Source organism: Trichoderma camerunense (genome assembly GCF_050948025.1).
Source record: "Trichoderma camerunense strain CBS 138272 chromosome Unknown V8C40scaffold_9, whole genome shotgun sequence".
Taxonomy (NCBI): Eukaryota; Fungi; Ascomycota; class Sordariomycetes; order Hypocreales; family Hypocreaceae; genus Trichoderma; species Trichoderma camerunense.
The window spans coordinates 1-110,285 of NW_028145361.1; the positions used below are offsets into that span (position 1 = coordinate 1).

The following is a 110,285-nucleotide window of genomic DNA, read 5'->3' on the forward strand; positions in this document are numbered from 1 at the left end:
ATAATTTAAATTTTTAAAATTTAATTTATTTAATTATAATTAATTAAATTAAATTATATATTACTTTTAAATTTTAAATTAAAAATTAAAATATAATTTTTTAATTTAATTATTATAATTTTATTAATTCTTTTTAATAATAAATATAATTTTTATAATAAAATATTTTAATATTATAATTTTTTTATTAAAATTTAAATAAAAAAATAAAAAAATAAATAAATAAAATTAATTTAAATTAATTATAATTTTTTTATATATAATTTTTAATAAATTATTTTATTAACTTTTTAATAATTCTTTTTAATATTTTTATTTATTTTAAATTTTTAAATTTTTTTTAATTAATTAAATTTATATTTTATTTAATTTAATTTTAATATTTATTAAAGTTTTTAATTATAAATTTAGAATTTTAAATAGTTTATTTTTTATACCTAAGAGATATTATAATCTAATTCTATAGAGACTTTTTAATTTAATTCAAAAGCTCTGTAAGTTACCCTTTATATTAATTCTCAATTAAACTCTAGCCAATGCAAATACCAATTCTGAACTTGGTTATATAAATCATATACTAACTCCTCTGCTACCCATGTTGGGATAACTAAGCCTGAACTCTCTTGGTTGTGGTCTTTGGTTTTGGCAGGCATTCGTATGGATATTCTCGACGGACTAAAAACCCAGTTCCTGGCGATATCATCACGAATGCTATTTGTAAAACTACTGACGTGCATGTCAAAACTTAGAGGCTGATCGATATCAAAGCCTTGGAACAAAAGGTCAGCATCCAGTGAGCCGCTTCTCATCTCTATGATATCAGTGAGGTATCCTTGTGCGACTGTTGTAAATGATGCAATGTCGCGAATTGTGGCGGCTAATTCAAGAAGGCATCTATCCTCAGGGCTCTCTGCCCTGATAATCAACAGCGATGACCACAATACGTTTAAAATGGCTAACGCTCGTCTTAATACGTGCACCTGCGGACTGGACAAAATCCTATCACCGCGGCGCATGACTCTCATGCCTTCCACAATAGCTCGCATGGTAACGACCACATGGGGGAGATCGTTGTGATCAAGTTGCCGTGACAATATACGCCCACTTAGTAGTAAGTGTAAAGCTTCGGCATATACATCCAGCAGGGCAAAGGATGAGCTATCCATGAATGAGACTCTGATGATGGCGGGCAGCATCTTTCCCAACACAAAAGCCAGTATGCTCTGATGTTTCATGCCTCTCCGAAGCATACGGACATCACGGGTAAGATTTCCATTTACTAGGGCGTGTTTGAAATTGTTGAACATGAGAAAAAACAATTCGTGAGTTGCCCTAGAATCCCCTTCTTCTATGCGAATGCCATACGAGAGCATACCTGCAATCTGAAGTTGGACGTCTTGAATAGGCGGAGAGTATACCGCGCTGACCTGAAGAAAGAAGTTGTCAATCGTGCAAATATCTGACCCGTGCGCCTTGATCGATGATACAATGTGCTGGACGAAGGTAACAAACCGCTGATGTTGTGAAGGGTCTCCGTACATCAGGCTCAAGTCATTACGCATCTGTTTCATCACATGCTTGAGTGTTTTGGAGTATTCCAGATCAAGAGCGCGCCTAAGTCTGGAATCTGCGCGGCGAATGTTTTTGCGCATCGATGTAACGGCAAACTCAAATAAGAATAGATTTGATTTATAACTCGGTTGAGCTCTCGACTCGGCCATCCTGGGAGGAGCGAAGCCTTCAGCATAGCAATGGTGTTGTATGCCAAGGAGACTTTCGCACTTGAAATATTTGAGGGGCGTGACCAATGCAAGAGCCCATACCTCAAATATGTTGAAGTCAACGCCAGAAAAATCATCGAATCTGCGCTCCAAGAGCGATGATATGAACATCGTAAAATGTTGCCTACGTGGGGGATCCATTGTGTGTAATTGGTCCTGGAATAGGTAGCATTTGCCAGGCTTGAATAGGTCGGATATTGTCAAGAAGCCACCATTAATGAAGCCTATGCCCATTCTTGCCGACAATACGATGATCTGTCTGGTACACCAAGTCATATCAGCTGTAGCTGCCCTCGTGAGGCTGAGCGTTTCTCTCGGAAGTGATAAGACGCGTCTGGCCATTGAGAAATAAGTGCCAGAAATGTCTTGCTCTAGAATCAAGAAAGCATCGTCTGCTTGGGCAGAGTCTAAAATTTGGCTTTCACTCTGCAGACTCTGCTGGCTCTCTTTGAACTTTTCGACAGCGGATAAAAATACGTCTAAAATGGTCAAGGCTACACGTAGTATAGACCAGTCTAATTCGAAAGGCAAGAATGTAAAGTACTTGAAAATCTGCTCTAGATGAGGAATGTTTAAGCAGTATGTTGCCGCCTCTAAATCTGGAGCGTATCTTAATACATCCAATGATGCTGTCAATGATAGATGAAGAACGTCCATCACAGCTGCCTTGTTCTTGGATATTGCGGTCTCAACAGCATTCTGAGTGATAAAAGTACTCTTATCCTTGGATAAGGTTAGATACTGTTGATTGATATCATTTTCAATACCACCGAATTGCACCAACATCTGCTGGAAGAAAGTATTTCTCCATTTGTTGAAAGGGCTAAATGACGCCTTTGTCTCACCAGAAGAAACGACAAATCGCGAAAGTTGAGCCCATGATCTAATGTTGATTAAGCATGCCTCTTTATGAGAACTAGCAGGAGTAATAAGTCCTTCAATGAGAACCACTGAAGGCCTGGTATCGGGTGGTGCCGCCCAGAACAGAGTAGCAATGAGATCATGGTGATTTCTCAAAGCAGCCAAGTCTCGCTCACGAATGTTATGTTCTTTGAGATATAATCGACTATGATTTGGTATTGTTCGAGTTATCAGATTGCGTATGTCCTTCTCTGAGCCAAATTTTTCAAGCTTTTTAATGCTTATGGCAAGCAGTTTCAGAAATATATGAAAGCAGTAGTCGTCCTCCTCAACCTCAAGAACTGGTCCATCGGCTAGAGTCTCCAGGAACTGCGGTGACCTATAGACTTCTTCATTCCTGAGATGCGCAAGCCTCCGTGACCCAAAGAAGTCAAAGATAACTCCAATAACCGACGTGCTACGAAGCCAACCCCATTGTTGAACTAGGTAGTGGCATCGCGAAATAAGAGCCCGGCAGTAGCTATTGAAGCTCGCAGCCTGCTGATCATTCTCCTGGTACAGCTGGAAGACGCGACGGATAAGCTTTTGAGGCATTGACCACCCCTCGTTTCCCGTCTTGTGTTGTTTCTCAGCCACTACTTTCCCAGTGTCGTCAAACTCGAAGAGCGGGAGGAGGGTGAAGATTATCTCCCAGACATTTTCAAATCCACGAGCGTCTGTGCTGGAGAGAACTTCTGGCTTTAAGACAACTGTTTCTAATACATTCCAGAAAGAAACTTGTCGTGAGCCTACATGCTCAAAAGTTTTGATCAGCATAATCCATGAATGCATTTCGACGGCACTTTCCCCTAACATGCGGCCACTGCAATGAAGTTGACTGAATTCTTTGTAAATTTGCTTGATTTGATTGATACCGCAGCGGAGAAGGACCGAAATCATCAACTGTGCCAATAATAACATCGTCTGCTCTGCAGTAGGAAGCTCACCCATGAGTTGTGCTGTGGTTTGACAATGTTTTACCATCATAGAGGACATTAGAAACACCCTATCCAGTATTTTCAGAAGAAGTTGACGATTTGCAGCATGGTTAAATGAAGCCTGCCCAAGCCCGATACTGACTCGATCGATGAAACCCCGAAAAACTTCTTGTAGTCGCGGTATAAGAGGGGGAATTTGAGATTCCAATGCCACTGGATCGAGGATACCTCCTATGTATTCCAAAGTAGAATGGACGGCATCAATAACGTGACGGCCGTCGCAGAGGCCCCTCTCCTGACCATCTTCCAGTAGCTCAGCGATTAAGTCAAATAGAATCCCAAGTTCGGATGACACTTTAGGATTCCAGGAGCTCCAAATAAAAATTTGGTCATTGAGTCTAACCGAGATTTGTCTATGAAGGTCGGATAATCTTATGCGTGAGTCTTCGATCAGGAAGGCCTTTAAAGTGCCATTCCCAAGTACTGTTGATTTGTGAAGCTGGACTTCAGGAATGAGAGGAAATATCTCGAAATGATGGGTGTATCGGGTACCATAGGGACCTAGGCCATAGAGCTTGCTCTTTTCAGATGGAACATCATTAATTAAAATAGGAGCATCCACTGGCAGGGGATCAGCAGCATGGGTATATTGAGGTGCTGTGACATCGATTCGACGAGGCCTGGTGCTCTTTCGAGGCCTGGTGCTCTTTTGAGGCCTTATCTGCCTTGCTTTTTGCTCTTGTTCCTGGAATATACGCGGCGGCGTGTATTCTGTGATGCTGGATTCCGCGGCACCATATCTAGGAGCCAAGGTGTTATTAGTTTCGGCTAGATGCCAGGCAATTTTTTTTGGCGTTTGCTTGTTGAAAATACGATCTAGAGCCCTCTTCCTTGAGCGAAACGAAACGATGGCTTCCCCAGTTCTCTCATCGACTTCTAGCTGAGCTTCCCTTGAGGCAGGCGAAGGCAGATGGGTGTTGTCGCTTAATGTAGATATGGAGGTTTTGTTGGTGCTGTTATGTGATTGGTTTCGTCGGTAGCCAATAGTGCCACTATCACCGTGATACTTGATAAATTTGCGGGAAATGCCTCTGAATGTACCGAGTGTGTTCCTGGAAGCTGACTTCCCCTTTGAAAGGTGTTGATCTATATTTGTCCTCTGACGTCGTCTTCGATTGGACTTGCTTGCTGCCGATACTGAAGGCCGCTGTGCAATCAACCCTGACTTCCACTTCTCCATAACAGACATAGCATCTATCTGGTCTTGCCTGGTAGCCAATCTGATTGTTTTCCGCTGTACGCTACTACGTCCTTGATTCATAGTTTGCTTAGCAGAGCGTGCAGCAATGCGTATGAATCTAGGAGCATCCGGCTCTATCGTATCAAGGATACTAAGGAGAGGGGATGTGAAAGATGGTTTTGGTTCACTGGTTGAGTTCCCGTAGTTATTGTCCGACGACAAAGAGTCATCCGAGAAATGATCGACGGTCAATGACCCAGTCAATTCGTCCTTTTCAGAATGAAAAAATCCGGTAATAGCCTGCTGTCTTGGACGAGACCGCGCAAATTGACTCCGGGGTCCGCTTGACACCTTGGCTCGTTTCCTGTTTCTTTTTAAATTCCTGGGAAGTTGGAGCTGACGCTTGCTACCAATGACCATGGGGGCTATACGGTCTTCTTCCAGAGCCGAGTGCTCGTCGGCTCCATCATTCTCTTGCTCTGGAGAATGCGAGAATGATATTCTGGATTGATGCTCAGATAAATCATCTGCCGCATACTGGACTGGACTCTCTTCACCAAGTTCCATCAGAACATCGTTCAAAGCAGTGGAATCAGGAGCTACTTTCTTGGTAATAGCTATTCCCCGCTGTTGTTGATTGGGAAATCGATGCTGTAGTTTCTTCTTGATAACGTGGTGAGAACTCTTCTTACTCGTTTGCTGATCTAGTCGAAGCCAGGAAGCAGGAAGGACACCCCGAATACGACGCCTGAATTCAGTGACCTCTTGGTGTACATCACCCTCGACTTCACTCGTAGTCTCTGACGTTTCTCGTTTCCTTTGTTGGCCATATCCATTTTGACTGCCGAGCTCTTGCGATGATACTGAGATCACAGAAGCAGGATCTAGAGGTTCAGGGGACAGTACTGGAGAATAGTTTTGCTGATCAGTGACTTCACCAGGTACAATCTGCTGAGCATTTGAATCTGGCCATTCTACAGAAGGGCTGGGAGACCTTGATATTCGACCAACGGCAGAATTGGGTTCCGGCGAATCACTATAGATAATGCCTCGCCTCTTGATTCTCTGGGCCAAGGGTTGGATTTGAGACGCTTGTCGCATCCTCTTGTTCGTCTTCCCGGTCTGCAAATTCCGTTTCAGGAGCTGACTCAAGTCTGGTAAGTCTTGGTCGAAGGCATCATCATCGACTACATTCGTCGGCGAGCTAGCTGAACTGTTGCTGGCATCTTGGCCATCATGTTGGGGAGCATTCGACCAAGGTGGATTAACATCTGGCGTATGATGCTCTCGCATGGAGGCAGTGAAGCTGCTAGCCTCTGTATTGTTGGATGCTGGCGGCAGATCATCATTTTGGCTGTCCAGGTTAAAATCTCCATCCTGTGATGCTCTTGGTAGCAGGCCCTTTCCCGTACCAGCTACCATCTTCACTGGTATAAGTCCGTGCTGCCTGAAATCATTGCTATGGCGCGCAAGATCAATGGCATATGGATGTTCTTGGATCAGTGTTCGAGGCCGCAAGGATCGTCTGTGACCGGCCGTGGCCACTGTCCCTTCCCAGTTCGTAGCATAGTGGTGAACATCATCATCTCCAGATATCGCCGGTCTTTGATGGGATGTCGAAAGCGTTGAGGCCAAGTCGTTATTCCCAGACGAAGTTGCATCTGCGACTCCGGAGCTGCTGATGTCCTCGGTGTTTTGGCTGCTGTGAGAAGCTACCTCGTTAAATGTAGGTACGAGAAAGGGAGAGCTTGTCTCTGGATTGTTCAGAGGGAATGGTTGTACCTGGTTCTGAGAGATGTCTTCGGCTAAGGTAAACGGGATGGTTGTAGTCTCAGGCTCGGGCCTTTCTCGTAAACTTGGCCTCGGCGATAATGGAGGGGCCTCCGGAATGGGTGTGTCGGCTTGGCCATCATCGTCAGATCCAGGGACATCCCAAATACTTTCTGCGTATTGGGCTTTGGAAACGGAGGTTATGACTGGTGTTTGCGTGGGTGATAGAGGTAATTCATCATCGACAAAGTAATCACCTTCATCTTCGGAATCTGGTATTACTCCAAGCTCCCTCCAGTTAGACATTGTCCGTGTCCATGATGCTGGTTGAAGTTAACGCTGGGTCGATAACGCGTAAAGAGCTACACGCTTTACGCGCCCCGCCAAGCAGTCCATCCAGGTACGTACAGTATCAGAATAATACGCACACTGAGTTTGCCTCTTTATGCCCCACCCTACAAACAACTTCATGATACCAGTTCGTCGACGCTGAACACTGCGGTAACTAAGTACTAGTATATACGAGCACGAGTATATATTCCATACGACTCTTTAACCTCCTTTCCAATGAGTATTTCATTTCCCTCCGATATACTTAATCGTATCCGAATACATTCCTAAGGCCAGATACGAAATACTGGTAGTTAGACCTACCTGCTCTCTAATTGCTTGATGGTGAGGTTTGTAAGGAACCCTTCGCCAGCTACTCAATTGGATGGGGATGGGAACTGCTGGAATCTTGCCAATGGTTCCGCTGACCGTCAGGCTATCGACACGCATTCCACGCGCCATACATACGTCTGCCATCCACTTAAACAACCGCAGTGGAGGAAATGGCGTCCAACCCGCCGAGGACGCAATAGATAACAATGACGAGACCGAACATCAACCCGGTACAGAAACATCTGGCGGGCGCTGGAGAGGCAATGCAACGGGCTCTATGAGAGCACGCCAGCAACGGAGGAGACAAGTTTCTGCTTTGCCACCGGTTGAACTACATCAGAGCTTTCTTCAAAACAACGTATCCCATTATTCACTCCAAGAACCACCACGACTGCCCATTGCGCTGGCAGAAGATGCAAAACACCCAAAAGTATCCCCACTTTCGATTGACCACGGACCGTCCATAAAACAAAAGTCAGAAGCCCTGGAGACGTATTTTGAGGCGGCATTGAAGCACCTCTTGGCTCGAGGCCATGAACTCGCCGTGGACTTGGAAAAGTCTCGTTTAGACAAGGATGATCGAAGATGGGACTCACCAGAGATGATAGCACGGGCAGTTCGGGTCGGGGATATGACCGTTGACTCGGTCATGCATTTGGTCAATGCTATATACCCTACCCGAGTATCCGGATATTCTTACAAAGTGCGACCCTTTTGGTGGTCTCACGTTCCTAAAATTCTCAACAGTGGCCTGCCAGGCCATCGCGACCAGCTCTCCTCCCTTGTGGCTTCTTTGGATGATCAGCTTGATTTTGCTGAACAATATGAATATCCCCTGCCCCATGTTATCGCCGACCTCCCCGTTGATACGTTCGTCGCTCTGCGAAAGTTGGTATCTCGCGAGTTGCTCGCATCACCGCCACCAACGTTCGATTATAAAACCAGCAAGAGACCAATTACAATTCTTGCTATATCAGGATATGGAGGCAAGTCGATTTCGGAAGCGGTCGGAAAGTACTTCGCACACTACAGCGGCGCAGACTTGATCCAATTGGATGCGTATGATCTCTCGGAGCTTGTGGGTGATTATTTGGGTCAAAACTGGGCCTTTTCGCGGGGCCCTCTTTCAATGTTGGGATTCAGAGCTGCCGAATTGAATGGCAAAACCACAGGCGGTCGGGATGAGAGGCCACTTGAGAGCCAGGATGACGACTCCGATGCGGACGTTGGAATTACCACAAGTAATTCAAGCTCATCGAATGTGGTAGAGGAGCTCCAGAAGTTGCGCCAGGGAGAGTACGAAAGTTTCAGCAAATGGGAAAACCTGAAGATTGATAAAATATTGGACCAAATTATTCGATCGGCTAGCCTTGGATCTCCTCAGTCCCGTACTCGACCAGTATTGATCCACCTTCACGACATTGTTGAACTGGGCATGACGATTGAGGGCTCTCTGCTGATTAGCAGATTGCGTGCTCTCGCGGACATTGCCTGGCAGCAAGGGTTGCAAATCGCTATCCTCGGGTCCTCATCATGTGAACAACACTCAGAAGAATACTTGAATACGATCAGGGAATTTGCTGCTAACGACTTTGTCATCACCCGCCACGTCCAACCAGATTATGTGGAGCGGTATAATACGACGAAGGGAAATGTTCGAACTCAAATACCATTCCACCTGCAAAAGGCTGATTACCTTGTTGAGAATGTTAACAACATTACACGCATGCTGAGAGCTCTGGATCCTGAATCATCGTCGGAAGTTTCTGGCCTGTCACTTGAATCCATTTTAACCTATCTGCGTTCTTCAAACCCGAAATTTTCGATGTTACAGACTTCGATTCTTCCGGCACCCGAAATTTATCACTTAGCATGTGCCTTCAAGTCACAAGGTAAGGCTGGTGCTAATAGCTCGGAATCGGGCTTTCAAGAGCGCTTTAGCCTGGGCCGTCTCCAACAGTGGCATGGCGATAATCTCCTCAACGAAGATCGTGCTGAAGGAGATGTTTTCAATGGAACTCCTTCGGCTAGTGATGACTCTACTACTATGGAGGGCCGTGCTACCTTGAAGTTGAATGAATACGAGAAGCGAATAGCTTCTGGTCAGATAAATCGCGAGAATCTTCGAACGACGTTTTCAGACGTTCATGCTCCGCCCGAAACTATATCTGCTTTGAAACTTCTCACCTCACTTTCTCTCGTGAGGCCGGATGCATTCTCATATGGTGTATTAGCGCAAGATAAGATTTCAGGTTGTCTCCTATATGGACCACCTGGAACAGGTAAAACTATGTTGGCAAAGGCAGTTGCAAAGGAAAGCGGCGCAAACATGCTTGAAGTTAGCGGCGCATCGATCAATGACAAATGGGTTGGGGAAAGTGAAAAGCTCATTCGCGCAGTCTTTACCTTGGCCAAAAAATTGACTCCGTGTGTCGTTTTTATCGACGAAGCAGATTCTCTGTTGGCTAGTCGAAGCATGTTCACCAACCGGGCATCTCATCGCGAACATATCAACCAGTTCCTCAAGGAGTGGGACGGGATGGAAGAGACAAGCGCCTTCATAATGGTTGCCACCAATCGGCCTTTTGATTTGGATGACGCCGTCTTGCGGCGATTACCGCGCAAAATTCTCGTTGATCTTCCTCTTGAGGCTGACCGGCTGGCGATTTTAAAATTACAACTCAAAGGCGAGATACTGGATGATTCTGTATCATTGGATGAGTATGCAAAACGAACTCCTTACTACTCAGGATCAGACCTTAAAAACATGTGTGTCGCTGCAGCAATGGCTGCGGTAGAAGAAGAAAATGAAGCTGCGGCCAAACACAAAGGCCCCCACCCCTTTCAATACCCTGAAAGACGAATTCTTCAGCAGACTCATTTCGAAAAGGCCTTGAAAAGTATTCCTGCAAGTATCAACGAAGACATGGTATCTCTAAAACTAATCCGCAAATTCGATGAGGAATACGGAAATAGAAAAAGAAGTGCCACCAAGTCAAATATGGGCTTTGGGTTCGCGGAGGATAAGCGCCATATCAAACGATGATTGACCCCCTATCTAATCGCAACGAGATCAGTATCTATTACGGAGCAATAACAAAAACATGAATCTTGTAAATGCTCGGGGGCCTTCAGAGGCGTTGTCAGATCTCAGTTGAATCTATTAATTTTAGAATTGATGTACATACATTATTATGTCCAGCCAGGCTTGATCTTTCAAGTATACGGCAGGACGGTAAAAGTACCTGGGACCAGAACCACCAACTCTCATCACCCAAAGCACTTGTGTGTAGATATCGGTGTCTGGCATCTTCAAGCATACTTAGACCTGGGCCATTGGTCCTAGGTCGCGAGGTAAAGGAAGCGGAGTTCGTTATGTGCTCTCCGTCGATATTTGGACACCCTCCTCGCCTAGTGCTCTAGAATAAGTGTCCTGTGCTCGCCGTAGTGCATCCACCGTCGGCTGCATTATCTTGCCAACGACATCGCGACCACCGCCGACCATATCTGGCTTCCATCGAATCTTTTTCCCTGTGCGTTCGAAGTGACTACGAATCTCCTGCTTCCGCTTTTGAATGGCACTCTCTCTTTCAACCTCAGCCTCGTCAGCCACAGCTTGAATACGTGCCATGGATCTCGCCAGTGATTCAGCCAAGTATTGTACCTCTATGGCACGGTCAGGGTCGCCGGAAAGAAAGCCGTCCCAGAACTGATGAAGAAACTCAATCGTTGTAGCGTGCGTAAGAGCACACTTGTCGGAGATCGTAGTAGGTATTCCCATTGGAGATGTATCATCCGAGGCGCGCCCATATTTTTGAGAACGCTGTTGTTGTATGCCAGCCATGACATCCTTCTCTGCTTCTTTAATTGCGTCGCGAGTAGCGTTGAGTCCAGATTTTGACTCGTTGTCGCTGTCACTATCTATGTCGAGGTCTATGTTGATTTGCAGTCCAGTGTCCCCAGTCTTATCAGGCCCGGCCGTGTGCAAATTTCTCATTTTGGCGAGAACATCTTCAGGCCGTTGACTGCCAAGAACATCTCCTCCTCTTTGGGCAGGGGAATCCTTCGACGAAAAAAAGTTATTCCTTTCTTTGATACTCAGCATAATGCGCTGTTCTTCACCATCTCCTTTTAGGTCGCGTAGAGTTAGCTCTCGAGATGTATTATAGAGTCCCTGAGCATCATATGCCGTGTTATCCGAGGGAGGAACATTTGCCATAATCTTTTCGCTCAGACTGTTAAGTGTCCTAACGATAGGGATATTTGCTCGAGGCCGCATTTCGACATCCTTGGCGTTGCCGCCTTTGAATCCTCCTTGGTTCTCTTCATTGCCCTCAATGTCAATTATATGAGGGACTGGCTGGGTCGTAACCTTGGAATGAGCATCTTGCATATTGCCATCGAGATTGTACTTGTCAAAGATAGCATCGGCAGGGTCATTATCAGTGACGCGCTCCCCCTTAAGCTTCTTAGCAAGTTTGCTGAGGAAGAATCGCGACCAGAATTCCGCTTCCGTTAGTCTCGGTACATTTTCATTGTATATTCGTTTAAGTAATGGATGTTGGGCAAATATCATTTGAACTTGCTCCACACTGATGTTCAGTTTCAACTCCCCGTCCACGGTTCGAGGTTTAACAGTCGAAAGGACGTTGTATGCGCCTTTTTTTTGGTTTGTTTCGATGGCATGGGCTCTTAATAAGTTTATCCTCATGGACCAGAACTGGGAGTTGAAGGCAGCAGTAGTCATTGAATCTGGCTTAGTCGACATGGCGCTCACGTAGGTTTCGTGCAAACTCCTGTCTTTCTTCATGAGAGATTGCTGTAGCTCAATATTCATCTTCAATTGACTATCATCAAACCATTTTGGAGGTACCGATTGTGCGTTCGCACCACCCGAGGACACCAGCGTGGCAGAGCTCCCTGTTCCCTCTCCATTTGCAACAGGTGTTGAGGTAGCAGTCACCAGCTTAGATACGTTTGCATCGCCATTCCGTAGATCGGCCAACAATCGCGAGAGCAGATCTTTGACAGATTGAGCTTCTGCCTTAGCTTCTGGAGTATTGAAATGAAACAGGTAGGTGATGGGGTCGCTTGCGTTTTCGGACTTCTCGAATATCTTAAGCATCACTTTGGGAGAGCTGTCGGGAGTTTGCTGAAGATCTGACAGAGAGTTAGCGGCAGTTCTCATCACCAGAAGACATGCCACAGAGGATGATTACTGGTGATGTTGGTAACTGGCAGCGAAACAGTTGCTGGGCCTCCCGAAATTGGCGTCCATGTTATGGCTTTATGATCAGTCGTGAACGATAGGATGCCCTCTTTTTTCTTGAAGAGAGTGTGGCCCGTTGGGCTCGCCATGGTGCTTCTGTTTCGCGGGTAGAATAATTGATGCAATCTGGGGAGTTGACGCAAGAATTAACGCCTCCGACTTTGGCATTAATTTATATGGATTGCATGAGCATCTTAAGGTAAATTCGCTGCGTCACAGAATGGCACAAGCTGATATGCGGCAGTAGGGATGCTGTGGACCCTATCAATAGCTCTAGTGCACGATAGGGACAGTGCGATGTGGAAATCTGCGAAGGTGAATTAGCAGACATCGTTCTACTAAAGAAGCAATTAGACATCACAGCAATATAATACACACACACACACACACACACACATATATATATATATATACACGCCTTATATTATGAATATATGCATATATATTTCAATACGCATTTTTCACAATTTACAATAATATTGCTAAATTCCTGTTTTTTTAAGCAAAAAATAACATTATATTGTTGCTTATATTTGTTTAAAAGTATCAGTATATATAGATTTATACTGCGTATAAGTTTACATATGTCATATCCCTTCTTCTTCTAAGAAAAAGAAGAAAAGTGTATTCCTTTTGTAAATACATAGCTTATAAAAGAATGCTCCTAAGCATTTGTGTTTCTGCGCTATTCCCTCTTTAACCCGGCGCCTCCCTTCTGCTTACCAACCTGTGGGGCAGCCGATTTACTTGCGTAGGTTCCCATACCTCTCCTAATCCACACAAGACAATCCACCACGACTCATTAATTACGATTGCTGTACACCATAGATTGTTCCCACGGGCCCTGTTGACCAGCTTGTTTCTTCACGAACCAGATTGTTCTGGAGTATTGTTTGTTTTCGCTCGGTTAAGAACGGCGTTATTGGCCTCAAAGCCTGAACTTACTCAACATCCAAGTGTTTTCTCCTATGCGCCCGCGCTTAGCAGTCTTGCTACACTCAATCTTTGAAGAGAGCCCACTACTACCTATCTTCATCACAGCACCGGCATAAATTAAAGTCTTGGCGGGCTTTGCCTTAACGAACTGTCTCTTCCGATCAAATTCTTACGCGACATCTAACCTGTCTACCGTCTCATCTTCATCTGACTGGCAAGCACCGTCGCGCCCTCTGCTTGAACCAGCCGATCCCATATCGCACATCAAACGGTACCAACCAAAACGTCAAGACTCGGAATATTTGAAGTTGGCAAAAATCACTCTTCCGTCAAAAGCAAGGCTGTCGACGCACATCTTCCGTGGGGTTCTGCAGTTGAGGGTTGCCGCAGTCCCTCGACCCTGCTGCGGAAGCCTAATATCTCCCTTTTTGTACGATATGTGGTAGGTGCGATTTCCCCGGCAATATGCATTCATCAGATGAACATACCAGGGACAAACTCTCCTGCAGTTAGATCTATGGTTAACCAAATATCTTTTGGTGCCCCGCTTTATGATATCACACTGCTTTACCCTTTCCTATCTTTCTTTCTTTTTTTGTCAGTTGCGATTGCCCTCAACCTGGATATTTACCTATTACCCCACATTCATATTCCCTATTATCATTACTCTGTTAAATGTTTACCTGCTAACAAGTTGTACGTTTAATGCTGAAGCAGAACAGTGAATGATAATGTCTCCTGATGCCGTGTCGTTGTTATTTCCCGATCGGCCTATTCGGCCCCTGCCGAAGCGTCGACTTCGAGAGAGACTATCACCGGAGGTTGCCAACTCGATCAAATATCCCTCCTATATCCATGACCACGTTCCTCTTTTCTATTATCCAACCTACACCACCAGAGATGATAATGGAACATCGACCTTGACAACAATTGGCTCCGCTGCTCAACACCACCGTGATGATTCCAAGCGGAACTCTACGTTACGACGGAATGGAGCTGCAATGACGACCGTAATCAACGACGAATTGCGAGGATCCCTCGTAATGGGATCTTCATCAAAAATACAGGGAATGGTCATACAGTCTTCAGCGACATTGGACCCGCTTCGCCAATCGATTGAATTACCACTACTCGCTTCCACTGCCTCCTCAGTGGATGGCTATGAGTCTTTCGAAAACACCAACAACAAGAAGAAACGGAAAATTCCCACCACTGGAGACTCATTAGCGAATACTAGTCTTTCTTTGACTAGCGAAGCCAACACATTGTCGAACTCTATACGACCTCGATCACCAGTGAACGAAGTGCTCAGTAATAGAGCACAGGTACCCCCAGCAGGCCTGTCGGGAAATAGTTCCCATGTGACAGGCAGTCAAGGGTTGTCTGGTTCTGGCAGAGGGAGACTTGGACGGTCAAGAAATGGACGTAGCCCCTTACGAGCTTTGTCAGACGGAAGCAACGCCTGGTCGAACCGTTCAAAAGCTGGTTCGTCCCAATGGGCGTCGTCTGGTATGTCTCTTTGGTTCCTCTATGAGCACACATAGGCGCGGCAAGCTGTGCGTAGGCTGACAAGTTCCCTTATAGGTCAAACTGGGAGTGGTATTATATCTAACGCGATTGCAACTGCTGAGAAGGTACCTCTACAGGGACAGGAGAATGGAAGTCTCTTCCAGCCGCGCATGACCACATATAAGGAAATGCCTGCTTCAACACAATTTACATTCACTTGTGAATCGCAAACACCTGGGGCTATACAATGGCCTGGTGAGTTTCTCTGGCCTCGGTCAATGCTGTCGTATTCTAATCATCTTCAAGGTCGTTCTGTTGGCCATGGCGCCCCAGCCCAGTCGTTACAACACTTACCAACTGTCGCTCCTCAAAACCCCAGCCTGCACCAGAGTAGTTCATCCAAGCAAGCCAATAAGCTTCCCGGTGGCTCTGCTAGGAAAACCCGCAGTCGCTTAGAGAGGGAGCTTGTCATGGCTGCGCGTACTCGACGGCAGATTGCGACAGAGAACTATTATAACAGCCTGCTGGACTCGACGGAGATCTGGATTTGCGAGTTTTGCGAGTATGAGCGTATTTTTGGCGAACCTCCCCGTACTCTTATTCGAGATTACGAAATCAAGGATCGTCGACACCGGCAGGAAGAAGCAGATCGAAAGCGTTTACTAGAAAAGGCCAAAGCAAAAAGCAGGAAGGGGAAGAAAACCAGCAAAGTAGCTACGAAAGGCAGTCAAACTGTCGAGCATATCTCGGATCAATCCCACGCAGCAGCTCGACCTGCTGATATTTCCCCCGCTCCGACTAATGAAAGAGGTCGCTCGACCCATTCCGACGACGGATATGAAGACGACTACGAAGATGATTATTCAGATGCACCACCTAGACACATGGCGAACGTTGCGAGTGCCCATGCAGATCCTCTACCTCCCCCTCGAGCTAAAACGTAGGGTTTTGGTCAGCTACACGAGCGGCAGGATTTGGCTAAGCAGTTATTCTTGAGCAATGATTATCATTTATGTGCATCGTACACACGTCATGATGATGACCCCCTATAACATGCGATCAATAAAATCGGACGTGGTGTCTAGGCTATATGACTTTTGTCCTCTGGGGGCTCTATATCGGGGTTTGCATGTGATATTACTTAACCCCTCCGACTAGGCCCATAATCAAGCATTCGTCAGACTCCAGGCGGCGATGATTACTCAGAAACATCCTTCTAACCAGCTACTCGTCACTCTGCCCTTCCATAGCTGGAAACTGGGTTCTATCATGGAAGCTAATTTGGAAGCTGCCTATGCTTCAGTTCGTTTAACACCACGAAATTAAAAGGCCAACTCGGGTAGCTGACATTTGTACGGTATAATCTCTGTAAGGCAGCGAAACTGCCTGGCTATACTTTTGGTAATTCCGTGGGTCATTTCTCATGGCTCTTGTGAAAGAAGGGGAGACAATTGCTACCCTCCTAGTGGGGGATGCAAAGTAATCCCCCATTCCTAAATCTTGATCTAAAAGAACACTGATGGCATGTGTGTCATCGGGTCTAGCTCGGTTAGTACTGTGGGGATGGATTTTCAAGCATTGGAGGGGCATTTCATCCCACCTCTTCGAACCACTACACATTGGAACCGGATGCAGTCCCTCAAGAGCCTTTTCCACAGTGAGCTGGCAGGGATATTCCTGCCCCAATAGGCTCAGATATGGCCTCTGCTAAAATTGTTCAGTTGCAATCCCTAAAACCCGATCTCCACGAGCGTGCCTGGGTATCGATACCGCATCCGAATCTTCCTCTGATTGCAACCGCGCACGGAAAGAATGTCACCGTCTTCTCCCTATCCACACTTTCTTTACACAGCGTCTTAGCCGATGGCCACTCACGATCCGTCCGGAGCGTGTCATGGAAACCCAACCTGCCGCCGCATAATCTATGCCTCATCACAGGCAGTTTCGATTCTTCCGCTGGCGTGTGGCGCTGGGCCAACGGGGGTGACGAGGGCGATGATGATTCCGCCGATGGCCTTGGCAGGGATATGACGAGAGGGCTGGGGAATGAAGATTCTGCCAAGACTGGCGACTGGGACTACAACCTTGTGCTTGAGGGCCATGACTCGGAAGTCAAAGGCTGCGCCTTTTCTCCATCCGGCGCTTACCTCGCAACTTGCTCGCGTGACAAATCTATTTGGATTTGGGAAGACATAGCCAGTGCTGAGTCCGAGGACGACTGGGAAACCATTGCGGTTCTCAACGAACACGAGGGAGATGTAAAAGCCGTAGCCTGGTGTCCCGATGTACCTGGGCGAAACAATGTTGGGCAGCGCTATTACAGCGTCGACGTACTCGCCAGCGCCAGTTATGATAACACAGCACGCATCTGGCGCGAAGACTCTGATGGGGAGTGGGTCTGCGTCGCTGTCCTACAGGGACACCAGGGAACGGTTTGGGGAGTAGAATGGGAGCCACGGCCAAAGAATGATGAATTTCCTAGACTCATGACATTTTCGGCCGACGGAACGATCCGTGTGTGGACGCTTGAGCAAGGGAAAGACGGTACCGATGCAGATGGCTCAACAATATCTCAAGATCGGCTAGGTGGCATACCAAGCACGATGAGAAGGTCTTTTAGAGAACAGTGGAATTGCACAGCCGTGCTGCCCAAAGTACACGACAAGGACGTATATTCGGTTACATGGAGCGCTGATTCTGGCCTTGTAGCCAGCACCGGGAGTGATGGCATCGTCGCTTTGTACAAAGAAGACAGCGACGTTGTCTCAAACTCCCAGTCTGCCCCCGAAGATAACGCGCCTAATGACTCTGCAGGCTCGAATCACGATAGTTCCGCTGTCAGTGGTCCACAGTGGCAGCTTTTGACCACGGTTCCCAACGCCCATGGCCCCTACGAGATTAACCATATCACCTGGTGTAAGAGACACGATGCGGGTTCGACGAGAAGAGGAGAGGAGGAAATGCTAGTCACCACAGGCGATGACGGAGTAGTCCAATCATGGCAAGTGGATGTGAAATCTCCATAGCCGACAGAGGTGCTCACTATAGAATTTGGCATAATAAAAAACATAGAGAGTACTCTGGGACATGTGACATTGACTGCGTGATACATGTAACCTTAGTTGTATCATGCGTCTTGTTAAAGGTGTCTTGATTTGTTTCCATATGACTAACAGGTACCTTATGATCTTAAAAAAAAAAAAAAAAAAAAAAAAAAACAATTAAATAATATTTATAACACGCGGGATGAAGTTCTTTGACTTGGTACCTAATTTGAAATAATTGTTCTATCGATATAATGGCGATGGTATACAACGATAGCCGCTCTCCATGTCCCACTTTAAGTAGCGTACTCTGCAAGTACCTGTCGCCTAAAGTGGAGGGACCTTGCCTTAGTACCTGTAGCTACCAACAGCTCTTTTGACCGTGCTGCACTGGCCCTGCTGCCTCCTCGTCCTCTTGTACTTGTACATGATATGTCGCATCTTGGATACCGACATCGTATCCCTGTCAGATATTCACAAGCTTCAGCGCCCGCATTTCCTTCTAGCGGACGGCGCTCCGTCTATGTTCCTTCCCTCGACCCATATCTATTGGCGCGACGCTTCGAGGCACCATCGACGTCATCTTCCCCAGCGATAGAGCCCACGAGTGGCCTCACTCTCCAAACGTCTCCTTGAAGCAACTCGCGCTCAACGACGATGGCGACCCCTACGCTCAACTTCATTACATTCAACCAGGACCATAGCTGCCTTGCTGTTGGTAAATACTTTGGCCCAGCTACCGGGCGATGGCCCCTCTTCTGACTACGCTGGCATCGTGGACTAACGGATTGTGTTGCAAGGCACATCCAAAGGCTTCGGCATCTATCACACGGATCCGTTCTCGCGCATATTCAGCAGTGATGACGGTAATATCGCCATCATCGAGATGTTGTTCTCAACCTCCCTAGTCGCCCTCATTCTTTCTCCTCGCCATCTGATAATTCAAAACACCAAGGTAGGTGCCTAGCAGCAAACTAACCAGATTGACGTGTTGCTCATTGCTGCAACTGCAGAGGGCTTCGGTCATATGCGAACTGACCTTTCCGTCCGCCGTCCTGGCCGTACGACTAAATCGCAAGCGGCTGGCCGTTGTCCTCGAGGAGGAGATATACCTTTACGACATCAGCAACATGAGCCTTCTCTACACCATCCCCACCTCCCCGAACCCATCGGCCATATGCGCGCTATCAGCATCCTCCGAGAATTGCTTCATCGCATATCCGCTTCCCAAACCGAGAGAAGAGTCCGATAGCAGGCGCCCCCCTCATGCTCCACCACAGTCGGCATATGTTGCTCCTACGTCGGGCGAGGTTCTCATGTTTGACACCTTGACGCTCAAAGCTGTTAACGTTATAGAAGCTCATCGCTCGCCGCTATCTTGTATCAGCCTCAACAGCGAAGGCACGATGTTGGCAACTGCAAGCGAGACGGGTACCATCATTCGTATATTTTCGGTGCCCCGAGGCCAAAAGCTCTATCAGTTCCGGCGTGGAACATATCCTTCGACCATATACAGCATGTCCTTCAACCTCAGCTCAACACTGCTTTGCGTCTCCTCCGCGTCAGATACAGTGCACATATTTCGACTTAGTCCTCCGCCTGGACACACCACCCCGGCAGGTGCCCCAATTGAATCCCTAGGTTCTCCAAGACAAGATCGGTGGTCCCGAGCACGAAGCCACGACGGTGCAGATTCACCCAGTAATAGCACAACTGAATCCCCCAAAAGTGAAACTGCAGAGCTTGGAAGCAATGGTCCTGCTCTAGATGCCAGTGCTGCACCCGCTGGTCGCAGCCAAAGTGGTTCATTTAGCAGTATGCTACGACGTTCATCTCAAATCATGGGCCGCGGAGTTGTCGGCGTTGTAGGCTCCTACCTTCCGCAATCAGTTACTGAGATGTGGGAACCACTCAGAGACTTTGCCTATATCAAAATCCCCAAGACCACTGGACTCGGAGCTGGAGCTCGAGTACCCGGTGGACAAAGCTCTGGCCCACTTCGCAGTGTCGTTGCAATGAGTAGCAGCAGCCCCCAAGTTATGGTGGTAACTAGTGACGGCGGCTTTTACGTCTATAACATTGATATGGAGAATGGTGGAGAGGGTTATCTCGTAAAACAGTTTTCGTAAGAACCCTTTCCTCCACTTCTGAGTTTTAACTCGATCCCACCTTTGGGCTGTGCTAACATGACTTTTCACGATGCAGAGTTCTAGAGGGGGATAGCAAAAGTGATCCTTCGGCCTAAACATAACTAGGTAGGTATGTGTAACACGATCCGGTTGGTTGTTGATTATCGAACTATTTTTAAAGACGGGGGTAAAGGCAGTAACTTTCAGGGGTAATAGGGCAGGTCTTTGTGATTATACTTTTCTTTTCTTTTTCAATTAATGATGTACTCAAGCAATGCCGCGGACTCAGGTGCCAACTTCTGGGCTTTTTTATTTAATAGTACTGCTTGGCTAGCTGGGCGAGATCTGGGATGTTACTGGCAAGTCAATTTTACAGTCAATCCATTTAGGGATACAAAAGTTGGAGTAGTGGGCAATCATAATTATGATTATATATGTGAACTAAGCTTGGACAACCAACCCCTTCCATCTCAACCCAAGAGAGAAAAATGGGAGAAAGAAAAACAAAAGGCTCAAGATGCTGCAGTTCAAGTTCCAAGAAGCCAAATACGTGTGCGTTCCATCCAGAAAGTCCAAAAGTGATATAAAAAAAAACAACTTCGCCAAAAGTACTACAAACCAAAAGCGCATCATCTAGAATAAGGGCGATTCATGAGAGCAATTTCCCTGGCAATCTCTCCCCACTCCATTTCTCTTCTATACGGCTCCGAGGAGCCCCCCTTCTGTCGAATAAATTCCTCCCAGCGCAACAGCTCGTACGCGAAAAGTAGATGTGGCTGAATAATGACATTGAGGCGGCGAGCCCTAACGAAACAATAAGCGCGTGGGAATGAGAGGTTGAGCGCCCGCATAACCTCAGCTATACAGATAGTAGCACTCCTGGAGACCCCGACACGGCAATGAACCAATGTGGCTGTGCCTTTCTGAACTCCTCGATCTATATAGCAGCCGGTTAGTCTTTTCTGTTACACACTGAATGAACTTGAAAGGGGGTTAATCTCACCAATGAATTCGAGACAGCGCCCAAACTCTTTGGTCAATGGATCGATTCCGTTGTCCTGGATACCTTCAACGAAACAAATGTTTTCAGAGCCCCATTTCTGCAGATCTTCCTCTGACCACGATGCAGATTCCCCAATACTGAGGATTTGGTGAATATTGAGCTGCGCTAAGAGATCCGGATTGTTTGCATGGACAAGATTACCAAGATAGAGATAATCCAGGATCCTGCTGGGAAGCGAGCCATCTAGATCCGAAAACCACGACGGTTCAGATTTCAAAAGTTTTGTCATGTCATCCAGGCTTTTCCCCGAAGACATTGGAGATTCACACAGCAAACGAGGGCTGATGGCCGACAAGAGCGACACATCGGAGGGATAAGCAAAGAAATTGCGGCGTTCAGTCGTATGAAGCCTGAGCCAAGCATCGGGTACAGGTAGCCCCGTGTTATAGCTGAAATAAGCAATAGCAAGCAGAGTTGATTCTGTATAGCCATCGGGGCAGTGGATAAGGATTTTCCGACCTCCCGCGTCCGCGGTCGATTTATGAGACTCAGCATGCTGCTGAGCATCGCTATCGCGATTTTGGGAGCTAATGGTATGGGACTCTGGCACAGTGTTATGGGAGATGTGATGAATCCATTTACAGGTGTTAAGGATGGCGTCGGCCTCGGCTTGAGACCAAGTCGGGGGCATAATACTCCCCGACGATGGAAAGCAAATGGAGGTTGGATGAGGTAACTCGCGAGGATGCTTAGCAATGAACTGTATGGCACTTGGATCCAGCCGGCCCGTATCACTGCATTCGATGAGGACATCAAAGCGCTGCTCCTCGGCACTACCAGGCTCCGGGCTAGGGCCCAGGTAGACATTGTGGCATATTTCGGAGGTCTCTGTCATATTCCGCATCTCTTCGTGTTCTTGCTGCACCAAATCCAGGACCTGGCCGGTAGGGTTACCGGAGGCATCGATGGCTACCAAGCTACCATGGTTTTCCTCAAAGGCAGAAAACGGACTTGTGCAGACGAAGGTATTATACACAGGCATGTTTCTCGCCTGTGCAAGCTGTTTATTTCGCCATCGTTGTTGGGCGGCAGCAACTTGCCATGCGACCTTCCGACTCTCGTCTGGATCCAGCCCATAGACAATGATGTCAGAGGTGGCAGCGACTTTGGTAGGCTGGATGTGAAAATTACGAACAGACAAGCCCATCAAGGGGTCTGCATCGATGAATTCAGCAATTGAGCCTGACCGCATGAATTCCGATGGAGCAATGGCGCCCTTGAGGCGAGCAAAGCCGAGGTTGCCATCTGCCTTGACAATAGTGATTGCTCTCAGGCAGTTTGGTGTATTTCCGGGGGGGCACTGATGGCCATCGAAGTAAGTGCGTTGAGTGTGGTTATCCGGGTGTAGCCCATGCAACCAGGGGAAGACCAGCGAAGGAGGAGGGAGGAGTTGTCTCGAGGCATAATCCAACGCTTCGGCCACGCTCGTAGCATCTATCTCATATATCGAAACATGCTCGCCATCAAGACGGACAAAGTCATCGGGCGGGTAGAGCAGGGAAGCCTGTGACAGGGCTCGGGGATGGCTTGGGGACGGAGAATGCGTATACGAGCCGGAGTCTTCTTCGGACGTGTACTCGTACAGGGACACGGGGCTATTGGGAATCGGAATGGGAACGGAGCCAGGCAATTGTGGGGGCGATGCCAACCCGAGCGTTTGAAGTGGAGAGGGAGAGTTGACGGGAGTGTTTCCGCGCTGAGATGCGTTCTTTGGAGGCAGAGCGGGTCTGGGGACGGCAATTGTCGCCATGGCTGGATTCGGCAATCGGAGCTTCAATGGAAGATGATGGACAGAGGCTGGTGGAGGAGCAGCACTGGCATCTTGTCCTGGGAGTGGAAAGGGAGTCTATCTCCTCCAGCGGGCTTGCGGAGGTTGGCGATGGGATCTTGTGAGAGAGCACGAGCGAACGGGCGGCTAACGGTTTAGGAAATGGTTGGGCTGGCGACAAGAGCTGCGTACTCGTACTTGTCTTATACCAGGCTAAGGGATTTGGAGGTTACCCCAAGGGCTGGGCGAGTGATGACCACGAGACAGGGATTGTGTCTCGGATAAGAGAAGCTCGGATTCTGCACACGACCAAGAAAAAAAAAGGAACAAAGAAATCGAGGATGGATTAGTCAAGACGGTAACGCAGGTTGCAGAAGCTGCATGTTCGCGGGAGGGTGCATAAAACAGGTGGCTGGAACCAGAGGTAGGTACTGTAGGATGCGATGCAGGAAGCAAGAGATCGTTGGATATTGTAGCACATGAGCTAGCATGTCAGATAAGGTAGCGCGAGGGAGGGGTCCAGAAGCAAGGCAAACAAAGAAACAGCGGTTGGGTAGTTGGATCGTTGACGCCGCAAGTAAACCGTACAAAGTAACTGTCGCACCATACTGTGCCTGCTGCTAAGGCTATTGGCTGGATAGGCAGATCAATTGAACCTAATACACGGAGACGGTCGCATGATGAGGTGCAACAGATAGTGATGCAACAGGCGGCATCTTATTGGACATGGCCGGGTCGCCACTCGAGCAATTCTTGGTCTGTGAGTTCAGGGAAAAAAGAGCCCCTCATTTCATCTGCTGCGTACTCGTACACATACTGCTATAACGGGAAATGCGGGGGAAGAGGGGGAGAACAAGGTCCGACTGCATCTCATCTTGCATTCCTTGCTTTGATGTTAGAAGAGATTTGTATCCAAATTATATTACCAACTGGCACTAAGCTACCCTAGCTACACAGAAAAGGAAATCAGCTTCCATAGCAGTAAATATAAGGTATGCAGTAGCAGCAGCAGTGACGACGACGATAGCGACAAAACGATAGTAGTAAAAGCATCAGTAGGTATACCAATTCACCCTTTTCTTGTTTAGGGTTAGTCCATTCGAAATAACCTTATACCCTTTAAATCCATCCATCCTTTACAATCGTATAGCGTTATCGCGATTAGTGATAATCCGGATCTCAACACTACGCAAATCTATAATATCATCCATCCATAACTCTATATCGCGGCCATAACCCATTGCCCGCTCTACTTCGCTCACATCATGAGTGGCGGCTTTCAAAGGGCGCTGCCACTTGCGCTTACTGTATTCTGCGGTGTTGTGGGTGGTCAGTAGCCATGGAACAGCCCCGAGCTTGGCACAATTGCTAATTCTCGAAAAGGATTTTACACCTTCCAGCCTTTGTTTGCTCCCCAAGACCAATCACCAACTGAAAAAGTGCAAGGTAAGAGAGAGGTGCTGCATGATGACATTCTCATGTGACCCGTAGTTAATGCGCAATCGCCTACAGAGACAACAAAGAAATGATCAACAGCGGGCACGGTAGACTTTCTCTCAGGGGCTCATTCTGTGGGTGCAAGCAAGCCACTGCTTACTTTATTTAAGCCGGGATTGCTCATATCACATCTGCGGCGTCAAGTAAGATTCATTAAGCTCATTAGAATTATACGTCATGTCATGATATTAAATAAAGGGAGCGTCTATACCCCAGAATAACTTGTCCCAATCTATTGTATTCAAATCCATTTTCCCTTCGAGCATCTGCCAATGTTGATCCATTAATACGTTGTCAGGCTCAGTGCCCATGTTTTGCTGCATCGTGCTTATACGGAGGTCTTGATTCGTTGAATCAGGTGTCATAGGAAATGATTCTCCGTAAGAGGAAATCCCCGACAATTGCTGTTGTAGGAGATCGAGGGCACGATGCTTGATCTTGTACTTTTTGAGGATCTGGATAGACAACTCTAGCAGCCTTGCCGCCGGTGGGAACTGGCCTTGTGCTTCGTGCAGAATCTTCCATGCACCAGCCACATCATCTTCTCCCTCGCCATTATCTTCCGCATCGCCCTTCAGGCAAGCATTCAACACAAGTGCAGTGCTTGCCAGGAACAGGCTACGCAGAACCATTGCCAACCTCAAACGAGAGCTGAAGAAGGGAAGACACTCTCCTTGCAGCTGATGGTCGAGCTCGAAAATCACCCTTGCTGACCTCAGGCAAACATCGCGTGAATAGGCATATGCAGGATCGACAGTCCCCTGGGCTAAGTAGGGAAGATGAATCTTACACAGTTGTCGGTGTAGTAGCAGATTCAACATGTAGCGTTGCGCAGTGATAAAAGGTGAGCGTCTGGGATCAGTGACAGGAAGATCATCCAGGTGTGAGCAATCAAGTGAAAGGAAGTCCGGAGCATCACTGATGAACTGGTTGAGCTTTGCATCTGCATCCAGCACATTTTTATATACCTCGGATTCGGAAACCGGCTTGCCCAAAGGTGTGCGGTCAACCAGTGCCCGACATACTTCTGCAAGACGGATGCGCTGGACGAAATAGGAGATGCAAGTAGCCTCGGTTGCTGGACGATCAACAATCTCTACTCCCTCCATGATATCTTCGTCATTTGCATTCCGTGGCTTGTTTACAGCCATCTGGTTTTGGTGGATGAGATAGAAGCCTTCTTGAGGACAATTGAATTGAGCCAATGTCCTTGAGGATCGGTTAGCAATCTTGGATGATGATATGTTGTTTGCCATCATACGCTGGGAGATCCAGACTTACCAGTCAGTTGCAACCATGAACCACCAAACTCTCCTTCCAATTTCCTTCCTGGACTCACTCATCCGAAGAAGCGTCGGCATTGGACTGCCTCGAGGGTCATCGAGACGATGCAACGACAGCTCCGTGGCCATTGCAATGGCCGACATGAAGACACTACGGGCACGGTAGGAGACGCTCTCGTGATTACAGAAGACGAAGAACAGGATGATGAGGCCTTGGATACATTCCAACGACGCATGTGCGGTTCTCTGTGCATGATCGACGACATCCAGCGCCTGCTTAGTCCAGAAGGTTGACTGTCCGTTCGCCTCGGAATAGTCTGAGAACAAACACCTGATATCATCGGGGGCCGACCACGCATACGTTGTGCTTGCGCATATGCTTAGCAGCAGCAAGATGCCGCCAACGTCGACACGGACGTTTGCCTCCAGCCCTGCGTATATGTCTTCCACGAGGCTCTGCACCGTGGGGACATGTATGATGTGGTAAAACAAGGAAATATCAGCTATGTACTTCTGGAGTATGATGCGCATCTCATCTCGGCGAGGCAGCCAGATGCACTTGACGGCATCCACCGGCCCTGTCATTGACGCCGGATGGCCATTTTGAAAAGCATGGGACGGTTGAGTTGGGGCTAATCGAATGGGACAGGTACGAAAGATGATGGGGTCAGATATCAAGGAATCCTACTCTAGATCTCAGTCTCACGAAAGCACATCTTACCGCGCAGAGACAGCCCCTTGGGGAGGAATGCTCGGGCTCACCATCAACTTTTGATCAGAGCAGGATCGCTCCAGCTCCAGCGCGTCAGCCGTCAAGCGCTGCAGTCTAGGTGGCACTGGGCGTGAGGCCAAAGCAGGAGCATGCGCTTGTTGTATTGGCTTTTCAGCCCCTTTCACCGAGTCGCCATCCTTTTCGCTCCCCTGGGCCGCAACGAGGCTCTCCAGACGCTCCAGACGAGCCAGCAGCTCCAACGTCGACGCATCCTTCAGAGCAGGCGATTTGACCTGCGCTTGACTTCCCGTCGGTGCCGCGACCGCGACCCCTTCATGTTGGCAAACAACGCCGCGCGACGTACAGTTGGAGCATGGAAACTGGCGACTGCAGCGCAACTTGCGTACCCTACACAGGTGGCACGAAATTGGGCGTTGTCTCGGTTGGCGACCCATTCTGGAATATGGTTCAACAGGATAAGCCAACAATTTTCTACGAAGAGTCCATGGAATGAAAGGAAGCAGTTGCCATTCATTTTCCATGGGCATTGGGGGAGTCGCTTATCGAAAGATTTTCCGCGGAGTTTCCGCGGGCATGAATTAGTTTCTGACATCATGCCATGAGACAGCCAATGATAGCCCAGTGTTATTCTCTGACTGACAGACTCTTCTGTGAAATAGAGGGCCTATTGCTCGTCGGAAATAGCTCCTAATCCCATCGACAAATTTTACAACTATCATTTTCGTCGAGTTGATGGTTTTTTGTTTCAACCAAGCACCACTATTTAGATGTGGTTATATCACTATCCAGAGTCTATCAAGCGAATTTCCATGTGATATTCATCTATCCAGTAAGGCCTTGCGAACATGCCGTTTAAGAACATATTTGCTCCACTTGCTTATATATCCATTATGCGGTTTTACGGAGGTTTGCACTTACAGCAGTCATAGCTAGACACCTCCTTTGTCAAACATGAAGCTCCAATGCAAACGGCGATCCATAAGCTGATTGGCTAGCAAACCGGTCTGCGGAGTTTAAGCTTTTGGAGAGCTGCTTACCTCATCTTGGAGTAGTACTCCGACATCGTCTCACTGCTTGCGGATCCTGGCCTCTTAACGCATGGTCAGCTACAAGACAATATGAACAAAGACACTTGGTCTGCTTGAAGACGCATCCTAGAAGATATTCGATTCTTGTTTACAATCTGAACTCCTAATAACGTTGAAAGCGCTCATTCCTTCTACCCAATCTCTTCATATTGACACAATATCTTGAGACCCCCATACGATGACCTGAACGGGTCGCCACGCCCTTAAGTCAACCATCCAACTGTTTGGATCCCTGACAACCGCCATTCCCATTTTCTAGATATGCCATACCGCAAGTCTCATTGATCACAATGATGAGACTAATCCGGGGACGTTTCTTGTCCCATTGGTGCTCTTCCCCAATCCAGAAATATAGAGTCACCGTGCTGCCAGGCCACTATAGCCGTCATCTCTCGGTATATCCGTCTCTTCGATCCAAGCAGACACCGGACTTTAGCTCCGGTTTTACCAGAAGCTATGATCCTACACAGGAATCTGGCCGTGGCCCCATGTTTAGAAAAGTAAATTTCGGAGTGCCGCAATTCTACCCTCGTGATTTGAAAAGGCGTGTGGACGAATACGTCGTGGGCCAGGACCGTGCTAAAAAGACAATCTGCGCTGCCATCTTCAATCACTACCAGAATCTCAGGAGGAGGCGCCAGCACGAGCAAGAGGACAAGGAGAAGCATGAGAAACTCATGCGTCAACGGTTCGCACGTGATAGAGAGCTGTCCCAAAGGCGATGGGATGCTCTCCCTCTCGAAGGTTAGTTTACTATTCACAAACATCAAGATCCCTGCCGGTAACACAGTCCATCAAGACGAAGTTCCCGGACAGAGCTCCTCAGCCCGCCAGGCGTCTGAGCTCGCATCCGAAGCAAGCTTTAACGCTCCGATTTTCAAGCCCGAGGAGCCGGCTGTTGCCGAGCACATCAAGATTGACAAGAGCAATATCCTTGTAATTGGGCCGACTGGTGTTGGCAAGACATATATCCTAGAGTAAGGGGCTGATTCTTCCCTTTCATAATTGTTGGCTCGTTTTAGCTGATGGGGCATCTCAGAACTTTGAGCAAGAAGATACAAGTACCGCTCACCATCTGCGACTGCAACTCCCTAACCCAAGCAGGCTACATTGGACAAGACGTCGAATCCTGCATCGAAAGGCTACTCATAGAAGCAAACTATGATGTCAAGGCGGCAGAGCACGGAGTGGTGGTTTTAGACGAGTTTGACAAGCTAGCAAGACGAGAGACAGCAACGGGTCGAGATGTCAGCGGTGAGGGTGTTCAGCAGGCTTTGCTCAAACTCGTTGAGGGAACAAAAGTCACCATCAACGTCAAGGACAATCGTTCTTCTCGCGCGTCTACACCCATTCCCACAAATTACACTGCATCCGGTGCCCCGACAACATCAATGCCAGTTAGCAGCCCGCCAGGCAAAGTGGACCAGTACACCGTCGACACCACAAACATTCTCTTCGTCTTCTGCGGCGCTTTCGTGGGGCTGGATAAGATTATCCTTCGGCGGGTCTCAAAGCCAGCCATGGGGTTTGGAGGAGATGTTCAAAGTCGACAAACTGGGACAGGAACCAATTACAACCTGCCACCTGAAACATACGCCCACCTAGCACACTACAGCCCACAGTCTGCACCAAGTTTCACTCCGATGGACTTGGTAGTATCTGAGGACCTCCAGCGGTTTGGCTTTATTCCCGAGATTATAGGCCGACTGCATAACATCTGCGCTCTCAGCCCCTTGTCAAAGGAAGACCTCTATCGAATTCTCACTGAGCCACGCAATAGCCTAGTGGCTCAGTATACTGCGCTGTTTGAGACATATCCGTCTCAGCTATTCTTTACGGAAAAAGCACTAAGCGCCATTGCTGAACGCGCGCTTGCAGCCGAAACGGGTGCACGAGGGCTGAAGATGGAGATGGAGCGCGTTTTGGCTGAACCAATGTTTGACGCCCCGACGCCGTACGTACTCATTACTGAAGCCTGCGTCAACGGGCATGAAAAAGCACCGTACTGGGGGAAAGATGGGCGTCATGAGCTTATTCGGATGATGGAAGAAGAGCAATTCAACCCACCCAACTCAGAGCACTCACTGGAGCAACTGGGGCAGGTAGACGAGGGTAGAGGGTGAGGTTTGAGAAGCATGCGTAAACGATTTCCCCCCCCCCCCCCCCCCTTTTTGGTGTATTCAGAATAGTAATATGCATAAGGACATTTCGAAGACTTTTTTCGAGGCAAAAGTTTTTTTGTAGTTGTTGTTATCCGTGAATTGCTTGACACCTTCTTCACGGACCCATGGATAATGTGATGATTTTGGAGGAATGGCACTGGCTCCTGATGTAACATCATTCTAGACTCGTCACTTGAATAATCAACGCCATGCGAGAACCCTGTCTTGCATATCTCTCTAGGACTAAAGCTATACATGTACAAATGTCGTTTTAATAAAACCTCTCCCATGCCCGCCCCAATTGTGCGAAGCTTGGAGCGATATTATCGTGTGTTATTTTAGTTTTTGGGAGGGGACTGAACAACACCCTTGCCAGTATAGCCGGGAGAAGAGATACCAGTGAGGGGATCAGCACCTTGAGCCTATTCAAGCAAGTTAGTCATTTCTTCGCAGCGTTAATTTGATATATGGAGAAGTATATATATACCTTAAGAAGCTCGTTAGAGGCCTCCTGGTACTCCTTGTTCATGGTGTAAGGCGCAGGCTTGGCGGCAACTCGGATGGCGGCGAAGAGAGCGAGAGAGGCGGCGAGGCCAACGGCAACTCCCCAGGCAACACGGGCACCGGCTCCGGGAGCGTCAACGGTGCGGGGGCCGTGAGGGCCGAATGCGATCCAGTAAGCTATTGTCATGACATGAAGTTAGCAGCTGAAGAAGATGATTATAAGTGCTAGTAGCAGTGGTAATGACGTGTTGAACGTATGTTTTATGTGGATTGGCAAAAGCTCTTTCTTGATTGGCATAAAATTCCCAGCCCACTCGGTCCAGGAATTGATGACACTCAGCACCTTGGTCCGCCTCGATTTAGTGAACAGTTTCCATGCCAATTAAGAGCGGATTGCCGGGATCGATATCGTATGAGCTGTTGTAGGTCCTCGAAGGAGAGAAAACAGAAAAGAAAAGAGTCTGCAGCTCCGGATCGAGGCAGCAAGCTCAAGCCAGCTCTCCCGGGAGGGATTTTCACAAAAACTCAAGGTGCACCACCTACCGGCCTTCTTCTCCTGCAGGGTCAGGTCGGTCCAGCTGCCCTTCATGCGGTCACGCAGGGCCATCCACAGGTCGGCCTGCTCCTGGAGAGGCATTCCCTCCCAGCGCTTTTCGATGTTGGACAGGGTCGGGTTGGAGAGCGCCTGGCTCGACATGGCCCGGGACGCAGCCAGTCGGGTGGTCTGCGTCAAGGCATTGCCTCGTAGAACCATAGAGCGCAGCATCTTGTAAGGGATTGCGATTGACGGAGCTCGAGTCGAGTTCAATTGAGAGGTAGCAGCGAGGTTGACGGTGGTTGCGGTAGTGCAGCGAGGGGATTTAATTCCCGTGCTCCATATGTCCTTGACTAGACAAAATCATACGACTTCTAGTTGGCTGGTGATGAGTATGGAGCGATTAGCGCAAAAATCTTTGACTACATGCCTGTGGGCAGCTAAGCTATCTACAGCCGCACCACGAAAATGTGAGAGTGGGGTACTATAAAGCGTAAAAGCAGTAGTATATCCATATATGTCATAAGATATTATTTTTTATAAGTATTATAACTTTATTGAGTCTTTATTTCTCCTTTAAACAATTAATACTTTACTGTTTCTTTCTGGTATTTAATATTTTTAGAGAAATTAATTTAATATATTGTATTATGATTGATTTAAGTTAATTTTTTAATAAAATGGAAGATACTTCTTATACTTCAAGAAATAATTAAAAATCTTAACAAATTATGACGAATTGGCTTAACCGAGGCTATTCCTCCGTATCTTCAGCGTTTAAAATCACCATGGTGGGATAGGGCCCTGTACCCGGTGCTGCCTTGTTCCGAACTAGCCTGTGCATCGCATGTGCGGATCTGCATTGTCATCAAGCAGCAGCCTTCCCAAACTGCATCACACACATTGCGCCAATACTTCCATATGGAACGTCTAACAAGGCTCTTCGCCGCCGCCAACTATGGCTGAGACACCGCTTGAGAAAGCATCAGAACTAGATAGCCCGCCACAACCAAAGCCCTACCATGCGAAGCGCCCTCACAAAAAGTCCAGGTCCGGCTGCCAGAACTGCAAGGCGCGAAAGGTGAAATGTGACGAATCGAGGCCCGTGTGCCGGTCGTGTAAGCTGCGAAAGGCCGACTGTGTCTATGTTGATCCCCAAAAGCCGCGCCACTCCGCTGCCGTGACGACTTCGGCGGTATGGGATTCAAATTCCAAGTCCTTCGGGAGTCGAGCGCTGGCGCATCATACCAAGTCTGAGACGAGTACCTCAACAAACCCTACAAGTATATCTTCGGCATCGTCTGTCCTATTTTCGGCACCTATACTTTCGCTGGCCGAGAGGTATAGCAACCAGACTGCTTCTATACCTGCTGAGTTACTATGGTGTCCAGTCGGGATTGACATGGCGGATATGAAGGCACTATGGTTTTATGCGACTCAGACATGCGGCTCCTTTTCCATTGTCGCAAACGACGGCCATAAAAATATCATGAGAAGCCTGCTGGTTCGGTTTGGATCCGAATCTCCCTTTCTGCTCGACTCCATTTTCGCCCTCGCTAGTTTACATATGCAACGTCTCAATCAGCAGTTCGATCCGAAGCGTGCTCTGTCGTATCGGGTCAAGTCGTTAGCAGGATATCGCAAGGCAATTGAAGACGCCAATCCGGGAGATTTTCCCGCTCTGGTCGCAAACTCTCTGCTTCTAACGGCCTTGTCATCCGAGAACTTCCGGGAGCCAGACGGCACTCATTTATATATTCTTGACTGGCTTGTCGTATGGAAGGGCATCATCCTCGTCATGGATCTAGTTTCCAAGTCTACTGTTGTCGAGAGTGGCCTGAATAGTCTATTCTTCCGTCCTCCCACCGATGTGGAAAAGACTGCTTTTATTCCTCGTCAACTTCTACAGATGGTCGCTTCCATCACGCCGAGTGATATCGATTACTCATTTAGGGAGGCATATGTTGAGACGCTGAAGTATCTGGGCAGTCTATATGTGGATTTGGCGCAAGGGCCTTCATCCATGAGGAGTCTAAGGATTATAACCATCTTCACATATCTCCCTAGTCAGTTCATCGACATTGCGCGCATGTCGCAACCGCGTGCTTTGGTCATCCTTGCTTACTTTGCAACGTTTTTCAAGCTGGTTCAGTGGGAAGTTTGGTGGCTAGAGGGCGTGGGAGACCGCACAATACGGGATATCTGCGGCCATCTTGATCTGGAATGGCAGGCCTTCTTGCAAGTCCCATACGCCGCTCTCGATGCTCAAGACCGCAAGCAGCTGTCTAAGATCATACTTGAAGATACAGAGCTGGTCTCGCCTCAAGGCTACCTTCTAGAATACGAAGCTTATGTAGACCAATCATTAGGTTTACTGTGAGATTACAGTCCTCATTAGCTTAGTCTTGTCTTGTCCTTGGAGCCTTGGTTTTCTGATATACTTGTATATGTTTCGATAGAATTTGGTAGAACAGTTAAATTGATAAATGAATCAAACATATAAGCCTACGTCGATAATTTGAATAAATTTTTTTGTTATATTAATAGTTGCAAAATTTCTCAGCTCTTGTACATATAGCCCATGGATAGCATGTTTGAAGAACTCTTACTATCAGATAGCTGTTTACTACTATACTAGTCTATACACAGGCCAACCATTCCCAGCTCTTGGGACGAGCTAACTGAGGCCTTTTTAATTCTTCTCCAGATCCGCCAGAATCTTCTCACCCTTAGCCTTGGCTGAGGCCAGGTCGCCAACCATGTAGAAAGCAGCCTCGGGAAGGCTGTCACCCTCACCGTTAAGGATGGCCTTAAAGGAGGCAATGGTGTCCTTGAGGTCAACGAGCTTACCCTCGATACCAGTGAAAACCTGGGCGACGGTGAAAGGCTGGCTGAGGAAACGCTGGATCTTACGGGCACGCTCGACGGTAAGCTTGTCGGCTTCAGACAGTTCGTCCATACCCAGAATAGCAATGATATCCTGGAGACCCTTGTACTCCTGGAGGATCTGCTGGACACGGGTGGCGGTCGAGTAGTGCTCCTGGCCGACAATACGGGGGTCAAGCATACGGGAGGTGGAATCAAGAGGGTCGACGGCGGGGTAGATACCCAACTCGGAGATACCACGGGACAAGACAGTGGTGGCGTCCAAGTGAGCGAAGGTGGTGGCAGGGGCAGGATCAGTCAAATCGTCAGCAGGGACGTAGACAGCCTGGACGGAAGTAATGGAACCCTTCTTGGTGGTGGTAATTCGCTCCTGCATACCACCCATGTCGACGGCGAGGGTGGGCTGGTAACCGACGGCAGAGGGGATACGACCAAGCAGAGCAGACACCTCAGAACCGGCCTGGGTGAATCGGAAAATGTTGTCGATGAAGAGCAACACTGTGGAGGGGATATTAGCGCCGTGTATCTAAGAAAGGAGGGGGAGAAAGGGCGCAGCAAAAACAAATAAACAACTTACCATCCTGACCCTCCTGGTCACGGAAGTACTCAGCGATGGTCAGACCAGTCAGGGCGACACGGGCACGAGCTCCCGGGGGCTCGTTCATCTGACCGAAGACCAGAGCGACCTTGGACTCGCCATCAAGCTGAATGACGGAGGTCTCCTGCATTTCGTGGTACAGATCGTTACCCTCACGAGTACGCTCGCCGACACCGGTGAAGACGGAGTAACCACCGTGAGCCTTGGCGATGTTGTTGATCAGCTCCTGAATGAAGACGGTCTTGCCGACACCAGCACCACCGAAGAGACCAATCTTTCCACCACGAGCGTAAGGAGCGAGCAGATCGACGACCTTGATACCAGTGACCAGAATCTCGGCAGAGGTGGACTGATCAGTGAAAGAGGGGGGATCAGCGTGGATGGGCAGGAACTTGTCGGTCTTGACAGGTCCTCGCTCATCAATGGGGTCACCAGTGACGTTCAGGATACGACCGAGAGTGGCGGGGCCGACGGGAATGGTGATGGGAGCACCAGTGTCGGAAGCCTTGGCACCACGAACAAGACCCTCAGTACCTATCATACGCATCAGCTTTCAAAGTCCATTGCGAAGATGAGAGCGGAATATCCTTACCATCCATGGCAATGCAGCGAACGACATTCTCACCCAAGTGTTGCTAGACAATATGTTAGATGCGGTACTTAACAACAGCAACCAGGTGTACCTACGGCGACCTCAAGGACCAGCTTCTGGTTGTTGTTGGTGGTCTCCAGAGCGTTCAGGATAGGAGGAAGCTTGGCAGTGTCGAACTTGACTATGGAAAAATCAGCCGCGTGCTCAATGGTGCCGCAATGCTTCCTATACACGTCTATATAAAAAAAAACGCAAGGGTTTTCACTAACCGTCGACGACGGCACCAATGACCTAAGGCGGCTATTAGCGACAATTTCCACCATTGACCATTTGTTCCCAGGCACGGCTTACCTGGTGGATCTTGCCATCTCCAACGCTCTGAGTGCTTGCAAGCCTGACGATGGGGGATCGGGGGAAGGCTGGTCGGATAGCTCGTCGAGCGGCAATTGATGGGCGGGCAGCCCTTGCGAGGGACGAAACGCCGCTGTCGAGTTTGGCACGGTTAGAGGTCTGTTCCAATTCGCATGCAGGGCAAGAGATCAATGGCCGGCAGCCAGATTGAGGCGTGAGGACTCACCTCTTGAACATCTTGGCAGATGACAGAGAGCAATCAGCGATGGATATGCAAATGAGTTGGTTAAGGCCGGGAGAAGTTTTCAAAATGAGCAGTTTAGGACGGGAAAGCGACTACTCCGGTAAGAGCTTTCTTCCGGGTCACGTGCAGCCACTAGGATTGGGTTTTGGGCCATTTGACCCCATTCTCCCCATCAATCCGACCGCCCACTCAAAAGGCTGCGAGATTTCCAGCGGCCTGCTAGCGGTACGACTCCGTGTCTTTCCGGCTAGCAGCGCTGCCAAGTTTCCTCTTCGACTACCACACTGCCAACCCTATTTGTTGATGATATTCCTGTGACCTGTGCTGTTGTGCCGCCTCAGTCCTCCTGTGAGGGGGTGCATACAATGGCAGGTAGCTCACGATGCTGAAATCCCTGCCGCGGAGTGCTTACTGGGCATGGACTATCTAACACGTTACACATATCTCAGATGGAAGCTCTAATTGACCTCCTCTTCTTGTCTTTTTTTGGTATTTCTGGACAAGTATGCTACTTCGTCTTCAGGTCGCATCGCTTCAGCGCCTTGGTATTCAGGCAATAAGGTGTCAAGGCCTCCAGCTAGTTCGCACCTTTAAACATGGAACCGAGAGTCGCGGGGTGCAGTGGGGTGGATATTCTTCCTCGGTACCTACGCCTTGTTAGGTAGGTGCAGATTTGCAGCCAGCCGCGCTTGATATGATGCCGAATACATGAATCAATTGACACTGGATTCTCTCTATAAATGCCACTAGGACCAATTTACCAGAAGAAGTCGGCTCTTCTATAGTCTAACATCTGAGTTCTGCATTTCTCTTCTTTATCTGACAAGTGAACTGATTATGTAAGGAAACTAAACAATGACAACTGAATCTCATTACCTGCATACTGACTAGCACCTCTCACAACCATCCAAGCATCTTATACGCCCAACATCATCCACAAGTGTTCAAAGACGTCTATATCCTACACAACGATATTACGCTCCCAACGATGAAAACCATGTCCCAGATCCAACCTGCTGTCCAATCTTCTGTTACACCGCTTACTTGTCCCAACAGCTGCTTCCTAGTCAGAGCATTCGCCTGCATCCACAAATTCTTCTCATGTTGTACTGACAGATACATGAAAAAACTCGCCAACGTCCAAATTGGGGTTGCCAGAAAAGTGATTACTGCTCGTGCCCAGATTTGGAAGATATATGTCGTGTCCGATAAGGGACTTGGCTTTGGCCCCACGTTCGTTGCCTCAGTCAAGTCGAAATATAAATCCTTTGCAATAGCGACAAAAGGTTGAACGGATCGAACCGCTGTAGCTTTTCGCGCTGCAAGTGAAGATACTGGCGGGGATGATGAAGACTTCTCCAACGAGATGACTTTCTGCTCATCATCGTCTTTTCTCGGGCAGTTTAGTTGCAAAATCTGTCCAGCGGGCGTCTTAGTGCTCGTAGCAACACCAACAGATGGATTTGCTTTGACTGTTGTTTTCTTGAGGGCGGCGATTTCTGCCTCGCGTGCTGAAATTCTCTCCGTGTGAGACTCCAGCTGTTTCTTTAACGAAGCATTTTGTTGACGCATTGCTTCCGCTATCTCTTCTTGAGACGCAATTCCTGCCTCGCGTGCCGAAATTTCTTCCCTGCTAGACTCCAGCTGTTTCTTTAACAAAGCATTTTGTTGACTCATTGCTTCCACTATCTCATCTTGAGATGCAACTTTCTTCCTCAAGGAATCAAGTTCTGCAAGAATCTCATCAATGTTTGCCTCGGGGTTCCGATCTGATTCTTCGTTGATAGGGTGGACGATATTATTCCCAGCTTCGCTTGCGGCTTCCATCGCTTCATCACTTGATATCGACTGACTTGGCTCGGATGGGTCAACTGGGGGGGTGTCGTCCCTGGTAACAGCGCTGTATTCGTCTTCCTCGTCGCTCTGATCACTAGAAGCCTCCAGTTCCTGCCCCAAATCCTGAGAAGGCGAAAATGCAGTTATATCGTCATTTACAACCGAAAGAGCTATCTCGTCATTCTCCAAAGTAGGGCTTTCCTCTCCCATCAAAGAATCGATTCTGGACCCCCTCGTACATTCTCCTTCGCCAGACTGCTCGTCCAAAATTGCGATTGCAGAAGCTGTTGGGTTGGTATGGTCGTTCGCAAGAGGTAGAAGTACACCTGCAGCTTCAATCGATTCGCCATGTTCGTTCTTATTCTTTAGCTTCTCAGTGGTAGCTGTTGGTAGGCCGCTATGTTCATTCCGTACGGCTGGGCCCCGTCTAACTCTGCGTCTGGGGGCAGAACTGTAACCTGAGCCGTTTGCAGCAAAGTCGTCAGGCATACCGTTCCATGGTTGCTCAGTGTCAACCGGGTTTGGCTTGTTTCCAGACATGTTCAGTTAAAGGAGACGTGAACCTGAGTAGTCGAAGGGTTGCCTAGGAGTAAAATGCGTTGAAAAGCTTCAAGAATAAAAGGCCAAATTGAAACGATGTGCCAAAAGAAGACGCATATATATATATTCTCGGCTATGCAAATAAAATGTCTTGACTTCAAGGTCGCAGAAACGAGTGCCTACGGCTCGCAGAGAGGCGAAGAATATATAGCCAATCTAAAATCCCAACTCCTTGTCTCATCATAAAAATGGGCTGTCGATACAAACTTTTGCCTTTGACAAAACGTGATGAATAAAGGGGCTTCTAGTCAAAAGAGATAACTTCCTACCCAGTAGCAACTGAAAAGGCCATGTCTTTGTCACGTTGCCATGCTTCATTCACGCTTGCTTCATCGCCATTGTGTAGCCCCGTTAAGGGTTGATTCCACTTTCTTTGTCATGTAGATGCAAAGTATATCGATGGGGTAAATAATATCGGGGCGAGAAGGGCACTGTTCATAACGTGCGGGCACAATCCAACTGGCTTGTCTTTCAGCCAAAGCTTTGTCCACCTCCTCTTCCGGCACTTCTTTGTCTATAACAACGCATAAAACATTAGGACTTGGTAGCATTCCATAGGCACAAAAAGTCTTTGTTCATTTCAACTACTCAAAGAGGCTATATTTAGCCATACCAGCCCCTGGCTCCTGGGCCGGAAACCGTTAGTTCGGGTCGGTGTTCAATCATGGGCTCTTTGATGCCCATTGTGTCGATTATGTCTCGCCATGTTTCCATATCCATAGATAAAATAGCTTGATGCTTAGATGTTGCCTGGCGAATAGCGGCGGTGTCATCGCTCTCTCGGTCTACTGGTGCTGCGCACGGTATCAGCATCAGTTGCACAACGTAGAAGCAAATGCGTGCTTTGCATCAATTCGACACTCACCTAACGCGGGGAGACCATGTTCATCGAAATCAATCTCCACCCTCCCATCACGTATTAGAAAGCTCACGTAGAATAAATTCTCGATGGTCTGTCCAAAAGACTTTGGGTTAACCACGAATCGCATTAGGTCGATTCCTCCTGTACTTCGAAGCCCATGCTGGTGCATAATCCGAGTAGTTTCCTCGTCATCCATGTCGTCTGTGATTAAGTCTGCCACTGTTTGCTGTGTATCAGCCTGGACCTTGTAGAGCTGTTGAAGAATCTTCCCGCATATGACGGTAAGGTCGTTTTCCTTCTTGGCTAGGTCATCCACATTGAGGATTTCAGGCCTCGTCTCCGTTAAACTATTTGGACGAAACGGGGCATTTCGCTTTGCTGCCTTGCGTACCTTCTTTTCCACCGATAGTGGACCTAGAAGGAAGCCAGGCAGCGCAGGCCGTCTGATGTATGGCAAGCAAGCAAAACGGCCGAGATGAGCCCAGTTCATCATGTCTCCCTCGTCTCCCACATCGTCATTATCATTGTCGTTTGATCTGTCGTGTACTGTCCGCCTCCGCTGCCTCTGGGTGCTTGAGAGCTCCAGGGATTGATCGCTCGTAATCCCCCCACCATTTCGCATATATGTGATGCACTTGGAGATGAAGTCATCGACGTCAAGCCCCTGTGATAGGCTGCCTTGAGTAAGGCGTAGTGTTTTCCGATATGACAGGTCGGTCGTACTGACAAGCAGCCGTGAATCAATGGTTGCTTCTGTAGTTTGTCGTACTTGCTTGGATAGTTCGTTGGCCCGTAGAATAGTCTCGTGCAGACCGTGAGAATCACCCTGCAGATATTCCTCGCTATTTTCTGTGATGTCGCGGAGGAGATCGCGGAATCCCTGCTGGACCTTCCGTCTCTCTTCCAGAGGTTGATCCGGATCATACACATCGTCCAGATCATCATCGCCCATTGTAGAACCTGGTGTAGAGTCTCGGTCTCGTGAAGCCATGTCGGTGCGCTTTCGTTTGGCGCTCGTCTGGTCCTGTGAATCTTCTCTTTGCCTCACAGCTAGCCTTCCTCGTGAGGGAAGATGGTGTGGTTGCTCTGAGCCCTCAGACTGCGCACTTGGAGGTTCTGGATTTCGGGCTGACATGGCTGCAGATGATTGTTGTCATAGTCGTGATTGGACGATGGACAAATTTCATAAGCAGGGCATAATTGAGGCTCTGGCGAGGCCTACAGCCACTCGGTTATTTGGCGGTTGAAGAGGTCAAGATACATGCAAGATGCAGGTCTGCATGTAACCCATGAAGTCTCAACTCGAAAATGCCATAGCGGCAGGTCAAGCACTGGACGCGCTTTGGGTTGAACCATTTACGCGGTAATACAGCGCTAGCCTTGGGCGGTAACCACCTACACAATCACGCTATTTCACGCGTGTCGAAAGGCCCGCAAGGTCCGTTAGTGCCCCCGAGATGTGCGGGCAACTATTGATGCAGACTGCTCGATTTGTCGTATCAATCCTGGAGATGCTCCGCAATCAGATAGCATGAATACAGCAACGACCAGACGACTATGCAACATCCAGTAAACATGGCTTAGCACTACTGCACTTCGTACCTGATAGACCAAACAGGGCCCCGATTTGCAAACAATTGCGCCAACATCGGCTATTCGGGCCAATTATTGGCTATTCTGACCGCAACGTGCACTACCCAGTGAGTGATATTCTTGGAGCTGTTTGTACTGCTAGGCTGGTTTATCCCGAGATTTACAACCAGCATCATACACATGTAATCGTACAGAAACATCAAACCAGCCAAATATTGACCTAGCATCTCCGTCTGTACCTTACGTAGATAGGATAGAGCTTCGGGCGCCATGTCTCTCGCTTCGTCTCACATGCAGATGCAGTATTCATTCACTTATTCCAGAAGCACATGCTAACCAACCAACCAACCTACACATGTACTCCGTAAGACATGGCGCAAACCCAACCCTTCCGTAGTCCGCGGTTCAACGGAGCTTTTACCTGCAGAACACCAATAGGCACAGCTGGCGGTAAGCTTTAGCTGCCTGACCTGTCCACTCCAGGCCAGCTTTGCATTTCTAGACCTCCTCCATGTGCTCTAGGTACAGCGCCAAGGTTTGCTCCGCCGCTCTCTCCGCCCCCACGGCTTCTCGATAACCATCTGCGGAGAGCAGAGTCGCGTGATGGCTTGCTGGCATGCGCATTTCAGCCCGGAGTTCGCAGGGCATGCAAACCTTGAACTTAAATCGTACATCTACCCCTTTAACTGAGCCTCACGGTCGACGTTGACCTCGTCATCCCTCACGATACCTATGATATCCACGAGGTCCCCGCTCTGACAGTGATCAGGCTTATTCACATATCATCCTTGCCACCATATGGATATATAACCTCCAGCTTCATTGGATTAACGCTGCGGTGCTTGACGTTTGCTGCATTCCATATCCCCTTCTCTGCGTAAACCCAGGCTGAAGGACATATTCCTGAACTATAACCACTACATTCCCCATATTTCGTTACCGTCTCACCCGTACTCTAACAACCGCCTCGCCCTCATCATGACAACACTCGCCTCGGCACCGCGCTACAGCGCAGATGACTTTGATACAGCTTCAATTCGCTCCGCTGCTCCATCTTATGGTATGTGTATATCCGCGGCCAATATAGATTAAAAAATATGTGTTGTTGGGAAATACATGGTTGCCGATGCATACTGGCGGTGAATGTCTGGAGATGGGGATGACTAACGGAAAAGACAGTCTCGGAGGTGCCCTCATACCGTTCGAGGACCACGTATAACGAGGCGTCTCCAGCATATACGCCAAGAGCAACAACTACAACGACGACAACGACAGCCACAACAATTGCGGTAGCGGGATCGTCACAGAGAATCTTCTCCGGAGCCTCAAGTTCATTGACCGGAAGACCGACGGTTGGGCTACCGCCACTTCCACCTTTGGCCTCCCCGAGGGTCCTGAATGAGCACAACTTTCGTATTCCTACATGGTCAGCTGGCAATGCTCCAGCAGCCCGTCACTACCGCAACGTCGCGGAGAGACGGGCCATTGATGGACGACTCCTAGCCGCGGCTGACCTGATTGGCATGCGAGACACCACCTCCACCATTAATCGGCAGAATGAGAGCAATGAAGACCCTGTTGTCCGTCCGCTAGAAGATCCGTATTTAGTGGGCGAGGAAGCTGCGGCTGAAGCCCGTCAGCGGAGGATAGCCCGTGAGGTTGGCGAGGAGATGTTGAGGGAAGAGGATAAGCAGTGGGATTGGATGTTGGCCCAGATGAAGCGCCAGGAACGAGATAGAAACTGGACCCGGATGCGACAAGAAGCGGTCAACAGCCGACGGAAAACGTTGCTTCGACGAATTGGCGGACGGCTACTATAAGTCCCGACTGATCTACCATCGACCATCTATCATTTACCATCTACATGTCTTGTTAACCATGTTAACCTCACTATCATGGCTGGTCTAGAGGAGTTTATCTTATGGAAGTTACTTGCAGTTGCTCACATTACTTGGCCCGGTCATTATAGGCCACATCGGCGTATGTTAGTTCTTTAGGTTGAACAGTAGCTATTCTCTGATTCTTATTCATCTCAGATCGAAAATGTGTTCTCACATATCGTATATTTACAAGCCACTATGGTTCCAACTTCCGCACCACCGGTTCCCTGGGAAGTGTATTTTTCTTTGACACAATTCTGATGAGTTAATAAAGATCTCTAACACGGACAACCTGAATTCCAACTTTCGTACATGTATTTACGCACTTCGCCTCCATGCACAGCGCGTAGCAAGTAAGACATCACCTTTGTCCATCTTCTGATGTGCACAATGCCTAGAAATACAAAGACTCAAAAAACTTTGAATATTGACCGGAGCCTTTCAGCTGTAAACATCCTTTAAACGGTAAAAAAAAACATGCCCGTTCTCGGTACTGTCGAATTCAACTCTTCGTGTTGAGCAAAAGTGCAACAATAAGTCTAAAACAGAAACAGTTAGCATAGTTGGCATGATACAATCAAGGTTGCATACCCATAAAGACCCAGAACTTCGCCAAAGATAAGAATCAACACCATGCCAACGAATATTCTAGACTGTGCCATGAAAGCACGGACACCGCTATCACCAACAATACCGATACAGTATCCAGCTGCAAGCCCAGTTAATCCCACAGATAAGCCGCAGCCGAGATGCATGAAGCCTCTATGTCGGATGTTAGCAAATGTGAATCAGGGAGACTCTCGATCGGCTCGACGAACGTAAATAGACTGTAGCTCTTCGCTGAAGGGGCGGCAAGATCTTCGGCTATGAGAACTGCAATGACAAGCGAATAGACCGCCAGAATACCGGACATGATGACGGGGATCAGGCACTAGAAATTATAAGTGAGTCCCACTGCCACATTACGAGACGAGCCTGAACAGCGCACCTTCATGATGAGATCCGGTCGAAAGGTTCCCACGCCTGCAATACCGATGCCTGATTTCGCCGTGCCATACGCAGCACCGATACCTATGAATCGTATAATCTTTAGTAAAATCGAAGATGGAGTAGGGGGGTCAAATCGGCGAAGAGGAAGTCGTACATCCGAATATCATTGCAGCCGCGATGCCGCCCTTGACGAAGCGTGTCAGTCAGTAGCTGTCAGGGGCCCTCGTTTCGCTCAAAGAAGAAGACTTACCATGCCGATGAACGGCGCAAACTTGGGAGCAAGCTCTGACTCCATGATTGCAGCTGTAGCTATTGTCGTGGGAGGAGGAGAAGTAAAGACGGTCGACAACACAACCACGCGCAACAAGATGGGAGAAGTGAGGCTTCGGCACCCGGTGTTGAAGCAGGCGTCATCACGGCCAATGGACGCATCGCAGATCACGTGATAGAGTTCTATTCTCGTTCATGATTGGTCTGATGAGCTACCCTGCATCTTTGAAAGAGCTTCGGAGTGCAGACTAGTGCTCCGTGTGTTTGAACGACAACTTCGACTAGCAAAGGGCATTGTCCGAAGTTCTCCCAGTCGAGTGGGACGCTGGGTCTTGCTCAAGTTGCATTTATTCGCTTGGCCTTATCTGTTGGCATTAGCAGTTGAGCGTGCTCCGCATGATTCTAACTGTGTACTTTTGCCTATCAGAATGCAGAATCCTGACTACTATTCCACCATCTCAGTGTGCAATGCCCAGAGCACTTGCTCGAAACCCACTAAGTTTGGAACTGTTCAAGAATATCTACCGAGATGCCTATTTATGGCTCCAGCAGTTGAAATTCCCCTGTCCGTAGCGCAGAAGCATCGCCTGTAGGTTAGTACCTCTTTGCATATCAGGTACAAGTACTTCGCTAGAACGTTCCTAGCGGGTCGCTTTGAATGCGCAGTGGCTCCCCCCCATAGTGGCGCGCTGCATTGGCTCAACTGTCTTCCAGGCATGTCAAATCCCCTGTAGGCGGTGCGCCGGTGCCAACAGCACGCCGCCAAACAGGTACGGAGCACTCAATACCACCTGTATCCCTTAGTACGTCTGCACGGCGACCTCTTCTCATTCCCCAGCTGCCTCAAGCAGGTTATCGGATACAACAGCAAAGCCGCCTTACTGACCACAAGGTAGGTCGGTCGGCCGTCAACCAGCCTCTGCCGATCCAGCTGCGAGGCTCTGTCTATACATATTGCTGGTTGTGCATCGCGAAGCGTCTGCTCTATTGCAGTTCAACGGCTACCCGGGGCTCAAACCGCGACCGCCATCATCGCTCTCGACGCAAGCAAATCTTGCGCCCGCTCCCCTGATGCCACCTTCTTGACACGACGCAGCGTCTTTTCTTCCTCATCTCAAGGTTACGAAATAGCGACATCGATAGAGGCGTTGCATATTTACTTATCCCGGCCCGGTATCTGCAAACGCCTTGGAAAGGGAGACGAGCGCTCCACCACCTGCTCCCCTTTCTGGCACGGCCGAGAATTCATTTCCAAGGACAACGCTTGAGTCTAGGCTTGGGGCTACCAACATTCTCTCCACTGCTTCACGGTGAGACCCGAGGCAACGCTGCTGGCTGGGATTGGAGGAACTCTGACCGCCCGGCAGCTGGTTTGACGCTTGACGCCCATCTTCGTTTGTCTCCCCTCGCCTTGGCCTCCCGAGTGCGTACCATCTGACTGATTTCGTCCCTCTTCTTGCAGCGCAGCGAACATGGCCGACTATCAATATAACTCACGGGCTCCTGCCCAACGCCAGCGGGGGTATCCCGACCAGAACGGGAATTACCAACGAGATGCCGCGTTCTCAAACATCTTTGGCGCTGCCCCCCCTCCTGGGAGGTCCCAGACCATGACATCGTCCTCTGTCCCACCAATGCTTGACCAAGGCAGGACACATACAATGTCGTCTGCCTCTGGTATGCGCCAACCGCCTCCTCGCCCCAGCCAGGGATATTATGACGACCGTGGGCAGCCACCACCAAGGCCTCGACCCGGCGATAATCATATGGCAAACGGCCATTATCCGGGTCAACGCTCTGCTTCTGGTGGACCTCAAGCTCTCTCATCCCAGGCACAATACTTGCAACAGCAACAGCAGCAAGCAAGGCGCCCGTACCCGGGGCCCCCAGGCGCTGCGCCTCCACGGTTTGATTCTCGTGGCCCGCCGTTGCCATCTGGAGGTCCCAGGGCTCCAGTTCAGAGACCTTATCCAGGAGGACAAGGCCCTGCATTGAACAGTGACCCATACCGATCACAGTCTTTGGCTTCCATGCCTCGCCCACAGATGTACCCCCCCGCGCAGAATTCTTACCAGCAATCGTCCGCGAATCATTTTCGACAAGCACCCTATACGCAGCATGCTGCCCAATCCAGAACGACTGCTCAGGGCAGAGTGGTGCCAGATCGTCATGAGGATCGCTCAATGTCCTTGACTGGGGTTTATCATCCTCAGGATCGCGATGGCCAACAAACTATGAGTGGGCGAGTTATTCCCAATCGGCGGGCACCAGCTGAGCTCACCTCAGGGGCTGGATATCCAGTTCAAAATACTGGCTATCCCCCTATGCCAGGTACTCAGACGCGGACAGCAAGCATGGCCTCTTCGACTAGCGGTGCGGATCATGGAAGAACTTTCTCTATGGCCTCGGTGGCTTCAACGATAGCTCCATCCGAGTCTGACTCGGCCACGCTTGTGCAAAGACCATCGCGGAGCAAGTCAATCGAGAGCGAACGTCCGACGACTGCTACAACGAAAATCCGGCCCCCGCTTGTATACCCAGCTCTGCTTTCAAGAGTGGCTGAGTGCTTTCGGCAGAAGATTATCGTGGGCGACAGGACGAAGAACGAGCTCACATATAAGAACGCCTTCAGTGGCTCAGAGGCAGTTGATGTGCTATCCTACATCATCAGGACCACCGATCGAAATTTAGCTTTACTGCTTGGTCGGTCCCTGGATGCGCAGAAGTTCTTTCACGATGTCACTTATGAGCACCGGTTGCGTGACTCACAATCAGAAATGTATCAATTCCGAGAAACTCTGATGGACGAGCCCGAAGGAAAAAATCCTGTCGATGGTGTCTTCGTTTTGCTCTCAGAGTGTTACTCGCCTACCTGCACGAGAGACCAACTCTGCTATTCCATTGCCTGCCCTAGAAGACTAGAGCAGGTTTCCAGACTAAACCTCAAGGTTAACCCTGGTGGGCTGCGCAAGGAAGATTCGGCGAATGTCAATGACGACGAAGTCGACCAAACTGATGAGCAGAAGCTGTGGATCAATTCGGTGCCTAAAGAAGTCGCTGATGCGGTGAGCGAGCGAGAAAAGAAGAGGCAAGAGGTTATATCTGAAATATGCTACACCGAGCGAGATTTCGTCAAGGACCTTGAGTATCTCCGCGATTTCTGGATTATTCCTCTGCGGTCAAAGGCCTCGCCCATTCCCTTGCAACGCCGAGAGAAAGTTGTCAAGAATATTTTCAGTAACATCATCGACCATCCAAGCGTCCACAATGTTAGCTCCCGATTCGCAAGCTCTTTAACGACTCGACAACAAAAGGACCCCATTGTGCAAAACATTGGTGATATTTTCCTGGAATTCGTGCCACAATTCGAGCCCTTCATCTACTACGGCTCTAAACAGCTGGAGGCCAAATTCGAATTTGAAAATGAGCGATCAGTCAACCCTTTCTTTAGCAAACTAGTCGACGAAATTGAGCGGCGAAAGGAGTCACGAAAATTGGAACTCAACGGTTACCTTACCAAACCGACTACGCGTTTGGCCAGATACCCTCTACTACTGGAAAATGTATTGAAATACACGGAAGATGGTAACCCAGACAAGGAAGACATTCCAAAGGTCCTTACCATTATCCGAGATCTTCTCGGAAGAGTAAACGCGGAGTCTGGTAAAGCTGAGAACCGGTTCAACCTCAGGAGACTTCAAGAGCAGCTCCGATTCCGACCCAACGAAAGAGTCGATCTGAAACTGACTGAAGATGGTCGCGAGCTTGTGTTCAAGAGCCAGTTCAAGAAATCACCAACGGATCCTGCCGAGCTAACAGCCTTCCTATTTGACCATGCTGTCCTACTTGTCCGTATAAAGCAGACTGGCAAGGCGGAGGAAGTTAAGGCCTATAGACGACCAATTCCGCTAGAACTGCTTGCCATTCGAGAGATGGAGGAAGTCATCCCGTCTGATGGCACCGTCAAGCGGACATCTTCTAGCATCATACCAGTCATACGAACCAATGCGTCTGAAGCTAAAAAAGGAGATGGCTGGCCAATTACCTTTAGGCATCTTGGCAAAGCTGGATATGAGCTTACCGTCTATGCCTCGAACCAGGCAGCACGTAAGAAGTGGCTGGAGTACATTGACGCCGCACAACAGCGCCTCCGGGCTCGTGCGGATTTCTTCACTACCAACATCATCTCAAGCAACTTCTTTGTTGGAACAAACCAGGTCAACTGTGTCTCGCCATTTGGTAAGTCTCTAATGCGTCGTACACGCGATGGCTCTCGCTCCCCACTCCCTCCCTGTTTCACTCTTGGTAATCTGTGTCTAACGCATATCCAGACGGTGGTCGCAAACTTCTTTACGGTACCGACAATGGCGTCTACATCTCAGACCGCAAGAACAAGGATGCGGTGCCCCGACGCGTTCTTGAAACAACTAGCGTTACACAAATTGATATTCTTGAAGAATATCAGCTTCTTCTCGTACTCTCCAACAAGACATTACAGTCATATTCGCTGTCTGCTCTGACGTCGGACGATCCTGCTCTGGCCAAGAGACCTAAGAAGATTCAGAACCACTGTAGTTTCTTCAAAACCGGCATCTGCATGGGACGGCATCTGGTTTGCTGTGTCAAGTCCTCAACCCTTTCTACCACGATCAAGGTGTTTGAGCCTAACGATGCTATGACGAAGGGCAAGAAGCAGAAGGGTCTCGGAAAACTCATGGGTGGTGGCTTTGATGAGCTGAGACCCTTCAAGGAGTTTTATATCCCGACGGAATCGTCATCAGTTCACTTCCTGAAGTCAAAACTTTGCGTGGCTTGTGCCAGGGGCTTTGAAGTTGTCTCTCTGGAGACTCTTGAGACACAGTCGCTCCTTGATCAAGCGGATACCTCATTGGACTTTGTGGCCCGCAAGGAAGGAGCGAAGCCTATTCACATCGAACGCCTCAACGGAGAATTCTTACTTAACTATTCCGAATTCTCCTTCTTCGTTAACCGTAACGGATGGAGGGCTCGACCGGAATGGCGAATCGACTGGGAAGGCTCTCCTCAGAGCTTTGCGCTCAGCTATCCTTGGATTCTTGCGTTTGAACCCAACTTCATTGAGCTGCGCAACATTGAGAATGGTGCCGTACACATTGTACCGCATAAGAACATTAGAATGCTCCATAGCAGCACTCACGAGGTACGTTTCTGTGGCTTAGCCATACCCATTTACTGTGTTACTAACCTATTACATCAGATTTTATTCGCCTATGAAGATGAACGGGGAGAGGATGTGGTGGAATCTATCGATTTCTGGCAAAGCAACAGACGATCAGATGTATTTGGTCTGCAGCCATCACAACCTGCCCACCCGCGATAGGGGACGCGACAGTGGTCGCGATAGTGGTGGCATTTGTTCTACGACATATTAGAACTCTTAATTTCCAGGAAATCTTCTTGTATCCCTTGGAAGCGCAAAGGTATTGTGGCTCAACTCTGTGAGGGCAATATGTTTGAGCAAACTATTGTTTTCGACCTACTTCTCTTCTCTCCCCCCGATTACATACACCTTATAAAGCGCTGCGACTCTAGCTGGGTTGGGACAGGGGTAACTTCTTTACATAGGCGCAGGAGAATTAAGAGACATCCTTTCAATCATCACTAAGCGTCTCACAGAGGGTTGTCTCATATTTTTCTGCAGTTTTTCTTTCTTTCTAATTTCCTTCGAATGTTTGGGTTCCTTTATTCCTTTTTTTTTTAAAGTTTGTAAGTGGGCGATGGAGGAAGGCGACCGGTGAGTCAACACGCTCATGGCCGTTTGAGATATGAAGGTGAAGCTGTGGCATTGAAGTGGAGGAAAGATATGTATGTAGTCATGGACAAGGAATTTTTTTGTAACTTTTGGAGGATGCGTTATTAAGCTTGAGGAGCTGTAGCGGCGGATACTTTTGGGGCAGAGGTTTTATAATTGGAGGTGGACTGATTCACGTGCATATTTATATTTTATAGTAGATGAGGCAGCCCGCAGCATTTGGCATTGATGTTTGTTCAAGATTTTACTACGTTGACCTGCAGCTCCTGTCTCTATTTTCGATGAGTGTAGTTCAGATGGAGTTGCAAGAATCCTTGGGTCTGCTGAGTGTTTGTTTCTAGAGACTATGTCTACCTGTTAGTACTGCCTACATAGGTACGATACACCTTCGTTAGGCGACTTGAGTCTGTGACATTTCTTGTTTATTGGTGAGTCTTGAGTTATATTTTGGAGCATGGCAATTCATTTCGGCATTGTTCCTGGGTATGGGACTCGTATCCCCAAGGTTTGGTTCGGCCGATCGGATCTGACGTAGACAAGTTAGACTAGGGTACGCCTCCTGGTTATTTGGTCCAGGGGTTGGGGGGGCATATAGCCGTTTATTGGAGCAGCCCTCTTTCGGCTTCTCAAAGCGAGTTGCACGTACTGTTCAAAATACAACTCAAGAACTCTACTACCTAGTAGTATTCTTAGTAGCCATAGGTAGTCTCAAGTATCATAAGTATCGAAATCATCGAAAAGCACACCAACTTCTGTGCCCGTATTACCTCCAACTTGCCACATGCCCTCCCACAGTGTCCTCACCTGCATCATCAAGGTGCCCGGGTGACGCTGATGGCCTCCCAACTCCGTACTAGCTGAATGAATGGCCCTGCACGAGACAACTCCCGTACCAGAGCCTGCTTGTGCTCGTCTCAATTACCTAACACGTATGGCGGTCTGGGAATTCTCATTGGAAGAGAAGGCTCTGCTGGGTGGAGCGGAGAATATAGTAGCCATTTGATTGTACTGTGCTGTACTCGATACATGTACGAGTTAGTACTCGGCAACCCTCTGGCTAGGGGCTCGTTTGTTTGTTCCGGCAAGCCCGATGCGCCCCCCTAACCAGCCACAAGTCACCCGCCCTATTCTCGTTAACCTTGGCTAACAGTTGGCAGGAGCGGTATTATTAGCCCGCTGCCGTCATAGTTTTTCTTTCGCCGCAGGTGACTGCTTGGACTGCGACAGCCCGAAATCCCCAATTCAACTTCTCCCTCGAGCAAATTCTGCCGCCTCCCATCTTCACGACTTACTCCGCCGCTCATTTCGCGATTGCTCAACGGATTGGGTCTGATGCATGCTCACACATAACAATAGACCTCTTTGTTGTTCTTGCTTGAGCTGTTCACCATGTGGAGAAATTCACTGCTGAGGGGTGTCCAGGGCACCCGCCTGGCAACGAGGGCAACGGCCACGAGGCTTACAGCCCTTCGCAAGCCCCTCCCCTTGACGACGAGGCGACTGTACGCCGCGACGACGACGCCCAATGCCACCTACTCGCCCCCCGACCCCAGCGACAACTTCCTGTCGGGAAGCACTGCCAATTATGTCGATGAGATGTACATGCAGTGGAAGCAGGACCCCAAGAGCGTCCACGTCTCATGGCAGGTCTACTTCAAGAACATTGAGAGCGGCGACATGCCCATCTCGCAGGCTTTTCAGCCTCCCCCGAACCTGGTTCCCGGCATGACAGGGGGTGTCCCTCGTCTTGCTGGCGGCCTGACCCTTGAAGACGGCTCCGACGTCACCAACCACTTGAAGGTCCAGCTGCTCGTGCGCGCATATCAGGCTCGTGGACACCACAAGGCTGATATCGACCCCCTTGGCATCCGCAACACCTCTGCAGGCTTTGGTAACATCAAGCCCAAGGAGCTGACGCTCGAGCACTATGGCTTCACCGAGAAGGATCTCGACACCGAATACACTCTTGGACCTGGCATCTTGCCCAGATTCAAGCGCGAGGGCCGTGATAAAATGACCCTCCGCGAGATCATTGCTGCATGCGAAAAAATCTACTCTGGCTCCTATGGTGTGGAATTCATCCATATCCCCGATCGCGAGAAATGTGACTGGCTGCGCGAACGCCTCGAGGTTCCCCAGCCTTTCAAGTACTCCATCGATGAGAAGCGCCGTGTCCTCGATCGATTGATTTGGAGCTCCAGCTTTGAGTCTTTCCTTTCGACCAAATACCCCAACGACAAGCGATTCGGCCTTGAGGGTTGCGAGACCCTGGTCCCCGGTATGAAGGCTTTGATCGACCGCAGTGTCGATTACGGCGTGAAGGACATCGTCATCGGTATGCCTCACCGTGGTAGACTGAACGTTTTGAGCAACGTCGTCCGAAAGCCCAACGAATCCATCTTCAGCGAGTTCGCCGGAACGCTGACTGCTGGAGACGAGGGTTCTGGCGATGTCAAGTACCATTTGGGCATGAACTTTGAGCGACCTACGCCTTCTGGTAAGCGCGTGCAGCTCTCGCTCGTCGCCAACCCATCCCACTTGGAAGCCGAAGACCCCGTTGTCCTCGGTAAGACTCGTGCCATTCAGCACTACAACAACGATGAGAAAGATCACAAGACTGCCATGAGCGTCCTGTTGCACGGTGATGCCGCTTTTGCTGCGCAGGGTATTGTGTATGAATGTCTTGGATTCCACTCTCTGCCTGCTTTCTCTACCGGCGGTACCATTCACCTCGTCGTCAACAACCAGATCGGATTCACTACCGATCCTCGATTTGCCCGATCAACCGCCTACTGCACAGACATCGCCAAGGCCATCGACGCCCCGGTTTTCCACGTTAACGCCGACGATGTCGAGGCCGTCAACTTTGTCTGCCAGCTGGCCGCTGATTGGCGAGCCGAGTTCCAGCACGATGTTGTTATTGACCTGATCTGCTACCGCAAGCACGGCCACAACGAGACGGACCAGCCCTCATTTACCCAGCCTCTCATGTACAAGCGCATCCAGGAGAAGGTTCCTCAGATTGATGTCTACGTCAACAAGCTGCTGCAGGAAGGTACTTTCACCAAGGAGGATATCGAAGAGCACAAGCAGTGGGTGTGGGGTATGCTCGAAGAGAGCTTCTCCAAATCCAAGGACTACCAACCCACGTCCAAGGAGTGGACTACATCCGCCTGGAATGGCTTCAAGTCGCCCAAGGAACTCGCTACGGAAATTCTGCCCCACAACGATACCAGTGTCGATCGCAACACCTTGAACCACATTGGTGAGATCATCGGATCAGCTCCCGAAGGATTCCAGATCCACCGTAACCTGAAGCGAATCCTGTCCAGCCGAACAAAGTCTGTTGTCGAGGGCAAGAACATTGATTTCCCTACCGCTGAGGCTCTGGCTTTTGGCTCCCTCGTTACTGAGGGTTACCATGTGAGAGTTTCTGGTCAGGATGTCGAGCGTGGTACTTTCTCACAGCGCCACGCTGTCTTCCATGACCAAGAAACTGAGGAGAGAGAGGAGACTTACACCCCTCTGCAACACATTAGCAAAGACCAAGGAAAGTTTGTCATCTCCAACTCTTCTCTTAGCGAGTTTGGTGCCCTGGGTTTCGAGTATGGTTACTCGCTGTCGTCGCCCAATGCTCTTGTCATGTGGGAGGCCCAGTTTGGTGACTTTGCCAACAATGCCCAGTGCATCATCGACCAGTTCATTGCCTCTGGTGAAGTCAAGTGGATGCAGAGAACTGGTTTGGTCATGTCTCTGCCCCACGGATACGATGGTCAGGGCCCTGAGCACTCCTCCGGCCGCCTGGAGCGCTATCTCCAGCTTTGCAACGAAGACCCCCGTGTCTTCCCATCTGAGGACAAGATTCACCGACAGCACCAGGATTGCAACATGCAGATTGCCTACATGACCACTCCTGCCAACTTGTTCCATGTTTTGCGCCGACAAATGCACCGACAGTTCAGAAAACGTAAGTCTTGCCCATATATCTAGTATTATACTCCGCCATAGACTAACACTCCTCTCAGCCCTCATCATCTTCTTCTCAAAGTCACTGCTCCGCCACCCATTGGCGCGATCAAACATTGAGGACTTCACCGGCCCCAACGCTGGATTCCAATGGATCATTCCTGACCCGGAGCACGAGACTGGTGCTATCAAGGCTCCCGAGGAGATTGACCGAGTCATCCTCTGCACAGGTCAAGTGTGGGCCAGCCTGCACAAGTACCGTGCCGAGAACAAGATTGACAACGTGGCCTTCACCCGCATTGAGCAACTGAACCCCTTCCCTTGGCAGCAGCTGAAGGAGAACTTGGACATGTACCCCAATGCCAAGACCATTGTCTGGGCACAGGAGGAGCCTCTCAACGCGGGAGCCTGGAGCTTCACACAGCCGCGTATCGAGACGCTGTTGAACCAAACCCAACACCACGATCGCAAGCACGTCATGTATGCTGGTCGTAACCCCAGCGCCTCTGTGGCAACTGGTTTGAAGAATGTTCACACCAAGGAAGAGCAGGATTTCTTGCAGATGGCATTCAGTGTTACGCAGGACAAACTCAAGGGCGAGTAAATAGACGCGATATATAGTTTATATTAATAAATCTTTAACTGGTCTAGAATTTATAATATCATTGAAGGTTTTGAAAGCGCCGTGTTTGACCATTCCTTTGCTGCAGTGAGATACGATGGTTGAGGTTGGGGTTGAAGGCTATATAATCCAAACCCAACGGAAGTAGTTTAATTCATTACTCATTCTTTACCTATCAGCTTCTTACCGTCGGACGCATCGATAATGCGGCCATTATAAGGGGCCACGACGGTCCAACGTTGCTCCCTTCTCTTTCTAAGACCTCTTTCACCTTCCCACAGGCCAATGTCATCCAGTAGCACCTCGACGACCGTCAGTGAACGCGGCAAAGACGTCTTGCCGGGGCGTGGAGCACGTGTGCAAAGGAGGTGCATGTCGAGCAGCTGTGTGAAGACGAGGCCAAAGGTCGGCTTATTGAGCTTGTACCCACCGGCATGTCCATGCCCCGACGACTCAGAGGTCGGATTGAAAATCGACCGGAGAGTTGGGTCGACGGAAGGTTTCTGCGTGGTTGTTTGGTCTGGCGGCGGGATGTCGTACTCTGAAGAATGGGCTGCTGCTGCTGCTGCTGCTGCTGCTGTTGTGGTAGATGACGCGGCGCCGGAGTCGGTGGAGTTGATGAGCAGTATGAGAGGGTTGGAGGGGAGCGTTCTGGAGAGGCGGCGCAGGCGGGAGGCGAGGAGGCGGAGAGTTGCGTGGGCGACTGAGTTGTCGCGCTGTGTGAAGAAGCTGGTGAGGAGGGAGGAGAAGTGGGTGATGAGGATGATGTCGGGTGTCGATGTTGAATTGTTGTTGCTCGCAGCAGCAGAAGTGTTGTGAATACTAGGTGAATCTTGTTTTAATTGCTCGTTAGAAGTAGCTGCCTCGTTTCCTTGTACTTCATGTAGTGCCTCGGGCTGAGGCGGCGTCTCCAAGGGCTGCGAAGGAGACAACGCTTCATCCTCATCTTGACTGTCCTGAATCTCAGCAATGACAGACGGGATCTGCGGCTCATCCCCGAAGTCTTTAGGAATATCATCAGCCTTAGCCTGTGTCTTACTCGCCTTCTCATCTGTTGGCTGTGCGTCATCCACCTCCGGTTTGTTCAACACATGCTCCTCAGCCCCAGGAGCAACTGCATTGTCCAAGTCCGCCAGCACCTCGCACAGTCCATCCATGTCAAAGACGCGTGAAAGCAAGATTCTGTCCAGACACTCCCTCCCCTGGGCCGCAATCTCACCAGAAGCCGTGATGCCTCTTGCCTTGAGCTCAGCCGTGATGCTGTTCTTGAGTAATACGACAATGGTGCTGGGAGGCTTGGGCGTCACAATCTGGACTTTTTGAACCGCCTTGTCTAGGAGAGAGCACACCAGCACTTGTAGCCCTAACTGCCATGGCACACACAAATCAGTATCTTGTAGAGAAGTAGAGGCAGAGAAGGAGTGTGAGAAATGAATAAGAGTGAATCAAGACTTCCTATCCATAGATTCACACACAAAAGGCACAGCAAACTCACCGTCACACCCATTCCATCCTCGTCCTCGGCGCTTATCCCGACAACGCTCCCACGCTCAAATCCCCCTAGGAGTACATACGCATCCAGATCCTCGCATCCACTTGGACACGGGCCTAAGCTTCGCACAAAGTCCCGGCGCCGCTTCTCGATGCTCGCAAGGGCTGAAGCTGAGACGAGCTTTGGCTGGGAAGGGCCCGGAGCCTGCGGGTTGTGGGCTGGTGAAGGGATGGTTTGATGATGTAGTGCTGCCATTTTGCCATATGGTATTGAATGGTGTTCAGCTTAGTCTTCAATTTGCGTGTGTTTGAGCTTCTCTGATTACCAGTCGTGGGGAGCTCTCTCTGTGTGGATGGCTGGCGCCATTAGCACCGCAAGTCTAGGTAGACGCAGGATAGTGGTGAGATTGAAACAATTGGCTCATAATATGATAAATTCCATTTCCATACTTGTTATAATTAGCTGTGTTGTCGTAGATTGCCAAGATGGGATGATTTGCTATACAGGTGCGTGATGGTGGAGAAGATGAAAGTACGTGAGATCGGACATGGCAGAAAGAAGTCTGTTATAGTAAGTAGACCGACACACAACAACAATCGAGTCTGCCACCACAACTGACGGGAAAGATCACACATTGTAAAATCGCTTCGCATCATGATATGTCAAGATAATCTTTTCTTCGTAGCAATCAATCTACGTCTTCTAATAAGGAAAACCAAGCCCAAATCCCTGGCACCCAGCGTCAGGTCTCTTGAGCACAAAAAGAGCCAGCCTATGGTGAGCGTCTGCCAGCTTCAAGATACTCTCTATCCAGCCCAGGTCGACGTTATACTCAACCAAAGCTGCTAATTGCTGAGGCTTCCTTCTTGTTTTCGCCTCTAATACCAACAAACAAACAAAACGCCACAAAGCAAAACCCACAACCAGAGGAGAGAAACAGGGAAAGGGAGATAAACGGAGAAATACTCGTAGCTGTATGTTTCCCTGATCACTTCCTTCATTTTTTTCTTCGTTTTGTCCGTGGCAAGGAAAAGATTCAGATGCCACCTAACTCTGTCATGTATCGCAACAAGGAGAAAATAGAAAGAAAAAAAAAAAACAGGAGAATCGACATCGCCCAGAAAAAAAAAAAACAATTCCATATATTAAGTACACAGCCCGCTGAGATAAGAAAAAAGAACAAGTCTTCATATGCGGGCCTGATGAAATAACCAAGGCTCAACTCTTAAATGGACAGGCACCTTTCTGCCCGAACGTTACTCCTCTGGAGAGAGCACTCCTTTGTCGCTCTCTCATCATCATGCGGATATCATATTTATGGACCATGGAACCCAACATTCGTATCGTCCAGCTACTCTAATACTCACGCCCCTACCAACTGCAATACACAGCTTGCTTTAGGCGGCCATTCCTCCGGCCTCACCGCTCCTGTTTGGTCGCCTTCCTCCCTTCAAACTCTTCATTCGGCCCAGGAGGCCTGATGGTTTAGCAGGAGCCTCGTTGGATGGGGATGGCAATTCGTCTGCGCTCGTTCGTCGTTCCAAGGCACTTCCTGAGCCTCGTCGTGGCATAGGAGGCGGTGAAAGCCTGCCTTCTCGTTCGCGTTCGCGCTCGCGTGGGGGAGGTCTGGGGACGTTGATGCGCTCTTCGCCAAAGTCGTCTGAGTCGTAGCGGGCATGGCCAGGCATGGGCCTGTTGCTATAGTCGGGTCGCACCCTCTGCTTGATTCTCTGAGCTACAGACTTCTTGCGCTGCAAGCCGCCTTCGGCCAGTTCCTGAGCATGCTCTACTTGTCGGCGAACGATGGCCGATCGCGCAGCCGGCGTTCCCTCGAGGAAAGTTGAAGTGCCCAAACCTTGGCTTTCCTCGCCATGCACCAAGGCTGCGCGTGCCTGGGGATCAAAAATGAGGGGCTCTCGTGGGTTCTTGCCCTTTCCGCTGGCAGCGAAGTCCTGGAATGCCTCATCACCACCATGGCCCATAAAGGACGAGTGATCGGGATTCGCGTTGAGGGGGCCGGAGCCGCCAAGTGTGTTGTTGAGGGAGCCCTCGGGGAATGCTGACATCGGAGACAGCTTTTTGCTGTTCTGACGGTTCCGATGAGGGTTCAGAGCATCAAAAGGTCCATCATGATGGAACACTGTGAGGACAAGGTCAGAATACAACACCACGAGAGTAATAGCCAAGGAGTCAAGGGATGTAGGGGAGAAAGGGTGTACGAACAGCCTGTTCCGTAGATGCTGGTGGCATCCAGCTGATCAATAATATCCATCTTACGGCTAGGACGTGTTGATTTGCTCTTGCTATGCTGGCGGCGTCTGGCCTCAATGATCCTCTTTTCTTCAGCTGTAAGGGTCTTGGAATCAAAGTCCATGACGGACGAGTCAGAGTTGCGCCTTGGGCGTCGCTGCGACGGCTTACGAGGCGGCGAATCGTCCAAAAGGCTGGGGCGGGTCGTCGGCTTTGGCGCTGGCGCCTTTGATCCTGGGGGAGGCGGCTTGCGGGCTCTCAGTTGTTCTTCCTGGGAACGAGTAGGACGGTGCTTCTCAGCAGCTCGTCCGGATGCCGTGCTCTCACTTTCACGGCGAGGAGGTACGGGTCGGTCTGCAGGGCGCTTCTGCAGCAGGGTCGAATCAACGGGTTGCTTGACTGAAAACGCGGGAGAGTCGTCAAGCGTCAGAGATCCCTATAATTAAAAGGCAAACAGCCAACGGTCAGCGCTTGATCTGCTAGATAGTCTCCAAAGTCATTCCCCTCTCGTTTCTAGGGGCCATGGACGTGCCATAGAGACTATGGGGGAAAACGCACGAAGATATCCTCAGCAGTGAGGGACTGAGTTTTGACGGCGGCAGCCACATCGGCGGGCCGTGGAGCGAGCGGCTGGTCCAGGAACGGATTCCGCGACAGAGGGCGCTGGGACGGCATCGGGTCGTCGAAGGGGGATGTAGGCGTCGTGGGAAAGGAAGTGTTGAGGTGACTCGGAGAGGTAGCGCGAAAGTTGCGGAAGGGATTGTTGGAGGCCAGGCTGTCGGCATTGTTATCAATGCTGTTGCCATTGAAGGACAGGCTGGGCGCCTGGCCCGTGGGTTGCTGCCCTATAGGAGTCATCAGCTGGAGTCAACGGACAAGTGCAGGCCAGATAGGCGAGTGATGGGCAAACATGAAACAAGACGGCATCCCGTCTCGTCTACATGACACAGGTAAGAGGGTCGAATGGCGAGATGCTCTGGCTTGGCAGCTTGGATCTTGGATGCCTTGGATGCGCCGCCCAGGTCCGCTTTAGCCCCCCTTGATCTGTTTCGACGGGATGATGAGAGGCTTCATGCAGACGGTATCTGCCCCTTTGCGCGTCTTTGCCGCCGGCCACTTTGGCCACTTTGGCCATCGCAGCGCGGTCGGCAACGCGGCACCGGGGCGAGATCGAACGAGAGCCAAACAAGATGGAAGCCCCCATGGAAATCAAACAATCAAACGGGATTCTCGACGTCACGACCACGCAATCAGGGCTGGGGATTGGGGATTGGAGGGCGCTTACCGGCGAAGTAAGAGCTGTTGGCGGCCATGATGGCTATCAATTGACAGTGTCCAAAGGGGTCTTGAGCCGGTGGACTCGCGACACAGGGGAATATGGCAGGTTAAATTCCTTGGTGCAAGGCTGGGCCTAGCGTCACTCCAAGCCGAAGCAAAGCAGCAGCTAATAGCATCTACCCAATAGCGGTAATATGGCCTGTAACGAGTAATTCGGCCAGGCGCGAGTGCTGGATTTGATTTGATGGAGGTGAGGGAGCGAGCGAGCGAGAGTGCGCAAATGCAAATCACTGGAGGGGAACGAAATGGATGGATCTGTAGGTACGAAGTAGTTGGTTGGCGGGCAACTGACGGGCTGTCGAAACGCAGCAACAGTACACTTTACTGGGACTGGCTGCTTGCTAGTCGAGGTTAGCAGGTGGTTCCCCCCGGAGTTGTTGGAGTATGTAGGAGAAATGATGAGCTGCACAGTCCCGCGCTCTGCAGCCAAGGGACACTCCACACTGTGCCAATACCACGCCAACTTAGATGTCTGGTCGCTCCCAGATCCAGAAAAGGGGGGTCTCGTAGCCCCGTTGTGTTGTACTGCGAATGAATGGGCGATCAACACACCCAGACGCAAGCGGCCAAAGAGATGCTGCGACTAGACGAGGGGCTTTTGCACGGATGCAGCAATGCCTGCATCATAGACATGGAGTTTGTGAAAGAAATCAAGGAAATACGCCGTATTCTGTACGAGTACAGTGCCAAAGCTACCCTTACCATCGCTACGCAGGACCTCGTACTACCTATCACTAAACTAATACTACCTCCATAGCAAAAGCCAGAGATTCAATTTGATGCTAATCTAATGCCGCGATGCTCAAAGCGTTCGGCATGTTCCCCCCTTTTACTCGAGATTATCGCTTGGGAAGTGGTGGACCCTGGGATTATTGACCCCCGAACAAGGCCCAAAGCAGCAAGGACTCAGTGCCGGAGCTGTGCCAAAGTTGAAAATGTTGACTTGCAGACGGCGGGCTAAAGCTCAAGAGTGCTAGAGCGTCTTTCCGCATGAGGCAGCTGGCCGCTATCGATGCATCGGTTCGCACAAGTTTGGGAGATCCCAGGTCTTGTGGACCTTGGACCTTGGACCCTGACTTTGACCTTGGCAGTATGGATATGAGATCAATGCCTTACAGGAGCACACTACTCCGTACTGTACAGGTACCAATACAAGGATAAGATGCGAAATGCAACCCTCTAGACAATGAGATTTGATGAGATTTGATGAGATTTGATGAGATTAGATGGCCAGCCAAAGAAATGCCAGATGCCGCCCAGGAATGCTTCAAGGCGAAACCCGGAGCCACAAAAACAAGGGCGGCAAAAGCGCAAAAGCGGCCGCCCCATACGGAGTACATGTACCTGGTACGAGCTTCTCATACAGGCACAGGCACAAGGCACAGGCACGCGCAGTGGAGGGAACATGACGGCGACCTGAAACAAGAGCGTATCACGCTGCCACTTGCATGTACCCCGTACTTTTGTGCCTGAGGACAAAGAGCGTGCATGGCCCCAGTTGATTCCAGTTCACTGCATTTGATGCCGTACTTGTGACTTCATGGGTGTGCTCGATGCCCTCCCAGTGCGAGCTTCAAAACTTCAGCAAGCTCTTCTCATGCCTATTTAGGAGATTGTAGAAGCTTCAAGTTATTTGATACTATTGCTACTAAGACAATTCCCCCCCGCAACCATATTGTTCTAGTTGCTCCGAGGTGCAGCGCCGTTTCGATTTAGCCACATTACTCTAAACCAATAGCCGCTTTTAATCACACGATAGAGCAACCAATATAACCTCCCTCAATGCTTCGTGCTCGTACACACGCACTGTCTCTGAAGATTCGAGTAATTTCAAGAGAACAAAGACCTTTATGACAAGCAACCAACTACTCGTACCTCCTCAACTACCCCAGCCAATCAATCATGCAACCCCCCTCCAAACAAATTAGCCTTTCATCCAAGTCAAAACATCGCCTCACTTCGCATCTCAATCCTCATCAGCGGGGGGAAATGAAAGATCAATGCCCCTCTCCCCGTGATCCATCTTTGTTTGGATTCCTTTGATAGGTAGGGAAATGAACGAAAAATGCAATCCACCGGAATCTTTTTGCTGCCTCTTTGGCTTTGCGTTGCCACTGTAGAAACAAAGGCAGGGGGAGGGGTTCGCCTCCGCCGCTAGATTCCATGTTTAATGACGACGATCCTTGCTCCTGAGAGGGGAGATACCAGACGCTTAATCGTCGGCATGAGATGCCGTAAATAGCCCATCAAAGAAAAAAAAAAACTCTGCAAAGAATGGCTGATAAGAGAGACAGGCCCTGAAACAATTGGGCGTTGCCATGAGGAGGCGAGTGGCCTCATGCCATACCGCACGGATCAAGACCCTTCAAGCATGTGGCAAGCAGTTTCAGCATATTTTTTGGGCCATGGATCCAAAATTACACGTAAATAGCACTGCTAGGCTATATCCAATCCCGTAGACCCTGCTCCGTATTGTGTCCAAAGTCGCCCCATTGCCAATTACGACCAGACCGAACTCGGAATCCCGAATATCGACCTGCCGGCTAGTATTCGCGACTGGCATTAACTTGCATTAGGGCCCCCAACAACCGCATGTCTTCCTCGGCTTTGTTTACATGTAGTATTTTCTAACTGGAGGGTACGGAGTACATACGTGGAGGCCATCACTTGGATAGAATCGCAAACTCCTTCCATCGTTAACATGGAGACAAATAAATTGAAAGCATGGAAAGATGTAACCTATAACCACAAATCGACAAGTGGATTCAGCTTGCCCTTGATTGATATATGACAGCTATCCTATTTCCTGTATGATTGGTTGGAGGAATCATATGTAAAACATCCCCTCCAAGTATCGCTAGACTACACGGATATGCGTATAAGAGCTGGCATACAATGAAATATTATTTTTATGTATTTATCTCGTGTCTAGACAAAATCCCGCGCCAGACCATGCATCTTCATATTCTTCAACACACGCATGGAAAGGCAAAGAGAGAGAAAACAGTCGTCCAGTAAAGTCATGACAGATCAAACCAATTCCATGCCTCCTACTCTATCCTCTTCTGTCAATGTATGTACACGTGCTCCCCATCTTATCCCGACTGACAGCTTGAAAGAAAAAGGAATGAGAAATGAAAGAAAAAGGAAAGTAAAGGAAAAAGTAGAGAGGGGGTTGAAAGCTCGTAATGTGCATTCTCGAATCCGGTACTTTCATTTCCCATCAAAGAGATCAAATTACCTGACATAACTTTGTGACATTCATCTCCATCCCTTCCCAGCTATCCGATTACCCTTCAAATTCTACGACTCCCGGCCCCCCTGTAGTCGACGCGCTGTTTGCTCGGCGCCGTCCAGCTGCCGTGTCGACCTCTAATAAGTTGTGATCGTGCCCCGGTTCTTTCGTAGGCACCGCCGACCCGGCTTCTGCGTCTGCTCCATCCAAAAGATCACGGTCTGTGCTCATGACTGATCGGCGTTCAACATCTGTGCTGGCGCCTCCTGTTCCTCTCCTTACACCAATCGCAACCCCGACGTCATCATCATCCTCCTCATCCTCCTCCGTCCGCTGGCTGGGTAGGGCATTCTTTTCAAGCTCCCTTTGTGCTTCCTCCATCCGCCTTCGCACCTCGCTTGCCACGCGCATTCCGTCGGTAACAATATTATCCAAAACACCGCGCAGGCCACGGCCGCCTCCAATGGGTCCGGCTTGGGTCTGCGATTGTGATCGCGTGTTAAAGCCCAGGTTGGAGAATGTCGTAAGCGAAGGGGCATACGAGAAGCTACTGGGAGTCTGAAGGCCCTCGATGATGTGGAGCGATGCTGGGAAAGAGCACTCAAAGAACTGTTCAAGAAGCTCGTCGGCCAGCACAACCATTCGGAATGTCGGCAAAGTGATGTGAAGGGGATGAGCTGGGTCGAGCGCCGCGTTAGCCGCTTCCGCCTTGGCCTTTGATACACGTCGACGAGATTCGTTGTCGACGCCGTCGCTCTGGTCATTCGGACTCAATAAATCGACGGGCTTCTTGGCTTTCGTAGGAGTGGCCGTCGGTGAATCAAGCGCCAGGAGATCTTCCTCTTCTTCACTGTCATCATCATCCCCAATAGCAAAGGCGTTCGGATCAACCATTTCGTCGTTTGACCCGAACGAGTCGAAGCCGGTGCTGTCTTGGTTCTTTGGGTGATCAGGGTCGGCGTACTCGAAACATCGCCTAATAAACGCACTGACACTGCCCAAAAACCGCTCCGCGTTGGATATTTCGGGAGGTAGGCTGCTCTGTGAGTCGCTGGCGCTCATCCCGTCGCCGTTCAATCCTACGGTTGAAGCTCCAGGGGTCAACGTTCCCTCCAGGCCGCGACGAGACAAGAAGAGCAGGGCTTCGGATATACGCAAGATGCCCTCTCGATCTACCCTGCCATCATTATCGTCATCGTACAGCTCGAAGAAATATGTGATTGTGCCCATGATATCCCTTTTGCCTTTGATTCTGGCCAGGCCAGTTACCACATTTTGGAGGGTCAAGGCTGATGAGCCGTCGACATCCCACTTGTTGAAGATGCGTCGTAGAAACTCATGTTCCGCAGGCTCCGGTCCGTTACCCCACGGTGACATTGCATCGGGCGTCCTCCTGTTGTTGTAGAGCCTGGCTTCGTTCGCCTGGGAGTCTGAGATGGCCCATTTGGACATGCCGGCCAAGAATTCGCGGAAGGCATCGTAATCCATCAGGCTAGTGCTTGGGCCAAGTCCGACGCGGCCCTTTTCGACTTCGTTAGGGGCAGCCGAGGGGAAGGCATCAGAGCCTCGTAGTCTGCTACTCTTTGCCTGGCGCTGCAGCTCTTCCTGAATCATTCGATCTCGTTGCTGTCGCTCGTAGAGGACATTGTAAAATCGATCATACAAGGAGCCCAGCTCTTCGGGGCTCAGCAACTTGCTGTCAGGCCCCAGGTTGCGAATGGCCGTTCTCTTGGCGAAGCTCTCAATGTTGCTCAGAACGGCATCCTTGTTCTTGAGTCGAAGCTCTGTGATGCTGCTATGAGTGACTCCGGCAAACTCCTTGAAGGCCACAACCATGAGCTCTTGAAATCTCGTCACTGCCCTCAGTTTGGGATTTTCTGATTTCGGATGCGCGGATTCGTCGAGTCTGGCAAAATATGATTTGAGGACGGATATGAAAGCACCGTCATCGGCGGCATCCAGCAACTCTTCGCCATTTATGCGAAGGATTGCAAGGCCAACCTGGAACAGTACCTTGGGGCCCTCGACAAAAAAGACGTCCAACACACGGAAAGCAAACACCAGGGGCATTGAATTAATATACAGAGAGAGGAACCAAGGCAGTGATACGACGGACAGCTGAACGTCGCTCTTAACAAGATGCTCCCACAGAATGGGCATGGTCTTTTCAACAAGAGACTCAAAAACTTTTTGATCCAAAAGAGTGCCGTACATGGTGGTGGAATAATAGCCAGGGACCAGACGATCGCACAGGGCAGAGAGAAGGAAGAAGGCCTGCGGCTCAGACATGTAAATGAGCAGCGCCGCTACGACAATATTCATAGCCTGACAGTAGCCCACGTCTGGATTGACCCAACTGTAGGCCGTGAGAACGCGGCGCAGCCTGCCAATGCCCTCCTCGCTCTGAAAGCCGGGGTATTCGGGTAAACTGCGATTGAGATCCTTTTCAATCTCATCAATGGCAAGGGATTCCTGGCCTTTAAACTTGGCCAGTGTATCACTGTATAATGTTGGGTTTTCTAGCCGGAGATATAAAGAGCCAGAGGTCACCTCCCATATCTCGCCTCGTAGGCGGTTAGGGAGACCAACACGAATGAGCTTGTGAAACGTAGGCTGGCGGATCAACATCATGTTTCGGCCGTTGTCGCGAAGATACTCGGCCCAGAGCCTCATCTTGGCCCTGTCACGGAGCTTCTTTGGGTCTCCAGGGTACCGGAAAGCCATGCCCAAACCTGCATCAGGAGGTGACACGTTCGCCCTGTCGTCGGTGCGCAAGAGATGCTCAGAGTAGCACTCGGCCACCACCTTGCGCAGCTTGCCCACGTTGCCCACTCCAGCTCTAAGACCTCGTTTTAGACCATCGCAGAACCTCTCACAAGCTTGCCGGGTGCCCGCCAGGTGGATCGTAATTCGCTGTTCTCGAACATCCTTGTTGCCGTTGTTGCTATCTTTTGGTTTTGCGACGTCTGCCAATAGGCCATTCCAGGTAGTGATTGCGAGAGCAAACTGCAGACATATGTTGGTCAGCTGCAGAGCTTTACTGGTGGAGATTTTGAAAGGGGGGAGTTGATGCCATCATCCAATCGACTGCACATACCTGAAAGTTTTGGCTATTCAGTCTCTCCACTCGCCTGACGGCGCAAAGGGGGAATGTGAAGCCACTTCCGCTTGGACCGCTGCCATTGGTTTGGCCGGTAAAGGCGGAAGATGTCGACGTGCTTGCTGATTGTGTAAAGCTCGTGGGTGTTGTCGAGAAGCAAATATAGGCCTCTGAAAGGTGTAGCTTTCCAGCGTAGTGCCAACCCCTGTCGTGGTCCGGATCGCCGCGCGTAGTGTTTGAGGGCGGGATGGTCAACTCGGCATTGATCTCATATAGAGGCGTCTGGGAGGATGGGAGGCGGAACTGGCTCTGGAAGAGGGAAGCTTTGGAGGGATTGCGATCCGAGTTGGAGAGGTTGAGTCCCTGGGTGGGATCGATGAGCTGCTGGGCCCTCTGGACGATGTTGGACAGGTTGGAAAACATGGTGTCGAGGACGTTCAAGGACGCATGACGGTGTTATGAGAGAGGCGATGGCACCAGCCCACGCGACCGCAGAGAGACTGCCGGCCGTCGGATGGCTGAATGAGCCGCTGGGTTGCTCCGTTTGCTGGCGTCGGGCTGCCGGGATTGGGCCGTTGCGAGGGAGGGGGAGCAGGGCAGGATGCTGCAACAGAGGCCAGAGACGTAGCAGAACGGCGGAAGAAAGCGGGCAGGGCGAGCAAGATGGTGGCGATGCGCGAGAGCTGGGGATGATGCCGGCGATGGGAGCTTCGAGGGGGAGTTGTGGTGGTGAGGGCAGTTCTGTCGGGAGTCCAGTGACAGCAGCGGTCCAGGCTGCAGCTGTCTGCTGCTAGCGGCCGTTTGGCGGGGCTCAAGGAACCCTGTGCTGAGGTATTCAGCCCGGTCCCCCCCAAGGCCCCCTCGCCAACCAGCGAGTCTGCCTTAGCTGCAGGGCTGCAGTTCCACGGCCAACCACTGCGCTGCATTCCCCGGGCGGCACTGGTGGACGCTGTAGCACCTACGAGTGCCTGGAATGCACTAGCAGGTCCGCTGATCCCGCGCAAAAACAGGGGGGCCGAACGTGCCCATCTCGGCACCTGAGCGCTGCTTCGTACTCTAAAATTCAATTCCGCTGTGCAGCGTCGAGAGACGTCAGCAAAGAAGGGGCCAAGCCAGGCCAGGGGGGGTTTTGGGTGAGATCTAACGCTGCCTCGAACTCAGTTGAGTGCCCGGCTACGTGTGAGTTTCTTCAGCTCTTACTTAGGTAGGTAGTTGATAGCATAGACTTGTGTGAGTAATGCCGTGCTATGCTGTTCTATTTTTGCCTCCCTGTTCATTCTCGTACATGTGTGAGAAGCTGTTTTAAGTTGATGTCTGGCAACAACCTGAAGCCAGATTGTCCCCTGTCCTCGGCGCCGGGTTCAGGGTCTAGATTCTACAACTAGTATTGTCAGAGATGGAGAAGCAATGAATGGATTATTGAGTCATCGGTGAGATCGAATACTACGTCCCTTGAACCGTGTTGAACATTAATCACATCTTATCCCAACCTTTTCTACGTCTGATATCGACACACACTCTGCAAATACATCCAACGGCCGCTCAAGCCGTGGGCACTTGGCGATTGACAAGCCGCATCTCCATAAAACGGCTGCCGTGTCGTCTTTCATTGGCTCTGGGCGGCTGCACCTGAAAGAGGGCACCGTAGCATCACTAATCTCGTGTCCCTGTCAAATCAAATGCGGTTTGATTGATGACTTACATATTTGACGGATTGCATGCATTGTGACGGCAGCTGATCCGGGGCCAACGGATGTAAATCAAACCTGTCTACGGATGCGATGCCTTTGACTTCACTATACTTGAAGCTGCCAAGGTATTGACTGACGCGATGAGAAAAAACCCTCAGTGTTCTAGGTCCAGGTATTGACTCGTATTAAACGTGTAACCCACCAATGTGACAGGTTCTATCGATTTGTTCCGATGCTAGGTACGGAGCATTCACCTTTCCGAGATGCTCTTACAAGTATCTACCTGCTGAACCAAAGAACCAATACAACATGAGTCTCCTATAACAAATGTTTGTTGCATCTAGAGCACTAAATGATGCTGCTTCGATTTCAGCATTCCATCATTCTTCCAACAAGACAAGAAACAAAAGAGCCAGTCTACCGTCGAGATCAAATTTTTGCCCTCTCGCGATGCTAGCCGGTAGCGCAGACGTAGCGTGCCCCTTGGTGTATCGACACCGGCTGCTAGGGCCCCTCTAGCCTGTCGCTTGTTGCGTCATAACCGCCCCTCGCTGGATCCCCACGATGAAATGGATGCTGCGCTGCTTGCACTAGTTTTAGTAGATATTCAATCAGCCTCAGCCTCTACCATCTTTTTCTGCTTCTACCTCAGTTTCCGCCTCATTGTTTTTCTGCCTCGTTGTGTCTCACCGTGAGCTCATCCTACGTTAACCCAAACGTCCAGAGGCTTCACAGCAGAACAAGACACAAGGCAAAGCGAAGCCAACGACGTGCTCTTGTTCCAAAGCTCCGGCTATAAACGAGAAAAAGAAGCAAACAGGGACAAGAGAAAGCCGAACAAGAGAAAGCCGAACAAGAGAAAAAAAAAAAGATATCCGTCAGTCAGCGCCAAGTCCAACGGGCCAACCGGTCCTTTCCTATCGATCCTACCCGCCATCCTCCGGATTCCTTTCGCCAGTTCCTCCGCTGCCTCTCCCGCCATGCTTCGATTGATGCTATAGCCCGACATCTGCCTCCGATCCTTGCGCTTTTTCCTTTGTGTCGCCTTCCACAAGTCGCATCCCATCTTTTGCATGCGCAAATCTCTCACTCGCCCTCCGTCTCCCCGTATCTTGCCATCACGTTCGTTCACGAGGCCATGGACCTCCCTTGAACCTCATCCGCCAACCAACTCACCAGCCAATTCATCGCTAGAAGCACGCTTACAGACGGCCTCGTAACCATTTTACAAGTCCAAGGTCTCGCGGATGGCGGCCACGGTTGCTGAGACGCAGCCGGCGACCACTGCGCTATCGGCTGGCATGGCATCGCCGCATCAACGCCATGCCGGCAGCGCTCTCTCTACCGATTCCGCACCCCAACCTCTACCACCTACTCGCAGCTTCAAGCTGTCTGATTTCAAGCGGGTGCGGACTCTGGGCACGGGTTCGTGTACACCTTCTTCAACCCACCATTGTGCTTATCCAGCAGCAAGGCTTGAAATGCGATAACCAGGTTTTACTAAATAATCAATTTTTTTTCCCATATAGGCACGTTTGCTCGAGTATGTCTGGTCCGCCCTGCCAGCGCCACCCAACCCTTGGAGGAAGAAAAGAACCCTGAAGTATACGCTCTCAAGATCCTCAAGAAGACAGAGGTGATTAAGCTAAAGCAAATCGACCACGTGCGTAACGAGCGAGCTATACTGGCAGACGTGGCAGGCTACCCCTTCATCACCAATCTGCTAGGCTCATTTTCCGACAACGAGTCATTATACATGCTCCTCGACTACGTCCCCGGCGGCGAGCTCTTCAGTTATCTACGGAAGTACCGCCGGTTCGACGAGCAAGTTGCGCGCTTCTATGCCGCCGAGATTGTCCTTGTATTGGAGTTTTTACACGAGCGGCAGGGTGGTGTGGCTTATCGAGACCTCAAGCCGGAAAACCTCTTGCTAGACCAGGAAGGACACATCAAGCTCGTTGACTTTGGATTCGCGAAACGGCTGGGCTACAAAGACGACAGGCCGGTCGAGACTTACACGCTTTGCGGTACGCCCGAATATCTTGCGCCGGAGGTCATTCATAACAAGGGCCACACGACAGCCGTGGACTGGTGGGCGTTGGGCATTCTAATATACGAGTTCCTGACGGGCTATCCTCCGTTCTGGCATCAGAATCCTATTGAGATTTACAAGCAGTAAGTTTTTGGACGTTTGCGGTTCTTACGAGCTCCCCCCCTTTTCTCTGGTTATAATTGCTGACCTCGTGGGTACCAAGAATCGTTGAGAAGCCCGTTATATTCCCACAAGAGCCAACCATATCAGACGAGGCCCAAGACATCATCAAGTCCTTCTGCACAATCGACCGCTCCAGGCGCCTCGGCAACATCAGCGGCGGCGCCGGCCGCGTCAAGGCCCACCCCTTCTTCAACGGAGTCAACTGGGACGACATGCTCAGCCGTCGGCACCGCGGCCCGATTATCCCTCCCCTTCGATATCCCGGCGACGACCAGTGTTTCGACCAGTACCCCGAGGAAGACGGGACGCGCATCCCTTACACCGCCGACATGGCCAATAGATACGACCGCTACTTTGAAGATTTTTGAAAACCAAAACGAAAATTACTACTTACCCACTATAAGCTTGCATAATCCTTTTTTTTTTGTTTATTCTTTTTGGCTTTTTGTGTTTTCCGAAGGCGCTGGTCTACGTTTACTTGGCAAAAGAGAGTGGGTGGGTTTAATAGGTAATTACTGCTGCTTTTCCTTCAAGGTTTTTATGATGTGTCACCACTCGCCGGTAAATGATTTGCATTATGCCTGGTATCTGATGTTTTTTTAATTGTTATTATTCCCAAATGTTATTGCCATGATTGTTTTTGGGCTTCGGCGCATACTCCGTTTTAGGAGAGGACTTTTGAAGAGATAAGAGAAAATCGATGTTTGCTTGGAAGACGTAGCGTATGACGACGTTTTTTCCACAAATACATGGTTATTTAATCAAATAAGAAAAAGGAGCTGTCTGAAAAGAAAATGAAATCAACAAAAAAAGAGAGAAAAAGGAGACGAGCCTCTTGGGAACCAAGTCAGCCTGTGTTATATAGTCTCAAAGCATACTATAGGGGGAGGAAATACTATTAATATGCGCCCTAGGCGTGATCAAACGACATTTTTAAACAAATAAAGACATCTCTCAAAACGGTGTGTATGTATATATACATATATACGTTAAATTACCAAGTTATCTATCTACCTTGGCCGAATAGCCAGGCCGATAATGATGAATCGTTGTACAGAGCGAACTGCAACATTTCTAACACATGCTCCAACCCAATCCTCAACCGCCATAATAAAACCAGACAAATAAGATGAAAAGAAACCACACAAACGCCAGCCCCGCCTCCAGCCTCCCAACTGCACTGCCGCGTTTAAACAACTCCCCTGTCTATGCTCCGGTACCAAAAGATGTAAAGCCCAAACCAATTAGACATCAGACATACCCCCCTTCGGCCAAAGTAGCACAGCCTTACATGTATGCATAACGGTACAGCCAGTATCCGCTCGCGCCTGTGGCCAGTAGCGAGCCCAGAATATACGCCCCTTGCCTCGTGCTCCAGAGAAACATGGTCCACCCGGCCGCGATCTCGCGCCGCCGCGCAGCCACTCTGCGCTCCCAAGCCTCCGGATCAATCTCCACAGGTAGCCGCACGCGCGGATCAACGCCGCTGCCACCGGGCGAAGCGGATCCGGAAGCAACTTCGCTGACTGGGGGAGCAAGGTCCTCGGGCGAGATGAGTGGCACGTCGACGCGGAGGAAGACGGGGCGGTGGTCGCTAGTCCGGATGACCGGCAGCGCATCGTAGGCCCGGACTTTCATCTTCGAGTCGATCCATGACGGGAGCTCAAGATACAGGATGCGGTCTGTCCAGGCGGGGTACCGGTGCGAAGCAAACTCCCACTTGACCTCATCAACGGAGCTGCCGGCGGTGCCGGGAGGAGGCGTCTTAGAGTCCACGACGTACTTGTAAGTCGGCGGAAAGGCCACTGGTTGCTCTGACATGCCATGGAGCGTGCGACCGGCCAACCGCTCACGGGTGAGCTGATCGAGGTGCAAGAAGTTTGTGTAATAGTTTTCCGATCCGGGATCCAGATTCGGGAATGCAGAGTAGGGTGTCGGAGACGTGGTAGAAATGCGGTAGTTGAGATCTCCGGCAACAAACAGATGAGACGACGGCTTGAAGACGGAAAGGTTGTGAAACTGCTGCTGCAGCCGGAGGTCCTGCTCATGGTGCTCTTCACGCAGCAAGCGGGCCTGCTCCGAAGCATCGCCCTCCTCGGACGACAAGCTCTGGCTCCTCGATTCGGCATCCCGCCTCATCTTGCTCAACACCTCTTCCGGATTCTCAAACGTCAAACCGCGCATGATGGCGCCCCAGTTGGCGTTGCGCCGCGGCAGATTCCACTCCATGGCCGCCAGATGCGTCGCCACAAACGTCAGCTCTGTTGATTCTCCGCCGACCTCGTACAGCGCTCTCAGGCCGACCGCCCCCTTGTTGCCCATCTCAGCAGCACCGAATCCCACTTCGGCCTCCTGGATATCCTTGAGCCGGGCTGGATCTCTGGCAAACATCATAATGGCCGTGTACCCCACGTTGAGGTTTCTGATGAGCGTATAGTGGCTTCTCCCACTCTGTGATTGTGATTGTGACAATAACTGTGATGTAGGATTGGCAGTAGTAGCAGCTTCTGAGATGCGGTTGCTCTCTCCATTTTGCGAATGTAGTGAAGCCGCGAGGTTGATTGCCTCTTCAAACCGTTCCACGTACGGTTTCAGGAAGTAGTCCCCTCCAATGAAGGCATAGCTCAGGGGGGCAATCTCTTGTAGCGATCTTTCATAGAATAAGTACACGATGATCCAGCCATTGTATAGCAATAAAGGCAGAAAATTGAGAAAAAGGTAAAAAGAAAGGATAAGAGCAAAGCATCCGAAAAAGGGGGGGAGGGAAACATGAAGTAAGTCGTGATGAGGTAATCCCAACTTACAGGACAACCACCTCTGGCAGTTCCGCGGCATTCCGCGCCAGAGCAGTCTGCAAATGACCCGCGAAAACAGGCACGTTGATGAGCTTCGCCGCGCAGTTGAACGTCAAGACCAGCAGGTCCAGCGTCGAGGGCGTCATCTTTGCCGCGTCGCTCGGCGGTTCGATTCCCATTGATGCTGCGACGGGATTTGAGAAAAAAGACAGAAAGAAACGAATGTTCAACGAATGTCAATGACGGGCTGAAAGCTGGAGCGTCTGGTCCGGTATTATTATAGCTCCAGCTGGGTTTTTTCTTGCTTTGTTGGATTTGCCGGGAAGGCCAAAAAAAGCACCGTGCCAGGCACCGTGTTCAGTTGACAAAAAGAGGCGCCAAAAGAGAACAGAGAGAGAACAAGCAAGGAGAGGCCGCTCAAGCGGGGTTCGCAGCTCCCTTGTTAGCTTTGCAGCACAGTACCGCTCAATCAAATCAAAAGGCAGCAAGTGGGCAACCAAATGAACAAAAGGGCTGAATGAAGAGTGAATATGAATCTGCCTTTTGCGATTGGGGCTTCCCCCCAGACCCAAAGACACAGCCCGTCTCCTAATATATATCTCTTCAGCTTGGCTCTCGATACGACGCCGCGGCGGGTACTTTGCTGTACGCCCAACGCCGGTAGGCATTCCGTGTGGCTGAAAGGTACAGTCATGTACCGCTCGCGGGTCATGCAACTATCGCCAAGGGTGCCAGACGGAGCGCTCGATTTGCCGGCTAACCCTGCGTCAGCGCATAAGAATAACTGGAGGGCTTCAGGTCAGCTGCAGGCAGTGCATGCTGCTAAACCTCGACTGCTTAGGCGGTGCCAGGTAGCACTAGGTATGTGCTAGCAGTATACTACTAGGTAACTGATCCATACCAACCTGAAGTGTGGATTGAATCCATCATAGAATTCCACTTCCAGCTTCAACACTTGATCAACCCGTCACCGTAGGCCCTCACTCAGGCGGCAGCTGTACTCCCTGTTAGCAGCTACCTACTAGGCCATAGGTATTGAGGTATGGAGGTCAGTACCTGGTAGCAATGGCCACTACCGCTGCGAAGCCACTACTATCTGTACTAATTGGCACCACAACGCCATGGGGCTCAGTCAGGCAAGGGAACATGTGATCATGGGTGGCCTCGTGGGACCCTTTGCTGGCCCACGCACGCGACTACATGTACATTTGCATACACGCATTTCTACATTACACTTTGCGGGTGAGACATTGAGTGGCAGTGGCAGTTGCATCAGCTGTGTATAAGGAAAAACAAAAAACCAAATTTGATTGCAGACTATATGACCTACTACTGGCTGAGCTGAGCTTGTTTCTTAGCGACAAGAGACTCGTTGTTGATGCCTTGACCATGCCACGAAGCTTTGACCGTCTTCTTGTCCCATGTGCCGTCAAAATCCCTTGTCCGAGCGCGACGAGTTCAATGACAGACACCCAGTGTGTATGCAGCGGCAACAACAACGAGTTGGCGTCAGGTGCCATGGCCGTGATTCGTATACCATATAGTTAAAAGCCATGGTAGCGATTCCTTCAAGACGACCCCCCTTCTTGACTAATTAGGCTAATTCACTGGAATGTAAATCTTGTCTCGTCGGTAGCCCAATTGCAAGCGAAGTCGTGTCAAACTTGTCGCCATTGCCGTCCCCCACCACGTCCCTCAAGGCGAGCTTCGCGGACAACCTTTCACCATCAAAATAATGAAATGCCGGTTAACCGCACCAAGAGATTGCCCCTTCCACTTGCAGGCTAATCTCATCGACTTCCCCAGAAGCTGCCCTTCGACACGCCGGCCTAAAAATAGAAAACAAAAAAATCGAATCGAGAAGTAGAAAGTATGATGCGTAGTATTAATGACCAAGGAAAGAAAGGAGAAACACCCGCTCACTGAGACGCTGCTGTACCGCAACGACTGAGCTTGGGACCATGGCGGAAGAGTATTGTCAAGAACCATGGGGTCCAAGCCCGGCATTCTAAGCGCTCGAGCTGGCAAGGCTTGTACGGCCATCTCTCAACTGATAGCAAGCCATCAGAGACGGCAGCCATGAAGTTTTTGAGATTGCTGCAACGGTCCAACAACGAAATGTTACCGGACGTGCCGTTCAGATTAACGTCTCTAAATCACAAGGAGATGCTTTTAGGTGGAGTGTTGAAAGGCTCCAATCCCAAAAAAAGCACTTCCTCATGATTCAGAGTAATCCGAGCCATGCGTCAAGTCGTGAATTTAGAGATGCGTCGAAGAACAAGATAAAGCGATGCGTAGGGGCAAATGAAAAGAAATGAAACAAAAGGGAGGGGAGGTGCATAACGGCGAATTTGAGAACCACAAACATCGACAACAGGCCCCAAGACGACTAGAGCCACCATCGGATGACTACAGTAGGCTTGTTGCGTGTCTGAAAAGGTCGACTAAGGGTAAGAAAGGAGGTTCTCGCAGCAACCCGCAACCACTTTGCTCAGATCCCACAAGAGAGGTGCAGAAAAAAAAAGCCCAAAGTTACTATCTTTCAGTTTGGCCGATAGTTGCCGGAGGCATATCCCGCTCCCTTTGAAGCAGAGCGAAGCCTGTTTAGCGTCCACTGAGTCAGCCATACTTGTCAGCACAGTTCCCTTTAGCGGTATCAAGAAAATACAAATCGCGCGGAGGAAAAGTGACCCCTTACGATGAAAGAGCTGTTGGGCTAAGCTAAAATTAGAAACTCACATCCTATCGCTTCCACCGATGGCACGGCTAGTGTCCGGGGTATCAACGCCAGCGCCAGAGCCACGCTCAAGCATCTTGCGGCGGGAGCTGGGCACAGCACCAGGCTTAGACGTAGTGACGGCAGCAGCAGCGGTCATACGGGAAGCCCGAGCCTTGTCCTCATCCTCGGGGTTAGCCTGGCCGGCAGCCTGAGCAATGGCCTGGGCGTTCTTCTGGTACTTGTACACGGTCCAGTCGAAGACGTAGTCATACTGGAAGCCCTCGCGAACAAAGAGATCGCGGAAGATCTTGCGCAGGTAGCTGTAGTCGGGCTTGTCGTCGAAACGCAGGGATCGAGTGTAGTTGAGGTAGATGGCGAACTCGTTGGGGAATCCACGGCAGAGAACCTCGGTAGGAGTAGTCATCTTCTTCTCCATGATGCGGTCGTACTTCTGCTTCTTGGTGGCAGCCTTGAGACCCTGCCAAGGGAGAGAGCCTCGGCAGAAGTACAGCATGACATAGCCGAGCGACTCCATGTCGTCACGGCGAGACTGCTCAACACCGAGATGGGTGTTGATGGAGGCATAACGGGCAGTGCCGGTCAAGTTCTTGTTCTCTCTGTACGGAATGTGGAAGTGAGTCTTGGGATCGCGGTACTTCTTGGCAAGACCAAAGTCAATCACGTTGACCTGGTTGCCACGCTTGCCAATGCCCATGAGGAAGTTGTCGGGCTTAATATCTCGGTGGATGAATGACTTGGCATGGATGTACTCGATGCGGGAGATGAGCTGGTCGGCAAGCAGGAGGACCGTCTTCAGAGAAAATTTGCGGTTACAAAAGTTGAAGAGATCTTCCAAACTGGGACCGAGGAGGTCGAGAACCATGGCATTGTAGTCACACTCAGTTCCGAACCAGCGGACGAAGGGAATTCCAACGCCGCCAGCAAGGGACTTGTACACACGAGCCTCATACTCAAGCTGAGGGTGCTTGGCCTTGACAGACTCGAGCTTAATGGCAATCTCCTCTCCAGAGATGATATTGGTTCCAAGGTAGATGTCGCCAAAAGAACCAGAGCCGATCTTTCGGCCAATCCGGTATTTATTACCGACGCGAAGGTCCTAAGCAACGCGAAGACAGGTTAGCAAATGATTGATGAGAAAAGCAAGTATGATGCTGATGAAATTGATTGCTCCACAGATGGAGCCATCTCTCGAAACACTCCCCAAAGGGCATAGATTAGAGTAGAGCAGCGGTGAGTTTCATTCGGCACTGCCGATAGGTGCATTGGCCAGCCGTTCGGACGCTGAGGCCGATGCACCCAGTTTGGAAGCGTGCCACGAGAGACAGAGAAAAAAATCAGAAGGAGAATTTGATGCTTACCATGGTCGTCATGGTGACTGTATTGACTGTATGCTTCGTTCCTCGAGGGAAAGAAGCAGGCTCGTCGGTTTATGTTGGGTATCGGAATCGGTAAAACTGCAAATCCTGAGAGCCTGTTAATATTGGCCACCAAATAATCGCCGTGCAAATAAAGCGAGTGTGAAGAGTGACGATGAAGGATGCAAAATGCAAATGTAGAATAGGAAAAAAAAAAATAAGAGATGGAGGGAGGAAGATCAAAGAGGCTGTGATGAAATGGTTTGACAAAGGGAGTGGGCCTAGGGGCCTGCTGAAGGGCGGTGGCTAGATCCGCCACCAGCAAAATCCGGTGCTAGGCCGAATCATGCATGACAAGAGCCTGACGAGAGCAAACGTTTGCTCCAGGATAGGAGGTAGAACCACGCCATCAGGGCTGCATATGCCACAGAGGGAGAAATCAATGCAAAACAGGGGAGAAGGGCAAAGATGGACACGAAGTAACCGAGATGGAAACTCCAAGAGGCCAACTAACCTGCAGAGGAGAATTTGGAAGAGCAGCCGACGGGGAGGGCGCCAAATTCGATATGTCGGTGACGAGGTAGCGGGTGCGTGGCAACGAAGGCAGGCCTGAGCGAAAAAGAGAAAAAAAAGAAAACAAAAAAATTATTGCAGATCGAAGGTGCTGCAGCGGGGCGTGTCGATGAATCGAGTCGAAAGGCGGCGATGCTCGAAAGAAAAAGTGCCGAACGAAGCGATGCTCTCGTCGGTGCGAAGGTTGTCAGGGAGAGAGAATGAAGGGAAGAGGGAAAAAAGCGGAGGGAGAGGATGGAATGGATAGAAGAAGGGGGAGCTGAGATTTGGAAGGGCGCCTGAGCCTGAGCCTGAGCCTGTGCGCGGGCGAGTGCTGTGGCGCGCGCGCTGCTGTGGGCGCTGTAACTGGGCGCTTGGCGCTGAGCTGCAGTGGGTAGTGGGCAGAGCAGTGAACGAGTGGACGAGTAGCAATTCAGGCCGCTGGTGACTGGCCAGGCGGGGGAGGCATCGGGTGCTACCGAACAGGCCCTTGCAAATCAAATTGCTTGGGCAATGCAACGCGGCGGCGGATTGTCCACAAATAGACAAAAATACATATAGCATTGACTGGCCGCCGGAGGATTGTTGCTTCTGCTGCTGCGCTGGTCCGTTGCTGATGGCCAAAGGATGCGAGTGCAGATGCAGGTGCAGGTAGATGCGTGGTACTCGCAAAGTACCTCGACGGAGCATCGCTCTCAGCCACAGCGTCGAAGTGCGCCGAGGCTGCTTGATGCGTCCACGCGAGGGAACAACGCGGTGACCTGCCAAGTACATCCATCGCACCACAGCCAGCGATCCAATGCTTACAGCGCCTGTGCTGCCTTTCTCGCCTGCTACGGAGGACCAGGTTGCTGAATCGTGCCCAACTTCCTACTACGAAGTACTTGCCTGATTCACAACCGTCCGAGCGCACCAACCCTCTCTTCGATTATTATTTTTTATTTTTGGTTTTCCAAACCCTGAACCCATTTTCTCTCAGATATCCATTTTCATCGTTCCAGCAACCTCACATAAGAAAATTGGGTCAAGATGCAAGTCACGTATCGGGTTGATTTCGTGTTCCAACCAGTGCTCGTCGTTTAAGCCCCTCTCCCCGTCGTTGCAGCCTGGTGAAGCCCAGTTCAACCCAAGTGTGGAGCTCAGCGGTCGCTTAGGTGCCTTTGCTATGCCTCCGAGCCGCCTCGGGAGGAGACGCCAAAATGGAAGTGAAACGGAGAAAAAGCACAAAAGGAAGAGATATCCAACCAGAGGCTCGAATCCATCACGGCTCATACGATGGTGGGAAATACAGCTGAGGCTCGGTGAAGCATGGCGGCGCTAAAATTGATTGTCCTGGAGGCAATATTGAAACAAAAAAGCAAGCACGGAGAAACAAAGCATACAAGAGTCTGCGAGAGGCACCTTCAGCCGCATTCACTGGCTGCCATTGCCAGGGTTGTCGAGCCACAAGGACAGGGGAGTGGCTCACCGAGATGCCTCATTTACCGCCCTGCATATGATCACTGGGTAACAGCCAGCCAGACGTGCAGCGCTGACGTGCGCTGGCGATGAACTGGCAAATATGCCTCGAAATGTGGCAAGCCCTTGGAGGGTTTATCGTCTGTCCGCCTGCATCCTCTTCTCGGGATACGAGAATCCCGAGAGAGGACTCGCGAGTGGGCTGGCTTTGCATTCGTGCATGATGCGGCCATGATTTTGCCGCCTCTCACGAAGAAACATGACTACCTAGTACCATTATATTGCGCAGTACAAGAGCTCATGGTTTCTTGAAACGCCGCTGGCCATGTTTGAATTTTGGCTACAGGCCAAAGCTCCAAGCTCAAGTCCAAGCCCAAGCTCTCTCTCACTTGGCGCGTGCTCACGCCTGGATTGGTAGCGAGAGAAGCTCAGAGCATGTGCTCGTTATTTGGACGGCAAGCGAGAGTACAAAGCAAAACCTCAAGGGAAAATGCCTGCATCTGCAAGTCGGACAGCCTCACCAAGTCGCCTGCAAACCCCTCAAAACGCCACCCATGCGCTCTCACCTGACCACCTTTGACATGCGAAGCCAGATCGGCACCAGTTGACCAAATTCCTGGGGTAGACGGAATCCCGAGCGGCCACGGCTCAACAGTTTTTTACTGTATTCCCTTTTGCTGCGCCCTTTGTAACACTATAACACTACCCGGGTCGGTGACACCGACCGGTAGTCTGAGCCTCTAGGAGGGAGAAAGGCAAAATGTCCATGTCAAGTGTAAGAAAAGGAACCTAGAAGGGGAAACATGGTACGAGTACTCGTACTGATGATCATGTACATTTCCGCCTTTTCAACTCGCTAATTCCGGCCAACAAATGCAGCGTTTCCCTAGTTGTACGAAGCGAAGCAGGCCAGTATCCAGACCGGACCAGCTGACTGATGGACATGCACAATGCAATGCATGCGCCAGACTCGTGTGTCGTTTTAAGCGCTCAGCTCAATCGACAAAAAAGACCCGAGAGCACAGGGTTGTCGCTTTTGGGCGCCTCTGCATTAGTATTAGACCATACTAGTAGTATCCAGACAGACACTTGGGATAAGTGAGGTGTGATGTGATGGCGTAGAGATAAAAGTCTCCGCGGGAGCGTATCTGGTCATTGAATCCCTTGTACAGTCGTACCGGGTTTCTCGCCTCGATTCACCACAAATGTCTCGGAAGCCCTTGTCCGTCGTGTGTTTTTTTCGTATTATCAAGAAATCGGTCAAGAGAGCAGCAGTGTAGCCCCTTTTTTTCCGTTTTGCGTCGATCTATTTCCCGCTGTTGGATTTCCTGCCATCGGTCTCTTGTCTGGTGCAGTACCCAGCTGGTGGTACACGCAGCTCCACGCAGCTACACCACTGTACAGCGTGAGGAGCAAAACCGGCGCCAAAATTAACTGAAGAGATTGACTCCGCTCTTCGTGTCTGCGTAGCTGCGCACAATGTCGGGCCGCCAGCAGCTATTTCTTAGTCGCCGGCCGGCTCTGTGCGCTGCCCAAAATAGATTGTCCCCCACATTGATCACATCAGCCTCCAACGAACGTCTCTGTAGCATTTCTTCAATATCATGAGCACAGTATTATTTATCGCGGTAGTTGGTGATATAGCAAATCCTACGATTCCAGACCTCGTATCTACAATGTTACTGTACAGGATTGTAGTAGTAGTTACCTTACAGACTTGATACAGACCCAACTCACTACTTGGGACTATCATAACCGCACCATTAAGAGAGGCCGTCATTCAGTGCGGTCGCACAGCATCAAAGTAATCTCGGCCGTACTCGATAGGAAGGGAATCAAGCATGCTGACCAGCTACTCGTTCCCAACAAGAGAAGGAGAAGCGAAATAAATTAAAATAGCGAGAGCGAGACAGTGACTGAGAGGGAAAATGTTCCCCCTCGTTATGACTCTTCTCCTCATCACTCGCAGCGTGCAGCCATATTTGACGTATCAAAAAACGTGCTAATACCTGCATAAAGCTCCGTCTGAAAAGGCTATCGGGAGAAAAGCCACTTTTATCTCCTCCGCCTCCGTAGGTACTGTCCGTAAAATCTCTCACTTTACTTATATAATAATACAAAAAAAATCGGATATCGTTTTTGCCTTTTTCTCTTTATTTCCGATTTTTTGCGGGTTATTTTCGTTGACGGTCCGCCTTCGGAGAGCCACAACGATAATGTAAAGGAGGGGGAGGCAACAGCTATTACATGACTACTACGTACGTTGACAAAGTGTGTCTTTTGATGATTTAACGGAGAAATGTACATTGTTTAAAACGGGCGTAGACAAGTTAAATTACCGTCCGTCTGTACAAGTACTCTCCCTACCATATGTGATATAGCCAACATTGACGTCATATAACAACCCCAATTGTTGGATGTTTATTCCAATGCAACGACAGAGCAAGAGCAGGTTCTAGTTGTTGTAACAGCGGTTAATCACATTTCTTGATACCAAACATATGATCACATCGTGCTGCTCATACAACAGCTTCTCAAGGTGAATATTGTTGAAAACAACACAGGTTCAATGCCCAGGAGCTATTGAGATTTATATTTCAACAAATATATTCGCTGTAAAACCAAGATATATGGAGTAATGTCCTACCAAACAATTATGTTGAAAACGACCTTCTCTCTCGCTCTCACGAATGGCATGATAATACCTCCATCAATTCAAAAAAAGATATTCGCCAGGTATGCAACATCGATATAATAGATATACAATTGTAAAAGAAAAAAAAGAGGCAGAAATGGAAACTCCATCACCGTCTACGTGGGACGAGGAGGCTGAGGCGGTGGCTTGTTAGACGGCCCCAGCACCGCATCAAGCTTATTCTCCAACCCTTTGCCAGTCTTGTCTATCCACTTCAACGCCGACGAGCTGCTAAATAGCCGGCCATTGCTCATTCCTCCGGATGACCGCCGAGGACCCTGGCCTGGGACCGCAGGCGGCGGGCTAAACACTCTCTGTGGCGGCGGCGGATATGACACGACATTTTGAGAGTTGAATCCTAGAAACAGCTGAGGCTGCGTTGTTGCTGGGCGTGGCGGCAGAGGAGGGGACGCATATTGAGCCTGCGGCACGTTTGGAGACGAGGGGATATTGCCATTAGCCGCCGCATAGGTAGGCTGGGTTGGATATTGGTGCTGGTGAGGGGCTATTGCTGGTCCGTAAGGATGCGTAGCGGGAGGAGGCTGCGTGCCTGGTCTTGGAGCACCAGCGTACCCATAAGTTGGCGACGGCTGCGGCTGCGGATACTGCTGATAAGCACCTACCGCCGCCTGCTGGAATTCCGGCCGCGGTGGCTGAGGAGGAGGGTTCACGGTTGAAGATGCATAGGTAGGTTGCGGAATGTCATAGCCTGAAGTCGGTGGTGGAGGCGTATAGTGCTGGGCAGGAGGGTAAGATGCCGGACTTGGGGGAGCTGGCGATGCCACCGGAGGCGTGGGACTCGGGGCAGAATACAGATTTTGCGGCGGTCCCTGGTTGATGGGCTGGAATTGAAAGGAGGGCATCTGTGGACTGGGAGCGGACGAGGTTGGCGCTGAATGGGGCGGTACGTATGTCAGCTGACCTGGGATAGGGCTTGAGTTTGGAGGATAGCCCATTGCAGGACTTGGGTGTGAAGGACTTGGCGATGGATGGGGGTAGCCTATCACAGGACTTGCATGTGAAGGGCTCGGTGATGGATGAGGGTAACCTGTGGGAGGACCGGGATGCGAAGGGCTTGGCGACGGTTGATACGGAGTGCCCACCGGTGCTGGATGGGGAGGCACCGGAGGTTGAGAATTGTGATATGGGGTTGGAGCGGCCACGGGTGGATGCTCTGCTACGGCTACCACTGGAACGGGCGCCTGGATAGGGGGAGCAGCAGCCATAGGAAGAGGAGGCGGAAGAGGAGGAGGAACATCTGCTGCTGGCGGCGGAGGTTGATCTGATTGATGGTGCTGATGTTGCGGCGCCACTCCAACCAAGGGTGCCTCCGCCGAACCAGATGAATCTGCTGCCGGGCGCTGATCCTGTTGCTGCCGCTGTTGCTGGGCGAGATCCGGAGATGCGGATACCACCGCGTTCGTCGATTGCGAAGACGTCCCCTGGGGAGCAGCTGGAGGAGCCGCTAGAGGAGGAACGGCTGGCGGAGTAACAGCGTGAGGAGGACCATGAGGAGGACCATGAGGAGGAACGGCCCCTACTACCGGAGGCCCATGGGACTGAGGCGGCGGCGGCGACGCAGGCTGCGGAGGTTGTAGAGGCACCGGGGGAGTTGAAGCCGCCGGCGCATCATCCACATGCCCAGCTGGACGATACGGTCGATACGACAACGCCGTCGTCGCATCGCCCTGGAGACCGGCAGACGGTCTCTGGTGCTTTACGTTAAGCGGCGCAACCGGTGCGACGTCCTCGGCCGGGGGACTGTACGGTATGAATGCCGGCGCGGCGCCGACGGGCGGGACTTGCTTCCTCGACACCCGGAGAGGCGCGACGTAAAACGAAGACGGCGGCGATGAAGACTCGCTCGCTGCAGCAGGAGTGGGAGCGGGAGCAGGAGGGTGAGAGGCACTATATCCGGCTGGCACGCCATGACTGCTGAGACGTAGCGGCGCTGGCGCTGCAGTGACATCTTCAATCTTGGCCTCTGCATGTCCAGATTCCTCAACCTTGATCCCTAGTCCACCAACACCAGGTCCAGCCGCTGTTGCTCCAACCGCCACGGTAGCCTTGGGTCCATCCTCTTCACCCGGCGACATGGGCCCAAAATACGCCCACGGATTCGCCAGCGGCTGCTGTTCCTCGCGCTTTGCGTCCACCTTGTTCTGCTCCTCCGCGTCGACCCGCGACTCCGTCCTGACGTCCTGGTCCAGATAGAAAGGCCACGGATTCGCCTGCACGACGTCCCCATCCTGCGCCTGCACCGGCTTTCTCCCCGGCTCGTTCTCCGCCTTGTGCACCACGGAGTCGCCGGGCATCTCGAAGATTTCGCCGTCGAGGTGGGACCGAGGCGAGTTGTCGAGCTCGACGGCGCCGCGATACTGCGGGTGCGCCATGGCTGAAGGGCCAAAGGGGGAAGGGATGCGAATGCGCAGTTTGGTTTGTTTGGTTTCTTCCCTTTCACTCTTGACTTTTCTCGACGTCGCCCGCGTCTATCGTTTGTTGCTTCTGTGTCTATGAGTGTACGTCGTAATTCGTCGTCGCTTTCGCTGTTGTTGCGCAGATTGGGGGGGCTCGTCGCAACCGCAATCGCAATCGCAATCGCAACCCCGAGGAGCTGAAACTGACACAATCACGCGGACGCCACTGCTGCCATGAACAGTTGACCGGTAAAATATTACCTCTCCCCCCTCTATCCCAGCTTCTCGAAGAGCGAATGACAGAAACAAACAAACAAAAAAAAAAAGGTAGAGAAAAGTGGAAAAGAAAACAAAAAGCCAAGGCTCGTCGTTGCAATAAGACTCAGGATGTCGTTGGTGTACCAAGTACAAACAAAAGGCAAGCAGTCAAAAGGCACGAAACGAGCCACAGCCGCGCAAAAGCGGGCCAAAAAAGCCACATAGCCACGTTTAAACACGTAAGGCAAAGGCAGGGCAAAAGCAAGCTTCGTACCGTACCGACAAAGTACTGCTACTCGTACTCCTTACCCAGCCCTGCGGCCGTTGGGCTAGTCCCCCCAAGAGAGTTATTAATGCCGGCACTCAAAACACCAGCTTGAACCCTGGCCTTGTTGCTGTGGGTTATGAACTAGATTGGTTGGGCACGTTTTTCCTGCTGAACCTCGTCGTTTTCTTTTTTTTTTTCTGGGGACCGCCGAGACAACAACGACAAGGCACGGGCAAACTAGTGCTGGCATGCGAGATCTGAGCAAGGGGGGAGCCGCAGGGAATCGAATCGCCATGTGCCCAGCTGGAATCCACTTTGTGTCTTTGCCTCACTCGTTTTTGCAACGGAACCAAACATGACATGGGCCCTGCTTGCTGCAAGAGTCAGTGTGTACATGGCATTACATGTACATTACATGGTGAGTCTGCCCCCCTTGCATGGCCTCTGGATGTATGTACGAGTACATTCTATTCTGTACATACACCACAGCGGCAGGACCAGCATACGGAGTACATACAACCAGGTTTCCTCATTGGACAAGAGGGCCGTCCAATCTGCGAATCACATCATCACATCACAACTCGAATAAACTTTGACGATAGAGGATACTAGGTAGAATGACAGTTCCACCTGTCAGCATATGAAGAACCCACTCTCTTTCAACTTTATATGCCCAGACGCTAGATAAGACTTCGACTCTCACCCCCGGAAGAAGCAGATGTAAATGAGAAATGGCAACATGTACATGATGAATAATTTCAATTTCATGCTTGGACGTTAACACATATTTCCTCTACCCTTCCCGCACACATATCTTCAGATAAACCGGATCATCATTATATTTCTCTTGAACCTCCCCCAAGAAACAAAAAAACCCGCTTGCAAAGCCGCCAATTAGTTCCATATTCCAACAGAGCACGTAACTCGCTCGCCCGAGATGTTTCCGCTCCAAAGCCGTACCATACAAACAGGGGGGACATTTCCATCAAACAATGCCAACTAGCGAAGGTCCCCGTATTCATTATAATCCCAACATTCTTGAACACAATCCAACCAAGGAATACGAGGTTGGCCACCAAACACTCACGCATATCGGATAGCTACAAAATGAAAAAGGTACAAAACGAAGTCGTCATGACAAGCAGTCATGACAAGCACCGCCGAAAAGCTTTAGTCGTCGTTCTTCGCCCCACGCTTCATTCGGCCGGCCCAGCGCCGTTTGCCGGGCCGTGTCTCGAAGTGAGGTGCAACAGCGTGAACGTCAGCCATGGTACTCTCAATAGCCGCACGAGTCTTGTTTCGGTAGCAATCAACTAAATAGTTCGGTCAGCCCACGCTCTCTCATACTCACAAATTCGCATGCTTGCTGCGGATCAGTGAAAGAAGGGGACAAAAAAACTTACGAGCTCGCTGGAGGAACACGGTCCTACCAGAAAAGACTCGGCTCTGCAGCCAGGCCATACGGTAACCAAGATCATTCAGTCGCACCTCCTTGGTGCGGCCCGACTTCCTCAGTCTTGGGATAGTCGCCTCTCCCTCTTGGCCCTCTGCCATGGTAACCTTGACCACTTCTCCTCTCAGCTTCTCGGCGCCGCGACGCGATGCCTCGCGGCCTTCAGTCTCCTGTGTGCCGTCATCGGAATAGTCGTCAACGAAGAACCGCGAACCCGTAGCACTGGGAGGCGGGCTCTGCATTTCGCGAGGGAAGTAGCTTCGGGGAAATACACTGGCTCCCTTACGGAAGCTGTCAGGGATCTCGTTAGTATCAACGCCATCAAGCGTGACACGCACCCGAAGGCGTGATCCCCGAACATTGTCCTCAACAAGGATGAACTTGCGCCTCTTGGCCTCGGGGATATCGGGAAACAGACCATCCCCAGAATCGTCAACGCGACTGTGGCTCCTCGCCGGTATGGGCCCGTTGGTCCGGGGAGCCATATGAGACATCGACCCGCCTTGAGGGCCGACAGGGTATGAGCCCGGGCCCGCGTATCCCGCAAAGACGTGAGCTTGTCTCACATCATCACTGCCGACGGGGGGCATCTGAGCTGTTGGCGCCTGGTGGTGGTGGTGGTGGTCCTCGTAAGAGTTATTCCCTTCGCCTCAACAAACGCGTTAGCTTTTTACTCTCCATAATTACTACTCGGTGAGCAAACGCGAATGACAAGCGACAAGGAGAAAAGACCAAATACTATAAAGGACAAAGAAAGCACACGAAACCGTCTTCAAACTTTTATATAGCAAAGACGCAAGAAAGCAAACGGGATCAAGCAAAAGAACTGTGAAAAACGAGAGCGAGAGAGGGATAAGAGTGTTTAGATGCGTAATTGAATGAACCCCTAATTAGCCATAGCAATATTAACTGCCAGCGGGAGGAAGGGGGGGATAACTTTTTATAGCCTTAAGGCGTATTTGAACTCATCTAAGAGTCGCGCGAAAACCAGCAGCAAAGCAGACAACTTGACAGCAGCGGCAGCCGATGCGACTTTTATGGTAATATACAGGAGTGTGCCAACCGAGGGACCGACTATCGACCTCTTGCCATTAAGGCATGCTGTATAAGATAGGTAATATGATGCGCGGTAAGACAAGTGATGCCGGCCCATTGCTATTTAACAAAAAGACGTCAAGAACACAAAAAATTGTTACAGAACCCCAATTCCTAAAGAGTCATAGAGAGCCGAAAAGGGATAAAAAGGAAAATTGTAAGGAAAAAGATAATAGAGAAACCAGTAAAAAAAGCAAAAGGGGCCGATAAAGCAAGAAAGGAGGCCCCCCTTCAAACAAGAGTGTAAAGTGCTTTTTGCAGAGGGTTAAAAATGAGTTGGTATCATTAAATCAACACAACGTTCTGACGGCGTAAAAACTGTCTAGTGAGGTTTGCAAGGCAAAAAGTGATGCAAATACAGCAGATGCGACAGCAAGTAAATCACATCTGGTGAAACATACCGACTTCTTCTCCACCCGGTGCGCCGTCAGGGTGGCCCCCGGCATGGTGATGGTGCATAGGCTGCCCCATGCTGCCTATCGTTGGCTTGCCCATGTTGGGTGCATGAGCTGTGGGCATGGGTTGGGGAGCGGCAGAGAGACCTCCTGGTCCACCGGGGCCCGACATGTGGGCGCCGGGGTGCGGAGCGCCCTGGACCTGCTGCTGCTGCTTGCGGCTGTTCATCTTGGCCATTCGGCGGACTCTTCGGCTTCGGAGCCGGGGATCTTGGTTGCTGTTGCGCCAGCTATCCACGGCGCGCTGGATCAGACCTCGCTTGCCCCGCAGGGGGATGTTGAGCTGCGCCAGGGCCCAGCCGACTCTGTTGCAGTCAGTCTCGTAGATGAGACGGTTTCCGCGGTACTGGTCCTTGGGGCAGCACGCTCTGGGGTAGACGCAGTTCTCCTGCTTGAACTCGGGCGAGAGCTCGTCGATGTTGACCGACTCGACGTCGCAGCGGATCGTGTACTCCATCTTGACCCGGTCTCGCGAGTACTCAAAGGCAATCCACTGGACACCGTTGCCGTCCTGCCTCACGACAAGAGGCGTCGTCGCGGGGATAGGGCCAGGGGCAGCATTGGGATTGACCGCGGGAGTCGGGTTTGAGGGACTCTGAAGCTGCGGCGGGCCTTGTTGATGGTGGGGTTGCGCCATGGGAGAAGGCTGCGGCTGCTGTTTCTGCAGCTGCAGGGGAACTTGGGGCTCAATCTTGGGTCGCGGGCTGCCCGTCATGCCAGCCTGCGCATGCTGTGCGTGCTGCGCCGCGTGAGGCGGCATCTGGTTCTGCGGTGCCGCATGCGACATCATCATGTTGGGCTGCGATGCCATTGACTGCTGGTGATGATGGGGGTGCTGCGCGTAGGGAGAGGGTGCCGCCTGATGGGGCATTGACTGGTATTGGGGCTGCTGGTAGTACATGGACTGCTGCAAATGCTGAGACGGCGGCTGGCCGTACAAACTTCGGTGCTGGTCATGCTGCGACGGTGACGCTACTGATGCGGGAGAGTTTGACTGTGGTGTATGATATGACATTGGAGGGTAGGGAGGTCTAGGCATTTGGGCGGCGGCCATCATGTCGGAGGTATCTAGGAAGCAAAAACCTGCGTTAGCAAAACCTGGGTCGCCGATGGAATCGCGCGTGCGTGCGTGCCGTTTGCTGCGGCGCAAGACGACTTACCGGCGGACGTGTATCCGCTCGTGGCACCTGGTGTGCTGTACGGACTCGGGTGGTTGTAGTAGTTCAGGGCCTCGGGCGTGCTGGTAGCCTGGTTGCTGGCCTGGTACGCCTGTGGGAGAGTGTGCTGCGACGAGTATGCGCCCTGGTGATGCTGCGGCGGCTGGTGTTGCGGGTGCTGCTGGTGATGCTGGTGAACAATGCTTGGAGGGCGCGAGTGCTGGAGCTGCTGTGAAGGCGGGTGACCTTGTTGCTGGTGGTGGGCTTGATGCTGCATATGGAGAAGACGCATCAGTAAAACTTCAACGTCGAATAACTCATTAAGCTGGTAGAGAAAAACATGTCGAGATAGGACGCGTTTGATGTTTTATCTGCCCCCTTGACAGACTGATGGCCCAGCACGTCTTGGTGGGGTGGGCCATCCCCTGGCGACTGACCGGGATGACACGGGTGAGGCGTGCTAGGCCTGAAAGGATAACGCCGGTAGAAGCAATCTTGGTCTCGCGTACCGGAGGGCAGGGCTTTGGGGTAGAGGCAACGTGGGGACGTCGTACCGCCTAGCTCCAGATGATGAATTGGGACGCCAGCGAGGGATGAGCGGGAGACCGGGGGGGATGGCTTGCGAAGAAGGGGAGAAGGAAAAAGTGGCAGGGCGGTTTCTTACGCCGTCGCAGGCACAGAGAGGACAAGCCAGGGGGAAGAGCAGGACAAGGAAGGGGTGGTGGTTGAAGAGAGCAGGGGGATCCAGCAAGCGTTTGGAACCAAGGACTGACGTGGTATGCAAAGTACAGACAGATGCTTACCGCCGTACCGTACAGAACGGTGTGGTCGAAAGATGCTATCGTATGTACGCTTCCTTGAAACGAGACGACTTTCTATGGGGAATTGTAGCGCAGAAAACAACGCAAACGAAGGGCAAACGCGCTCGGCAAGAAAAGAGGCTCGGCTTCCTCTCCTCCGAGAAATTGTCAAGCGGGCTTTTTAATAAGAAAAAAGATCGAGGAAACGCGCAGAGGATTGAGGAAAAAAAAACGAAAAAAAGAAAAGGGCCTAGGTGACCCAAGTCCCATATACTTTTTGGGTCTGCTAGCAGGGGGGAGGGGGTGTCGGACGGGGGAGGCAGCTTGAGAGCGACGGGGAGCAGGGATAGGCCAGGACCGGGGCAGACCAGCGCATGGGAGACGCGACAGGGGCGCAGAGGTTTTGATTAAACGGCCAATAACGGGCCTGTGAGGTCGAGCCAGGGGCGACACGACCAGGACCAGCTGCCCAATCAGGCATTGGCCAGCCGGGCCTAGCCAGTCGACAAGGATTGCGCCGGGATTGCCATCACCATGTTCCGTCTCGTTAGCCCACAGGCGGTGTGTGTGGGTGGGCGAGACAAGTCGACAGCATGTACCGGTACCAAGGACAAGCAGAATCTCTCGACGGCACTAGCTCGACGAGCGACAATGCGAACAAGGAGCCAGCATCGCCATCCATAAGCCGGCAAGTCAGGCTGGACTCAGTGCCGTGTGAGTGAAGTAGGTACAAGCAACTGTACTGCGCAGTTAAGCGCAGGTAGGTGCAGTACCGTACACACAGCGAGTCGTACTCAATCTCGTACAGGAGGGCATGGGAGCACCTGGCCAAGACAGAGGCCAAGACAGAGACTGATGATAGACCAGATGAAGGTTCCCCGGTTTCGGCTACCGGCGCGGCGGGCACCGAACCCCCGACGACTCATTCTGTGCCCCATTCATCCTTGTCTGTCTGTTCTTCTTTGCGTCTTGCACCACCATGGCAGAGATGAAAATGACTTGTGCCTCTTTGCCAGTAACAACCTCCAGGAGTGCTTCTCGTCCATCAGCAGTGGCATGGGATGGCATTGGCATGGCGCGGCGGCACGCCACTCCGGGCAGCTGAATCAGCCTTGGGACGAGACAGGCTTTGTGAGAGATGTGGTGCCTGTGGCCCCCCACTCAGAGCTTGACGATTGGGTGGTATTGGACCCGTGGAATCCAACTGTGTTGCCATCTGAGTGCTGCTCAATCTCCACTGATCTTGGGCAGAGGTCCTCGTCCTCGTAGCCTTGCCCAGGTCTGTCCAGCGTACCAGGTACTGTGCTCCGTACTCGTACCAGCATGCTTGTGCTTGTGCCTGTAAGCGCGGCTCAGACTGATGCCAGCAGCAGCCAAACGTGATGCCATGTACCTGTACTCGTACCAGTACCGGGCGGCCCCTTGCCCTTGACGCAACTTTGCTCAAAATAAAGATTGTGGAGTGCTGTGCAATTCGGTACAACCACGCCAAACAGCTCCAAGGACTTCCAATCGCTTGAGGACGCCGGTTGATTCTGGCGACGTAATGAGGAGAGCAGTTGGCCGCAGCCTTCATTACTTCTCGACCACTAGGCCATGTCTCTCCCAATGGCAACAGTCAATCAGACCCAGGGCTCTTCTCGCCTAGCTTCATTGCTCCAACACCGCTGACTGACACTGCGGAGCAACCAGACTGGTACTGGTACCATTCGGCCCACTCGACCCTGTCGTAGGTGGCGCGCCCTGGCCGCTGGTGAAACAGGAGCTGCTTTCCCATGCCCACTCAGTGAGTCCCGGCGTGGTTAACCTTGCGACATGGCACGCTAGCGACCTTCATGGCCACAGATCATACCAGGTTTGAATGATGGAGAGTCTTTATACAGATAGCTTGCTGACACCGCTTGGTGCTGTGGTTCTGAATGAAATTTGTAGGACGGAAGAGAAGTGTTGAATATGAAGAAAAAGGGGTGTAGAAAGGCCGAGAGAATAGAATGCTTACCAGTTCATTGGTGTGATCTTGAAAGTATGCTCGGGTTTGGCTGAGGGTCGCCATGATGGCAGAATCGGAAAAAATAAGTCAAAAGCTTGGAGATACTAAGCAGTGTCAAATCAGTGAAAGCCCGGTATGAGTTTAGAAGAGTAATATAAAAAAAACATCAAGGTTGTGGTTTGAAAATTTTGGACGGTAGACAAGGTTGCTTACCTCGTTTAAGTGTTATTTTAGTAGCTGGCTCTCCAAGACTAGGTTTAGGATGAAGCCGCAAGCCAGGTCATCCAAGTGAGGAATTGGGGATAGGCTATTATATCTGGCCTTTTTGGGGTTCGCTGATTCAGACGATCAGCCGCCATTTCTCTCTCTTTGCTCTTTTTTTTTCTTTTTCCTTTTTTAGGATACGCGGGACAAACGCGTCCGAACATGCCCAGTGCCGACGGCGATATGCCTGGAATAAGGGGATGGAGATGTTCTGGGGAAACGAGAAGTGTGATTTATGCAGAGAGAAGAGAGTAATCAACCCAGTCATGGCATAATGGAATCATGGTAAGGAAGCTCCGGGAGGAAATGGCATCGAATTCGAACAATGGGGGTAGGTAGCACAGAATATATAAAGCAGTACTCACTTCAAAGACCAGATATTTTTGGTATCCAACTTGGGCCAGCTGCAAGGACCAATGCGCCGAGTTGTCGCTTCTTGAACGAGTGCGTTTGTCTGGAGGAATTGCTTGAACTGGAGCAATATCTTGTACTGTGACAGACCAGAACAATAGATGCAAAGCCACACGCAGTCGCAGATGGCTTGTGATATCTCGACCGACCAACGTTGAATTGTGGCGGCACGGTTGCGTCGTGGCAAATGGTTACTTCGACTACTCGTACCTAAGAGGCAAGCCTCCTGCAGGCGTCTCGCTCAGGTGCTAGGTTCAGCGGTAGGTGCTACTCGAGTTGTTACATTAGTTCATGCAAGTCCAAGGATATTGCGGCATCCCATCAGCGACGCTCGTGGCAATGCGTACAAACCAGAGCAAAGAAGAATCAGCGGCAACCGGATCACTGCGGCACTGGTACTCGCACAAGAGGACTGGGCCGGTCTCGCAAATGTCTCGATGGAAAAGATGCAATGTGATTCAACATGGAACACGTAGAGTAAATAAGCAAATGAAGAATGATGGAGGGGGAAAATGCAAAGCCGGGATACGCTCAATCACAAAAGAAATTCGAGGCGATCATCCTATGCACACGACATCGCTCGAAGAGGGTAAGGAGATGACAGGACAGGAATAATCTAGCGGTGCTAACTGCCCGCAGCAAGAAGGTACGAGTACTCGTACAGGTACCTTCTCTGGCGGGCCGGAGTACAGGTACCTGGTCCGGGCAAAATACCTCCCGTCGTCTTTGCTTCTCAGCGCTGTATCCGTACTGTACTCGTACCGCGCAGGCTTGGTGCTGGCCCCTTTTACCCTGGGAGGCGGGCGATTCCGAGGCATCGGCACTCACGCTTCGGCTTAAAGACCTGAACAGGGGTGCTCTCCAAAGCATTGGTGATGCTAGCAGCAATATCGTACATGTACAAAAAAGAACAGTGGTATATCGATCGGCTTGGGTGTATGCTAAGAACGGATAGAGCTCCCCGGCTAGTCACGTAGCATTTGCTCTTTCTCTCTCGAAAGTCCAGGACAAATGCTGCCTGTAGCCTGGCGATGCTATCTCCCCAACACCGACAGTCCTGCTAAGAATGATGTTTAGAGACTCAGGTATGAATAAGTTCCTTGTGCCATCGCTTGTACCAATCTTGCGTTCTCCAAAGGCCAAGCGCACAAAACGTCGTAGTAGCATTCTAATCTGGCTAGGTCGTTTCTTTTGGACATGATGGTGGAGAGCAAGGGTGGAACGGTCCAGGAAGAAAGACCTGCCAAATGGTTAGTCGACTTGGTCAGCACTAAAGCCCTGGTCAAGGTGCGGCAAGATGCTTGCAAGTCAAAACTGCGACTGTCCGATTTTGGCAGTGTCTGCTCCGTACAGACGATTAAAGATACAGGTACCTGGAGGCTGGTCCATGTGTCGCGCAGTGGCGATGCCATATCAATAACAGCACTTGAACATGTAGTGGTGGCAGTACGAGGAGTATCATTGTGCTCAAGTCGGTTGAGAGGCGTCACGCTGAGCAATGCCCAAGCCGCATATCCCGGCGTAGCTATCCAGGAATAGAAACTGCTCTACGAAAGTCTTCACCACGCCACTCTAGGCAGATTGACCGTGGGGCCTCCCTTCGTGGGACATAGCAGCCAAGTAGTGTAGAATAGACAAGTCCTACACAAGTAGGCCGCGATATTAGTTTGTATGGAGAGGTACATGCTGCTTTTCGGATACGGCGCGTGGGAGGTGGCGTGGAGTCGTCGACCTCTCGTCTCCAACTTCCATTGGCCTGGGACATGTCAAAGCCTGCTTGTGTGAGGAATATCTGCGCAACATTTGTAATTGACCTCGTGCCGATGCGTGTCGATATTGAGCCCGGCTTGGCGTCTTGAGTAGATGATTGCCTGTTTCTCCTTAGCTTTATGATTTCATCTTCTGCCCTTGGTGGCAGCGGTAGCCACCTCTGCAATGCTGACTGCTGCTTTGTTGCAAGCGGCTTACAATACGCATGTTGCACAGGCGTAATGAGCTGAGGACATTGTTAATGCGAATTGGTATTTTATTTGGTATCCAGTCGCAAAGATACTTTGCAGGTGCAACGCCCAAAGGGTAATGGCAGCGGTAATGCTAATATCCTACGCCCTCTCTCAGTTGATTGTGATCCTGTTGTTTAGTACCTATGTTTCGAACAAAGTGCTTGTCGAGAGGAGCATCGCGGCTTGGTAAACCGTTTGCCAATCGAGCATGTCCACTCTTGTCAATTTCCGTTTCTGTCGTGGCTGCGGAGAACCTCTCGCAGTTTAGTCGCGGTTCGGTCCCTCTCAAGATACCCACATTGTACCAAACGGGCCGGACCAGCCGCCTGGACTAAAGATTTTTTGTCTGCGTGCATGGGATGAGCAAACAAAGCAAGCGGCAATACCGACTCTGCTCTATAGGTCATTCCGTACCTTGCGTCGTCAAGTTCACGATAGTGTACTATGAAGGTTAGTCGACGGAAGTCCAAGATGGCTGCCGCATTTCTTGCTTAGCCCGATGCGCGTCTGCCGTTAGGGGGCAGAGGCCTCCTCTTTCGTCCCTACTTCTTTTCCTCTTTGTTTGTCTGGTTCTCTTCAGCGAAGAACATTGGGTCGACGTTTGAGCTAGCAAATCAATGCGGTGGCACTGACGCCGCCCGTAGGGGCGAGACAAGTAAACAATTTTTGGCGGTTATTAATAGCAGTTCGTGTCCGAAGCACTGCACCGGCTGGGCGTGTGTGGCGTTTTCCCAAGTAAAAGGGCGGGCGGGTGCCAAGACTTGAACGAGGAAATTGTGGTGTTCCACAAGGTTCATAGTTTCTCATGCTTAGCAGAGCTCTCATGATGAAGTGGCACGAGATGAGGGGCCCGGACTCACTTCTGCCGCCTCAATTCGGCGCAGATGCGGAGGACAGCAACCCTCTCGTAGCCGCATAAATCCAACTAGTGCCGCTGCTACCTGCCTTAGTACGTCCAAATGCCACTAAGGCAAAATGACACATTTTTAATTTCCTTTTGAATCGTCCGCAGTAGACACAGAATAAGGCGGTAAAAATTTTTCCTTTGCCCACTCGTGCGAGATATTCTCGACTGTACGAGTACGGAGTAGAACCGAGTACCTAAACGTAACGTGTTACGCTAGGGCTTTGCTGTATCCGCCGGCGACGAGTGGCCGTGGTGTTCTTTGACTCGCAGAAAGACAGCTTGGCTGGCTGCAGGGTGAGGAGGCTGATGCACGTGGAAACATGGAATGCCACTAAGATCAATGGGCCTAGACACCGTTGGCGCCGCCCAGGATCATTGACAGGCAGTCAACCCTCTCCAGATGCGCATGCCTGTTCGCACCAGACTTCGTGAGATCGTCTAAGATCCATCCAGCCTTCTTCCTTCGTTGCGCATCTCATCTGTGGTAGCAGCGGCATATCACTTTCCGATGCGGCAACGAGGGGTCATAAGTGGATAGCCTGTTCGGATTCCTAATACCAGTCAATGACCGCACAGCAGCACGTCTCTATCATGACGGAGTATACCTTTTCGTACACTGCATTGGGCGGAGCGGTCAGATGGGGAGAAGCCGGGACAATCTCCCTCAGACTCCGGTTTGTCCCCGGCGGAATTCGCAGCGACGTCCACGCTCTTCTCTGATCTTGCAGCTTGTCCCTCTGGCGGCTTGCCCGTGCACGGGGGCGTCATCAATCGTAAAAGCCGCTTGCTACCGAATTGGTCCGCTAAGGGCCGACGCGCTTAATGCTCAAGCTCCATGGATTATGCTCGTTCAAGGAGGTCCTTGAGTCGACAAATCTCGGGGTATAAGCGTATGCTTCTCGGAGCTCGACTCCGTCGTCATCCCCCATGGCACGGACATCTTTAGAGTTGTCGACACAGGACGGTGCAATACGCGTGCTCGCTGCAGGGATTCGAAGCGGCCAGAGACTGGCGGATATGCGGCCGAACGGCAGACCGGGATGGACAGAGTCCAGCCATTTGGTCGATGGAGAGGGAAATCCTTGCTCGTCCCTTGTGGAATCTCAAGCTCGGCTGGCCGGGGGGCTCCTGGTCACTGCTGCCTCTCCTAGCGCGGAGAAGATACGAGGGTCCTCTCTGCCCCCTTCCCATGCTGTCTGTCGCATGGCCCCCAGTGCAGTACACACGGCGCAGTATTTGGTACTTTGCATCTCTCTTCCCGCAGCGCTTTGATCAAAGTTCAAGGTACTCCGCATCCTGCGTAGGCTGCATGTATTTTTTTTCTTTGAGGGTCCAAGAGAAGGATCTTGGACACGCTTCTAGAAACTCGAGATCTCTCTTCATCAAAGACCCTGGATATCCTAGGCGAGAATACCACTACCACCTGCTAATGGAGAGTTAGTAGTAGGCAAGGTAGAAACAATGCATTGGTAGTGGTACATCAGTACCAACCTGTGAAACCATGGCTCATTCATCTCAACATCTCACGCCGTGGCGATCCGCGCTTCGTGGTTAAAGCGACGCTCCGAACCCAGAAAATATGTCAGCGCCAAGACTGCGGTTGAAACGGCGACTTTGCTTCCTCAGACCGCGTTACCAGTGTACGAGTACTCGTTGACCTCGCCATAGTCGTAAATCTCATCGAGTCCTTACTGCAGAGGGAATGGGCACTTCAATGCCAGTGCAGTATTACAATGTACTCGTACTCTGGCAAGTACCCTTTCAAGTCGTTGATGCAACTACACGTACGACGTCGGTGAAATCATACTGACAATGCCCGGAGATGCCGACTGCAGGCATGTCATTCGCACAACTAAAACAGGAAATAACTATTGCTCGAGGCCGCCTTCGGTGTTAAGGGGCAATGTCTTGACACGTTCAGCGACTGATATTCCCTTGATTGACTCTTCTTCAGGCTGAATATTCCACTAGCCATCATTCGAGATGCATGTCCTTTTGCAGGTGGAGAGGTACTGGCCAGCCGATTCGCAAGTTTCGGCCAAATGACCGTTTTGGTTGCGGCTCAGTCGCGGCGCTACTGTTGTTTTTGCAGCCGGCAATCGTCGATTTCAATTCATCCGGTGCGAGATCTTTTTATGAGGGGTGAGATAATCCAGCTCTGACGCGATATCCAGCTGCGATGGTAGGCCAACTGGAATAGGGGCCAATGATACTATCTCTTGCGAGGGCGTGGATGAGTAACCGTCTATACTTATCTGGACTCGACCTGTTGAGTAAGGGTTAGCGGTGAGATCTTAGTTCCTGTAACGTTTAACTCCTCTGCAAAGAGCAAAGCGTCTGGTTGACGGACTTTTACAATGCGCGGAGAAAGATGATGGCGACGATGGTGACCTCGATGGAAGCCAAATAGAACATGCTTACTGCCAATCAATAACGCCGGCATATTCTTGTGCAGGCCCGCAGGCAACCATGTCATCGGCTGCTCTCAATGGCGGTAAGCGCCATGTCGACGTCCTTGCGCGAGGCTGGAGCACAAGCAGTGGCCATCCTAGAACGGCAGATGCTGCTCATCGACGCCGCTTCGGTCGCCCCTGGCTTGGCCCAGTGAAGATAGGCGGTTGGTGCGGAGTACTGAAGGGAATACTGATGGGCCATTTCATTCCATATATCCCTACCGCGCGGCTTGTGTAGAAGCAAGCTCCAAGGATCTCAACCGCGGTACGGGGAGCGGGCTATGGGATCTCCCCGGCGAATCTGTCTGCGCTTACCCGAAGTCCAATGTGTCGTGGCTCTCGCTGCAGCATTTCGTACCTCCGTAAACCACAAGTATGGCGACACAGGCAGTAGATACGATAGACGAATAGGTAGTGTGTCCAGCGCAGACAATTTCCTTCACCAGCAACACGGTCAGTGACTTGGTACCTTGGTAACGTAACCTCGAAAATACTCATGTCATGCCACTTTTTCATCCCCTTTCCCCTCTCTCCACGAGATATCTGTACCGGGTAAGTCTGCCCTCTGGATCACTGTTCTTCAACACCACATGATTCAGCGTGCCATTCCGGCTCCACACATCGCGAGTTGTACATACTTGATGCTGTGTTGGTTGATACGTGTACTCGTACTGCTCGCCTGTAGACACGCAAAGATACAGGTACATGCGAGTACTTGGTGCACCTATTAACGCCTGTTCGCTAAGGCAGGGAGGAGACAAGAAGGGTGAGAGCAGGGATCTTCGGCCGCTGTGGGTGTGCTTCGGTAGAAGTTTCGTGGCGACATGGTTTCCGGCAAGGGCTTTCCGGCCCCACGGAAGAGACCAGTCCGCCGGGCCATCTGAACGTGGCTTTGTTCTCTTAGGCTTGCACTTGTTTAGTTGAGACAATAGGCGCCCAGTAGCTCTTTGGGAGGTCACATCAGGACACTCGAATTGTGACAAGCGCTTATTCTTCGACGTCTTTTTTTGGTGGAATGATTGACAAAGTTAGTGCTTGAGCGCTGCCTCTCTAGGACTCGAGCAGTATGAGGTTGCGAGGTTAGCACTTGTTTGGAGGTTAGCATTGCCATTAGCAGGTCACCAGAGCGCCGATTGCTCTACCTACAGGTACATGTGCGTAGGTACACGTATGTAAGACGCTTCATGCATGCTGCACCGTTTACCGCTCATTGTAAGTATCGTCAAGTCGCCGACCATGTGCTGCTCCATCCAGAGTCTCAAAAGTTCTCTGGAATTGCGCCGAATTGCTTGGCATTGACCTGTGTGAATAATCGAGGCACCACTAGTATTGCCAACTTCGAGCTACCTTTTCCGTGGATGAGCAGTTGGCAGAATGGTTGTGAGAATTCGTTGATTGCAGTCTCTTGATTTATATGGCTGCGGCGTTACCGTTCTCTATACTACCAGGTAGGTATCTAAGGCAGGTGCTACTACCTAGTACGTATGTTGTCGCGGCAGTTCACGTCAACGATAACTCGAGGGCACCTACCTAGAGCAAGGAACTGGAGATCAAAGTACATATAAAAAGGATATAGATTCCTTATCTTGCCTCTTCGCCAAGTACATAAGAGTACCAGAATTCGGATAACTACCAGTTGCTTGGATAATCGGGGGTTTGGAGATACCTAGGCAGTACTGGGTAGTACACTTGGTCGCCGACAGAAGAAGGTACCACTAGCATCAAGGCAAGAGGTAGATACTTGACGTGGCGTGTGATACCTGTAACATGGCAAGAGCCTTCGAGGCATGAGCAACCTTGAAGAGTTACGTACGTTCGATTATTCGTACCTCGCGCTTCTACTCGTAGAGGTAGGTACGGGAGTGCGGCATGCAGTATATCCGAGCGTTATTGCGTTTGCTCTAAGCTTAGTGGGCTCAAATTTTAAACACGAGAAACCTTTAACATGGCGCTACACCACAATAGCTGACATTTCATCTCACGTCTCGAGCTACTCCACCACGCGATGCCCGATCCTGCCAGGTCTGACGGAGCAGATGTCCCTGGCAAATTCAACCTTCGATTGGCGGACAATCACGGCGATGCGGGTTTTCCAATACGGCGTAGCATCCGGCCATCGCGTATGAGTTGGTACCAGTAACTCAACGAGACGGGTGCGCGACTCGAAAGTTGGCACATGCGTTGTGGACGATTCAAAATTGCTGATAGCTACTGTACTTGTATGAGACACAACCCTGAGTGAGTGGCCAGAGGCAATGCCTGGAGATATTGCGTCTACTCAGCCCCGGTGATTCATACTGACGATTTACAGGCACAGCACAATGCAACATATCTCCTTGAAGAGGGCGCTGTTAGAATCAATGGCTCTTGTGTGCCTCTACTGTACAGGTAAGTACTCGTACAGACAGGCCTGTGCGGAACTGGGACTCCGTACGAGTACAGAGCAAGTCTTCACCGTTTTGTCGCCTAGCCATAATTCTACTAGGCAGGACGGTTTGCATGCCCATCCTCCGTACAATCCTCCGTATCAAGTGCCGATTTCTTGGCCAAGCAGAGAGTGGCTTTGATATTGGCTAATAAGAGCTATCACAAGTAGTGGATACTCCGAGGCATGGATGCAGATTGGCCGATCGCCGTTGTTGAGATGTAACATGATGTCGGTCAAGGGAACTCAGCATTACCAAAGCAACAACAGTCGTCACAAGACCAGAGGCTCTTTAATCGTGTTGCAGAAACGGCCCCCAAAAAAGAAACAGCCCCATCCCGCAAGTTCGCCGTCTGCACGGCTTATTGTGGTCACCCCCCCCCCCCCCCCTTTCTCTCTTCTTCGTCTCGCCTTCAGTGCATGACGGTGCATGAGTACTACTGGTACATGCGCATGTACCGGTACTCTGCCAGGTACTTTCATATCTACACGCGAGAATTGTCGCTGCAGCGCTACCTGGCTCGCGAGTCTCATCCTGCTTTGGATGCTACTGAATCTATTAGCTGCATGCGGGAGATGGGAGCTAGGAGGACTTTCCGGCTCTCCGGTCACAGCCTGCAGGAGGGGAGACCGGCCTTCTCATTCGAAGCCATGTACACGATTAAACAGGCAAGCGTTGCAGGCCGATTGAACGCCGTACTCACACCAGGTACATTGTTCCAACGGTTGGAATCAGTCATCATCTTGCGCCAGGTAATAGCTACCGGTCTCGCTGGTGTTTTCCCGCTTCCATCTGCCACGCGCTTCATGTCATCCAAACCTGCGTTACCTCGCATATGGCGGTCAGACGCTCTTCGCTGTCTCCTAGCACTTGTTGCATGGACATTCCTCTGACCACATAAGCAGCTTCCTTTGGCTCTGCCGAGGTCTCGTGGAGTCGGGCATCATGCCAAGATTCGCTGTGCGTTGCCCTCGCTTGCCATTCCTCTCCAACATCGGAGCATTCTCCAAATGGCAGTGTTATTCTGTACCATGTGGTTCGTGCTTGCAGATGATGTTGCTTGGCTTGGGCGGATTCAAGCCGAGATGGGAGGTCAATATGCATACCCATGTATATGCTCCTCCAAGCATGCTACTGAAGCGATTGGTCGTGGGGGTGCCTAACTCAAAGCTTCCGGATATTTCCATGTACGATACTCGGTGGTCAACGGCAGGTCAAGCAAGTGAAGCAAGCAGAATGAACTGGTTCCTTCTTGCGGGACCGTAGTTTTACACTGGGCTGGCTCTCAATTGGGGGCATCCCAGCAACAGATCCGCGCAGAGAACTGGCCGTTCTCAGTTCCAAGCCAGCCCAACCCCTAGAACGCATTTGCGATGCATGGCATCCAGGCACTAATATCGTCGTCCACCTGCAGCCGTTGGCTAGGCACGGTTCGTATCCTTAGGTCGAGAGTAAAATATGCATACAGGTACGGGCACTGCGGAGTATTACTTCTAGTACTCCGTAGGCGGCGTTGATTCACCACCTGCGTTATATGACAGATCACTCTGGCTCCTACGAGTACTAACCTGGTATTTACAGATGCTAAACTTGGTAGATAGGTACCGGTACACTTGGGCTCTACAACTGCCAAATGTGACAGTGGCCTGACACGTCCCCGCCTCAGCTCCGCGTCTTCCCTGGCTCTGAGCCTCAAGGTAGCGGTGAGCCGGTGAGCTTCGAGAAAGTTATTGCATACGGAGTGGCACTGCATACACATGTGAGTTGGCATATCTGGCAATGCACATGATTCGCGGCTGCAGTGTTGTGGCAGTTTTCCCCAAACGGCTGTACTTGTATACGAATATGTGCTAGGCACATCAATCTCCCAGCAGTATCACTCGCTGACCTTGAAGGGGGGTATCTGTTACCTCATAAGTATACGTCGTATCTACAAAGAACACTTTGCTCTATGACAATTGAGCCATAGGTGTATCGGCGACTAGTAAGTACCAATAGGCTTCGTACAGCAACTCTGCTCTATACTTTTCACTGTGAGTACACATACACACCCCTCAACCTCGCTCTCCTAGTCCATGCTACAACCCTGAGGTTTTGATGGAGTTAAACCCGCTATGCCAGGCACACGAGCTTCTTGTCGAAATCACTTTCAGTAAATCCAAGAAGAAAGTTGGAGAAGCACTCCGTACCATATGGGGCCAGGTACTGTATGGAGTTCCGGTAAGTACCAAGGGAGCTTGTTGGAGGACGAAGTGGGTAAGAGATCTCCCAACTCTGCCCCCCAGGACCGACCCCTATCCAATATATCTGCCCTAAAACGAACAGGGTAACGGCGGGGGTCGCTGCAATACCACCACCAGCAACTTTCTACGTGCATGGAGCCTTTCCCAGTCATCTTGCTGAGAAGTCTGCATCCCCTGCCAGACAGCAAGCGGCCCGGACGCATTGGGCTACACCCTCTGCAGCACGCCCACTGCACCCGTCAAGAGGCATCCCTTCTTGCATCCGAAACTCCCTGCTAATCTTCGTGGGGAGGTAAGACGGCCAGCACGGCTGCAGCCGCGTGTATGTCATCGTGACCAGGGCACCATTCGCCACGGTACAGTGGAGAGAGAAGCGTGCACTCTCGCCGCAACGAGTTAGCCTGTTGCTGCTGGCGCGAGTTGTGCCTTTGAGGACTAACGGAGACTTGACGCTTCTCACCTCGGAATCAGCTTCGCTCCGTTACCGACGGTCAGCATGCCCTGTTGTCCGCCACGACTGACGATCCAATGGCATATGACGAGTTCCAAAACAGGAGTCTTGAAGAGCAGCCACGCCTTATCAAAGGGCACGAAGTGGTATTGTTGCTATTTCGCCGAGTAGAGCAATACGGAGTGGGCATTCATGTTTTCACCCACTTTTTCAACTTCTCCTTTCTTCGTCCAATTTTCTACAGTACGAGTACTTACTTATTCTTTCCTCTCTTTTAGCGGCGTTCGATAGCTCCAAGACTAATCATACGTCCTGACATGTTATTATTATGCATGGGCACCGCAACGGCCCGCCGATCCCCGTTACTCATGTCAAGTACGAGTACATATGACATTAGCAATGTAAAAACCTTTTGGTGCTATCAAGTGGCTTACGCTAGGTACCAGCTACCCACCGCCCATCAATATCAACTTTCAAACGTCTTCATCTGCCCCCTCTTGTGAAAAGAACGCGTCCCACCATATCAACTAAAGCAGGCTCCGCGTCAACCTGGCACATGGCTCATTGGTCCGGTTCTTTCTTGCACGGTGAGATGGTGATGAAGGGGGTGGGGGCTACTATACCCGGCCGCCATTGGGGAAATTTGATATGGCAGTATAAGGGCACAAGAGAAGAAAAAACCCGCAGGCAGAAGGACAAATGAGCGCATAGTTAAAGTTTGGAGCTGGACAATTCGCGTGATTGGTAATGCTCTGGAGGAACTTTTTGAAAGAGGGGCTGATGGTTGGAGTATGGAAATACTCGTCAAGGTACTGTACTTTGTACAAATCAAAGATGCTCAATAGTCGTCTTGGTACTCTGTTAACCCAGCTGCTAGGTACGCGCTTGAGCCACAACCGATGAAGAATGCGATTGATGGTCTTTGACTTATCAAGCCATGGAGGCTGGAATAAGCGCAGGACAGGGCAGGGGAGAGAGCACCGGCGTGTTCCGGGGTTTGACACTGAAGCCTCTCTGCTTTGATGAACAGGGACAGAATAAGTACAGGATACGGCCGTCTGGGTAAGAGTGCGTATTTCCGTGTGCCGCGTTGGTTTGCCTCTTTGCAGGTAGTACATACAGTACATGCGGTATGTGTGTGTGTGTAGGCGCACATGGGAGAACACATGCGACAGCATCATGTGAGGCTAACCGGAGTCTACTAGGAACAAAGTGGTACAAGCGGCATACCACCGCAAGTACTGTCCAGTGCTAGTACTTGTACGAGCATGCTAAACCGCAGCTATCCTTTTATGAGTCCAACATGAACTCTTGTACTCGTACTGTCCATACAGAGCAGCAGCATTACGAGTCCAGTACTGCCAGCATCTGTTACCGCCTGTTTGCACACAGCTTGCTTCTACTCTTCTAGACTTGTTCTTCACTCCCCTTGCACTGTCGGGCAGGGGAGAGTGTGGGCCGATGCTAACGGGTGAGCTTTGGCAGATGTCCAGTGCATATTATTAGACTCCATGCCCATCCCATGCCACGACGTGCGTCCCAGAGGGTCGACAGATACTGGTACATACAGGTACCTGTACTGGTACTGATACTACCTAGCACTAATACAGAATACAGGCGTCGCAGAAGGCAAAAGCAAACCGCCACGACGCGGCCGGGAACAAGCAGACAGGAAGCCGGTCGGCGGTCCAGGACAGAAGTAGTGAGATTCCCTTTTGCTGCGCGTCTGAATGAACTGCACAGATTAAGGAGGTGTGGGTGGGTTTGGTGGGGAGGGCGAGGGCTGGGAAAAGGGGCGCGGGGGGCCTGGAAGGATTTTTGTCCAAACTACACCCCCTGCCCAGGTAGACGATACTTGTGCCTCGCTGGAGAGAGAAGAGACGGTGGCGGCGTGGGGTGTCGCAGCGGTCCGGGCGAGTATTCCTACGAGTACTTGGTACCTGCTTTGCTGTCCAGGAGCTGGGATCAAGAGCTGACAGCGATGCGTACCCTCTACAAGGACAAGGACAAGGACGAGTATACAGTACTGCCAATACGTGTGCAGATGTGTGGTCAGGGGGGCCTGGCAGCTTGTCAGTATGCCATTTAGACGTGCTGGTAAGGTTTCGAGCCATCTGCTGGCAGCGACTGGCAACTTCGCGGCAGTGGTGACATTCCAGAAGAGGGGAAAGGCCAATAATTGGGGGCTGGGAGGAAACGAAGGAGACGAAAACCGGCTTGCAGGCGGGTAATAAGAGAGGCAAACGCGGTGACGGAAAAGGGAACGGCAATTCGCTGTGCGTTATAAAAAGCAAAGACGTGCAGAGAGAAGAAGAAAAGAGGCGAGCAAAGCACTAACTAATAAGGGACCAATGGGTGAAAACAAGAAGACGACGACGGAGGATAGGTCCATACAGACGAGGGTACCAGGTACCTACAGTTGGGCGAGGCGAGTTAGTGATGTTGACCCGTAACGGGACACTAGCGGTGACATTTAGCGCTTGGCTGGCACTGATGGCGCTGTAAGTCGATGCTTCAATTGTTTGGCACGACTTGGTGCGCGGCCTGGAGAGGGGGAGGCAGCAGGTACAGGTACACATACAGGTACACGCACACAGGTACTGAGCCACCCACTGAGGTTGATTTTGATACTGGATGATATCATGGCACCATGAGCACATGTTGGAGTAACAGTAGCCCACCACTACGAAGACCAAAAAAAGGAAAAGAAAAAAGGGACTTTGGTGGTTACAAGGCGGTGCTAAGCTGCCACACTTGGAGTGTCCACGGAGTACTCGTACGAGTTTAGAGCACAAAAGGAGAAGGAGACGAGTGAATAGAAGAAAAAGAAGAGACCGTTGATGAGAGCAGAGGCACATCACTACGTAGTACTGGTATCATTGATAGTGTCTGTTTCTATAACAGATCTACTACGGAGTACAGTACAAGTCTAAGGGGACGTTGGGAGAATGAAAGAATCCGACGGGCAATGGGAGCTGTGTGTGTACTCGTAAACAAGTAACTAGTACCTAGGCAGAGAGAAGAAGAAGGAGATTGCGTTGGGGGAAACAACAAAAAACCTGAAGGATTCAAGGAGGGTTTGACCACGCCAGAAGATCGGCCATTGGGATTCGGCGAAGAGGACGTCATTTGTAACTTCGTATTCTTTTGGGGCTTTCCTGTCTCGCTCGCTCTTTTTTCTTTTCTTTTTTTCTGCTTTTCTTCTCTCTCTCTTACACGTCGTGCGACCCAACTTTTCGGTGGTGAGGGGGTGTGAGGTGTGGTGTGGTGTGGTTGCAGGTGTAGTTAGGCCAGTTGCTTTTGTAACTCGTCAAATCTTCAAGTATAGACTACCTAATCGAGTGTACTTAATATATTGCCCATGACATTGTGAGATCTGAAGTTAGATGCTGAGAAACAATACGACTTTCAACCACCTACCTACCCTATAACTCTATATCTCATCTCAAAACATCAACTTTTCATCTCGTTTCATCTCATCTCCATTCCATCCCCCGTAACTCAAACCCAGTCTACACACAACATACATGCACCCTCCCGTCAATCTGAGCCCGATGCGATACACGAGCACAGCCCGCAAAGATCCTCCCCCCCTCCCCTTCAAGTTCTCCGGGATAAGAAAGAAGAAGGGGGGGTAACAGTAACACCAAGACAAGACAAGCAACAAAGTAACAAGGCACCCAGCTCTCTTTTTTTTTTCTTTCTCTGCTACACACAATCGCCACACATTGTATCTCCCCAGGCGAGACAGGGTTCGGGGGGGGCGACAATCTCTATTGTATGTACTTTACTCGTATAGTTAACCTGTACGCCTTTCCCCCCTCCCCCCCAAGACATAGACATGCGAGAAAGGGAAGGGATGGGGGATACCTGCAAGGAACTGCTCGTGCTTCTTGCTTGGGGACGAAGAGAACGGGACATGGAGTTGTTGCTCCGTCTCGCTGGGATAGCCGAGCAATCTAGCCCATGCTTCCCCCCATGTTTGGGCCATGCGAGGGGCCATGGAAAGAGGGAATGTACTGTACAGGCACATGTGCAGAGGCAAAAAGAAGCGACGGTACCCCATTATGGCGGGTATGTCTCAGATTGACGATGCGGCAGAGTAGATAGGTGTTGTAGATTCCCTTGTTGGCCGATGGGAATAGAATAGACAATAGTGTATATGTATCGTCACATTGTATGCAAACAGTCATAGGATATCATCACAGCGTCAACATGACTATACAAGAGAGAAATCAACCCAAGCTTTTATTCCCTTAGATCCAATTGTAAAAAAAAAATCTCATAATGAGAGAAAACAAGAGTAGATGTGAGAAACCAATAAAACCAAATCTCTCGCTCGCCATCATTCATTCATTGGCACGTAATCTTCTACTTACCACCAGCGTAGATTCGTCAAAAAACATCTTACTTCAACGTATAAAAATGAAAACAGCTTTGATATAACCCGAGCAAAACGCCTTGTGTAGCTTCAACCCATGAGGAGATGAGATGGGAAAAGACAAGAGAAAAAAAAGAGGAAGAAAATTGCAGGAAAAGTAATAAAAAACGCCAAATCAACATCGTATCGCACGGCACATGCTCATCACAACACGCACGCATAACAAGGCTTGCACGCCTAGGCAGGAAAATGCTGCGATCTCGCTCCAGAATGCTTTTCGTAAAACATCATCATGCCTCTCGGTGGGATCGGTGATGGTGGTGGTGGTCCTCGCCTCGTGTCCTGGACTCATACTCATCATCATCATCACGCCTGTGTCGGCGTCGCCTCTCTCGGTCACGGTCACGGTCACGGTCGCGCTCAGGCTCACGAGGGTCAACCACTTCGAGATCGTCTCGGTGACGGCGGTGACGGTGGCTTCCACGACGTCCCCTATCGTCGTCGTACTCTCGGTCGTACTCCTGATCATATTCGCGGTCGTACTCACGACCGTACTCTTTATCATAATCTCGGTCATCATAGTCACGCTCGTGGTCTCGGCCGTGGGATTCACGGTCTCGGTCACGGTCGCTGTCATGATCACCACCACCAGACTCCTTGTTTCGTCGCCTCTCTGTTTTCACGCAGCCCATATGTTAGTCATGTGAGGAGTAAAAGAGAACGCAGGGGGAGACGATGCTTATAGTCTGTTGGTTGTCTTACCTCTCAAAACTTGTGTGGCAGCAGCATAGGCCTGAATCTCTTCCTTGCTAAGGACTCGAAGTACAATGACAAAGTCATCGCGGAGTTCAAATCTCTCCTTGCCAATCTCCAGGGCCTCTGGGTTGACAATCTTGCGGTTAATCTTGGTCCATCGAGCGCCCGGTGGGACTTCTTTCAGCTTCTTATCCTCCTTGTGCGGTGCCACGCCCTCGCGGATAGGATTGAGTTCCTCGGGGAACTTGGCGCTTGGCTGCTTGAGAATACCCTTGAGGGGCTTATCCTCCTTCTTCTCGCGCGGCGGCGATACAACACGGACTTGCTTTTCCTCTGGGGAGCGGAGAACCAGGTCGCGCCCACGGTTGTCTTCCCCGGCAGGTGGTGACTCAGACCGACGGTCTTCTCGACGGTCTTCTTTGGCCGGAGGAGATGCCCGGTCTTTACCATTGGTCTCAGGCTTCTCGCTGTCAGACGTCTTCACAGCGGCGAGCTGCTCACGGATTTGCCTCAGATCACCAGTGTCATTGGGATCAAAGCTGTGAGAGGGACGGTGTCTGCGCGCCGTCTTCTTCTTCCCCTCGTCGGAATCAGAGGATACGACTGCTACCGAATCGCCATTCAGCTTGGCCTCAGCTGATCGCCTGTCTCGGTCTCTGGCCTCAGCCTCTGACTTTGCGGCCCGACGCTCTCGGTCATCGTCTCGCTCTTCAGACTCATCAGAAGCACGGCGTCTCCGTGGTGAACTTGGCTCTGGCTTCTCATCTTTCTTGGCGTTTGGTGAGAGGCCACCGGCAGCTGCAGCTGCAGTGACAGTCGCAGCAGCAGCGCCTGCGGAAGCGACCTTCTCCCGGACTCGGGATCGGTCACTGTCTTCTTGATCTGCGTCTCTCCTACCATCTAGCCTCTCACGGAGGTTATCTTTATTCCGGTACCAATCTTCCCTCTCGCGGTCAGATCCCCGATCTTCTTCACCATGAGGCCGCCGTCTTTCCTCAACTGGAGCTTCTATTCTCTTACGAGAATGATCTCTCCTGGCTGAATCGTCTCTCTCATGGTCGTCTCTCTGATCATAGTAACGACCCCTGGGGTCCTCGATATCATCAGGCTGGACCCGTAGACCGAATCCTCGGGCGGTGACGCTGTCGTCATAGAACCGCCGGGGTTCATAGCCATCATCATCGTAACCTCTGTAATAGTCATCAGGATGAGAGCCGCCAGCCCCTGGCTCCTGTGTGAGCGAAAGAGGTCTGGGACGCCTAATGGTACGCTGCTCTGCAGAGGGAGCAACAACGTCCAGGGGCCCAGATGCGTTGGGGTTGGGAGGAGCTGGTGCAGCGGGAGGGACGTTTTCATATGCTCGGCCGATCTTGTCAAACCCACGGGTCGAAGGTGGAGGGCCACCTCGACTGTCGTAAGGCCGATTAGCTCGGTTGGGATCAGTGTTGACGTTGAAGCTTCGCTGATCCGCATTATAATTGATGTTGGGACGGGAATATGCCCGGTCAAAGCTGTCATGTCTGCGGGAACGGGCCGGAGCGGGGGCGGCCCCATGGTCTAAATCATATCGAACCAGCTCGCCGGCGTTTGTATACTGGTACCCGTCATCGCCGTAGTCAATAGCGGCGTTGCTGTGGCGAGAGTTGCTCGGGTAGACAACGTGAGGCCGAGAGTTGCGATAGGCATCGGCGTCGCGACTGGCCAGCACGATCTCTCCCTGCTCCCGGGAGCGGCCAAAGTCGTCACTGGCAGAGGAGGTGTGGTATGGCCGGGCGGTGCTCCGGGATCTGATGGACGACGCCGGCTGGGAATAGAGCCTCCCGTCGCTGGACCGGTACGTGTCTTGGAGGACCGGGCTTCCTCTGTGGGCGGCAAGGACATCAGCAGTGTGCGGACCCGAAGTGTGCGGGCGGTGATCCTGCATGGTCGTGACGATGATGGGAGGCCTGGCAGACGCATCGAGGGTCGAGCGCCGGTTGCGGCTGGGCTCACGAGGGCCCGGCCTGGGAGCCCGCGGCTCTGGGTTGACGGTCGAGTACGATCTCGGAGGCACGCTTGCAGGAGGCGCAGCTGCTGTGTAGCCTCTGGGCGTGGCTGCGGAATATCTCGTGGGCGAGGCGACGTAATCCGGGTCGTTGGCATACAAGGCTCCATATCCGCCTACAGCGGGCAGAGAGATCCGGGCCGGGTTGTTGAAGGTGGCGGACCGGCCAGCCGCAGGATACCCTCGATATCGATCAGTCATGGTGTTAGGCCCGGACACAAGACGATGCGTCCCCTAGACAAGATGCGAAAGGCGGGCGACAACAATATAAAGATGGTAGAACGGCCACAGACTGAGAGCGTCCTGAGCCAGACAGAGCAGAAGCAGATGATGCCACAGACACACGTCACAGGCGGCTGTCAAAATCCCGTCACAGCCAACCGAGCAATGCAAAGAACAAGGAATGAGGGGTCGCCGTCCACGTCGTGAGATAATAATTCTGGTGGGAGAAAATCCTTGTATATATGATCGCGGGGTTCCGTCAGCCTTAGTACCAGCACAGCATCTATCGGCTCTACCAGGGGGTCTCCCACTTGACGGTACGGTTACGAGGATAAGAATTGAAGGCACTCGGTAGAGCAGGCAAGGGTTAAAAAAATTTCAAAGGCCCGAGAGCCATGCAGCGCAGGGTCCAGAAAAAAAAAGAAGGGTTTGCTTCGTGAGTGATTCGCCCGACGCAAGGGAGAGGGGACACCAGACGGTTAATGTGCGCGATGCAGGCAAAACGGTCTGGGGTTATATGACGACTTTGCAAGGTGCCAGGGGTTGATAGTGGGCAGAGTCCCCGTAGAGTTACGGCTAGGGAGACTCTAGGGAGAAGCCACCACCCACTATGGGCGCTGTAAGTGCACCGATCAGCGTGCTAAATGTGCCTATTCTTAGCGGGACAAGGCCCTAGTGGCGGTCCGGTAGTTGCCAACCAGCGCCCGTTGCTGCGGCTCGAGCTGATGAGAGCTGCTTAGTTGCTGTTGGATGGCGATGGAAGCTCGTGGTGGCATCAGAGTTGCGGCTTCGTGATGACCGAACTGACTGAACAATGCACAATGAAGCTTTGCCACGGAACTTCCCAGCTGAGCTGCACATAATTAAGCTCTGCTGCTATCCTCGGTCTCGGCTTGCTGATTGTCGACGCAGCTCTACTTGGTAAGCTTGTCCCGGACGTTCGGATGTGGAGGAACACCAAGGAACAGGGAGGAAGACACCAGAGAGTTCTCCGGCTTGCATCTACTGTAGTCTACTATACT

The 110,285-nt window shown here is 50.8% G+C and overlaps 31 protein-coding genes across 31 annotated transcripts; 12 read left to right on the top strand and 19 right to left on the bottom strand.

Moving 5' to 3' along the window:
• Window positions 1–439: 439 nt before the first annotated feature.
• V8C40DRAFT_219650 (Mus7/MMS22 family-domain-containing protein) lies at window positions 440–6,976 on the bottom strand. The gene is made up of 2 exons (XM_083212204.1): window positions 6,642–6,976; window positions 440–6,575 (listed from the first exon to the last, which is right to left on the bottom strand). Exons 1-2 carry the CDS (start codon window positions 6,933–6,935, stop codon window positions 519–521), a joined length of 6,351 nt encoding a protein of 2,116 aa, XP_083072857.1. The 5' UTR covers window positions 6,936–6,976; the 3' UTR covers window positions 440–518.
• A 107-nt stretch (window positions 6,977–7,083) lies between these two features.
• On the top strand, window positions 7,084–10,554 carry V8C40DRAFT_244778 (uncharacterized protein). Its single transcript, XM_083215738.1, has one exon. It carries the CDS (start codon window positions 7,345–7,347, stop codon window positions 10,336–10,338), a length of 2,994 nt encoding a protein of 997 aa, XP_083072858.1. The 5' UTR covers window positions 7,084–7,344; the 3' UTR covers window positions 10,339–10,554.
• Window positions 10,432–12,917, bottom strand: V8C40DRAFT_244780 (TFIIH/NER complex subunit TFB1). Its single transcript, XM_083215739.1, has 2 exons — window positions 12,512–12,917; window positions 10,432–12,452 (listed from the first exon to the last, which is right to left on the bottom strand). The coding sequence occupies exons 1-2, from the start codon at window positions 12,648–12,650 to the stop codon at window positions 10,666–10,668; spliced, it is 1,926 nt and encodes a 641-aa protein (XP_083072859.1). The 5' UTR covers window positions 12,651–12,917; the 3' UTR covers window positions 10,432–10,665.
• A 1,290-nt stretch (window positions 12,918–14,207) lies between these two features.
• On the top strand, window positions 14,208–16,327 carry V8C40DRAFT_219727 (uncharacterized protein). The gene is made up of 3 exons (XM_083212205.1): window positions 14,208–15,006; window positions 15,082–15,261; window positions 15,313–16,327. The coding sequence occupies exons 1-3, from the start codon at window positions 14,223–14,225 to the stop codon at window positions 15,948–15,950; spliced, it is 1,602 nt and encodes a 533-aa protein (XP_083072860.1). The 5' UTR covers window positions 14,208–14,222; the 3' UTR covers window positions 15,951–16,327.
• A 291-nt stretch (window positions 16,328–16,618) lies between these two features.
• V8C40DRAFT_244788 (WD40-repeat-containing domain protein) lies at window positions 16,619–18,205 on the top strand. Its single transcript, XM_083215740.1, has one exon. The coding sequence runs from the start codon at window positions 16,704–16,706 to the stop codon at window positions 18,030–18,032; it is 1,329 nt and encodes a 442-aa protein (XP_083072861.1). The 5' UTR covers window positions 16,619–16,703; the 3' UTR covers window positions 18,033–18,205.
• A 250-nt stretch (window positions 18,206–18,455) lies between these two features.
• V8C40DRAFT_244792 (phosphoinositide binding protein ATG18) lies at window positions 18,456–20,691 on the top strand. The gene is made up of 3 exons (XM_083215741.1): window positions 18,456–18,768; window positions 18,851–19,005; window positions 19,064–20,691. The coding sequence occupies exons 1-3, from the start codon at window positions 18,708–18,710 to the stop codon at window positions 20,177–20,179; spliced, it is 1,332 nt and encodes a 443-aa protein (XP_083072862.1). The 5' UTR covers window positions 18,456–18,707; the 3' UTR covers window positions 20,180–20,691.
• On the bottom strand, window positions 20,309–22,992 carry V8C40DRAFT_287391 (tyrosine/serine/threonine protein phosphatase PPS1; the record flags this gene model as incomplete). The annotated part of the gene is made up of 2 exons (XM_083222719.1): window positions 20,309–21,116; window positions 21,183–22,992. 2 exons carry the CDS (start codon window positions 22,990–22,992, stop codon window positions 20,809–20,811), a joined length of 2,118 nt encoding a protein of 705 aa, XP_083072863.1. The 3' UTR covers window positions 20,309–20,808.
• Window positions 22,993–24,585: 1,593 nt separating this feature from the next.
• Window positions 24,586–27,019, bottom strand: V8C40DRAFT_244797 (uncharacterized protein). The gene is made up of 3 exons (XM_083215742.1): window positions 26,553–27,019; window positions 25,789–26,474; window positions 24,586–25,716 (listed from the first exon to the last, which is right to left on the bottom strand). The coding sequence occupies exons 1-3, from the start codon at window positions 26,955–26,957 to the stop codon at window positions 24,696–24,698; spliced, it is 2,112 nt and encodes a 703-aa protein (XP_083072864.1). The 5' UTR covers window positions 26,958–27,019; the 3' UTR covers window positions 24,586–24,695.
• Window positions 27,020–27,679: 660 nt separating this feature from the next.
• Window positions 27,680–30,193, top strand: V8C40DRAFT_219914 (P-loop containing nucleoside triphosphate hydrolase protein). Its single transcript, XM_083212207.1, has 4 exons — window positions 27,680–28,355; window positions 28,411–28,588; window positions 28,651–29,750; window positions 29,826–30,193. The coding sequence occupies exons 1-3, from the start codon at window positions 27,902–27,904 to the stop codon at window positions 29,732–29,734; spliced, it is 1,716 nt and encodes a 571-aa protein (XP_083072865.1). The 5' UTR covers window positions 27,680–27,901; the 3' UTR covers window positions 29,735–29,750; window positions 29,826–30,193.
• Window positions 29,785–31,245, bottom strand: V8C40DRAFT_244801 (cytochrome c oxidase subunit IV family). The gene is made up of 3 exons (XM_083215743.1): window positions 30,821–31,245; window positions 30,261–30,454; window positions 29,785–30,195 (listed from the first exon to the last, which is right to left on the bottom strand). Exons 1-3 carry the CDS (start codon window positions 31,041–31,043, stop codon window positions 30,112–30,114), a joined length of 501 nt encoding a protein of 166 aa, XP_083072866.1. The 5' UTR covers window positions 31,044–31,245; the 3' UTR covers window positions 29,785–30,111.
• Window positions 31,246–31,616: 371 nt separating this feature from the next.
• Window positions 31,617–33,318, top strand: V8C40DRAFT_244806 (Zn(II)2Cys6 transcription factor domain-containing protein). Its single transcript, XM_083215744.1, has one exon. The coding sequence runs from the start codon at window positions 31,771–31,773 to the stop codon at window positions 33,190–33,192; it is 1,422 nt and encodes a 473-aa protein (XP_083072867.1). The 5' UTR covers window positions 31,617–31,770; the 3' UTR covers window positions 33,193–33,318.
• Window positions 33,319–33,329: 11 nt separating this feature from the next.
• V8C40DRAFT_244809 (F1F0 ATP synthase subunit beta) lies at window positions 33,330–35,615 on the bottom strand. The gene is made up of 7 exons (XM_083215745.1): window positions 35,466–35,615; window positions 35,240–35,372; window positions 35,158–35,179; window positions 34,984–35,069; window positions 34,889–34,931; window positions 34,276–34,830; window positions 33,330–34,196 (listed from the first exon to the last, which is right to left on the bottom strand). The coding sequence occupies exons 1-7, from the start codon at window positions 35,474–35,476 to the stop codon at window positions 33,505–33,507; spliced, it is 1,542 nt and encodes a 513-aa protein (XP_083072868.1). The 5' UTR covers window positions 35,477–35,615; the 3' UTR covers window positions 33,330–33,504.
• A 675-nt stretch (window positions 35,616–36,290) lies between these two features.
• Window positions 36,291–38,190, bottom strand: V8C40DRAFT_220004 (uncharacterized protein). Its single transcript, XM_083212208.1, has one exon. The coding sequence runs from the start codon at window positions 37,857–37,859 to the stop codon at window positions 36,438–36,440; it is 1,422 nt and encodes a 473-aa protein (XP_083072869.1). The 5' UTR covers window positions 37,860–38,190; the 3' UTR covers window positions 36,291–36,437.
• Window positions 37,883–40,115, bottom strand: V8C40DRAFT_244818 (non-structural maintenance of chromosomes element 4 family protein). Its single transcript, XM_083215746.1, has 2 exons — window positions 38,785–40,115; window positions 37,883–38,713 (listed from the first exon to the last, which is right to left on the bottom strand). The coding sequence occupies exons 1-2, from the start codon at window positions 39,914–39,916 to the stop codon at window positions 38,523–38,525; spliced, it is 1,323 nt and encodes a 440-aa protein (XP_083072870.1). The 5' UTR covers window positions 39,917–40,115; the 3' UTR covers window positions 37,883–38,522.
• Window positions 40,116–40,973: 858 nt separating this feature from the next.
• Window positions 40,974–42,505, top strand: V8C40DRAFT_244820 (uncharacterized protein). Its single transcript, XM_083215747.1, has 2 exons — window positions 40,974–41,434; window positions 41,554–42,505. The coding sequence occupies exons 1-2, from the start codon at window positions 41,353–41,355 to the stop codon at window positions 42,192–42,194; spliced, it is 723 nt and encodes a 240-aa protein (XP_083072871.1). The 5' UTR covers window positions 40,974–41,352; the 3' UTR covers window positions 42,195–42,505.
• Window positions 42,356–43,682, bottom strand: V8C40DRAFT_244821 (H(+)-transporting V0 sector ATPase subunit c'). Its single transcript, XM_083215748.1, has 6 exons — window positions 43,495–43,682; window positions 43,399–43,429; window positions 43,243–43,325; window positions 43,073–43,185; window positions 42,846–43,016; window positions 42,356–42,793 (listed from the first exon to the last, which is right to left on the bottom strand). The coding sequence occupies exons 1-6, from the start codon at window positions 43,537–43,539 to the stop codon at window positions 42,757–42,759; spliced, it is 480 nt and encodes a 159-aa protein (XP_083072872.1). The 5' UTR covers window positions 43,540–43,682; the 3' UTR covers window positions 42,356–42,756.
• Window positions 43,683–44,609: 927 nt separating this feature from the next.
• On the top strand, window positions 44,610–48,992 carry V8C40DRAFT_220124 (CNH domain-containing protein). The gene is made up of 3 exons (XM_083212209.1): window positions 44,610–47,753; window positions 47,846–48,693; window positions 48,751–48,992. The coding sequence occupies exons 1-3, from the start codon at window positions 44,987–44,989 to the stop codon at window positions 48,871–48,873; spliced, it is 3,738 nt and encodes a 1,245-aa protein (XP_083072873.1). The 5' UTR covers window positions 44,610–44,986; the 3' UTR covers window positions 48,874–48,992.
• Window positions 48,993–50,199: 1,207 nt separating this feature from the next.
• V8C40DRAFT_244832 (alpha-ketoglutarate dehydrogenase KGD1) lies at window positions 50,200–53,952 on the top strand. The gene is made up of 2 exons (XM_083215749.1): window positions 50,200–53,272; window positions 53,331–53,952. The coding sequence occupies exons 1-2, from the start codon at window positions 50,695–50,697 to the stop codon at window positions 53,873–53,875; spliced, it is 3,123 nt and encodes a 1,040-aa protein (XP_083072874.1). The 5' UTR covers window positions 50,200–50,694; the 3' UTR covers window positions 53,876–53,952.
• V8C40DRAFT_244834 (uncharacterized protein) lies at window positions 53,914–55,907 on the bottom strand. Its single transcript, XM_083215750.1, has 2 exons — window positions 55,389–55,907; window positions 53,914–55,260 (listed from the first exon to the last, which is right to left on the bottom strand). The coding sequence occupies exons 1-2, from the start codon at window positions 55,638–55,640 to the stop codon at window positions 54,055–54,057; spliced, it is 1,458 nt and encodes a 485-aa protein (XP_083072875.1). The 5' UTR covers window positions 55,641–55,907; the 3' UTR covers window positions 53,914–54,054.
• A 133-nt stretch (window positions 55,908–56,040) lies between these two features.
• Window positions 56,041–58,897, bottom strand: V8C40DRAFT_244835 (Pal1 cell morphology protein-domain-containing protein). The gene is made up of 3 exons (XM_083215751.1): window positions 58,194–58,897; window positions 57,609–58,071; window positions 56,041–57,525 (listed from the first exon to the last, which is right to left on the bottom strand). Exons 1-3 carry the CDS (start codon window positions 58,491–58,493, stop codon window positions 56,783–56,785), a joined length of 1,506 nt encoding a protein of 501 aa, XP_083072876.1. The 5' UTR covers window positions 58,494–58,897; the 3' UTR covers window positions 56,041–56,782.
• Window positions 58,898–61,862: 2,965 nt separating this feature from the next.
• Window positions 61,863–66,011, bottom strand: V8C40DRAFT_244842 (rab-GTPase-TBC domain-containing protein). The gene is made up of 2 exons (XM_083215752.1): window positions 65,306–66,011; window positions 61,863–65,214 (listed from the first exon to the last, which is right to left on the bottom strand). Exons 1-2 carry the CDS (start codon window positions 65,729–65,731, stop codon window positions 62,263–62,265), a joined length of 3,378 nt encoding a protein of 1,125 aa, XP_083072877.1. The 5' UTR covers window positions 65,732–66,011; the 3' UTR covers window positions 61,863–62,262.
• Window positions 66,012–67,628: 1,617 nt separating this feature from the next.
• V8C40DRAFT_244845 (kinase-like domain-containing protein) lies at window positions 67,629–70,140 on the top strand. The gene is made up of 3 exons (XM_083215753.1): window positions 67,629–68,424; window positions 68,529–69,174; window positions 69,255–70,140. The coding sequence occupies exons 1-3, from the start codon at window positions 68,247–68,249 to the stop codon at window positions 69,580–69,582; spliced, it is 1,152 nt and encodes a 383-aa protein (XP_083072878.1). The 5' UTR covers window positions 67,629–68,246; the 3' UTR covers window positions 69,583–70,140.
• Window positions 70,141–70,164: 24 nt separating this feature from the next.
• Window positions 70,165–72,770, bottom strand: V8C40DRAFT_244846 (Endonuclease/exonuclease/phosphatase). Its single transcript, XM_083215754.1, has 2 exons — window positions 72,019–72,770; window positions 70,165–71,864 (listed from the first exon to the last, which is right to left on the bottom strand). Exons 1-2 carry the CDS (start codon window positions 72,186–72,188, stop codon window positions 70,502–70,504), a joined length of 1,533 nt encoding a protein of 510 aa, XP_083072879.1. The 5' UTR covers window positions 72,189–72,770; the 3' UTR covers window positions 70,165–70,501.
• Window positions 72,771–72,980: 210 nt separating this feature from the next.
• On the top strand, window positions 72,981–73,389 carry V8C40DRAFT_244857 (uncharacterized protein). Its single transcript, XM_083215755.1, has one exon. The coding sequence runs from the start codon at window positions 73,131–73,133 to the stop codon at window positions 73,293–73,295; it is 165 nt and encodes a 54-aa protein (XP_083072880.1). The 5' UTR covers window positions 72,981–73,130; the 3' UTR covers window positions 73,296–73,389.
• Window positions 73,390–73,514: 125 nt separating this feature from the next.
• Window positions 73,515–74,060, bottom strand: V8C40DRAFT_244858 (uncharacterized protein). The gene is made up of 2 exons (XM_083215756.1): window positions 73,634–74,060; window positions 73,515–73,584 (listed from the first exon to the last, which is right to left on the bottom strand). The coding sequence occupies exon 1, from the start codon at window positions 73,996–73,998 to the stop codon at window positions 73,705–73,707; it is 294 nt and encodes a 97-aa protein (XP_083072881.1). The 5' UTR covers window positions 73,999–74,060; the 3' UTR covers window positions 73,515–73,584; window positions 73,634–73,704.
• Window positions 74,061–74,474: 414 nt separating this feature from the next.
• Window positions 74,475–76,324, bottom strand: V8C40DRAFT_244859 (kinase-like domain-containing protein). The gene is made up of 3 exons (XM_083215757.1): window positions 76,108–76,324; window positions 74,749–75,845; window positions 74,475–74,623 (listed from the first exon to the last, which is right to left on the bottom strand). The coding sequence occupies exons 1-3, from the start codon at window positions 76,117–76,119 to the stop codon at window positions 74,614–74,616; spliced, it is 1,119 nt and encodes a 372-aa protein (XP_083072882.1). The 5' UTR covers window positions 76,120–76,324; the 3' UTR covers window positions 74,475–74,613.
• A 4,355-nt stretch (window positions 76,325–80,679) lies between these two features.
• On the bottom strand, window positions 80,680–83,728 carry V8C40DRAFT_244869 (uncharacterized protein). The gene is given in 2 exon segments (XM_083215758.1): window positions 80,680–81,964; window positions 81,980–83,728. 2 exon segments carry the CDS (start codon window positions 83,200–83,202, stop codon window positions 80,926–80,928), a joined length of 2,262 nt encoding a protein of 753 aa, XP_083072883.1. The 5' UTR covers window positions 83,203–83,728; the 3' UTR covers window positions 80,680–80,925.
• Window positions 83,729–84,643: 915 nt separating this feature from the next.
• On the bottom strand, window positions 84,644–88,354 carry V8C40DRAFT_220396 (uncharacterized protein). The gene is made up of 4 exons (XM_083212210.1): window positions 87,916–88,354; window positions 86,702–87,823; window positions 85,156–85,848; window positions 84,644–85,065 (listed from the first exon to the last, which is right to left on the bottom strand). The coding sequence occupies exons 1-4, from the start codon at window positions 88,202–88,204 to the stop codon at window positions 84,923–84,925; spliced, it is 2,247 nt and encodes a 748-aa protein (XP_083072884.1). The 5' UTR covers window positions 88,205–88,354; the 3' UTR covers window positions 84,644–84,922.
• Window positions 88,355–96,756: 8,402 nt separating this feature from the next.
• Window positions 96,757–97,106, top strand: V8C40DRAFT_265785 (uncharacterized protein; the record flags this gene model as incomplete). Its single annotated transcript, XM_083219687.1, has 2 exons — window positions 96,757–96,904; window positions 96,979–97,106. The coding sequence occupies 2 exons, from the start codon at window positions 96,757–96,759 to the stop codon at window positions 97,104–97,106; spliced, it is 276 nt and encodes a 91-aa protein (XP_083072885.1).
• A 7,084-nt stretch (window positions 97,107–104,190) lies between these two features.
• V8C40DRAFT_244902 (uncharacterized protein) lies at window positions 104,191–104,573 on the bottom strand (the record flags this gene model as incomplete). The annotated part of the gene is made up of 1 exon (XM_083215759.1): window positions 104,191–104,573. A coding segment is annotated over exon 1 (323 nt), but the record flags the coding sequence as incomplete, so codon positions are not given.
• Window positions 104,574–106,014: 1,441 nt separating this feature from the next.
• Window positions 106,015–109,736, bottom strand: V8C40DRAFT_244906 (uncharacterized protein). Its single transcript, XM_083215760.1, has 2 exons — window positions 107,004–109,736; window positions 106,015–106,914 (listed from the first exon to the last, which is right to left on the bottom strand). Exons 1-2 carry the CDS (start codon window positions 109,240–109,242, stop codon window positions 106,532–106,534), a joined length of 2,622 nt encoding a protein of 873 aa, XP_083072887.1. The 5' UTR covers window positions 109,243–109,736; the 3' UTR covers window positions 106,015–106,531.
• Between the last annotated feature and the right edge of the window lie 549 nt (window positions 109,737–110,285).

What these genes read in the sequence shown, in the direction of transcription:
- V8C40DRAFT_244801 (XM_083215743.1), bottom strand. Translation starts at nt 31,043, where the DNA reads ATGCTGCGCTCTATGGTTCTACGAGGCAATGCCTTGACGCAGACCACC. An exon ending in CCTGCAGGAGAAGAAGGCCG is followed by an intron (nt 30,455 to 30,820) that starts GTAGGTGGTGCA and finishes TCATGACAATAG; the next exon opens with CTTACTGGATCGCATTCGGC. An exon ending in CCTCTAACGAGCTTCTTAAG is followed by an intron (nt 30,196 to 30,260) that starts GTATATATATAC and finishes TTGCTTGAATAG; the next exon opens with GCTCAAGGTGCTGATCCCCT.
- V8C40DRAFT_244809 (XM_083215745.1), bottom strand. An exon ending in CATTGGTGCCGTCGTCGACG is followed by an intron (nt 35,070 to 35,157) that starts GTTAGTGAAAAC and finishes ATTTTTCCATAG; the next exon opens with TCAAGTTCGACACTGCCAAG. An exon ending in TGACCAGGAGGGTCAGGATG is followed by an intron (nt 34,197 to 34,275) that starts GTAAGTTGTTTA and finishes TCCCCTCCACAG; the next exon opens with TGTTGCTCTTCATCGACAAC.
- V8C40DRAFT_244845 (XM_083215753.1), top strand. Translation starts at nt 68,247, where the DNA reads ATGGCGGCCACGGTTGCTGAGACGCAGCCGGCGACCACTGCGCTATCG. An exon ending in GGTGCGGACTCTGGGCACGG is followed by an intron (nt 68,425 to 68,528) that starts GTTCGTGTACAC and finishes TTTCCCATATAG; the next exon opens with GCACGTTTGCTCGAGTATGT. An exon ending in CCTATTGAGATTTACAAGCA is followed by an intron (nt 69,175 to 69,254) that starts GTAAGTTTTTGG and finishes GTGGGTACCAAG; the next exon opens with AATCGTTGAGAAGCCCGTTA.
- V8C40DRAFT_244778 (XM_083215738.1), top strand. Translation starts at nt 7,345, where the DNA reads ATGGGGATGGGAACTGCTGGAATCTTGCCAATGGTTCCGCTGACCGTC.
- V8C40DRAFT_244846 (XM_083215754.1), bottom strand. Translation starts at nt 72,188, where the DNA reads ATGGGAATCGAACCGCCGAGCGACGCGGCAAAGATGACGCCCTCGACG. An exon ending in CTGCCAGAGGTGGTTGTCCT is followed by an intron (nt 71,865 to 72,018) that starts GTAAGTTGGGAT and finishes ATTCTATGAAAG; the next exon opens with ATCGCTACAAGAGATTGCCC.
- V8C40DRAFT_244869 (XM_083215758.1), bottom strand. Translation starts at nt 83,202, where the DNA reads ATGGCGCACCCGCAGTATCGCGGCGCCGTCGAGCTCGACAACTCGCCT.
- V8C40DRAFT_220004 (XM_083212208.1), bottom strand. Translation starts at nt 37,859, where the DNA reads ATGTCTGGAAACAAGCCAAACCCGGTTGACACTGAGCAACCATGGAAC.
- V8C40DRAFT_244818 (XM_083215746.1), bottom strand. Translation starts at nt 39,916, where the DNA reads ATGTCAGCCCGAAATCCAGAACCTCCAAGTGCGCAGTCTGAGGGCTCA. An exon ending in ACATGGTCTCCCCGCGTTAG is followed by an intron (nt 38,714 to 38,784) that starts GTGAGTGTCGAA and finishes TACCGTGCGCAG; the next exon opens with CACCAGTAGACCGAGAGAGC.
- V8C40DRAFT_244857 (XM_083215755.1), top strand. Translation starts at nt 73,131, where the DNA reads ATGGGGCTCAGTCAGGCAAGGGAACATGTGATCATGGGTGGCCTCGTG.
- V8C40DRAFT_219650 (XM_083212204.1), bottom strand. Translation starts at nt 6,935, where the DNA reads ATGTCTAACTGGAGGGAGCTTGGAGTAATACCAGATTCCGAAGATGAA. An exon ending in AAGACATCTCTCAGAACCAG is followed by an intron (nt 6,576 to 6,641) that starts GTACAACCATTC and finishes ACATTTAACGAG; the next exon opens with GTAGCTTCTCACAGCAGCCA.
- V8C40DRAFT_244821 (XM_083215748.1), bottom strand. Translation starts at nt 43,539, where the DNA reads ATGGAGTCAGAGCTTGCTCCCAAGTTTGCGCCGTTCATCGGCATG. An exon ending in TTGCGCCGTTCATCGGCATG is followed by an intron (nt 43,430 to 43,494) that starts GTAAGTCTTCTT and finishes CGCTTCGTCAAG; the next exon opens with GGCGGCATCGCGGCTGCAAT. An exon ending in GGCTGCAATGATATTCGGAT is followed by an intron (nt 43,326 to 43,398) that starts GTACGACTTCCT and finishes TACGATTCATAG; the next exon opens with GTATCGGTGCTGCGTATGGC.
- V8C40DRAFT_244832 (XM_083215749.1), top strand. Translation starts at nt 50,695, where the DNA reads ATGTGGAGAAATTCACTGCTGAGGGGTGTCCAGGGCACCCGCCTGGCA. An exon ending in GCACCGACAGTTCAGAAAAC is followed by an intron (nt 53,273 to 53,330) that starts GTAAGTCTTGCC and finishes CACTCCTCTCAG; the next exon opens with CCCTCATCATCTTCTTCTCA.
- V8C40DRAFT_219914 (XM_083212207.1), top strand. Translation starts at nt 27,902, where the DNA reads ATGATGAGACTAATCCGGGGACGTTTCTTGTCCCATTGGTGCTCTTCC. An exon ending in GGATGCTCTCCCTCTCGAAG is followed by an intron (nt 28,356 to 28,410) that starts GTTAGTTTACTA and finishes CAGTCCATCAAG; the next exon opens with ACGAAGTTCCCGGACAGAGC. An exon ending in GGCAAGACATATATCCTAGA is followed by an intron (nt 28,589 to 28,650) that starts GTAAGGGGCTGA and finishes GGGGCATCTCAG; the next exon opens with AACTTTGAGCAAGAAGATAC.
- V8C40DRAFT_220124 (XM_083212209.1), top strand. Translation starts at nt 44,987, where the DNA reads ATGGCCGACTATCAATATAACTCACGGGCTCCTGCCCAACGCCAGCGG. An exon ending in CAACTGTGTCTCGCCATTTG is followed by an intron (nt 47,754 to 47,845) that starts GTAAGTCTCTAA and finishes ACGCATATCCAG; the next exon opens with ACGGTGGTCGCAAACTTCTT. An exon ending in TCCATAGCAGCACTCACGAG is followed by an intron (nt 48,694 to 48,750) that starts GTACGTTTCTGT and finishes CTATTACATCAG; the next exon opens with ATTTTATTCGCCTATGAAGA.
- V8C40DRAFT_244906 (XM_083215760.1), bottom strand. Translation starts at nt 109,242, where the DNA reads ATGACTGATCGATATCGAGGGTATCCTGCGGCTGGCCGGTCCGCCACC. An exon ending in TGCCACACAAGTTTTGAGAG is followed by an intron (nt 106,915 to 107,003) that starts GTAAGACAACCA and finishes GCGTGAAAACAG; the next exon opens with AGAGGCGACGAAACAAGGAG.
- V8C40DRAFT_244797 (XM_083215742.1), bottom strand. Translation starts at nt 26,957, where the DNA reads ATGGGTCGCCAACCGAGACAACGCCCAATTTCGTGCCACCTGTGTAGG. An exon ending in GCTCTGATCAAAAGTTGATG is followed by an intron (nt 26,475 to 26,552) that starts GTGAGCCCGAGC and finishes GATCTAGAGTAG; the next exon opens with GATTCCTTGATATCTGACCC. An exon ending in TTCATGGTTGCAACTGACTG is followed by an intron (nt 25,717 to 25,788) that starts GTAAGTCTGGAT and finishes CCGATCCTCAAG; the next exon opens with GACATTGGCTCAATTCAATT.
- V8C40DRAFT_244835 (XM_083215751.1), bottom strand. Translation starts at nt 58,493, where the DNA reads ATGACTCCTATAGGGCAGCAACCCACGGGCCAGGCGCCCAGCCTGTCC. An exon ending in TCACTGCTGAGGATATCTTC is followed by an intron (nt 58,072 to 58,193) that starts GTGCGTTTTCCC and finishes TTTTAATTATAG; the next exon opens with GGATCTCTGACGCTTGACGA. An exon ending in CAGCATCTACGGAACAGGCT is followed by an intron (nt 57,526 to 57,608) that starts GTTCGTACACCC and finishes TTGTCCTCACAG; the next exon opens with TGTTCCATCATGATGGACCT.
- V8C40DRAFT_244806 (XM_083215744.1), top strand. Translation starts at nt 31,771, where the DNA reads ATGGCTGAGACACCGCTTGAGAAAGCATCAGAACTAGATAGCCCGCCA.
- V8C40DRAFT_244820 (XM_083215747.1), top strand. Translation starts at nt 41,353, where the DNA reads ATGACAACACTCGCCTCGGCACCGCGCTACAGCGCAGATGACTTTGAT. An exon ending in CTCCGCTGCTCCATCTTATG is followed by an intron (nt 41,435 to 41,553) that starts GTATGTGTATAT and finishes CGGAAAAGACAG; the next exon opens with TCTCGGAGGTGCCCTCATAC.
- V8C40DRAFT_244858 (XM_083215756.1), bottom strand. Translation starts at nt 73,998, where the DNA reads ATGGTTCTTGACAATACTCTTCCGCCATGGTCCCAAGCTCAGTCGTTG.
- V8C40DRAFT_244842 (XM_083215752.1), bottom strand. Translation starts at nt 65,731, where the DNA reads ATGTTTTCCAACCTGTCCAACATCGTCCAGAGGGCCCAGCAGCTCATC. An exon ending in TGAATAGCCAAAACTTTCAG is followed by an intron (nt 65,215 to 65,305) that starts GTATGTGCAGTC and finishes ATATGTCTGCAG; the next exon opens with TTTGCTCTCGCAATCACTAC.
- V8C40DRAFT_244834 (XM_083215750.1), bottom strand. Translation starts at nt 55,640, where the DNA reads ATGGCAGCACTACATCATCAAACCATCCCTTCACCAGCCCACAACCCG. An exon ending in AGGATGGAATGGGTGTGACG is followed by an intron (nt 55,261 to 55,388) that starts GTGAGTTTGCTG and finishes GTGCCATGGCAG; the next exon opens with TTAGGGCTACAAGTGCTGGT.
- V8C40DRAFT_244780 (XM_083215739.1), bottom strand. Translation starts at nt 12,650, where the DNA reads ATGGCGAGCCCAACGGGCCACACTCTCTTCAAGAAAAAAGAGGGCATC. An exon ending in GCCAGTTACCAACATCACCA is followed by an intron (nt 12,453 to 12,511) that starts GTAATCATCCTC and finishes ACTCTCTGTCAG; the next exon opens with ATCTTCAGCAAACTCCCGAC.
- V8C40DRAFT_220396 (XM_083212210.1), bottom strand. Translation starts at nt 88,204, where the DNA reads ATGCGTCTTCTCCATATGCAGCATCAAGCCCACCACCAGCAACAAGGT. An exon ending in GAGCGGATACACGTCCGCCG is followed by an intron (nt 87,824 to 87,915) that starts GTAAGTCGTCTT and finishes TTTGCTTCCTAG; the next exon opens with ATACCTCCGACATGATGGCC. An exon ending in ACCGGGTGGAGAAGAAGTCG is followed by an intron (nt 85,849 to 86,701) that starts GTATGTTTCACC and finishes GTTGAGGCGAAG; the next exon opens with GGAATAACTCTTACGAGGAC.
- V8C40DRAFT_244788 (XM_083215740.1), top strand. Translation starts at nt 16,704, where the DNA reads ATGGCCTCTGCTAAAATTGTTCAGTTGCAATCCCTAAAACCCGATCTC.
- V8C40DRAFT_244792 (XM_083215741.1), top strand. Translation starts at nt 18,708, where the DNA reads ATGGCGACCCCTACGCTCAACTTCATTACATTCAACCAGGACCATAGC. An exon ending in CCATAGCTGCCTTGCTGTTG is followed by an intron (nt 18,769 to 18,850) that starts GTAAATACTTTG and finishes TTGTGTTGCAAG; the next exon opens with GCACATCCAAAGGCTTCGGC. An exon ending in TGATAATTCAAAACACCAAG is followed by an intron (nt 19,006 to 19,063) that starts GTAGGTGCCTAG and finishes CTGCAACTGCAG; the next exon opens with AGGGCTTCGGTCATATGCGA.
- V8C40DRAFT_219727 (XM_083212205.1), top strand. Translation starts at nt 14,223, where the DNA reads ATGATAATGTCTCCTGATGCCGTGTCGTTGTTATTTCCCGATCGGCCT. An exon ending in GTCCCAATGGGCGTCGTCTG is followed by an intron (nt 15,007 to 15,081) that starts GTATGTCTCTTT and finishes GTTCCCTTATAG; the next exon opens with GTCAAACTGGGAGTGGTATT. An exon ending in TGGGGCTATACAATGGCCTG is followed by an intron (nt 15,262 to 15,312) that starts GTGAGTTTCTCT and finishes ATCATCTTCAAG; the next exon opens with GTCGTTCTGTTGGCCATGGC.